The 144179-nt window shown below is 40.3% G+C and overlaps 1 protein-coding gene across 1 annotated transcript; it reads left to right on the top strand.

The window, feature by feature from the left end:
- The first annotated feature begins 64049 nt into the window (after nucleotides 1-64049).
- RNF144B (ring finger protein 144B) lies at nucleotides 64050-128890 on the top strand. Its single transcript, XM_065886169.1, has 7 exons — nucleotides 64050-64247; nucleotides 95401-95505; nucleotides 106013-106073; nucleotides 121395-121599; nucleotides 123529-123673; nucleotides 127252-127341; nucleotides 128750-128890. Exons 1-7 carry the CDS (start codon nucleotides 64080-64082, stop codon nucleotides 128888-128890), a joined length of 915 nt encoding a protein of 304 aa, XP_065742241.1. The 5' UTR covers nucleotides 64050-64079.
- Nucleotides 128891-144179: the final 15289 nt, after the last annotated feature.

The following is a 144179-nucleotide window of genomic DNA, read 5'->3' as shown; positions in this document are numbered from 1 at the left end:
ATCACCGCTACCTATTTCTAAAACTTTTTCATTTTCCCAAATAGAAACTCCCCATTCCCCTCTCCCCGCTGCCAGCCCCTGGTCACCTCTATTCTACTTTCAGTCTCTGTGGATTTGCCTATTTCAGGTTCCTCATATCAGTGGAATTATATGATATCTGTGCCTTTGTGTCTGGCTTCTTTCATTTAGCATAATGTGCTGAAGGCTCATCCGTGTAGCCTGTGTCAGACTTTTATTTCTTTGTTAAAATTGGAAGACGGGAGAGGAGATGGCATGAGGGGGTCTGGGCTTGTCCTCTTCTGGTGGCCAGGGGAGAAAGCAGAACAGGGGTGCCGTCCTCCTGCCCTTGAAGAAATTCCAAGTTGTCGCTTGGCTGTTCCTTGCCATGTCCCACGGCCATTGAGTGGTGTGATTCATCACCCCTCACCCCAACCTATCCCCCAATTCCTTCTCTTTAAAATACAGGAACTAGGAGATTGGCTTGATTTCATAGTGACAGAGTCGGGGAGGCAGTGGCGTGGAGGTAGGGAAAAGACCTGTTACTTATTCACTCTTGAATGTGAATTTGTGTCACCAGATCGTTCTCCAGTACCCTCAGCAGAAGTAAGCAAATAAGAATGATGGAGTTGGAGTAGAGGGTAGGGTATGGCTGTCGTTCTGGAGCACAGGTACGGCAGCCCTATTCAGACACCACCTAAGCCCCAGGCCTGTGGGGAGATGGAAGGAGAGAAGGGGAAGCTGGGATTGTGAGGAGGGGGCCGGAGGAGCCAGCCCTGCCCTGGCGTGTCTTCACCGGCACCAGACGAGACACTACCTTTGCCCACCCAGCAGCTGTCACTTAAAGCATCTAAGATGGCTAGCCCACCTGGAGTCTTGCAAGGGTGTGGGGACAGCTGGATTTTGCAGCCTCCCTCCTCCCTCCTTTGCAGATTCTCTGGTGATAGAGACATGGAAGAAGTTTCCAAGGGTGACTCTGGGTCAAGCAGTGCAAAAGAGAAGCTCTTTGTGGAGACAGTTTCTGTTCTGTTCATCTGTCCTCACGTTCACTTCCAGCTCTGAGCTCCCCTGGCCGTGACTCTGAAGAGCCTTCCACATAGGTTTCCATACTCGCTGCCACTCTCGAAGCAGGAGGGACCTCCTTCCACCTCACTGCTGTTCTCTCTTGGCTTTTTCACATTGGATGGGTTTGTGGAAAGGCAGCCAGCCTTGGCTGCAGTATGCATGGGGTGGGGAGACAGGAAGGAGGTTTCTGGGTCTGTGTTGCTGACCTAATTCTACATTCTGTTTTCATTGAATGAGTTGATTATTTTTATATCACTTACTGGTAAGTGAATGACCTGCACTCCTTTCAATTTTTCCATGTCCAAACTTCCAGTTCCTGACCACATTTTACATGCACTTGAAAATTGCATGTAATCCCTTTTTATACTCTTTCTTTTCCTTTTAAGCCCATGGGAACAATATCGCCTGCTTATTATTGGAACAGCAGTTTTGCTGCTGGTGTTATAAAACCCTGGTCTTACACGTAATTTGTATGAGGAATAAATTAATATTTACTGTCAAGACTTTAAAGGAGCTGTGTTCATCATGTCGCATTTTAATATTTAAGGTACCAATGGAATCTTTTCAGTTTAATCACCTTCCTTGAAGTGATTAAATCTGCATCACTTGATCTGACTTTCTTTCACCAACTCAGAAAACTGGTTCCTTGTTAAACAAGTTAGTTATTTGTTTCCTAAAGTTATACTCACTGTACTTTTTGTGTTTGACTTTGCTTTTTATGTTTCAATTTCAATGAAAAACATTTAAAAAAAAACACTTGAAGAATATATGTTCTCTTTGTATTTTGAAACTGTGATACTCCTGTCATTTTGATGTTAGGTTGAGCATTCGAGAGACTTTCTAAGTTTAAGTTCAAACTCATCAGCATCATGGCTTTCTTGTTTCTAAAACTTGCTCAATTACGCCTCATTTCTGCTGGTATGACATAATAAAAAGACTCGTGCCTTGTGTAACTTTGATTTTTCTATCTCCTCCCTGCTTTTCAGTAAACTTTGAGATTCTTTTCAGTCCTAAAAATTAAGTGGGAATAGTAATTCCATTAAGTATGGTTTTTAAAAATGTTTAATAAACAATATGTCATTGCTTAAAAATTAATTTTAAAAATTGGGACATTAAAAAACTAATGGCAGCATTAATTCCCTCCAGTTACATATATTGGGAGTGTGATCGGTTTATTTATGTGTGTGAGACCTATGTTAAAAGTAAATAAATGCATTTAGTACCCCTTTAAAGAACAAGTCCCCCTCCCGTATAAAAAGGATACATTTATTTTACAAGAAGTGATAAAACGTATATTTTGTAAGAAATAGACTTTCAAAATTATTTAATATCAGGTATTTTTTGCATATTAAATGTGCAATGTAGTATTTGTGTTTCCTTTTCCTGTTACAAAGGAAGATAATGACTTTAGTGGGGAAAGCAGAAAAAAAGCTTTTGGGTCTCTGTCCTTCACTCTGACTGTATTCCTTTATTGTAGACATATTAACTGAGTAGACTGTGCTAATTACAGAGTTCATTTTTGTAGCAGGCTCAACTAATTCAGTTTAAAATCAGATTAAAACAAAACTCTCTTCTTGTGTGTCCAAGCCCATAGTTTAGACTGTTCTGAACTTTTTTTATTTTTTTAATTTTTATTTATTTTTGGCTGCAGTGGGTCTTCGTTGCTGTGTGCTGGCTCTCTCTGGTTGTGTCGAGTGGGGGCTACCCTTCATTGCAGTGCGCGGGCCTCTCACTGCAGCGGCTTCTCCCGTTGTGGAGCACGGACTCTAAGAGCGCGAGCCTCAGTAGTTGTGGCACGCGTGCTCAGTAGTTGTGGCACATGAGCTCGGCCGCTCCGTGGCATGTGGGATCCTCCCAGGCCAGGGCTCGAACCCGTGTCCCCTGCATTGGCAGGCGGACTCCCAACTACTGCACCACCAGGGAAGCCCCTGTTCTGAACTTTTAAAAGAATGTTCGGCCAGTTTTTTCCTCCAACCACAATTTGATATAATTTCCTTAAAAAGCAAGAAAATTGTGCCACATTCAAAGATCCCATCAGTTGTTTAGGGGCTATTTCTGTTGATGGGGAGAAAGTAAGTGGACCACCATGTACTGTAAATAATAGCGAGAATGAGGGCTGGGAAACCAGGGGTGAGTCTGGTTCAACTCAGAGGAAGAGCTGGCAAAGTTGAATTCTCCATCTTTGACCTTAGCATTTCAGTGGTCTTTGGTTTTATATGGACTTTCTCAAGTTCCTTCTTGAGTCATTTCAGCTGTAGAGTTTCTCTTCCTTTTGCTACTTTGAGAATTGGGGCTTTGGAAGCAGGGACTCCCCTAGCCACAAAAACTCCACGGTAGCTCAATGTCCTGCAAAGCAAACATCTTCCCACTTCCCCGTGTAACTTCTACATTTGCTTTGTGATTTGTTCAATTCTGAAAGGAGGGGCTCTGGCTTAAGCAACTGTGAGAAGGAAACTGTTAGCTCTAGTTCATAGCATAGCAGGAGGAGAATATAAGTATGTCAACTTGGAGATCTTTACTAAATAGAGAAACAAGGGATTGGTTTAAATATGTAGAGAAGTTATAAAGAGGAAATTTGGAATGGTGATTAAGACCAGAACCATTGGCCTTAGGTAAACCTGGTTCAAAATTTGCCTTAGCCATTGACTAGCCAGGTGACCTTGGTGTGTCTAAAGGATTTTCATCGGTAAAGACAAGAATATATAACGTTTAGAGGATATTGTAGGGCTAACATATCTATTGTGATACCTAGCACAAAGAAAGTTCTGTAAATGTGTCATTCGTTCATAAACATTGTCATGTGTGTACAGAGAAAAACAGACATTACTAATTTTTTTGCGGCTGTCTAGTTGAAATAAGGAGGATAGATATTGTTTTCAGTGTTAAAGGTACTCATGGATAAGATAATTTGACATGACATTCACTGGTACTGATACACCGGAGGGAATTTCCCTGTCTCCTGCCTGTAAACTACTGCTGTCTTTTAAGTTCAGCTCTATCACCTTCCGATCCTCCAGATGGCGATCCCTCTTTCCTCTGTTTCCTTTGTAGCAGGCCACTATTTATTGTTACCTTTATCTCAGGGTTTCTGTACTCTCCCCTTTTGGACTGTGAGCGTTTTGAAACAGGGATTCTTTTATTTATATTTAATCCCACCCCCCTCCCGAAACACTGTGTAGCACAGGACCTGGCGCAGAGGTAACTATTACTTGGGTTGAAATGGATTGAATTTAATTAAATCAAATGCCTGTATAGAAAATAGGGCCATTCAAAATATTTGGGGCTCACAAGACTGCTGGCTAAGTCTGCTAAGTGTCTCATTTTTACAGCCTTGTTTTGGGTTCCAGGCCCCCGGTCTTGGTTTAGCACCAAGACTGCACACCAAATTTGATGCCACTTAGGACTGCAATTGTCACTGCAGACAGAAAACTTGACGTGATGCAGCTGTCAGCAGATGTCAGGTTTCTAGAGGCTTTACAAGGGGATCGGCTCTTCTTTGGGATAGGAACAGCCATGTAGTTCCGTCTATTGGAATTAAGAAAAGATTGCCCATGTGACAACTGGGAATAAGGGCTCAGGTACAAGCTGAGGAATTGTGCTCAGAGGTCATGGTTTTCCTGGTGAGACTGCTGGAATGGGTTTAATACTTGTTTTTAACCTGCACATAGGGGTGTCTCTTTATTTGTAGCCTCTGTGGAGGCCCAGGTTTACTCTTGTCCTTCAGTATCCTTGTTAAGGAAATGGGAATAAGTTATTCCACTTATGATGGCAGTCAAAAATAACACTGACAGTTATATCTTTAAATTTGAAAAATACCTATGTTTGAGCCATTTTGATGTATAATATTTTTTATTTAATTGCCACATCTGTTATCTAGATTGTAGTTTAAGTATGGATTCCTTTGTGATGTTGTACTTTGGTATTCTTGAGAGGCATCAATACAATTTAAATAGATGTTCTTCTACCTGCTATAATTCTTCACTCTCTATTCAGTGAGTCTACATTTCTAATCTTATTCAGGAATTGACTTAAAATGCCTTTTATTTTCCCTGACCATGGCCCAGCAAGTATGGGAAAGTAGGAGTGGCCTGCCATGAGGGGACACAATGAGGGTTGTGTTTTCTGTGTATAATTGTAAAACAGTAATGAAACTAATAGTTGGTCTCCTTTTTAATATCACCGTGTGAGAACAATCCTAAATAAATGTCAGTGATAAAATACTTTTCCCTGAAAAAACTCTTTCATTGGCCTAAGTTCTAAACAATTTCTATGTTTATTGTTGTTTTAATAACACATTCGTAAGCTACGAACTTAGCACATTTGTGTTACTTACTCTTTAATGCACATTGTTTCTATGTGGAAGTTAATTTTGAGAAGACCTACTTGAACCCTGAACTACATACTTAAAAAAAAAAATATTATCTTGAATGGTTTCTGAAGGTCAGTATCCAGGAGTGTCTCAGGTTCATGGTTCTGGCTCAGCACCTGTCATGAGGTTGCAATGAAGATTTTTGCTGTGGCTGCATCATTTGAATGCTTACTTGGGAGTAAGATCTGCTTCCAGCTTGGTCTTCAGTTCCTCACTGGCTGTTGGTCGGAGGTCTCAGTTCCTCACCTGTTGGGCCTCTCCAACAGGGCTGTTCATTGTGGCATCTGGCTTCTCCCTGTGTGAGCCATACGTACACATTCACTTTGACAGTAAGTTTCTAAAAGTTCAGAACTGTTTGAGCTCACCTCAGGTGTAGTTCAAGTCTCTGGTCCCTCTGGTGCCACACGTCTGTGCTTAAATCATAGATTTGAAGTCAACAGTGATATAACCACAATGATGGCACAGAGGAAGAAATCTACTTCAACATGTCACTCTTTGTGACCATTTGGAGATTCTGTTTGTATTTAAAATTTGAAACAGTGCAAATCACAAGGGGTACAATTTGTATTTGTAAGTGTGAATTTTAACTTATACATGACATATTTTATTGAATTTGAATAGCAACTTTAAAATTAAAATTTATTTTAAAAAATTCTTGTTTTAAAACTAAAGAAGGAACAAAAAGATACAATATCACATCAATATGATTTAGTAGTTTACCAAAATTGTACCTTTTTCAGACATTTCATTTATTGAAATTTGCTTATTCAGTTATTGTAATAATATTCATTATATATAAGGTAAATTCATGTTCATTAATCATGTATAAAGATGGACTAATATGTAGATAAGTTTTTCCCTCTTTATTCTAAAAAAATACATTAAAGTCATTAAAGCGTATTTGATTCATCTTTTCCCCCTTTTTTGAATGGCAATTTCTTTTCTTTTTTATTCTTTACTTTTATTTATTTATTTTTTTGCGGTACGCAGGCCTCTCACTGTTTTGGCCTCTCCCGTTACGGAGCACAGTCTCCGGACGCGCAGGCTCAGTGGCCATGGCTCACAGGTCCAGCCGCTCCGCGGCATGTGGGATCTTCCCGGACCAGGGCACGAACCCGTGTCCCCTGCATCAGCAGGCGGACTCTCAACCACTGCGCCACCGGGGAAGCCCTATTCTTTATTTTTTATTGGCATGATTACATATACATATTGAGTTAAATAAAATAAAAGTGTCTCTGCCTATTCCCCTCTTCTGGCCACTGTTTCCTTTTATAATTCTAACCAATAAGATAATTTTGTCATATAGAGAAGGGTGGTATTAGATTTACTCCAGGTCGAATTTGCTAGGTATGATGTTGCTTCTGGGATAATTTTCCACATAGTTTTTCACCATCTCTGATAACTTTCCTTGTACTCCATTCTTAGTCAAAAATAGCATATCCTGCTTTTCTATCATGATATAGCCCTGAAAAACCTGTATGTACTCGGAATCTTTGGAAAACATATTATTTGGAACATGCAAGTCATCCATTTTCTTTTCAGCAGGCTTACACCCCACTTGCCTTTTTACTCTTAAAAGAGAAGTTAGGAAGCACCCGTAAAGGAATATTCTGTGTTCTGAGCAGAGAAGATTAGATGCTTTTCCCACCCACCCTTCTCCTTGCCCTACTTAAGGGAGGCATAACTTCTTTTAGCCCCGAAGCAACTTTGTTCCATCCTCGCAGGTCTTCCCTGGTCCTAAAAACTCTATTTCTACAACTCTGAAGTCACAGGCCAACTTCTTACCCACCTAGAACCAGAACAGCAAAAAGCTCCGTGCCAAAGACAGTCCATGAACTATTCTGGCCAAAGATGACATTTCTGGTTTCCCTGATATAGTCTGGGGACGTGGTAGATGGAAACCATATCTGGGAACAGGCGTGTAATATGTGCTTGATTATATTGGCTCAATGAATGAGCTCTACAGACTCAATGTTAATCAACCAGGACTTCCTGAATATTCCTTAACTCTTCCTAAGGGATAGTATCATCAAGTCCTTTGAGTCTCTTCCTATCCACAGGCTTCTGTATATTCACTTGTGAGTTTTCCCAAATGTGTTTTTAGAAGAGCTCTTTTAATAGAATGGTTTGGGTAGAACTTCTTTGTAACTTATTCTATTAGTTCAAAATATGAAAAATACATCTGATGGGGTGGGGGTGTCTTGCTATCTGGATATCACCGTCATACTGTCAGAGCCCAGCCGGCCCCCCAATCCTTTCATTTTCCCTGCTTTGTTGGGCACAGGTGAACCCTCCCTATTCTTTGACTTCTTCCCACAGAGTCTGCTTTCTATTAGATGACAGTCATTGTTAATCAGAGATGCTCATCTGAGTTAATATATTAGCTACAGAGTACATCATTGTCTCAGATCAAACAGCCATCTCCTGAAGATGTTTAAGGAGAACGAACAACTGTCCCAGTTTCAGGCTAGAAGGGGAAAAGTCACACGGTGTCTCTGGAGAAGGAATTCTGGCTTCAGCGTTAGAGAGATCAGGGTGTAAATCTTGGCTCCATAACATCTTAGCTTGGTGATCTTGGGCAAATGACTGACCTCTCTGATTCTCATCTCAAAAATGAGGGTGATACTTCCAATTGGCAGGGTTGCTGTTTGAATTAGGTGGGCTAACAGATGGTAGAATGCTTAGCACGTAGTAAGCTGTTAATTAGCAGGTGTAATTGTGATATTTAGGGCCATCTTAGGCTTCTCTGAAGCCTCATGCTATGTGTGAGCGTCTGCCTGGGTAGCTGATATAAAGCTCTGGTTTTCCTTAGCATTATTAGGAAAACTCTTTTAATAGTAAATGGTATCCAAACACTTGGGAATTATGAGTCTGGGTGTTAGTTTTATTATTTGCTTCGTGTAGGTTGTTTTATTATTCTTAAATCATCTCCCTTTGAATTTTTTGGCGTCTCTTCCAGCATATGTGATGCTGATCACCGAATAATTTGAAATTTAAAAGGATGGTGAATTCAGGTGGAGGCAAGAGCTTCTCTCTAAAAGAAGGTCAAAGTTTGCCACTTAGGGCTTCCCTGTTGGCGCAGTGGTTGAGAGTCCGCCTGCGGATGCAGGGGACACGGGTTTGTGCCCCGGTCCGGGAAGATCCCGCATGCCACGGAGTGGCTGGGCCCGTGAGCCATGGCCGCTGAGCCTGCGCGCCCGGAGCCTGTGCTCCGCAACAGGAGAGGCCACAACAGTGAGAGGTCCGCGTACCATTAAAAAAAAAAAAAAAAAAAGTTTGTCACTTAAAGATGAGGGTTGTTTTACATATAGTCACAATAAAGGTAAGAAAATACTTTTCGGGGTGGGTCTTTTACATATATTTACATATACAGGGTCTTTGGACTGCCCGAAGAGAGGCACGTAATTATAACTTGTATCTATGCTAAAATGGTGAGCCTCAGGATTTTCAACTTGAAAGGGAGGAAAAGGGTGTTACTCTCCCTTATACGAAAACCCCTACTGAAATATGAAGGAGCTTTAGAAGCCTCTCATAAAAGATCCTGAGAAAGCCATCTGGGCGTTTATTTAACTCATTAATCCAGTGTATTTAATTCCTTTGGGCTAGGGAGGAAAATTATTTTTTCCTTAAAAAGGTAATTCCCATATTACATGAAACACTCTGGTGTCTATTTTTAATGAATGAATATGAGAGCTGGGAAAGCCATTTAATTTGCCGGTGTGTCAGTTTCTTCCTCTGTAAAATAAGGGAGTTCGACTGGGCGCTCAGACCTCTTCCGTTCTCAGGGGCTCTGATTTGTAATGCAAATTATAAGGATTGGATGACTGTTGAACATCTGTCTGTCATTCCCTACCCTTTAAATGAAGGTTGACTGCCCTCTAGAAGATTGTATACTTCTAATAGTCCAAGGAAAGAAGTCATTTAAACTTACATAAATGAGAAAAAAAGGCAGCAAGAGAATTTTGACTTTGCAGTTTTTTTTGTTTTTTGTTTTCCTTATCAACCAGCTAGTCATTGCTGCTTCTTTGACGTTAAATAAATGCTTGTTTCCACTGAATTTTCTGGGCGGCTTGTCAGGATTGTTGGGCTTTGCTCTTTTAGAATATGTGATGTTGAAAACTTTTTCCCTCCTCTGGAAATTCTTAATATGTGCCCACTGGCAGTCATACCACATTATTTTCTGTAGATTTTGTTACAAATTTGCTTCATAAAGCTTAAAAATGAAAAGCTCAAGGAAACTGGTATTAATTTGACATTTTAAGTCCATACTTTCTATTAAATTTGATTTTCTCTTCTATTCTTTAAATTTCACTTAACTTTTGCTCTTTTGGTGATAACTTTAAAAGAAACATCTGTTATGTTACTCCTTGTGAGACTTTACATTTAGTTAGAATATGTATTACGTTTTACCAAGTGCTTCACTCATAAACTCAATTGATCCTCACTTAAACCAGTGTAAGTCACATAACAAGTTTATAAAGTTAAGCAACTAATTATCAACCTTTTATAGATTAGGAAACTTAGGGAGGTTAAAGATCTTGCTGGCCGCATTGACATGGAAATCTATAGTCTGATTTCAACGTCCATGCTTTTTCCACTTCACCAGCTCAGTTCAAATCGGCAAGACTGCTGTAACACACATTCGAAACGTTTTCAGAAGAACCCCAGACAATGAACTTGTAAAGGTAGACTTTACTTACTGTGACATTTTGGACTAATGGATTTTCTTTCTTTCTTAAAATATACTATGTTGGTCACTCCTAATTCTTTCCTAAAGCTGGCCCTGTAAAATAGATACAGTTTTCAATTTAAGAGTTTCAAAATGTTCACCTTAGGAAGATTCCATAGGCCACACTCAATTCATTTCATTCAACAATTAAATGAGGTTCCATGCTTCTAGGGGCTGAGGAAGCAGCAGTGACTTGAAGAAGTAAAAATTCCAGCCCTCATGGAGCTGACATTCTAAGGGCCAGGGGTAGGGAGAAAGGTAATACAACAAATAAGTAAAAACATAGGTGTCATTGGATGGGGATATGTGATACGGTGAAAAATAAAGGGATTGCAGTTTTTAAAAGACTTTGATTGAGACCTCGTAGAATGATTTTGGGAGTGTTCCTCTCTCTGCTATATTTTGGAAGAGTTTGAGAAGGATAGGTGTTAGCTCTTCTCTAAATGTTTGATAGAATTTGCCTGTGAAGCCATCTGGTCCAGGGCTTTTGTCTGTTGGAAGGTTCTTAATCACAGTTTCAATTTCAGTGCTTGTGATTGGTCTGTTCATATTTTGTATTTCTTCCTGGTTCAGACTTGGAAGGTTGTGCTTTTCTAAGAATTTGTCCATTTCTTCCAGGTTGTCCATTTTATTGACATATAGTTGCTTGTAGTAATCTCTCATGATCCTTTGTATTTCTGCAGTGTCAGTTGTTACTTCTCCTTTTTCATTTCTAATTGTATTGATTAGGGTCTTCTCCATTTTTTTCTTGTTGAGTCTGGCTCGTGGTTTATCAATTTTGTTTATCTTCTCAAAGAACCAACTTTTATTTTTATTGATCTTCGCTATTGTTTCCTTCATTTGTTTTTCATTTATTTCTGATCTGATCTTTATCATTTCTTTCCTTCTGCTAACTTTGGGGTTTTTTTGTTCTTCTTTCTCTAATTGCTTTAGGTATAAGGTTAGGTTGTTTATTTCAGATGTTTCTTGTTTCTTGAGGTATGATTGTATTGCTATAAACTTCCCTCTTAGAAGTGCTTTTGCTGCATCCCATAGGTTTTGGGTCGTCGTGTTTTCATTGTCATTTGTTTCTAGGTATTTTTTGATTTCCTCTTTGATTTCTTCAGTGATCTCTTGGTTAGTAAGTACTGTATTGTTTAGCCTCCATGTGTTTGTATTTTTTACAAATTTTTTTCCTGTAATTGATATCTAGTCTCATAGCATTGTGGTCGGAAAAGATAACTTGATAGATTTCAATTTTCTTAAATTTACCAAGGCTTGATTTGTGACCCGAGATATGATCTATCCTGGAGAATGTTCCTTGAGCACTTGAGAAGAATGTGTATTCTGTGGTTTTTGGATGGAATGTCCTAGAAATATCAATTAAGTCCATCTTGTTTAATGTATCATTTAAAGCTTGTGTTTCCTTATTGATTTTCATTTTGGATGATCTGTCCATTGGTGAAAGTGGGTATTAAAGTCCCCTACTATGACTGTTACTATCGATTTCCCCTTTTATGGCTGTTAGCATTTGCCTTATGTATTGAGGTGCTCTTATGTTGGGTGCATAAATATTTACAATTGTTATACATTCTTCTTGGATTGATCCCTTGATCATTATGTAGTGTCCTTCTTTGACTCTTGTAATAGTCTTTATTTTAAAGCCTATTTTGTCTGATATGAGAATTGCTACCCCAGCTTTCTTTTGATTTCCATTTGCATGGAACATCTTTTTCCATCCCCTCACCATCACCCTAATACCAAAACCAGACAAAGAAGTCACAAAGAAAGAAAACTACAGGCGAATATCACTGATGGACATAGATGCAAAAATCATCAACAGAATACTAGCAAACAGAATCCAATAGCACATTAAAAGGATCATACACCATGATCAAGTGGGGTTTATCCCAGGAATGCAAGGATTCTTCAGTATATTCAAATCAGTCAATGTGAGACACCATATTAACAAATTGAAGTAGAAAAACCATATGATCATCTCAATAGATGCAGAAAAAGCTTCCGACAAAATCCAACAGCCATTTATGATAAAAACCCTCCAGAAAGTAGGCATAGAGGGAACTTACCTCAACATAAAAAGGCGATATATGATAAATCCACAGCCAATATCGTTCTCAATGGTTAAAAACTGAAACCATTTCCACTAATATCAGGAATAAGACAGGGTTGCCCACTCTCACCACTATTATTCAACATAGTTTTGGAAGTTTTAGCCACAGCAATCAGACAAGTAAAAGAGATAAAAGGAATCCAAATTGGAAAAGAAGTAAAACTTTCACTGTTTGCAGATGACATGATACTATACTATACATAGAGAATCCTAAAGACGCTCCCAGAAAACTACTAGAGCTAATCAATGAATTTGGTAAAGTAGCAGGATACAAAATTAATGCACAGAAATCTCTTGCATTCCTATACACTAATGATGAGAAATCTGGAAGAGAAATTAAGGAGACACTCCCATTTACCACTGCAACAAAAAGAATGAAATACCTAGGATACCTACCTAAGGAGACAAAAGACCTGTATGCAGAAAACTGTAAGACACTAATGAAAGAAATTAAAGATGATACAAACAGTTGGAGAGATATACCATGTTCTTGGAATGGAAGAATCAACATTGTGAAAATGACTGTACTACCTAAAGCAATCTACATTTCAGTGCAATCCCTATCAAACTACCAGTAGCATTTTTTACAGAACTAGAACAAAAAATTTCACAATTTGTGTGGAAATAAAAGACCCTGATTAGCCAAAGCAATCTTGAGAAAGAAAAACGGAGATGGAGGAATCAGGCTCCCTGACATCAGACTATTCTACAAAGCTACAGTAATCAAGACAGTCTGGTACTGGCACAAAAACAGAAATATAGATCAATGGAACAGGATAGAAAGCCCAGACATAAACCCACACACATATGGTCACCTTATTTTTTTTTTTTTTTTTTTTTTTTTTTTTTGCGGTACACAGGCCTCTCACCGCTGTGGCCTCGCCCGTTGCGGAGCACAGGCTCCGGACGCGCAGGCTCAGCGGCCATGGCTCACGGGCCCAGCCACTCCGCGGCACGTGGGATCTTCCCGTACCGGGGCACGAACCCGTGTCCCCTGCATCGGCAGGCGGACTCTCAACCACTGCGCCACCAGGGAAGCCCTAGTCACCTTATTTTTGATAAAGGGGGCAAGAATATACAGTGGAGCAAAGAGAGCCTCTTCAATAAGTGGTGCTGGGAAAACTGGACAGCTACATGTAAAAGAATGAAATTAGAACACTCCTAACACCATACAAAAAAATCAACTCAAAATGGACTAAAGAACTAAATGTAAGGCCAGACAGTATCAAAATCTTAGAGGAAAACCTAAGCAGAACACTCTATGACATATATCACAGCAAGATCCTTTTTGACCCACCTCCTAGAGAAATGGAAATAAAAGCAAAAATCAACAAATGGGGGCTTTCCTGGTGGCGCAGTAGTTGAGAATCTGCCTGCCAATGCAGGGGACACAGGTTCGAGCCCTGGTCTGGGAAGATCCCACATCCCACGGAGCAACTAGGCCTGTGTGCCACAACTACTGAGCCTGCGCATCTGGAGCTTGTGCTCTGCAACAAGAGAGGCCGCGACAGTGAGAGGCCCACGCACTGTGATGAAGAGTGGCCCCCGCTCGCCGCAACTAGAGAAAGCCCTCGCACAGAAATGAAGACCCAACACAGCCATAAATAAATAAATAAATTAATTAATTAATAAAAAAAAAACAACAAATGGGACGTAATGAAACTTAAAAGCTTTTGCACAGCAAAGGAAATCATAAACAAGACCAAAAGACAACCCTCAGAATGGGGGAAAATATTTGCAAATGAAGCAACTGACAAAGGATTAATCTCCAAAATTAACAAGCAGCTCAGGCAGCTCAATATCAGAAAAACAAACAACCCAATCCAAAAATGGGCAGAAGACCTAAATAGACATTTCTCCAAAGAAGATATACAGATGGCCAACAAACACATGAAAGGATGCTCAGTATCACTGATGATTAGAGAAATGCAAATCTAAACTACAATGAGGTATCACCTCACACTGGTCAGAATGGCCACCATCAAAAAATCTACAAACAGGGCTTCCCTGGTGGCACAGTGGTTGAGAGTCCGCCTGCCGATGCAGGGGACACGGGTTCGTGCCCCGGTCCGGGAAGATCCCACATGCCGCTGAGCAGCTGGGCCCGTGAGCCATGGCCGCTGAGCCTGCGCGTCTGGAGACTGTGCTCTGCAACGGGAGAGGCCACAACGGTGAGAGGCCCATGTACCGAAAAAAAAAAAATCTACAAACAATAAATGCTCGTGAGGGTGTGGAGAAGAAGGAACCCTCTTGCACTGTTGGTGGGAATGTAACTTGATACAACCACTATGGAAAACAGTATGGAGGTTCCTTATAAAACTAAAAAATAGAGCTACCATACGACCCAGCAATCCCACTATTGGGCCTATACCCTAAGAAAACCATAATTCAAAAAGAGTCATGTACCAAAATGTTTACTGCAACTCTATTTACAATAGCCAGTACATGGAAACAACCTAAATGCCCATCATCAGATGAATGGATAAAGAAGATATGGCACATATATACAATGGAACATTACTCAGCTATAAAAAGAAATGAAATTGAGTTATTTGTAGTGAGGTGGATGGACCTAGAGACTGTCATACAGAGTGAAGTAAGTCAGAAAGAGAAAAAAAAATACCGTGTGCTAACACATATATATGGAATCTAAAAAACAACAAATGGTTATGAAGAACTTAGGGGCAGGACAGGAATAAAGATGCAGACGTACTAGAGAATGGACTTGAGGACACAGGGAGGGGGAAGGGTAAGCTGGGATGAAGTGAGAGAGTGGCATGGACTTATATATACTACCAAATGTAAAACAGAGAGCTAATGGGAAGCAGCCACATAGCACAGGGAGATAAGTTCGGTGCTTTGTGAACACCTAGAGGGGTAGGATAGGGTGGGAGGGAGGGAGATGCAAGAGGGAAGAGATATGGGGATATATGTATATGTATAGCTGATTCACTTTGTTATAAAGCTGAAACTAACACACCATTGTAAAGCAATTATGCTCCAATAAAGATGTTAAAAAAAAAAAAGTGTGGTTGAGAAGATGACATTTAAGCGTGGACCTGAAGGAGGCAGGTGAGGGGGGAGCCTGTACATAAATGGGAGAGGAAGGCTCCTGGTGAGGGAAAGAGCAAGTGCAAAAGCCTTGAGATGGACACGCTTTTTCACAGTCAACGAAACCCTTACAATTGGGGCAAAAGAGCTAATACAGTGATTATGTTAGGAACCTCAGCATGTAGTAAACAGGCACCTGGATGGGCCTTTGTGTGAGTATAAGGTTTTATGATGCTTTTAGTGTTAAATAGTGAAAATGATACCTGCCCCCCAACTCTTTACATAAAGGGAAGCATCATTGCTGAGTTTGTCAACTCATATAGCAGTTTCAGCCTTCTTTAGAGTATAATATTTTTCTGAATAGGGAATACATTCCTAAAGCATAAAATTCCAAGGATACGTAAGGGTATATAAGTTAAAACTATCCCTTCTGTATCCCAGACACCCAGCTCTTCTCCTGGGAGGCAGGATTATTACCACTTTTTTCTGTGCCTAGAGACGATCTAAGCCCATAGATACAACCACAGTAGAGGTTGCGGGTACCAGCTTTGGAGCCAGACTACATGCATTTTGGTCCTGGTTTTGGTACTTGCTACCTGTTTTGACGTGGGCCCACAGCTAAAAGTCCAGATGCCTCCATTCCCTCATCTGTAGAACGGAGGGAATAGTCATAGGGTTGTTGTGAGAATTAAATGAGATTATATGTTTACATAACATAAAAATATAGGAAATATTATATACCTATAAAGAATTTAGCACAGTTTCTAGCAAAGAGTAAATAATAAATGTTAGTTATCATCAGATATTCTTATAGGAAGCTTTTAAAATAATCCCATTATACAGATGTGGAAAATGAGTCTTAGGTCAAGAAATTTCCTAGGAAACTGGGCTAGTAGGTGAAGGCACAGTGATGCTCAATCAGAATTCTAATACCACACTTCAGGGTTTCCCAGATGAGGGTCAATGAGATGGCTGTCTTATGGGTCTTCCTTTCAACCACATAAAGTGTTAAATGCCAGACGAACGTCGATGTAGAAAGACATGTAGGTGTTTGCCTGAGAGCCTAATCAAATCCATTTCTTTAATTTTTTTGTGGTTTTAGCCAAGGCTATTTCACAAACGCATAATGTTTTGGTTTTTTACTTTGAGCAACTTCCATTCTTCCAACCAGTGTTTATTCAGCATGTGTTATGTTCCATGCAGTGTATTAGGTACAGTGGGTGAAAAAATTAGACAAAGTCCCTGCCCTCTGATGGTTACAGCTAAGTGGGTGACATAGACAAGGGGATATGTAAAATACAAGGTCATTTGCTCTCATAGGGATTTGTCCAGTTTGGGCAAAGTTGATTTCCTTAAGCCAGTAGGTGTTTCCCAAAAAACTTTTTTTTTTTTTTTTTTGGAGAATTCATCCAGTTTGCTGTTCATGGATGTACATCAAATAATTCTTAGAAGCAGTAGGCTTGTTTTTTATTTGTTATGCCTAGAACGCACTAAATATTCGGTGAGGTTGCTTGCTTTGAAGGTTCAGTGAGTTGCAAGCAGGTATTGCATTGTTTGCCAATGGGGAAGGCACTACCAGTGTAGGGAGATGATGACTTTATAATGTATAAAGGGAAAACAGTAAGTATGGATTTGAAACAGAATGTATTAAACATGGGACATGGAAGTGCTGTCTGCCTTGAAACAATGTTCAATTCTAAACACTGTCAGCTATTTTTTCTTGAATGAAGGAAGTAAAAAAGGCTTGAACCATGAATTCTGGTTTGCCTGATTTATATGGTCTACTCAGCCCTCCATGCCCAGGAGGAATAAAACACATAGTGGAAGGTTTGAAAAACAATAAACTCTTCAACCAACCTTTTTTTCTTTTTTCTTTCTCCCTCCTCCCTCTTCTCCCCCTTCCCCCCTTTTGGGGTAATGCTTGTTTTGCAAATTTGCTAATAAGTCATGGTAGGAGCTCAATAAAAAAGGAGTGAAGTATAGAATGATTTTAAATATTTACTTATTATTATTTATTGCCTTCAGTGAAAAATGATTGCATATGTTTCCTTTTGATCGCTAGCCCTTCTTTTAGGCTTGTTACACTTTGCTTCCTTTTCTATTCTCCTCACTCCTGTGATTCTGCTGGTTTCACATACCTAACTCACCTGCTCTTCGTCTTGGATGGGGACACAACTCTCATGGAAATTTAACGTTTACATCCCTGCTTCAGTTAAGAGCGAGGTTGACCTGTGGAACTTTGCCTACCTTTCAGTTCCAGTTAATGCCTTTGGGCCCAGAGTGGTCCACAGCCCACATGAAAAGACCAAACAGTTCATATTCTAGGATCAGAGCTATTACTCTTGAATGATCATCCTGAAATCAAGTTTTTTTTTCTTTAGCCAGCCAGCCTAGACCTCCCCTTTCCAACTGCTCTGGAACTCATCCGTGTATCTAATCCTTGCTTTCTTTTAGACCCTTTCTGGTCAGCTGTTCAGTGGAGAGTTCCAGTTCTGCTAGGGCTTCCACATGTTCTCTGTGACCTAGCAAATAGCATTGACCTCCATAACCCTGGAGGCCCTGTGGATTTCCTTGTGGCTCTTCCTTTTTTTTTTTTAGATTTTTTTTTTTGATGTGGACCATTTTTAAAATCTTTATTGAATTTGTTACAATATTGCTTCTGTTTTATGTTTTGGTTTTTTGGCCAGGAGGCATGTGGGATCTTATCTCCCCCACCAGGGATTGAACCTGCACCCCCTGCATTGAAGGTGAAGTCCCAACCACTGGACCACCAGGGAAGCCCCCTGTGGCTCTTCTTAGACAGCTGTGTTACTTGGGATTGGCAGGGTGTGGTGTCCCTAAACAGAGGTAGGAGAAAGGTGGCCACTCATCGCTGTTTTCCATAAAGACACAGTCTCTCTTGGCCTCTTGCCAAAGGCTTTTGAAATGCCTTGGAGTTCAGGGCATTGGGTTTGCGGCCCCTTTCTCCCTCCTGTACCACTGCTCAGGAAGAAACCGGAAGCAGGACAAAAGGTATTGCTCTTGTGTTGCCCTGCAGGAATTGGAAACATCACTTTATCTTTCAAGGCAGCTTGTGTCATGTCATCCGCCAAAGTGGGTGGACCTCCACCATTTGTCCTGACTTGTTAAGATTCACTGTGAGAAGCAGTACATCTGAGTGAAGGTCCGTCTCTTCCCGAGACCTCAGGAAGCCCTATCCTATCTTGGAATCAGAGATCTCCACAGCTCTACCTTGTTGAAGAATCCTTCCAGAGCCAGTCCTAGTGCCTCCCTACTCAGCCTCCTCTTGCCTCAACTCGCTAAACCCACAACTGGCTAATTCTCCAGTATCTTGCCTGCCAAGTCTACTTGGAAGGTCTCTTTGGCTGCTTTCTTTGTTTTTTTTGCCTAATGCCCTACAACTGTTAACTCTTCCCATCGCTGAGTAAGGCAGGAGAGTGTGTCCATGACGATAGGCGTTATATCTGACTCTTGGATTAGATGAAATAATAAAGCTTCTAGCCCAGTACTTAGAACACGGGGTAGGGATTCCGGAATCCTTTCTGTGTTCTTTTTCCGGCAGCAAGCCACGCATAGGCAGGCTCTTCGGCTTTTGTTTGGTGAGCCCTGTTACGGTGTGGATGTTGGTCCCCCACGTTTGGATTCCAATTTATCCTCTACCTGTGACTTTGGCTAACAGGCAGTTTGTTTAACCTCTCTGCCTCAGTTTCCTTATCTCTAGAGTTAGCACTAAGAAGAGTTCCTCTTCCTAATGGTGCTGTGAAAATTAAATTAGTTAATATATTAGGTGCTGATAAGACCATGTACATAGTGCTAAGTGAGTGGGAGAAATAATTTGTTATATTAGTAATAGAAGGGAGGTTGCTGCAGTCACTGCCACGTAAAGCAGTGGCTTTCATCACCATGTAGCATAAAGTGAGATGAGTTCCCTTTCCCTACGTAGGAAAACCCAGGTTAGATTGGAGTTGAGTGCATGGAATAGGGGTTCCAAAACGGAGGTCAAAAGGTCCGTTGGAGCAGTCTTGCTGGGGATGGGAGTTTCTGACTCAGCTGAGCAAGATAGGCACATTTCTCAAACCCCTTTGTAAGAATCACCTGGGGCACTTGTGTGACATGTAGAATCTAGAGCTGTACCCCAGGCAGACCTAGTGGATCAGAATGTTCAGGGAGCGTCTTGGAATCTGATGTGTAACAACCCAGACAAATAGTACCACCTGGAAACACCAAACACTCAATCACCTGGGAGGCTTGAAAGAACACTGATGCCTGAGTCTCATGCAATGGACATTCTGATTTGATTGTTTTGGGGTCTTGGTGGACAGTGTACAGGCAATGAGGACTTTTTTTTAAGCTTATCACAGAAATCTAATGTGAGCCAGAGTTGAAAACCACTATAATAGAGAGTGAAAATCAGACTTAAGTCAGTATTTCCCAGAATCAGTTGGGGTGTGTGTTAAAAATGGAGATTTAAAAGCTCCAGCCTGCTGAATCTGACTCTCTGGTTGTAGGGAATGAGCTGGGCTGAGGGTGGGGTAGGGAGAGTGAGACCCTGGAAACAGTCTTTCCCGATGATTCTTCTGCATGCTAGACTTTGAGAACTACGCACCACATGGCATTTTCCTGTAGTAGGCATGAGCGGAAACAGCTGAATGAATGAAATGGGATCACTATTTCCTTTTCTGCTAAACCAATCTGTTAGAAATATGCTTCTTCATGTACTCTTTGTAAATTCAATACTTACTCTCCATTGATTGGTATAGGGTTTCTAAAGAGTTGTCCCTTTTTTTTTTTTTTTTTTTTTTTTGCGGTACGCGGGCCTCTCACTGCTGTGGCCTCTCCCGTTGCAGGAAGCGCAGGCTCAGCGGCCATGGCTCACGGGCGCAGCCGCTCCGCGGCATGTGGGATCTTCCTGGACCGGGGCACGAACCCGTGTCCCCTGCATCGGCAGGCGGACTCAACCACTGCGCCACCAGGGAAACCCGAGTTGTCTCATTTTTAATATGCCTTGACTTGACCTGACAGAACTTGATGGGAGTTATTTTTGGGTTATTGCACAGTCTCTTGAACATAACAGGTCAGATGATGAAACCAGGGAAAAGTGCTGTAGAACAGTCACCTGGGCTGAGCAGGTTGTAGTTCAGCGTGGGTGCCTGTATTCCCAAGGCTATCAAACCAAAGGTCTGAAAAAGCTGGAGCTGACAAAAAGGAGGAAGTGGAAGTTTGAAAGATTAGACGTTTTATGTAGCTGTTCTAAAGACAGAAACCCTGTCACTTCCCTCAGATGGCAACTTTGCATGTGGGCTGGAGTCCTGTGTACTTTTGCTCAGCACTGCATCCCCAGGGCTTAACATGTGTGGTACTCAACCGGGGCTCCATAAATAGTTTAGAAACGAGAATCCTTCCTACTGTGGCAACAGTGTAAGTGCAGTGTTTCCCCTTTTCCATTAAGACTGAGGGAAACAACAGTTTCTTCAGAGAGCTAATCTAGGAAATGTATATGCACTAGGTCAGTACAGAGATTGATCAGGTCCCCTTGGAGGGAATGACTCCTCAGTCTGCAAAACCAGCTCATAAACTAATTGAAGGTGTCTTATTTGCACATATAATCTGTTCCTCCCACTGGAGGTGGGAGGAGATTAAGTGTGGAAGCGTAGGTAAGAATCTCTGGAACTGCATATTGGCTGTACCTATGTGAGCCCCGTCAAGAGGAAAGAGTGAACTGCCAAGGCTAATGCAACCACTGAGTGATAGTAGTGGGTTTCTCTCTATTCTGGAGATGGATGCGTCAGGCGTCCAAAGCCTGATGGCATTAACAGTTAAGTGGTTGACCTCTCTCGTGATCTAACTGATACTCAGCTCATCGATAAACTTGACACTTGGGTTTCTCATGTAGCTTGTTCAGACCCTTGCTATTCAAAGTGTGGTTCATGGCCCAGCAGCACTGGCATCACCTGGGAGCTTGTTAGAAATGCAGACTCTCAGGCTTCCCTGGTGGCGCAGTGGTTGGGAGTCCGCCTGCCGATGCAGGGGACGTGGGTTCGTGCCCTGGTCCGGGAGGATCCCACATGCCGCGGAGCGGCTGGGCTCGTGAGCCATGGCCACTGAGCCTGCGCATCGGGAGCCTGTGCTCCTCGACGGGAGAGGCTACGACAGTGACAGGCCCGCGTACCACAAAAAAAAAAAAAGGAAATGCAGGCTCTCATGCCCCACCCCACCAAGCCCAGTGTGTTGGGTTTGCCTGACAGTGTGGCATTCTCTTTTTCTGTATCATACCCACGGATGTTTAGTTAGTATGAGTCAGCATCCATGGGATTGATTAACTTCAAGATACCAGCAAGTAGTTGCTGAGCCTGTCAGGCTGAGGGCTGACCCTGGCAGAGATGAATTCACCAAGGCAATGTCACTGAGTGGGTGACCAGTTGGCCCTCTTCAGGTGTCCTCCCTTTGTGTTGTGTGCTGCCTTTTAATTTCAGCACTGACGCCTGCTACGTGTTGCCTTCGATAACTGTATGGGGCTCATTTCCTTTCTGGCACGTACACTACAGTGAACTTGCCTCCTTTTCAGCTGCGGGAACATACTTCCTGCAGCTGCTCTGAAGCCACCTATGACTTCAGCAGTTTCTGAGGGTCTTTGCAGAGGTAAAGAAGGGAGCCTTACTTGTTGAAATTCTATAGGGCACGTTTGTCTATAGATTATTATTATCATGTTTTAAATTAACCAACAATCATACTTTATCCAGACTTCCTTAATGTCTACCTGATGCCCTTTTTCTGTCCCAGGATCTCATCGAAGTTACCATATTACATTGAATCATTATCTCTTCTTAGGCTCCTCTTGGCTGAATTTCTCAGACTTTCCTTGTTTTTGGTGACCATGACGGTTTTGAGGAGTACTGTGAGGTATTTTTAGACTCTCCCTCAATTGCGATTTAGGATTTGTCTGATGCTTTTCTTAGTGATTAGACTGGGATTATGGGTTTTCAGGAGGAACGACCACAGGAATAAAGTGTCATCCTTATCATATCAAAGGTACCTACTATCAACATGACTTGTCGCTGTTGATGTTGGCCTTGATCACCTGACTGAGGTGGTGTTGGCAGGTTTATCCACTTTAAAGTTATTCTTTCTCCCTCTTTCCCTACAGTACACTTCAGAAGGAAGTCTCTGTGTCATTCACACTTAAGAATCGGGGAGTTATGTGCCACTTCCTTGAGGGTGGAGTATCTACATCAATTATTTGGAGTTCTGTATGAGAGATTGGTCAATTCTCCATTATTTATTTATATCAGTATGGACTCATGAATGCCTATTTTATGCTTTGTATTTATAATCCAATAGTACTTTGTTGCTCAAATTATAGATTTTCTAATGTCCATTATAAACGCAGGACTGTTGCCGTTGACTGGGTCTAGGCCTACCTGCAGGCAAAGGAGATAACTGCTTACCTGGAATGATTTCAGTGGGACTTACCACCAGTCCTAAAGTTGGTGCCGTTTGAAATATTTTGTTACTCCTTGTATTAGTTTGCTAGAGCTGCCGTGACAAAGTACCACAGTCTGGGTGGCTTAAACAATAAAAATTATTATCTCACAGTCCTGGAGGCTAGGAGTCCAGCATCAAGGTGTTGGCAAGGTTGATTTCTTTTGAGGCCTCTCTCCTTGGCTTGTCAATGGCCATGTTCTCCCTGTGCTGTTAGCTGGTTTTCCCTCTGTCTGTGTCCTAATCACCTCTTCTTATAAGGGCACCGGTATCATTGGAGTAGGACCTACCCTAATGACCTCATTTTAACTTAATTACCTCTTTAAAGACTCTATCTACAAATCACATTCTGAGGTACCAGGGGTTAGGACTTCAACATATGAATTTTGGGAGGACACACTTCAGCTCATAACACTTCCTGAGGGAGTCTTGGATACACATTTTCACCAGGCATTAACTAGAAGGGACACTCATTGGTTATGTTTTTAGTTTATTTTATTAACACTACCATTGTTGCCATGAGGCAATAGTGTATACCTCCTCTGAGATGGTCTGAGACATCAACAGTTGGGGGCAAGGGAATTGGAATTGGCTGCTTTGCAGAGGGAATGCTATGATTAGAACCCTAAACTGTGGGTACCTAAATGGGTATGAAAGGAGAGAGAGGATTTGCATGGCAAGCTGCATAAGGGGGGTGGTGGGACACTAAAATAGGAAGTTGGTAGTAATGAACTTTCTGTGCAAGATGGCCCTGACCATTATCGGTTTAGCTGTTTGATCGTGCACAGAGTCTGTAAGAATGGCCTCGGGGTCAAATATATGCAAGAAAGTTGGGTGACTTATATTGCAGTGGTGACTGCCTCTTAGTATGCATGCTACTCAATGTGATGTCGAAGAATCTCTGTCTCTATTCTTAGCTTAGGGTTATGCTGAAAAAGACCTGGCTTTGTGCACACTTTGCCCAGAAGGAGTATGAATATTGTGTATTGAATGCATATCCCTAAATTCTAAGTCTAGTCTTTGAAGCTGAGTCCACTGTGACATTATAGACAACTGATCCTGCTACTGCATGTGGTTTGGTGTCTTTGGCTTGCTCAACTTTAGCAGAAGATAATGGTGTCAAGCTTTAGAACTTCATGTTTCTAAGGCCAGTGACAATTCAGCACACCATACAACGAGGGTTTTTTATTTTAATAAATTTATTTATTTATTTATTTTTGGCTGCGTTGGGTCTTTGCTGCTGCGCATGGGCTTTCTCTAGTTGTGGCGAGCGGGGACTCCTCTTCGTCGTGGTGCGTGGGCTTCTCATTGCAGTGGCTTCTCTTGTTGTGGAGCACGGGCTCTAGGTGCACGGGCTTCAGTAGTTGTGGCACGTGGGCTCAGTAGTTGTGGCACATGGGCTCTAGAGCCCAGGCTCAGTAGTTGTGGTGCACGGGCTCTAGAGTGCAGGCTCAGTAGTTGTGGCGCATGGGCTTAGTTGCTCCACGGCATGTGGGATCTTCCTGGACCAGGGTTTGAACCCATGTCCCCTGCATTGGCAGGTGAATTCTTAACCACTGCGCTACCAGGGAAGTCCCAACAATGAGGTTGATTCAAGCAAAAAAGAGCAAGATGGAATTGAGAGAGCCTGAGTTATGTTGCTGATTTCTTTATCTGTGGCAGAGACTACTATAATAGTTGCCTTCCCGAATTCCATTTTCAGCTTCTCCTTTAGGCATAGAACTTTATCTCAGTTAAAGAGTGAACTTCCCAGCCTCCACTGCAGCCAGGTGTGTCCACATAATTGTGGTTCAGCCAATCATATGTAAGTGTTTGGGAAATTCCAGAAAGGCTATTGAAAAGGAGGGGCACACATTCTTTTCCTTTCTCCTTCTTATAGCCCTGAATATGATGGCTGGAGTTCCAGCAGCCATCTTGGACCATGAAGAGATGTTAAAATCAGAAACCCAACACAGGACTGTAGAACAGGAAGTCAGAATAAACTCAGGCCCTGGATGACTCAAAGAGCTGCAATACATGCACTATTATGTGCAGACTCTCAAAAAATAGTTTTTAATATGAAAGAGAAAAAGAAAACTTCTATCTTAAGATACTTCTTTTTTTTTTTTTCTGTTATATGCAGCCAAACCTAATTCTTACTTAATGAACCTTGGGTACACATTGAGCTCATCTGGGGAAATCTATTTAAAAATACTGTGCCTGGGCCCCACCCCAGATTCTGATTTCATTGGTTTGGCCAAGGAAACCAGGCAAGTGTTCGTAAAAAGCACGCTTAGGTGATTCGAGTGTGTGACCTGAGTTGAGAACTACAGTCTAATCTTATGCGCTGTCTCCTCCAAATAACTATTCTGTTTAAGAACTGTGTTTTCTGATGTCACTGGGGTACTTATTCTATTTCTGTAGCTGTATTTGGGAAGGGAATAGTACTAGGGATATCCTAAATGAGAACTAATTTGAAATAGTTTGTGATTTAGCTATTGAAAACAATTTTGGAGATTTGAATGATAATGCAGATATCAACATATTCTAAGAACTCAGAAAGCATCAAAATAATGACAATATTCATGAAGGCTGCACAAGATGGCTTCATTTCTGAGGAAACAGTAAAACTCTAGCCTTCCATGCTTCTTTTCCCTCTACCAAATTCAACCATACTTCTGAGGATTACAAAGAGTTTGGCAACAGGGTACTGGGAGGTAAATATGTCTTTAAAGCTAAGCTGTAACTGAGCTATGCTGAGGGAGAACACGGAGAGCGTTACGTTTTTATTTTCCATTAATATAGTAATGTTGGGTATCTGAGGAGGATTGATGGGGTATAAAAACCCAGTGTAATTTCTGAGGCTATCAATCATACCTATTTAACAATACTTTCCCCCTTCTGTATGGTATTCTTTTAGTTCTGGTCCTTTTTTTTCCCCAAAGAGTTAGACTGCTAACCCCTAATTTTATTTTAGAATGCATACTATAAAGATTGTGTTTTATTGATCAGTGTCTAATATTTATGACTTTGTGTTTGTCAATAGCTGGATCAGTTTTTGTCATATGTGGGTAAGAGAAATTTCAGATATGATGTCAAAACTCCCCTTTCTTCAGTTTCTTCTGAGTTATTTGCTATAAACTTTTCAGTGGGAATTCAAGAGTGAGAAGTAAATAACCAAGTAGTATATAGTCAATTCGCGAATGATCAAGAAAGTTAACGTAGTGGGTTTCATTCTTTTAAAAGCAGTTTCCGTCTAAGCATCCTAGCATTTTAGAAATAATGAGTATTAATGGACACAGATATATTATTACATTAGAAATAATCAGTATGTTAGAAATATACTAAGGGACAGAAGTGCCTTTGTGGGAGCAGTGGGACTCAGGATGAGTCTTGGCCATCTGTGTGTCAGGTAACAGACATACAGACCTTGGTTGCAGCTGTAGACCCTGCAGTGGTCCAAGAACCAGGTCCAGTCCTCCTCAGCCATGGTCTAGGAGCCATGGAAAACACTGGAAGACACCGTCTTAGACAATCACGCAAGGATGAGAGAGCCTTTGTGGAAGTCCAGGTTCCTAGAGGAGAGCTTCTAGCACACTGTTGAAGCAAAAACATGCATTTGGACACAGTGGAGAGGGTAAGAGGAAAAGCTTGACTTTACCTGCGCAAACCCTCCCGCAAGGTGGCACAACTTAGGGCCAGGAGAGAACTTTTCAGCCCACAATTTTTTTTTCTCTCTCTCTCTCTTTTTTTTTGGGTGGGGGCTGTGCCATGCGGCTTTGGGATCTTAGTTCCCCTGAGCAGGGATAGATCCCAGGCCCTGGCAGTGGGAGCACCGAGTCCTAACCACTGGACTTCCAGGGAAGTCCTCCACAATTTCTCTTGTAAGGGGAAAAATGAGAGCAGGTGAGTGAGCATCTGGTTCCCTCCACTGTGTGGGATGCTGCCAAAGAGGCTCAGTCCTCTATCTCCCCATCTGGAGTACTGCACCATGAGCTGCATGACTTGGACATGGAAAGAGGCTGGCCATTTTTTTTATCCTTTGCTATTGCTTTCTCTATTACTTCTTTCTCCTCTCTTCATTAGTGTTCCTAAGGGGTTAGTTTCTAAGCTCTCTTTACCTCCAACTTGAGTTACTCAGTGGTTATATCATTCACATTCATGGCTTCAATAACTGTAAATAGGCAGGCTGCTCCTGAATCAGTATTTTACTTTTCTCCAACCCCCTGCTACCACCAGCATCATTTCTCACCTGGACTACTGAAACATATTCTTACCTAGAAGCACCTGCATTAAATTTTGCTTCCGTTCAGTCTATTTCTACACTGCAGCCAGGGTGATATTTAAAAAATAAAGATGTGCTAATGTCAAGTTGCTTAAAGTCTTCCCATGGTCTTCTAGTTTAGCTCTTAAGCTTGCAAATTGCTTCCCCGTCATCTGGTCTACCTCTTCATCCTAAATTCAAAGTACTCTTCTTCAACCTCTGTGTAATCCAGCCCTATTGAATTCTGTAAATCCATCAAATGCACCATGCTTTTCTGCCGCCTGCTCTTTAGACATGCAGTTTTCTCTACCTTGAAATTCCTCTTTTCCTATTTACTTCCTGACTCCTGTTCTTCCAGGTCTCAGCTTAAATGTCACCTCCATAGGGAGGTGACGGCACTGGATGGCTATGGATCAGAATCACCTGGAGGGCTTTTGTTAAAATCACCAGGTGACACTGCTGCTGCTGCTACAGGGACCATACTTGGAAACCATTGTTCTAGATTAAGTAAGTTTGGGCTCCAGCTGAGTGCTTCCATAGCACCTGTGCATCTCCTAGCATAACACTCCTCGCACTTTATTATTAGCACTGAAAAATAACTAAAAAATGATTATCCTTTCTTTGTGAGGTCAGACACTCTGGCTTTCTTGTTTACCTTTGTATCCCTAGGGTCTAGCACTGTGCCTAGCACATAATAAGGATTTATTTAAAACTCACTGAATGAATGAATGAATGAATAAAAGGCTATGTTTGAGTAAGAAGGCTGTATCTAGATTATTTATGTCAGTTAAGGCAGTAATAATACGGAGATAAGACTAGGGTTTGCCCTATGTATCGATCTTTACCTTGTTTCAAGTTTGTTTGGTTTTGGCTAACTACACATTCAAAATGTAATTGAGGGCAGTATATGTGCCTTGAAATGTCACTATAATTCTTCTCATCTCTACCACTACCTTCAACATCTGTAAGAAGCAACAAGTGAATATATTTTGGCTGATTGTGGTACATGACAATTCCATGAAAATCTGACACTTACTTGTGGGATGTACATGTGTGAGCTCACGTGTTTCTGTGTATGGGGGTGTATATTTTAGAAATGTCTTTGAGTAGAAGAGAATCGAAGAAGACCAGAAGTTGTGCAATGTATAGAGCTCCATTGCCAAAAAATGTAATTCTTCAGAATTGACAAAGCAGAGACTTCCTTCAGCCCTGATAAGGTTGTTGTAGATTGAATTTTGGGGGATGTTCTGAAGTGGATCAAAATTCTTTTATTGCCTGCACACTATCTTGAGTGAAAAATGAGCACAAATCGTAATTTATATTTACAGAATAGTGTAAGTTTATCATTTATTGAATACTTACTGTATGAATCATAATCCTAGAAATGAAAGACACGCTTTCTGTGCTCATTCACAGTTTAGTAGGACAGACATGCAAGTAAATGCTTAACATATAGTAGGGTAAGTGCTGTAGAAGAGTATGTACAGACTACCCGGGGAATATCCAAGCACCCCTCCCGGACAAGTGAGGATCTGTTGCATTGCATAGTAAGGATATTAACCTGGGTGTGTGGGGTGCTTAATGCAGGTTACCTCTTATATGTGAGACGGCAGAATATGGCTACTGTACAGCTTCAGCCAAACGCAGAGATTATTTGTCCCTAAATCCAAATTCCAAATTCCTGACAGAGAAAATCTGATTGGCTCTACTTCAGACAGACATCCATTCTGGGTCCAATCAGCTTTAGCTGAAAGAGACGGAATTACATCGTCCAAACATGGCTGCCATGGGATCTGGAGGCACCATCCTTTACTGGTAGGAGTGTCTGACTCTTGTCTTTTCTCACTCATCTAGTTTGACTACTGATTCTGGCTACTCTAATTGTTACATGGAGATGTCTAAGAGTTCCCCTCCAGGTTCGACCCGTGATTATAGCTCTTTGAAGAGAAAACAGGACTAGGATAGGCTTGGCTAGTATGTTGTTATGTCAGTGATCATCCCGTCTTGAGGTACATCATTGTTGTCCCCTCAATCTTATTCTTCATAGCTCAGTTGGTTCTACACGGACACACACGGACACACACACAGACACACACTTAGACATAGGGAGTATGCTTACAGTTTCTGCTCAGAAGAAACCACTTGCCTCCTTGGAACTCAGCTTTTGATTTAGGCTGCAATGGTAACAATTCTACTGACTCTTTGCCAATATAAAGCGAATAAAACCCTCCCCCAACCTGTTTTCATTGCTGTCTTTTTTTTTCTTAACATTTTTATTGGAGTATAATTGCTTTACAATGGTGTGTTAGCTTCTTCTTATAACAAAGTGAATCAGCTATACATATACATATATCCCCATATCTCCTCCCTCTTGCTTTATTGTCTCTTTATGATAATGTTGAGAGTCCTTTCCCCAGCGGTCACTGCTTATCAAGAAGTGAGTCCAATTTCTCTCATTGAGCGCAGTGAGAAGAACAAATTCACCTGGGGCTCTTAGGAACCAGTGGTGGTCACCAACTACTTTCTCATTTGAAGCAGCTTCTAAGGAAGGAGGTCAAATCTTAGCACCCAGTTATACATGTGTATGCTTTCTATATATTCTTCTGCAGCTGTAAAGAGAAACTCAAGGGGAAATATTTTTTGTTACATTTTTTGTAGGTGGCCCAAACTTACGAATATTAAGTGTTCCAAAAGTTTATTTGTGGGTCAGTGGTTTAAAACTTGGAACTCATTTCACTATGGAAACAACATTACATTTGATAGTTTAGGTTTCTAGCCAAACTGTAAATGATCATTTGGTCTACAACACAACTGAAATGGTTTCCTTGCCCTTAAAATGAGCGTCTCGACTCTTCTATGTCAAAAGCCCTGAATTCACTAGCTTCCTTAATACTAATTCCCCTGTATTTCTCTACAGTTTGATAATCTCTGGACTTCCCATTTTTCTTCTCACTCTAAAGAAGGTAGGAAGAAACCATGGAGGTGTGCAGATGGACGATAGGTGTGGGCTCCAAGTGCTGAAGGATGCAGGGATACGAGATGGCACAAAAGGAAGGGTAGGGTGGAGAGTAGTGAGTTTGATGTTCTTAGTGACTCTCATAGGAAAGATAGGGAAGTCTTCTGGGGGGAAGAGTAGAAGGGGGAGAATACATGGCTGCAACATTTGATAAATAGGTGTTGTCATTGGTTAGTCAATGTCTGCGTGTAAATATTTTTTCTTGTATGCGGTTGAGTCGTTCTTTGCCTTCGATCAGCCTGTAGTAAATTAATAATGAATTTTACAGTATTCCCCATTGGTTTAGCTGAATTCCTGAACTCCCCTCCCTGGGCTGAGGCAACATGACTGCATAGAAGTCCAGCCAGATAACGGAAGGTGTGCCCTGGCCTCTAATTGCGCGGCCGTGTTAGGTAATCAGTGTGTGCCTTCGTGGGGCTCCTGCGTATGTGGCTTTAGCAGATTGATTTCATCCCCTTTTTTGACTTGGACCCAGACAACTTTACATTCTCGGCAAAACAGATGGACAAGGGTGAAACAGGATCTTGTACTAAAATAGTCTTTGAGTCATACTCTGTTCACTCTTCCAGGAAACTTGCCCCTTCCTTCTTGCAGAAGGCTACTGCTGAGATGTAATGCCCTGAGTTGCAGCACTCTCAATGTACGTTTTCTTTTTTCTTCTTGGTCGAGATTGGGCTTTTGCTAAGATAGGAGTATTGTCTAATTTGTTTTGGTACAACACCTGGCTTTTTGCCCAAAGTAGAGGTCTAAAAATAGGAATAAACGTTTTACATCAACCTTCTAATTTTGTCCTCCTTCCAAAAAAGATCCTGACATGAGAACAAGGGGAGCTTGATTTCACCTATAAGTTTATTTTGGGAAGCAAGTGATCCTCTAGCAGAAGATCAGGTGACTTGGTTATTAGGTTCTAGTCCACGTTGTGCCAGTAACTGCCTCTTTGACCCCAGGAGGGTCAGTTCATTTTTCAGTGCTCAGTTTTCTCATCTGTAAAAGGGCAAGGCTACAACTTCAACTGAGAGGCGGCTGCGTGTATTCAGTAAGAGGATGTTTGTGAAAGCACTCAGATGAGGTCACATTGCTACAGTAACCGAGGTTTTCATTCGTTTTTAGAGATTAGAACTATCCTTCCTCAATATAATATAAACTATAACAAAATAGTTTATATTATATTGTAACAAGGATTAATTTGCTTAAAGGTTTATTTGTTTTAAACCTAGGGTATTGTGCTCAACCCCTTTTATTCCGTCCTTGCAGAAAAGAGGTAATAATGTTCATTCCTTTGTCATTTCATCTTCCATTTGATTTTCTTTTTATTGATTGATTGATTTCTACATACTGTAGTATAATTGACATATAGCATTATAGTGGTTTCAGGTGTGCAACATAACGATTTTGAAAAAAGTATTTATTGGAGTATAGTTGACCATTTGATTTTCTTGAATGCAGTATAAAATAAACATAGCATAATTCAGGGCATGGTGCGGATCAGTGCCTCTGTTTATTTGGGGCATTGATTGTTACCATGCTTTCTGATAAGAGACATAAGCTGACGTGATGGCAAAGGAACATCTGGAGCAATCTGTACTGTTCAACTGAAACAATCAGCATGAACGGGGTAGGCAGCCACCCAAGCTTACCACATTCTTTTGGGGATGATGTTATCTGATTTCTGCGTCCTCATTTCTAATTTTGGTAGCTGTAGGTAAGTACTGCAACATCTATGTTGTCCAAGGTAGGTCCTTGACAACCACCCCCCGCCGCCCAACCCCAATCCCAACAGAATGGTCTAGGAGCCTTGCACCCAAGTTTCTACCATTTGTCTTGATTTGTTCTCATCCTTACATGGAAAGGTGAGTGACTCTCTCCTGTTTAGCCCGTTTCTCAGTTTGCTATGTTAATATCTCACATGACTGAACGATTTATCTTTATTCACTAATGCCTATCACAGCAGTCATAACATACCCTTTTTACGACATATATACACTACTCTGTATAAAATAGATAACTAGGGACTTCCCTGGTGGCACAGTGGTTAAGAATCCACCTGCCAATGCAGGGGACATGGGTTCGATTGCTGTTATGGGAAGATCACACGTGCCGTGGAGCTTAACCTAAGCCCGTGAGCCACAGCTACTGAGCCTGCATACCACAACTAGTGAAGCCCGTGCGCCTAGAACCTGTGCTCCACAACAAGAGAAGCCACTGCAGTGAGAAGCCCGTGCATTGCAACAAAGAGTAGCCCCCGCTCACTGCAACTGGAGAAAGCCCGTGCACAGCAACGAAGACCTAACGCAGCCAAAAATAAAATTAATTACTTAATTAAAAAAAATAGGTAACAAATGACAACCTACTGTATAGCACAGGGAACTCAGTGCTCTGTAGTGACCTAAATGGGAAGGAAATCTAAAAAAGAGGGGATATATGTATACACATAGCTGACTCACTTTGCTGTACAGCAGAAACTAACACAACATTGTAAATCAACTATACTCCAATAAAAAAACCAGCCTTGGGAGGAGCTTCAAGATGGCGGAAGACTACGACGTGGAGATCACCTTCCTCCCCACAAATACATCAGAAATACATCTACATGTGGAACAGCTCCTACAGAACACCTACTGAACGCTAGCAGAAGACCTCGGACCTCCCAAAAGTCAAGAAAACCCCCACGTACCCGGGTAGGGCAAAAGAAAAAAGAAAAAACAGAGACAAAGAATAGGGACGGGACCTGCACCAGTGGCAGGGAGCTGTGAAGGAGGAAAGGTCTCCACACACTAGGAAGCCCCTTCGCGGGTGGAGACTGCGGGTGCCGGAGGGGGGAAGCTTCAGGGCCGCGGAGGAGAGCACAGCCACAGGGGTGCAGAGGGCAAAGCGGAGAGATTCCCGCACAGAGGATCGGTGCCGACCGGCACTCACCAGCCCGAGAGGCTTGTCTGCTCACCCGCCGGGGCAGGCGGGTCTGGGAGCTGAGGCTCGGGCTTCGGTCAGATCGCAGGGAGAGGACTGGGGTTGGCGGCGTGAACACAGCCTGCAGGGGCTAGTGCACCACGGCTAGCCGGGAAGGAGTCCGGGGAAAAGTCTGGAGCTGCCGAAGAGGCAAGAGACTTTTTCTTCCCTCCTTGTTTCCTGGTGCGTGAGGAGAGGGGATTAAGAGCGCCACTTAAAGGAGCTCCAGAGACGGGCGCGAGCCACGGCTAACAGCACGGACCCCAGAGACGCAAATGAGATGCTAAGGCTGCTGGTGCCGCCACCAGGAAGCCTGTGTGCAAGCACAGGTCACTATACACACCCCCCTCCCGGGAGCCTGTGCAGCCCGCCACTGCCAGAGTCCCGGGATCCAGGGACAACTTCCCCGGGAGAACGCACGGCGCGCCTCAGGCTGGTGCAACGTCATGCTGGCCTCCGCTGCCTCAGGCTCGCCCCGCATCCTTACGCCTCCCTCACCCCGGCCTGAGTGAGCCAGAGACCCCGAATCAGCTGCTCCTTTAACCCCGTCCTGTCTGAGCGAAAAACAGACGCCCTCAGGCGACCTACACGCAGAGGTGGGGCAGATCCAAAGCTGAACCCCAGGAGCTGTGCGAACAAAGAAGAGAAAGGGAAATCTCTCCCAGCAGCCCCAGAAGCAGCGGATTAAATCTCCACAATAAACGTGATGTTCGCTGCATCTGTGGAATACCTGAATAGACAACGAATCATCCCAAATTGACGAGGTGGACATTGGGACCAATGATAAATATTTTTTTTTCCCCGCTTTCTCTTTTTGTGAGTGTGTATGTGTATGCTCCTGTGTGTGATTTTGTCTGTATAGCTTTGCTTTTACCATTTGGCCTAGGGTTCTGTCTGTCCGTTTTTTGTTTTGTTTTTTTAATATAGTTTTTAGCACTTTATCATTGGTGTATTTGTTTTTTGGTTTGGTTGCTCTCTTCTTTCTTTGTTTTTATTACTTAAAAATTTTTTTTAATAATTATTTTTTATTTTAATAACTTTTACTTTATTTTCTTTTATCTTCTTTCTTTTTTTTCCTCCCTTTTGTTCTGAGCCGTGTGGATGACAGGTGCTTGGTGCTCCAGCCAGGCATCAGGGCTATGCCTCTGAGGTGGGAGAGCCAAGTTCAGGCCACTGGTCTACAAGAGACCTCCCAGCTCCATGTAATTATCAAACGGTGAAAATCTCCCCGATATCTCCATCTCAATGCCAAAACCCAACTCCGCTCAATGACCAGCAAGATACACAGCTGGACACTCTATGCCAAACAGCTAGCAAGACAGAAACACAACCCCATCCATTAGCAGAGAAGCTGCCTAAAATCATAATAAGGCCACAGACACCCCAGAACACACCACCAGATGTGGACCTGCCCACCAGAAAGACAAGATCCAAGCTCATCCACCAGAATACAGGCACAAGTCCCCTCCACCAGGAAGCCAACACAACCCACTGAACCAACCTTAGCCACTGGGACAGACACCAAAAACCACGGGAACTATGAACCTGCAGCCTGCGAAAAGGAGATCCCAAACACAGTAAGTTAAGCAAAACGAGAAGACAGAGAAACACACAGCAGATGAAGGAGAAGGGCAAAAACCCACCAGACCTAACAAATGAAGAGGAAATAGGCAGTCTACCTGAAAAAGAATTCAGAATAATGACAGGAAAGATGATCTAAAATCTTGGAAATAGAATGGAGAAAATACAAGAAACATTTCACAAGGGCCTAGAAGAACTAAAGAGCAAACAAACAGTGATGAACAACACAACAAATGAAATTAAAAATTCTCTAGAAGGGATCAGTAGCAGAATAACTGAGTCAGAAGAACAGATAAGTGACCTGGAAGATAAAATAGTGGAAGTAACTACTGCAGAGCAGAATAAAGAAAAAGGAATGAAAAGAACTGAGGAGACTCTCAGAGACCTCTGGGACAACATTAACCACACCAACATTCGAATTATAGGGGGTCCCAGAAGAAGAAGAGAAAAAGAAAGAGACTGAGAAAATATTTGAAGAGATTATAGCTGAAAACTTCCCTAATATGGGAAAGGAAATAGTTAATCAAGTCCAGGAAGCACAGAGAGTCGCATACAGGATAAATCCAAGGAGAAACACGCCAAGACACATATTAATCAAACTATCAAAAATTAAATACAAAGAAAACATATTAAAAGCAGCAAGGGAAAAACAACACACAAGGGAATCCCCATAAGGTTAACAGCTGACCTTTCAACAGAAACTCTGCAATCCAGAAGGGAGTGGCAGGACATATTTAAAGTGATGAAGGAGAAAAACTACAAACAAGATTATTCTACCCAGCAAGAATCTCTTTCAGATTTGACGGAGAAATTAAAAACTTTATAGACAAGCAAAAGGTAAGAGAATTCAGCAGCACCAAACCAGCTTTATGACAAATGCTAAAGGAACTTCTCTAGGCAGGAAACACGAGAGAAGGAAAAGACCTACAATAATAAACCCAAAACAATTAAGAAAATGGTAATAGGAACATACATATCAATAATTACCTTAAATGTAAATGGATTAAATGCTCCCACCAAAAGACATAGACTGGCTGAATGGATACAAAAACAAGACCCATATATATGCTCTACAAGAGACCCACTTGAGACCTAGGGACACATACAGACTGAAAGTGAGGGGATGGAAAAAGATATTCCATGAAAATGGAAATCAAAAGAAAGCTGGAGTAACAATTCTCATATAAGACAAAATAGACTTTAAAATAAAGACTATTACAGGAGACAAAGAAGGACACTACATAATGATCAAGCGATCAATCCAAGAAGAAGATATAACAATTGTAAATATTTATACCCAACGTAGGAGCACTTCAATACATAAGGCAAATACAGCCATAAAAGGGGAAATCAACAGTAACACAATCATAGTAGGGGACTTTAACACCCCACTTTCACCAGTGGATAGATCATCCAAAATGAAAATAAATAAGGAAACACAAGCTTTAAATTATACATTAAACAGGATGAACTTAATTGATATTTATAGGACATTCCATCCAAAACAGCAGAATACAAATTCTTCTCAAGTGCTCATGGAACATTCTCCAGGATAGATCATATATCAGGTCACAAATCAAGCCTTGGTAAATTTAAGAAAATTGAAATTGTATCAAGTATCTTTTCCGAGCACAACACTATGAGACTAGATATCAATTACAGGAAAAAAAATCTGTAAAAAATACAAACACGTGGAGGCTAAACAATACACTACTTACTAACAAAGAGATCACTGAAGAAATCAAAGAGGAAATAAAAAAATACCTAGAAACAAATGACAATGAAAGCATGACGACCCAAAACCTATGGGATGCAGCAAAAGCACTTCTAAGAGGGAAGTTTGTAACAATACAATCCTACCTTAAGAAACAAGAAATATCTGAAATAAACAACCTAACCTTACACCTAAAGCAATTAGAGAAAGAAGAACAAAAAACCCCCAAAGTTAGCAGAGGGAAAGAAATCATAAAAGATTAGATCAGAAATAAATGAAAGAGAAATGAAGGAAATTATAGCAAAGATCAATAAAATTAAAAGCTGGTTCTTTGAGAAGATGAACAAAATTGATAAACCATTAGCCACACTCATCAAGAAAAAAAGGAGAAGACTCAAATCAATAGAATTAGAAATGTAGAAGGAGAGGTAACAACTGACACTGAAGAAATACAAAGGATCATGAGAGATTACTACAAGCAACTATATGTCAATAAAATGGACATCCAGGAAGAAATGGACAAATTCTCAGAAATGCACAACCTTCCGAGACTGAACCAGGAAGAAATACAGAATATGAACAGACCAATCAAAAGCATTGAAATTGAAACTGTGATTAAAAATCTTCCAACAAACAAAAGCCCAGGACCAGATGGCTTCACAGGTGAAATTTATCAAACATTTAGAGAAGAGGTAATACCTATCCTTCTCAAACTCTTCCCAAAATAGCAGAGGGAGAAACACTCTGAAATTCATTCTACGAGGCCACCATCACCCTGATATCAAAACCAAACAAAGATGTCACAAGGAAAGAAAACTACAGGCCAATATCACTGATGAACCTAGATGCAAAAATCCTCAACAAAATACTAGCAAACAGAATCCAGCAGTACATTGAAAGGATCATACACCCTGATCAAGTGGGGTTTATCCCAGGAATTCAAGGATTCTTCACTATATGCAAATCAATCAATGTGATACACCATATTAACAAATTGAAGGAGAAAAACCATATGATCATCTTAATAAATGCAGAGAAAGCTTTTGAAAAAATTCAACACCCATTTATGATAAAAACCCTCCAGAAAGTAGGTATAGAGAGAGCTTACATCAACATAATAAAGGCCATATATGACAAACAGACAGCCAACATCATCCTCAGTGGTGAAAAACTGAAACCATTTCCACTAATATCAGGAACAAGACAAGGTTGCCCACTCTCACCACTATTATTCAACATAATTTTGGAAGTTTTAGTCACAGCAATCAGAGAAGAAAAAGAAATAAAAGGAATCCAAATCAGAAAAGAAGTAAACCTGTCACTGTTTGCTGATGACACGATACTATACATAGAGAATCCTAAAGATGCTACCAGCAAACTACTAGAGCTAATCAATGAATTTGGTAAAGTAGCAGGATACAAAATTAATACACAGAAATCTCTTCCATTCCTCTACATTAATGATGAAAACTCTGAAAGTGAAATTAAGAAAACACTCTCATTTACCATTGCAACAAAAAGAATAAAATATCTAGGAATAAACCAACCTAAGAAGACAAAAGACCTGTATGCAGAAAATTATAAGACACTGATGAAAGAAATTAAAGATGATACAAATAGATGGAGGGATATACCATGTTCTTGGATTGGAGGAATCAACACTGTGAAAATGACTGTACTACCAAAAGCAATCTGCAGATTCAATGCAATCCCTATCAAACTACCACTGCTATTTTTCACAGAACTAGAGCAAAAAATTTCACAATGTGTAGGGGAACACAGAAGACCCCAATTAGCCAAAGCAATCTTGATAAAGAAAAACGGAGCTTGAGGAATTAGGCTTCCTGACTTCAGACTATACTACAAAGCTATAGTAATCAAGACAGTCTGGTCGTGGCACAAAAACAGAAATATAGATCAATGGAACAGGATCGAAAGCCAAGAGATAAACCCACACACATATGGTCACCTTACCTTTGATAAAGGAGGCAGGAATATACAGTGGAGAAAAGACAACCTCTTCAATAAGTGGTGCTGGGTGAACTGGACAGCTACACATAAAAGACTGAAATTAGAACACTCCCTAACACCATACACAGAAATAAACTCAAAATGGATTAAAGACCTAAATGTAAGGCCAGACACTATAAAACTCTTAGAGGAAAACATAGGCAGAACACTCTCTGACATGAATCACAGCAAGATCCTTTTTGACCCACCTCCTTGAGAAATGGAAATAAAAACAAAAATCAACAAATGGGACCTAATGAAACTTCAAAGCTTTTGCACAGCAAAGGAAACCATAAATAAGACACAAACACAACCCTCAGAATGGGAGAAAATATTTGCAAATGAAGCAACTGACAAAGGATTAATCTCCAAAATTTATAAGCAGCTCAGGCAGCTCAATATCAAAAAACAAAAAACCCAATCCAATAATGGGCAGAAGACCTAAGTAGGCATTTCTCCAAAGAAGATATACAGATTGCCAACAAACACATGAAAGAATACTCAACGTCATTAATCATTAGAGAAATGCAAATCAAAACTACAATGCAATATCATCTCACACCGGTCGGAATGGCCATCATCAGAATGTCTACAAATAATAAATGCTGGTGAGGGTGTGGGGAAAAGGGAACCCTCTTGCACTGTTGGTGGGAATGTAAATTGATACAGCCACTATGGGGAATAGTATGGAGGTTCCTTAAAAAACTAAAAATAGACCTATCATATGACACAGCAATCCCAGTACTGGGCATATACCCTGAGAAAACCATAATTCAAAAAGAGTCATGTACCAAAATGTTCATTGCAGGTCTATTTACAATAGCCAGGACATGGAAGCAACCTAAGTGTCCATCAACAGATGAATGGATAAAGAAGATTTGGCACATATATACAATGGAATATTACTCAGCCATAAAAAGAAACGAAAATCAGTTATTTGTAGTGAGGTGGATTGACCTAGAGTCTGTCATACAGAGTGAAGTAAGTCAGAAAGAGAAAAACAAATACTGTATACTAACACACATATATGGAATCTAAAAGAAAAAATAATAACCTTTTTGTCTTTAGATAAAAGTTGAAAGTCTTAACATATCACTGATAAGCCTCTTTGGGTTTAAGAAAGCCCTGGATATTAACAACGATTAGGAATAAAGTTAGGATTGACTTTCTCTGATTATCTTTTGCTTTTATAATAGTTTGAACAAAGTTTTATTAGTGAGTCATTTTAGTTTTTTTTTTTTTAATCAAATGCCTTGGCTAGCAATTTTTTTCTGCCATCAACAAAGCTTATCTGTTATCCATCTCTATACCATTACTCATGCAATTTCTTTTACCCAGTGTCTCACACTTCTACCCATTCAACTCTTCCTGTCCTACAGGGTGGGGCTCACAAAACTCCCTTCCTGGATCCTGTGGCACTGCTCTGACTTTTCCTACACCAATTGAAGTCTGATGTTTTATTTATTTTTATAGTCCCAGTACTTAGTAAAGAACCTGGTCGATAATAGGAGCTTAATGAATGTTTACTGAAGAAAGGAATGGGTGCTCTAATAATGTGAGAGCATTGTCCTAAGGGAGGAAGACCAGAGGAGGCCATCTAACTGGATGGGGGAGGAGTTAGGTAGAGGGAGGTGGCCCCAGAAAAGATACACCGTGAGTGACATTTTGCGAAATGAGGAGCTCTTCATTCGGTGAAAAAGGTGGGGAAGAATGGCCTCGGCTAATGAAGGACCAGAGGAACTTGTGAGTGGGAAATTCAGAGTGCCTGAAAATAGCTTAGTATGGCTGGAATTTAGATGCAAAATGATAAGGGCAGAAGATGAATCTAAAAGGGTAGGCAGGTTATATGTTACTTTGAATTTTGTGCCAATTAAAATTATTTAGGGTATTAGCCAGAGTTACCTCTGTAATGTGCTGGGTCAATTGGATAATACTAGATGGGATTAGATCTCCTGAGGTCATTTGATTAGATGACTTATTATTTAATTAATTTTTTTGTAACAGTTATTTCAAAGGAAATGGATGGGCATATCGGTCCGTGTTTGAAACAAAAGTTTGCTGAAATCACAAACTGAAATCTTAGAAGTTTTAAGGGGTTCTTCTCAACTTAGAGGTAAAAATATTGGAGTCTTAATTTAATTCTAAATGGACTATATCATGAGAGAAATTTATAGCCGAATTTATGTTTTAATGAGCCTTTCCTATATATCCATTACTAACCATTTAAAAATGCACGCACATAAATGTTGGTTATTTTCTGTAATCATGACTTTTGTGCAGATTAAAAGAGATAATGTATGCAAAATGCTTAGTATCAAGTACCTTGCCTGGCACACAGTAGATGCTCAAGAATATAATCTGTTTATTCCTCAAACACACCAGGCCTGAGGGAGTTTCCACTTTACCTTTATGAACTTTCAGGAAAAACTTTAAAAAAACAACTCCTTGCCTCCAAGTGTATCTATGCTGAAATATCTGCTAATTCTTTTGTAAGAGTTTGGAATTTCCTTGGTGTTTTTAAACAAGATTTCCTCTCTTAAATGTGCTCATTGTCTGCATCTTAGATCACCAAGGCTGATCTGATTTGAGTACAGAGTCTTCAAAGCTTTGGTGGGACTAAATATTTTAGCAGTTACTTGCATTTAAAATAGTACTCGCCCCCTTCACCTCCAGGTTTCAGTGAGTCATGCTGAGGGCACTCTTGACATGCAAGACAAATGTGTTTCTCTTGGATTTGTAGATGGACAGCAGGTTTGCCTGATGCTTATTCAATGTCTACTAATGCTGTGGAAGAATTGAGATGCCAGGTTGGAAAATGAAAACTTGAACCAGGTGCTTGCTGGGCACCATTCAGGAGTATTGCATATCTTTGGTTTGTTTTGATTAAATTCCCAGGTGAAACAATCATCTGGCTGTTAAAAATAATTAATTGCCTTGTTTTCTACTTAGAGATGTAATGGTTCCAGATTTGCAAGTGAGAATTCTTGTTGCAACATGAGCCGTTGTTACTTCTGGGAGTTAGCCTTTAGGTGAGCAGGGCAGGTTACCTGGTCACATCACCTTTCAGGGAGTATTTCTTTGGCAATGTGCAATTTTCCAAACACCAATGACTAGGAATAGAATTATTAACCTACTTGGCAAAAACAAAGCAAAACTATAACAAATATAAAAGGTAGAGTATTTTTTTGGATCACATTCCCTCAACATAATCCAATTAAATTAGAAATTAATAGTAAAAATATGACCCCCCCCAAACCACTTGGAAACTAAGAAACTCTCCCAGATAAACCTTTGATAAAAGAATGAAAAAGAAAGCAATAAAAAATTGGAAATACCCAAATCTTTAGGGTATAGCATATACCCTAAACTTTACTCAGAGGAGAACTTATAAAGGAAAACTTATAAAGGAACAGATAAAGTTTTAAAAGTTGGAATTAATGGAATGGAGAAAAAAATAGATAAAACGGCTAAAGACCAAAAACTGGAAAAAGCAAAAACATACAACATTAGGAATGAGGAAACAGACACGACTACGGAAGCAGGAGAGTTGGAAAAATTATAAGAATTATACATGAAGACTATGTGCAAAACTCTGTAGAAACAAGTTTGAAAATATTGAAGAAATGGACAATTTTATAAGTAAAACATAAATGACCAATGTTGACTCATGTAGAAAATTCAAACAGATCAATTACTATAGAAGTCCCAGTTTGTGCCAGTTGTTGTGTCCCATTTGGCATTGGTTCTGGACTTTATTTTTAAGGAAGTATTATTATCTTAAAATGAACTAAAATAAGATAAGATAGTAAGCCTCCACCTTATAACATCAGGTTTTACTATATGGTCTCCTCTAATAGCATGTGAGATGTATCTGTTGAAAAGAGTGCTTTTACTTTAACACATGCTTAAATGTGAAAGATGGTAGTATAACCCTGTTTTTACCCCTAATTCTCTCCAAGTGCAAGTTAACTTACACCTCCCTTTAAAGAACAGCATGCAAAGCACTTACTGAGAAAATGAAATGCATTCCTACAGTGGTGGCTGAGAACAACTAACTCATTCCAGTCTTCATGGTGGTGGGAGAAGTTCTTGATGTTGCTAACCCTGTCAGCTACTTGGTAGACCAGTTATGCCACGCTCCCCTCTGTGACCTGTGAAAAGCAGGAAGCTGCCACGCTGACCACTGGTGAGGTCAGTGGGAAGTGTAGAAAGTCTGACTCCTCCTGGTACAGCAGTTTTGTCATTTTTGTAGGGTACAAATCGATAGCTATTTATTTTATTGTTTAAAACTTTAACATTTATTTTGGGATAATCCCCTTTGGCACAAAATGAACTAAAGAAGTACAAAGATTAATGAAAAATTAAGTACTGAATTTCTGTTTCTTAAGAACGATGGTGATGAATGTATAATTCACCCATCTACTGGAGCAGCATCCATGTCTACTTCAAAAATTTGTAATTATTTTAAGAATGCTTTGCCCAACGATTGTAAAGCAATTATACTCTAATAAAAATGTTAAAAAAAAAAAGAATACTTTGCCCAGAGACCATGATTTAACACATGCAGTCACAGAAGGTGTCATTATATTTCATTCTGTGAAGCATGGCTTTTCATTTAGATCAAATGACTCTTCTAAAACTATTCCACCCATTTTCAATGTTAAGTTTTCTTATGCATGTAGAAAAGTGAAGTAATAACTGTTAATCTGTTGGTCCCATTAGCAAAAGAGGAATTTTCACAGATTATGCTAGATTTATATAAATATTATCAGATTCTTCAAATAGAAATTCAGTTAAAATTTTTACCTGAATGGCTTAATTATTTTCATATAATTCATGGAATCAAAGTAAAGCTTTAGAATAGTTATTCTACTGAAATTTAAATATTTAATATTATTGTGAATTCTGTTGTAAATTTGTTTTAAAATTATCATCAAAAATAAAATTACTTTTAAAACAGCTTTATTGAGGTAGACTTTATATACCAAAATTTCACCCATTTTAAGTTTTGCTTTTTCCAGACTTTTAGCAAATTTATACAGTTGTACAACCATCACTGCCATCCAGCTTTAGAACACTTCTATCACCCCCAAACTGCAAAGGGTGCTCTCTTTGCAGCCAATCCACACTTTCACATTCAGCCCCAGGAAGCCACTGAAAATGATTTATTTTTTAAAATACAAATAAGGCTTTTGGTGGCACACAATGTCAGAATACATACAGTGGAATTACTAAAATAAGGAATCCACGGAGAGAAATTTGCACAAATAACTGCACATATAACTCAATATTTCTTTCAAGCAAACTGCAATAGAAATAGAAATCATTACCAAATTTTACAAATATTTTTCTACATTCACTAAGTAGTTGAACTACAACATTTTTGTGATGAAGCTGATGTTGAAGATAAAAAAAATCCTTCAGTGTACAGTATGTGTTTTCTCTTTTTTGCCGTCCACTGTCAATCAGATTTTAGAAATGTTTTGTGTCTTTGAAGAACTACTTCAAAATACCTTTGGCCTCGGAATCAACAAATCGATTATTGGAAGAGAATAGATTCAGGAACAGATCATTCAAAATATGGAAAACTGAATATTTGATACATGTTGCAGCCCAATTCAGTGGGAAAATCCTGGTTACCTAATAAATTGTTCTGCTTATAGGTAATTCTCTACCTGGTTAAAATATAACAGTAATTATCATATACTATTTAAAGATAATTCCCTGATGGATTAAAGACATTAAAAAACCCCAAAATCTCACAAGAATCTGGGGAAGCCCACATGTACAATCTAAACCTTGGGAGACCTCTTTAATCAAGACTGGAAACCCCAGAAGCTCTATGAGAAAAGGAAGGTATATCAGAATATACACCATCCGAAACCGTTTCCTGGAAATAGTAACATAAAATAGATCAATAGAAATCAGCTATGTCTGGAAAAAAGTATTTTTAAACTCTATTGCAGGCAAAGTGTTAATGTGTATAATTTACAAAGAGCTCTTGTAAATAGACAGGAAAAACATGAACTACCCTAAAGCAAAACGAAGACTATGAATAGACAACAGAGCTAAGATAAATGGTCTGTGTGTGTGTGTGTGTGTGTGTGTGTGTGTGTGTGTGTGTGTGTTTAGCAAACATCAGTGTGATGAAATGAGCACAGAGGAAACGTTTAGAAGACACCATAGGCTGTTAACTTTGGTACCTGATGTGAGTAGAAAGTGGGAAAAATATTACGACACTGTTCTCACAGACTACTCAGGGAGATAGACACATCAGTAATTTGAGTGCTGTGTTAAGTTCCATGGTTGGGGAATAAAGGGACCTGAATTAGAGGAGGAAGGAAAGACCCATGATCTGAATAGAGACACTCTGGGCAGAAGATTATTTTCTTTATTACTGGTCTTATGAGATCATTAACTATGTGCAACTAGCAACAGTGACTTTCATGAGGTAAGTATAGTTTTGTGGGTCAGGAATATATTAAAATGATTGTGGCACTTGTGGAAAAAGGCGCTTTGTAACACCGTGGAGCATGACTGCAATTATTGCTTATTTAAACTGATCTTTGTATATTTAATCTGAGTATGATTCCTCTCCAGAGGCCAAGGGGAATGAGAAGGATCCACTAAAGGAACACTGATTTGTAAGAAAGCTCTCTGAGATTTCATTTTGTTCGGGATGCAGGCATTGTTGCACAGAGTCTGGTTTTTGCTGCAATTGTTAATATCTACATGGAGGACTTTAGGTGGAGGGTGGTAGATATGGAAGGGAAATCGACTTTCCCAGGAGGGGATTTTTTTTTTTTTTCTCGTGTAGGATTCAGAATAGGATGCCTGCTTTTCAAGGTATGTGCATTTCTTCAACCAGCATTCACGGAGCCCTCGCTTCCATGCCCTTAACTTTGGTTTCTTTGATCTGTTGCAGATGATAGAATTTGTTAGCTCTCTCTGGCTCCTGGTTTCACTGGGGACTTTATGATTCACTGTTTTTCAGGAAGAGGGAGGAGATGAAGGAAAGGGAGAAGGCAGGAAAAGAAGGGAATCAGCCAACTACATCACAGGGAAGACTTAACTTTTTAAGGTGCCTTTCAAAATAAAGTCCCACTGGAAAACTCAACATTTATAATATTCCCATGTATGGGTAATTTGATCCTTGTAGATTGGAATCTTAATTCCAAGAATGAAGTTCCTCATGATTTAAGGCAAGAAATAGTTGGACTTTTATTTCAGCTGAGTCCTTTTATCTATAGGATATGGGTACACAGCACTGAGTCCTTCATTTACTACAAACCAATTGGTACATTGGCTGGGCTGATGATTTATGGGAACATTGGGGAATTTTTTCATTGATTGTCTGATATGCAAGAATTTGGAGGAGATGGTAATTTTAATAGAAGGATTAATGTAAACTTTGCAAACATAAGGATTCTCAAGATGATTTCATCTGACTTTCTAGTGGCGAATTTAAATTCAGGGCTAACATGGTCATTTTTTTCTAGAGTTAGGTGATGAACAAGAGTGCTGAATCCCATTTTCTCATCAGTCCATAACCCCAGCTTGCTAGTGGTGTTATATGTAGGATGTTAGGAGTCTTGTTGTTCAGCCCTTCACCTCGGGTCATGATGGGCTCTTGTGTGGAATGATGGCAACGGCAGTATGAGATTATTCTGGTCAGGTTTTTCTTTTAAAAAAATTTTTTTAATTTAATTTTTATTTTGTATTGGGTATAGTTGATTTACAATGTTGTGTTAGTTGCAGGTGTACAGCAAAGTGTTTCAGTTATACATATATCCATTCTTTTTCAGATTCTTTTCCCATATAAGTTATTACAGAATATTGAGTAGAGTTCCCTGTGCTATTACAGTAGGTCCTTGTTGATTATCTATCTTATATACAGTAGTGTGTATATGTTAATCCCAACCTCCTAATTTAACCCCTCTCCCCCACCTTTCCCTTTTGTTAACCGTAAGTTTGTTTTTGAAGTCTGTGAGTTTGTTTCTGTTTTGTAAATAACTTCACGTGCATCATCTTTTTTAGATTCCACCACATATAAATGATATCATATGATATTTGTATTTCTCTGTCTGACTTACTTAGTGTGATAATCTCTAGGTGCATCCATGTTGCTGCAAATGGCATTATTTCATTCTTTTTTTTATTCCATTCTATATATGTACCACATCTTCTTTATCCATTCATCTATCGATGGACATTTAGGTTGCTTCCATGTCCTGGCTATTGTAAATAGTGCTGCAGTGAACACTGGGGTGCATGTATCTTTTTGAATTATGGTTTTCTCTGGATATATGCCCAGGAGTGAGATTGCTGGATCATACGGTAGTTCTATTTTTAGTTTTTTAAGGAACCTCCATACTGTTCTGCATAGTGGTTGTACCAATTTACATTCCCACCAACAGTGTAGAAAGATTCCTTTTTCTCCACACCCTCTCCAGCATTTATTGTTTGTAGACTTTTTGATGATGACCATTCTGGTCAGGTTTTTCTTATTGGGTCCCAGCTGGTTTTGACTTGCTCTGTGAGATATTGAGATGCTCTTGTATGCATGAAATAAACCAAAATGATATGTTTCCAGCTTTTTGAAAACTCTTATTATCAAGTCAGATGTAGCTGGGTGATCATTTCTGGGTCATATTTTGACTTTCCATGTAGTTTGATTGTCATGCCACCCTGCACGAATCTCTGGCATAGTTTCTCTTATATTACGTTGTGATGTTTTTAGTCTTATTTTTGTATTGTGTCTTAATCTTAGTTCTATACTCAATACCCTCAATAAATGTTGAATGTATGTATAAGATGAGCCCCATTAGATCCAAGAGAAAAATGTGAATGAAATGGTAGCTCTAAATGAGAAATGACCAAATTGTCACTGGCAGAATACCATGACCTTTGCCTTAAATCTTTTCCCATGGAGAGAGAATTGCACCTGTTGCAGAAGCTGGTTTCCCAGTACTTGTGTTCTTTCATCTGATTTCTTCAAACTCAACAAATCATTAAAAAAATTTTTTTAAACGTTTTATCACAAGATGTAATTAAGATGTCAAGTCTAAGGTGTGTGTTACTAACATATACTAAGGTAGACGAGAAGAGTAATTTCAGTGGCATCAGAATGAATCTTGATATTTCTTTATATTAATTAATGAGAGTAATTCTCCAAAAAGAAATTCCATTGTTGATTTCCTTCTTACGTAGGACTACAATGTATGTTATATATATATATAATCTGTTACATGTTACATTTTATATAATATGGCATATATTACATAAGTATCTTACACATGCATATCTAGTAATCTAGTAATTATATTTCTATATTTGCATTTTGGCTATATAAGTATGTGTTAGATTCATCTTGGTCTTGCTTTTACATGACTTTAGGTATGTTACAAGTTAATACAATTCCTGTGGTTTGGATTACTTCCATTAATGCCAAGATTTTATTTGCCTTTTCTTTAGGAAGGTCTGTGATTCAGATTAGGAAATTCTCTATTGTGATGAAAGTCAATATGACTGCAACCTCTGGTGAACAATTTATTATATTATGTCTAGCATTGCTCAGAAAGATAAAAAAATATTTTTGTAGATTGAGGTGACTGGATTTTACTTCTCAGTCTGAGATATCAAATGTTACATCTACTTTTGTAGTCTGAGAGAAGCAGTTCCTTCTTAGGCTTATATGAGGGCTCCTCTTCTACCTACATTTTAAATAAATACTGGCATTCCTTTGGGCTCTCTTTTCTGATCCCTTTCTTTTCTTTTTTTCTTTTCTCTCCTTTTCCCTTCCTTCTAAGGTGAACAATACTGATTGAGTTTCTTTTGTGTATCAGGCCAGGGCCATGCTGTACAGCTGAGCAGGTTGTGTACCACACAATTCTAGGAGGTGACATTCACTGCCCTACCTTCACAACTCATATAGTGCCATCAGACACTGTGCTAGCTACTTTACAAACCTCTCATTGAGCCTCACAACAACCTATGAGATGAATATCATCATTCCTATTTTATGCATGAGCAAACTGAGTTTTGGGTATGTTAAATAACTTGTTTAAGGTTACGTAATAATTGGTGGGTGATAGAGTGTGTATGGGTCGAAAGCCCCTTTGTCCCGCTACAGCTTGCAACCTTTTGTGGGTGACCTCAGCTCTTGGTAATCTCATCCGTGGTCACCACCTAAATGGTGGTAATTCCTAAAAGACCCTCTACTCCAGATCTCTCTCTGTTGATAGCCTACTAGCCAAGTCTTCTATATGTCCCAGAGACACCTCAGATTCTGCAGGATTTAATGGAATCATTTTCCTTATGCTGCTCCTCCTTTATTCTCACTCTCAATTAGTGGTACCAGCAGCCTGGGCTCTTCTTTCTCCCTCATTCCCTACATCCAATCAGGTATCATGTCCCATTAATTCTGTTTCTGAGCTCTCTCTCCATTTGTTCATTTCCTTTTCATGCCAGTTGCCACTATGTTAGTTCAAGCCCTCATTCTTTACTTCTGAATGCATCTGCTCTGTCTGAATTATGAAAAGTGTCACCTAAAGTCTGACATCTCTAGGCATTTGCAGTGGCTCTTGCCTCTGACTGGTTCACCTTTTTCCACCTTCCCCACTTGGCTCCTTGAAGTATCAGTTTTAAGTCACTTTCTCAGGGAAGGCCTTCCTTAATTCTTTTTACCAGCCCCTTTCCTTTAGTTAAATTCTTCTCTGTGCTCCCAAAGCACATCATGTTTCAGTCTGTTGTATCACATACATACACACCATAGTATCCTGATAATTGATTTGCTTGTCTGACTCCTTCCCTGGACTGAGAGCTCTTTGAGGACAGGGGCTGTGTCCAACTTATGTCTGTCTTCCTAACATCAAGCAGCTTGTCTGGGAGGAGATCAATACATGCTTGAGAGGATGATGCACACTGTGGATTTGTTAGGCAGATCTGAAAGAGTTTTGATTACCATAGCTTTGTAATATAGTTTGAAATCAGGAAGTGTGATTCCTCCAGCTTTGTTCTCACAAGATTGCTTTGGCTATCTGGGGTCTTTTGTGGTTCCACACAAATTTTGGGATTGTTTGTTCTATTTCTGTGAAAAATGCCATTGAAATTTTGATAGGATTGCATTGAATTTGTAGATTGCTTTGGGTAGGGTGGACATCTTTACAATATTAATTCTTCCAGTCCATGAGCACGGAATGTCTTTCTACTTATTTCTGTCCTGAATTTCTTTCATCGGTGTCTTATGGTTTCAGTATACAGATCTTTCACCTCCTTGGTTAAATTTTTTCTTATGTATTTTATTCCAGATCTGAAAGACTTGTTCACGTAATACTATAGTGTTCCATATGTTTATTTAGTTCTATGAAAATTTGCATGCAGGGCTTCCCTGGTGGCGCAGTGGTTGAGAGTCCGCCTGCCGATGCAGGGGACACGGGTTCGTGCCCCGGTCTGGGAAGATCCCACATGCTGCAGAGCGGCTGGGCCCGTGAGCCATGGCTGCTGAGCCTGCGCGTCTGGAGCCTGTGCTCTGCAACGGGAGAGGCCACAACAGTGAGAGGCCCATTTACCGCAAAAAAAAAAAAAAAAAAAAAAATTTGCATGCAGATTTTATAAACTTGAAAATAATCAGTGCTGATATTATTTAATTATACAATATATTTTTCTTCCCATCTGCCATTTGCAGCAACAGGCAGCATGATTATTGCTTAACCCATGTTTTCATTCATATTAGCAATAGCTTCTTCCCTTATCCTTTTGACAAGAGATTATAACTTCATTGCATGGTAATTGAAAACGTGGACTCTGTTGAACTTTGGTTTAAGGCACCAAAGTTTTGTATTGACACTGATGAATAAAGTAACCTTTTAGAACGTGTTTTGTTTATCTTTCCTGATTCCTGTCCATCCACAATGGTCGCTACACCAAGAAAATATCTTGAGATTGTTTATCCCAGAACCTAAGCTACTGTTAAATTTGAAGTTACACATCTGTGGGGTGGTTTTCATTAAGAAATACCTTTTTCATCTAACACAGCTTTAGGTGTCGTTCCAGCTCTGCCCCTGTCTGGTTCAAGCCGACCACTTAAATCTCCCTGGACATAAGTTTCCTCATCTTTAAAGTTAGGTGTCTGGACTAAACTAGCTATAAGGACTTGTCAAGCTCAAATATCCTTCAGTTCTATTATTTTGGGTCCCCACTGTATGTTTTCTTACCATCTTATCTCCCTCGGCCTCCTTCCCTTCCTCCCCCACTAGTGGACTGGTCCTCCTGCCTGTCCTACCACCATACACAGAGATACACTGTGTGCTTCGGCACTTGGCTTTGACCTCGAGGTTTTCTTCAACGTGGAGAGCCAAGAAGCAGTTTGCTTGTGTCCTGTGGCACTGTGCCTACTGCTGATACTTCACTGGCATGCTCAGATTCCTTCCACAAAGGGCTGCGAGTCCCTTCCTTTTAGGCAGCACATTCCTGACTGTGGTTGCAAAAGCAGAGTGAGGGTGCAGAGTGAGCACAGAAAGATTCCCGATCGGAAGAGCCACGTTTCTAAATGGGAATGTTCAACGCAGTTGGGACTGTGATTGTGACCTTTGGCGGATGTAGGGAGTGAGTAGGTATGTAATGTGTTATAAACATCACACAGACCAAGTGTCTGAGGTTTTGGAGTGAGGAAGGCACATCCTGGTACCCCACAGCTTCTGAATTACTTTGTTACATTTTCTTTAGCTGGAGTACAACCTGTTAGGTTACTGAGCAGTTCCCCACATAATTTGTTGACAGAGCACTTCCAGCAAAATCATTGTTTCATAAAAGTGTGCCTGTATTATATGAGGTAAACTGAGACTGTCCTGATTTGATTCGCCTGCGATCTAATTTTATCATTAGATGCAAAAGGACAAATCAAGTCCATGTGTTTTGGATGAAACATGCATGGGAAGTGTTTCTACAGAAACAGTTTTCCGGCAAGGTGGGAAGGCAGGTCTGGGTTGTTATAAGTAGAAACAAGAGACTTAAAGAGCTGGGAAGGAGGGAGACAGGCGTCCTGGGAGGACGCGTGCAGAGAAGCGTCAAGTTCTGAGAGCCAGTAGGTGAAGTGCCCCTGTCTGGGCAGACGGAAGGACACTAGGGGCTGCTGCTGGCTACCCTGCTCGGCATTTCTGCAGCAGCCGTCCAAGAAGGACAAGAGAGAGGTCCTGCTAAGTGGAGCGAGTGCAGGAAGGCGGGACTGCTCGGGCGCACTGGCAGCCGGGTTCAGACAGGGTTAAGACCATCACCTGCAGTTGAAGAGCGACCCAGATGGGAAGTAGGAAGTGCCGCGCCTGAGCTTCCTGTATAAATAAACGCGCGGCTCTTGGGGCTGCTGCTGGCGTGCGGCGCCCCACGCTCTGCAAGGTTCCCGGGCATCAGAGCTGTGCCCCGAGGCAGGAGGCGGTTACAGGTACTCCTCCTCCGGCCCAGTAGGTCTGGGAGCCCGAGCCCTGGTGCAGTCCTGCAGAGCGCGACGCTGTCAGCGGCAGAGGGAGAGAATGGAACAACTCCTCCTCCCCGGGGTGCGAGCAGCCCCGGCTGGCGGTGAGCGCGAGGGAGTCTGCTGAGAAGCCCGGCGGCCGGGAGGAACGTAGCTCTCCTGCCAGGTAGGTTTAGCGAGCTTTTTAAACGCTGTAGGCATTGCAAGACAGCAGTGGGGTTGGACTAAGAAAAGAAAAAAGGACGGGAGACTGTCTCTGATACCATGGTTTTTAGCTTTATTTTCTGCCTCCAGTGCTTTAAACGTACAGAACTGAATTCGTTCTGAATGCCTGAAACACCTGTTAACTTTAAAAAATAGATACCTTTGTAAAGGTAAAAAGAAACGAGTTTAATTTCTAATAAAACAGCCTCTTCAGAATGTATTGCAAAATTCCAGATTAGATAAAACCTCGCAGTGTCTTCAGCGGAGACCAAACTTGGCATAATCTCAGATGTTTGCCTTCTGCTATTTGGAAATGCACAGCAATACGTTGACATACCTAGATATGGATAAGATATTTTATTATCTGTGGGATCTTGGTCATATATTATGCTGTTTATTTTGTCGTGTAACTGCTGATAAAACAGGGTGAAACTCTGATCTTATATTGCTGTTCTCAAGTTTAAGTTAAAATGAAACCAATTCCTGTATCAGCAGACTAAAGGTATCTTTAGCTTACCCCTTCCAGGGTACCTTTTGTTTTTCTTACTAGTTTCAGGGATTCTGCTGTAAGTCTGCTCCTGAAGCATATACTTCTCACATTTGGATTTCTCAGAAATGATTTCCCCTTTCTGGAAAAATGTTCTCTGTCTTCACGCTTGCACTGCAGTCTCACTTTCTTATTTCTGTCTGCAGCACATATCTTTTCAAAACATTAGCTGGGGCTCACAATAGGACTAGCAGTGTTCTTCTGAATTGGCATTTCTGGAGGTTTATTTGAACGTTGCCAGGTATGAATTAGAGAACAATGTAACGTTTCTGAAGCAGCCGATTGCGGGAGTCTAGTCCCAGAAGCAAAATAAATGAAGTTTGAGATGACTCAGTTTTTAGGGTGTGGGTAAGAGGCAAAAGGAACCCAACCAGTCTTCACTGAGTTGCTGGCTAATTAAAGTATCTGGCTGCTGTAGCTTTCACTGAGATGAGCCTCTTGGTCCCCAGTCCCTTTCACATCTAATTCCTCTGCTGGTCCCTCCTCCTTACTCTGTCCTCCCTTTTTGACCCTAGTCCTTTTCATGGGTAACAGTCCCTTCAGTATTTCTGAAGCTATCTTGAAGAGGAGAGAGAGCGAGAAAAAGAAAGACATCTATAGCAGATCCACAAGGCCACTTGGAGAGAATTGTATTAGGAAGTCCAAGGCCACATTTTCATAAAACTCCTGTCTTCCCTTTTGCACACCTGTGACTGGGATTTTCTTCTTTGTACTGCGCATAAAGTTAGGAAAGTGGGAAAGAAAATAAATTCGAACTGTCTTGATGAGTAAACAAACTCAAGGTATAGAAAATGTAAAAAGATGTCAAGTAGCAGAATTGAATTGCTTGGCTTTTTATTTAAAACAAACAGAAAAAAACCCCTCAACCAACAGCCACCCCTTCCCCGCCCCGCCCCCAAACCAATCACCCTAGATAACTTGCTTCTACAGTACTGTGCTGGACGTGAGTTTGGAGTGTGGTCAAACACTGTCCATTTACCCAGAGTTTTACAAATATTTACAGTCATCTATGCCAAATATCTTTGTGCTGAGCCCCAAAGAACATTCTCAGCATTCAAAAGCCCCATTCTCATGAATGGTTTCAGTTCATTGGCAATTTAAAGGCATCCAGGCTTCCAAACTAGGTCAGTTTAAGACATGTCTTTTCTTAAACATAATAATTAGTTTTTGGGTCTCCCAGATTATGATCCAGGTTTTCAGAGCCAAACCCTACAGCAGAGGGGAAAGTATGCTCTATCAGAAAGAGAAAAGCTCATTTTATTTAAATGGTAAGACCATTTAGCTTTCTGGAAACTGTCTTTCTCTTGAATGATACAAATATTTTAATCTGAGAAATTTATATTTAAGTTTTCCTTTTTGAAAAGTTGTTTCAATATTTTAGGTGTTTAGGAACATTTTTAAGGACATCAGAATCATTTCTCTGTACTGTTTCTGCTGGTCCTGGCTTCTGTGTTTCCCCTGGCCTTGACTTATGGTATTTCTTTCCTGTTGAGTGAGGTTCTTAGTGTTTGAAATCTCTAGTTTGAGGTAGAGGTCAGGAATCATGTTGAACCCAGATGTTGGTGGAGGAACAAAGTCCAGACAGTTTGGGGACTAAACCTACTTTGTGCAACTGATTATTTCGGAGATGGGAATTGGGCCAAGCTGAGCTTTGGGGAGCTGGTATCTGCAGCCACTGCTCTTGAGTACTTAGACTTTTTTTCAGGGATGCCTGCCTTAATTTATTGAAGTGCCTTAGCTATAACAAATTATCAATATTTTCAGCTTTTGAATTGCTGGAAACGAATCCAGATGAGAATCAGGCCCTGAGTATTTCTTCTCCTCCATGTACATTAGAGAAGTTATCTACTGTGGTATTGAGTGATTAGAGGCTGAGTATATAAAGATGTATAAGATGTAGCCTCTGCCTTGAAAGAATTTGAATAAGCTTGGAAGTGAAAGTGACTTTGGACTAGAATAGTAATTTTAATTCATGTTGTTTTACCTGAGAATGAAAAATACTTTGATGTTTGTCCTTTTAATTATGTTTTTGTTTTTTGGGCTTTTTTTTTTTTTTGATAATGTTTCCCTGATGTCACCTGAGTGTTAAGTAATTTAAAGAGGCATAAGAGCATCTAAGTTAATTTATTTCATTATTTTAATTTTAAATTTGTTTTTTCACCTTTAGGCATATGTGGGAGGTCTTGCACTAACATTTTATTTTTATTAACATTGGCGTTTGCTATTTACTTGGTGGATGAATACTCCTAAACCCAATGCATTATACCTTAGTAGTTATTAAAAAATGGAAAACTGTACATTAAAGAGAGTGAAAGTGATCAATGCTTTGCAACACGAAATGAGAAACTTCTCATCTGTGATTGGCTCCCTTGCTTGAATTGAAAACACAACAATATAAGTGAAATACACTTCTCTTATTCATAGCTGGGGATACTTCTGATCACATGGCTTGTGGTATCTATTAAAGAACATGCTTTGGGGGGCTTCCCTGGTGGCGCAGTGGTTGGGAGTCTGCCTGCCGATGCAGGGGACATAGGTTCGTGCCCCGGTCCGGGAGGATCCCGCGTGCCGCGGAGCGGCTAGACCCGTGGTCCATGGTCAGCCATGGTCGTTGAGCCTGCGCGTCCGGAGCCTGTGCTCCGCAGTGGGAGGGGCCACAACGGTGAGAGGCCCGCGTACCGCAAAAAAAAAAAAAAAAAAAGAACATGCTTTGAAAGCTATGTCTCAGTGGTTTCTAATTCCTCTGAAGTCATGAGTTTGAGACTCAGACCTTAAGTCAGCTGGTTCTTTGTCTTTCTTGGGAAGATAGAACAAGACTATCTCATTTCTCTTTTTTGTTGGACTTGTGGCTGACGCTATAAACCCACAAATTGTCCTGTGTATGATTATATGAACCTGTCTGTTGACACCCTCCTCAACCAGTTTATGCTTTATAAGTGGGGACTATGTTTAATCACCTTTACATCCATAGCACCTAACGTATGGAATTCAGTTCTTTGTGGGTTGCCCTTATTTTCTGCGTTTTGCATTTTTCTGTATTTGATTCCTTGAGAAACTCATTTGGCAAAGATGTACAAAAATACACGCCCTGCACCTTGCTTGGTGTGGGATGGAGGAGTTCTTTTCCCACACTGGTTTTAAATTTGTGTCTATAAAATGTCTGTATACAACTTTTAACTTTCACAGGAGAGGGTAATATTTACACATGCTTTTATTCATTTGGAGAAAACATTTTGGTTTAGATATTCGTTCTTTAGGCACTGTAGTTTCTTGGTAGTGTCATAACCCAGGAGCTCAGCCTGTCTCTTGCTCAATGGGGCTTTCTGAAATAACACTTCTCCTTGATCTGTTAATTACATCATTGTCTGACCTGCCTGTAAGTGGCGTTCCTTCCTGCCTCTGAGCTTTGTTGTTATGCCAGGCAGGGGGGAAGGCAGTTATTCCCCAGGGCTGTATGAATAATTGCGGGAGGCAAGGGACCCACTGATTAAATAAGAGGCGGGCAGGGCACAGCGTCGGTGTTGAGAAGGGACCTACAATGATGAATGTAAAATTACAATGCCCAAAATATCATTGAGCTGTTATTCTCATATTCACTCCTACCTTCTTTGATAAGTTTTTATTGTTAGGAAAGCTGGGAATGGTTTTCCCGCCTCCTGGGCCTTACCTCGCAGTGGTAATGAGAATACAGAAAGAAGGCAAGAAAAAAGAAATGCGCTTTTTAGGATAGGCGTTTTGTAAATGTTAAAACTTGACATCCCAGATGCCCTGTACTCTGTAAGGTTTAGACTTAGCTTATCACAATATCATGTACTTTGTTGGTCATGATCTCATGTGTCTTTCCATATATTTCTCCTATGTACTTTGTAGGAAAAAATATAAAAATTAGATCTGATGATTCTCATCTTAAAAAAATGGTAACTGAGGTGATGGAAGTGTTAACTAACCTTATTATGGTAATCATTTCACAAAATATATCTATATCAAATCATTACATTGTATACATTAAACTTATACAATTTTTTTGTATTAATTATATCTCAATAAAGCTAGAAAAAATAGATCTTATTAAAATAATAGGCTTTATTCATTACATAATTTCAAATAGCAAAGAGACTGCCTAGAAAACAGTTTTTGGTAATATTTAAGATTCCCCTCCTAAGGGAGTGTCTGTCCTTTTGACCCACAAAAAAATTATTAGCGATATGTTTGCATATCAGTTCCATTTTTAGAAGAAACCGGGTCTCCAGGTTACAGAGTTATAATCTTATTGACATCCTGGAACCTGTTGAGATGAAGATGTTAAAACTAAAAGAATTTTAGACTGAATATTTTTTCATCTCTTGATTTCCCCTGCATGAAGCTGTGAAACAGTGGGGAAGAAAACCGAAGTTCCCTTTCCTATCACAGTGATAAACAGTGTTTTGCAGCAATGCTACCACCTCACAAAGCCTGAGTAGGTGAATATTTACCTCCATTATTGCTAAGAATTAAGCATTTCTTGGGTTTGTTTTTACAGTCAGCCCTTCATATTGGTGGGTCCTACATTGTGGTTGGTGAAACCTGTGGATGCAGAAGCCGCGGGTGCGGAGCGCCAACTGTATTAGGCCATTTTATAAAAGGAATTTGAGCATCTGAGGATTTCGGTATCTGCCAGGGGTCCTGAAACCAATCCCCCATGGATATCTAGGGACGACTGTACTAGAAAATAGTTTCTAATGTGTTTCACTGTTTTCACATAATGATGAAGTATCTTATGTGTGATGCCATGCATCTACTCATTCTTTTACAAAGCAATTAAATAGACATAAAATATACTTGAGTAATTCCATTTCTGTGATTACTAGTGAGGCTGCCTGTGTTCCCATTTGTTCTTGCCCTCTCAAGGCATGTATTAGAACTGTTTTTCTGATATTACTGGTTGTGCACTGGTTCATCTAGTCCCTGAGTGGCCAGATGAATGGCCAGAGAGTGGGTCAAAGATGTAGTAAGGGAGTAGAACCACAACACTGGCCAGTATGGAGGTCTGCATAAGCCCTTGCCTCACTTACCACCAATGTCCATAGCCCTTGGTACTCTACCAGCCAGCTGGTCTACCTTCCATTCCAAACTGTATTAGGGTAGAATTTCAGCAAGTGGCTAATGGCTGATGATGGTCAGCACTTTATTAGGTTCAGTCAGTACCATTTGAGTCACTAATAGCTTTGGTCAAGAACGTGAACCAGCAGTGAAATAAATCATTGCATTGGGTAGAAATGCCAAGGTCAACAAAATATTAATTTTTGGATTGTGTTGAGCTGGTTGCCTAACATGTCAGTCTTAGTTGATATTGGGAGGGCTTTCCTAACAAGGCAGAGGTGGGACCTTTGGATTACTGTTTCTTTCTGCTCTGCTAGAGTATCTCTGCTCTGCTTCCTGAGAATCTCTCTCCATTATACAGGTAGCACTTCAGCCCTACCTTCCCCACTACCTACCCTTCCTGAAAACGCTTCCCTTTGTTAGCTCCCTGTCACTGTGAAGCATTCATACCTTTTATGAATACTTTGCAGGGATGACTCAGTGTCTTGCAGGGGCATGTAAACATTTTGAGAACATTCATGTGTCTCTTCTGTTTTGTCCCTTGTTCTTGAGTAACTCTTAGACTTTCATATCATGGCCCGGAATTAAGACCCCTCACCACAGATCAACTGGATTTTTACATAAATTAATATTTCTATTACATAAGTAACATCCAGCTGTTTCATTGTATTAACTTTCTTTTTCTCTTAGTCCCTTTAATTGTGCTTTACCAATTTATCTAAATCTTAAAGTTTTTACAGATGGTGTAAAAATTCCTAAATAACTAGACAAGTATCCTAGTAAAACATTATCCTCTCCAATCATGTTATCTTTGTGCAGTGGAATAACAGCTATGATTTTGGGTAGTGAAACGGATATAAACTACATTAGTTAAAAATACTTTGAAGGTTGGCTCTCTCACCCACTGCGTTTTTGGAGCAGATTGCTTTTTCAGGCCGCCAGCAGAATATGAAAATTCCTTATACATCCTGAGCTTTCCAGCACCGTTTCTGAAGTATTCCTTTCTTTGGCAATTCTAATGAAAACACAAGAGGGAAAAAGTGTCCTGTTCTTTCCTATCAGAAGGTGGTTGCTTCTCATATAATGAATACTTTGTAGGGTAAGAGACACTCAGAGTAGGCAGAACTGCTGATTCCCCTTTCCTGGTAATTTAGTGCAAAATCAGATGTTTTAGAGTGGCTTTCCTTCCTTGCATGCCCCAGCCAATCTGTCCTCTTACGTGGTTACTTACAGTAAAGCAAGTGAGACTTCTACAATCTGGGTGAAGCCTGCCCTCACCACTCCACCCTCAACCCTGCCACCAACTTTAGAACATTTGAACTTGAAGTTAGCTTGTCACGTTTTTCTTCTTTCCAACATGGCTCTTATATTCGCTACCAAAATTCTTTTCTCATTGGGTTCTTGACATCCAAAAAGAGGCTCAGTCGCACTTGTAATAACTGTAAAAGTAATTATAATTGTTACCATTTTAAATCAAGCAGGAGGATGGAATATTCAAGTCACTTTCTTATTTTAGGTAAAATGTGAAGTGTGAGGCAAAACAAGTTGAGCAAGCCAAGTAAGAGTGAGTTACTGGCTCTCTGGAAGGAAGACTTTTCTGGAAACCTGGAGGGGAGTGTGTGTATCGTCAGTGTAGCTACGAGGATGTTGGTTCCGTGAGCAGGTCAGGAGGGACTGCGAGTGTGTGGTTGGTCATCTTCTGGCCACCCCTCTGTGCTTCCTGCCATTTAGTTTAGTAGTTTGGGCGGGGGGGTAGTTCTGCCAGTGGTGGTTTCATGTTGTAGAGAGGAATGAATTTTTTTTTAAGAATTTATTTATTATTTATTAATTTATTTATGGCTGTGTTGGGTCTCCGTTGCTGCACGCGAGCTTTCTCTAGTTGCGGCGAGCAGGGGCTACTCTTCGTTGCGGTGCGCGGGCTTCTCATTTTGGTGGCTTCTCTTGTTGCAGAGCATGGGCTCTAGGCGCGCGGGCTTCAGTAGTTGTGGCTTGTGGGCTCTCGAGTGTGGGATCAGTAGTTGTAGCTCATGGGCTTAGTTGCCCCGTGGCATGTGGGATCTTCCTGGAGCAGGGCTTGAAGCCATGTCCCCTACATTGGCAGGTGGATTCTTAACCACTGCGCCACCAGGGAAGCCCGAGACCAGTGAATCTTAATAAGACATAAACGAAGAAACACTACGACACCTTGGAGCCATTCACAAACATCTCAAGTGCGGGGGAGATTCGTTTAGAGGACTTCGGGATTCCCCAGACTATTGCTTGAAGGGCTCAATTTCTATCATTAGAAATTGATGAACAGTGATGGTTCATCAATGTTCAGTGATGGTTCATCAATTTCTAATGATTGTTCATCAATCATTAGAAATTGATGAACAATGGTGAACAGATTTCTCGTTTGTTACTCTTTTTCTATGAAGTGCTACTGTGTGTCATTTATTTCTAAAACATTCATTACTGATTTTGCCCAGAGTGAAAACCAAAGGGCTGGTTTTCGAACTGTGCGTGGTGAAGCCTTCAGCTTCCATGACGGTGCCTGGGAGGCTGCTGAAGGGAAGGGCAAGGGTACCTGGATGGGCTCTCCCAGAGTTGTTTCAGCTGGTGCTAGTCTACCTTATCTCTTTTATCCAAAGGCGGGGTGCTTAAGATTTTGTTTTTATAAAATTCCACTGCTTTAAAACATATTCATAAGCCATCATTTTGGGGAACTGGGGTTCTGGTAGACAGAAAGATAAATCACTTCTTTTTGAAGAATTATTTTGGATTGTTCAGCTCTCAAAGAGATGAAATATGTGACTTCTTTCCTCTGTCTCAGTCACAAGTTCTGCCTTGATTGGAATGCTTGGAATTTTTTTTAAAACAAAATTGGTCTCTGCTTTGTAAAAAGTTTTTATGTTATAAGAATATATATATATAGTTTAAATTTATATGTATAAATTTTAAGCCACTTTATTGAGGTATGATTGACAGACCAAGAAGTGTACATATTTAATGTATAGAATTTGATGAGTTGAGAAGTAAGTATACACCTATGGAACAGCATGGTGCCTGTGGTTAACAATACTGTATTGTATACTTAAAAATTTGCCAAGGGTAGATCTTATGTTAAGTGCTCTTAATCAGGTGCACACAAAACAATGATAAATAAAGGGGGCAGGAGGAAACTTTTGGAGGTGATAGATATTTTTATATTTTTACAACTCTGATTTCATAGCCTATAGGCATGTAACTCACAAACTGAGTAAAAACTTATGTATATTTCAAGGGACAAGATTACCTTTCAGATGGCCTTGATTCACACAACTTCTAGCCCTGGCTTCAAAAGAAGACTATTTCAAAGAGATAACCTTTTTTTTTTTGTGGTACGCGGGCCTCTCACTGTTGTGGCCTCTCCCGTTGCGGAGCACAGGCTCCGGTCATGGCTCACGGGCCCAGCCACTCCGCGGCATGTGGGATCTTCCCGGACCGGGGCACGAACCCGTGTCCCCTGCATCGGCAGGCAAACTGTCAACCACTGTGCCACCAGGGAAGTCCCAGAGATAACCTTTTAAGAAGTATCCCATTATGTCTTTGTTTTTCAAGTACATTGGCCTGTTAAATGTCCCCTTCTGAAAAATAGATTGTGAGGAAAAAAAATGACTTTCTTGAAGAACACCTCGCTGTCTTGCCTAGGCTGGGACAACAGGATTTATCTATTCTCAACAGCTTCCTCCAAATGGGCTGTTAGTGTAATTGACATTTGTGGTGTGGGATGTTTCTGGCCTGTGTCATTTCCCATCTTCCCTACACAGGAAGCATTTACTGGCTACATTTCTTCTTCGTGTGTGACTTGGGATTTCTTTTTTTGAGGGGGAAAATAACTCAGAATATGTTGTATGAGCAGTGTTGGGAAAATAGAGATGAAAAGACGTTTTCGATAAGATGATGTATGTTATCAACAGGGGAGTCTTGGAGAAGAAAACAGTGATAGTTGTGTTAAGTATAAACTGGGAACAGGGGAGAAGTAAAATCATTCACTTTTACCCCTAATTGACCCTAAAGGGATTTTTTTTTTTTTAACTTTAAAATCCTGGATTTGATGTGCAGGTTGATTTGAATTTAATTTGCTATTGGATGATAGATCGTCAATAGTTAATTGAATAAGAATACTGTGTCTTGAACCATATTGGTCTTTTCCCGAGAAATATCTATCATATTGGAAGCCAGTCATTGGTTAGCTTCCTATTTAATTTATTTTTGATCAAGTCTTTTACTACTACTTAAGGAGTAGGTGATAAACCATAAACACTTCAGGGCACTAGAGTTAGAAACTGTTGACTCTTTCTGATGTGCCACTAAGAAAGTTAGTGCAGTTAGATCTCATAGATTTTTTTCTTTCTAATCTAATCTGGTTTTTTCTCCCATATTTTAGTACTTTTGTACTAATATATGGAGACTTAAGTCGCTGTGGGGCTGTATAACAAATGCTGAATATGTAAAATAATTTCTTTTGCCCAAAAATTGGGAGGAAGAGAGTCTGGTTCTTCTGGGGGGAGAGGATACAATTATTTCTATGGCCAAATTTATTAGAATTGGCCATACTCTGTTAAAATAGTAAGAACTTAAGGATTTTGCTTTTATTTAATCAGAACATGAAATTTCTTGATGTGATATAAACTATGTATATGTAGGGAAATTATTTTCACAATTATCTTACCTCTTTTAAAGATATTCTGAATAAAAACAATCTAGTGGAAGGCCTTTGGTTATAATTTTTATTTTTCGGTGTAGAAATATCCTTTCCTATAGTCATGCTATGTGTAGAGACAAATTTTATTCTTCAGTGATCTTCTGATAGCTGTAGTCATGGAATTCACCTCTCTTTCTCTCTTTCCCTCCCTCTTCCTATATCTCTCTCTCTCCCTGCTACATCCCTCCACATAGTATCCACTTGTGAGGCAGTTCTTGTGTAATGGACCAGGCACTGGACTTGGCCTCAGAAGATGGAGGTTTGAGTTTAGCTGTGCCGTGTATAAGCTCTGAGAACTTTGGCAGATTGCTTAACTTCTCAGGACCTCAATTCATCTATAAAATGAAGGAATTGATCATTGTGGTTGCAAAACATTAAATGAAATAATGCATGTGAAGGAACACAATTAACACTGACACCTTATTGAATTTTTTTTTAATTAATTAATTTATTTTTGACTGTGTTGGGCCTTCGTTGCTGTGTGCAGGCTTTTTCTAGTTGCGGCGAGCAGGGGCTACTCTTCGTTGCGGTGTGCGGGCTTCTCATTGCCATGGCTTCTCTTGTTGTGGAGCAGACTCTAGGTGTGCGGTCTTCAGTAGCTGTGGCGTGAGGGCTCAGTAGCTGTGGCACACGGGTCAGTAGTTGTGGCTTGCGGGCTCTAGAGCGTAGACTCAGTAGTTGTGGCGCACGGGCTTAGTTGCTCCACGGCACGTGGGATCTTCCCAGACCAGGGCTCCAACCCGCGTCCCCTGCATTGGCAGGTGGATTCTTAATCACTGAGCCACCAGGGAAGCCCTGAAATTTTTTTTATTGGAGTAAAATATACATAACAAAAGTTATCATTTCAACCATTTTAACTGTAGTTCAGAGGTATTAAGTACATTCACAATGTTGTCCAACCATCGCACTATCCATTTCTAGAACTTTTTCGTCGTACCAGCAACTCTGTATTCATTAAGTGATAACTCTCCATTTGCCCTTCCTCCAGCTCTTGGTAGTCACCTTTCTACTTTCTGTCTTTGTGAATTTGACTGTTCTAGGTTCCTCATATAAATGGAATCATACAATATTTGCCCTTTTGTGTCTGGCTTATTTCACTTAGCATAATGTCTTCCAGGTTCATCTGTGTTGTAGCATGTGTCAGAATTTCATTCCTTCTTAAGGCTGAATAGTATTCCGTTGTACGTTTATATCACATTTTGTTTATCCATTCATCCGTTGATGGACATTTGGATTGTTCCCACCTTTTGACTGTTGTGAATTATGCTACTATGCACATCGGTGTGCAAGTATCTGTTTGAGTCCCTGCTTTGAATTCTTTTGGGTGTACACCCAGAAGTGAAATTTCTGGATCATATGGTAATTCTATATTTAACTTTTTGAGTGACATTCTCTTTTTAAGTGTTCTTTGAATCTGTTGAATTGATCATAGCAATGCGATTCCTAAATGGTGTGTTTGTTCATAGTTGTCTTTTAATTTCCATAGTTGACTTGATATGAGTCAGGACAGTGAGGTCACCTTACATTTCAGGACTCTAGGAATAGGTTGCCAAGGTGATAAGCTCTCTAATCCATGGTTCTTAGAAGTGCATTTACTATACACTTAGATCATTGAGGGTGAGGATTTGCCCTGCTGGTGCCCAGATGTGTTGGTTAAACAATAGCTGTGTCAATGGATATAATATTTTCTGCTTTGGGCCTTCCTGTAGGGATTGAGGAGACTGAAGAACGCTGAAGACAGGCTGATGGGCTCAGCTGGTAGGCTCCACTGTCTCACCATGACCGCTGCCGAAAATCCCACACCTGGAGACCTAGCTCTGGCCCCCCTCATCACTTGCAAACTCTGCCTGTGTGAACAGTCTCTGGACAAGATGACCACTCTCCAGGAATGCCGGTGCATCTTTTGCACAGCTGTAAGTTTACCCTGATGCTTTCATCATGAGAAAATACAAAGGGAAGAATTGTAAAAATACAGGATATACTTCTGTGACTTACTGAGAAGCCAAAGTTTGCTACAATATGATTCTGCTTGGGAGAGCAATTCCACATTTGGATATGATTCCAAATACTATCTTGAATAGTAAACCCGATATTTACTGGGATTTAGGCAAAGTGTAACATGTATGTGAAGTTTAATTATTGGTTGAATAAGCAGCATCTTTCTGTTCTTAAAGCTCTAGCTAAGGAACAAAATAGACATTTTAAACATGCCTTAGTTAACTATCATCTGTAAGAAGCTCATCAAGTGTTTTGAATGATGGAGAAATCAGGTAGCAATTTGCTGAATTTTCCTTCATGTACTTGCTCGTCTCCTACAAAGCACATGGTATACAGCTGTTTTACTTTGTCGAATTTCCTTTTAAAATTTTTTTTCCTATTTTCACAATATGCCGAATGCTGCTTATTTCTCATAACAAATATAACCCTAAGATCTTCAGGGGTGGGCTTGTCTCTTAGTTTGGCACTTGGTATCAAGGCCCGTGACCTTGATTACATGTATCCCTGAAGGCTGGTTGGTTAAAGAATAAAGATAGGAAATGGACTGATGGGTTCATGGGGACTACTAGAAGTGTGAACCAGGTGGTCTTGTTCAAATTTTCATTTATTAAAGCGTTTTTTGAGCTCCTACTCTGTGCTAGGCACTTGATGCTGGGAATATAAAGGTAAGTAAGATACTCCCCACAGAAAAGATGGACACATTGCAGGAACTATACAAGAGTTTGGTGAAATCAGGGATGGCTAGACGTAACATACCGCAGGAGTGCCTCACCCACTTTAGGAGTGGGAGGGGGATTCCTGGTGGCAGTGCTCTCTGACCTGAGGCCTTAACAAGAGATTGTAAACTGATGCCTGTGGGCCTCTTCGGGCCTCAGCACATTCTTGTTTGCATCCCCAATTGGGAAATTTCAAATAACAAATTGGTAAATTTTTCATGAAAAAAAGAAAAGTAGCAAGATATAGCTACTCTGGGCCTGTATTCATAGGCCCAGAAATAAATGATCTCTCCTCTATTTATGGTACCTACCTCTCTCCTGTGTGTCCTGTGTGTTTGAATTAGTTACACTTTTAAACTAAGGATGGATTAAGAGTCAGCTAGGAAGAGTGCTGGGCATTTCAGCATGGTAGAGGGGAGGGCCTTATGCCTAAATTACAGTAGTCACTGTTTATCTTTGCTTTGGTAGGCCTTGTATGGACAGGCTGTTAATATTTATTATACAATAAGTATAATAATCACCGGCCAAATGTGGGTTTAATACCCCTGACTTGTGAAGGAAATTGACCAGTTTAGATACAGTGATCAGTGCTTAAATCAACGGGAGTAAGGAGAAAGAAATCATTTGAGGAAATACTGGAATAATTTATTAAAAGACATTCTACTAAGCATACTTTAAAAAAAAAAACAGTTAAGGTGAAATAAATTTTGCTCCGTCTCTTTTTTCTAAGTTAATTTAACTAACATGACACATTTTCTAGCTAGTTTATATCAATTTTCTTAAATTCTTTTGGATTGAGGATTAGCACAGAGAGAAGGCTTGCAATAATTTTTAGGTAAAAAGGAAAGTGACTAAAATCCTTTCCTTATGTTTTCAACTGTAGGATCCAAAGATGGCAAAGAAATAGTATCATGTATCCCTTTATTCAACATATATCTAGTGGGCAGCATTTGTGTGTTTCGGGAACTGTTCTAGGCACCGCGATTTATCAGTTAAAGAAACAAAACCCAGCATAGATCCTTGCTCTTAGGAACTTACATGCTATCAAAGGAATTACATAATAAATAATTAGCATACTAAGTAGGTAAGTTACATACTAGTGGGTAATAGGGGCTTAGAAAAAAAGCAGAGCAGGAGGTTAGGAGTGTAGGGACCAGGATGTTACCCCGATAGTTGGGTGGACAAAACGAGGCTTCAGTAAGTGATGTTTATGCTGGTTCTTCCTCATCTTGTCAGCGTGTGTTGCTTCGCAGGAAGTAAGGAAATGGCCTTGTCATCACGGGGCAGCTTCAGTTTCCTTTGGTCTTACTTTGTTTCTGAGTGCTGTGCTTCAAAACTGTTTTCTTTGACTTTCTCACATCGCTTCAGGACCTTTGCTAATCCTTGAAACAAATGAGTCAGAAGCAACATTCGGTTAAAGCCAGAGTGGAAATTTTTGTCTGAGGGTTAATGATGTTTCAAAGCAGGATATGGAATTCACTTTTTGCAATGAGATCTCGAAGAGCAGAATTCAAATTTGTGCGTCAACGTTGGATAAGGAATACACAGACAAGCAAAGGCTGTGTTTCATACTCACAGATTGCTGCCATTGCCATATTATTGTTTCCATAGATCTTAGTTCCCAGTTAAAGACAGCACAACTGCTTCTTATTTCTCCTTCAGCAGTTTGGGGGTAGGAGTTAATACAATTAGATTATTCTGCCATTTAGAGTCATATTTCCTCATTGTTGGGGAGTACTCAAAAGCAGAAAGACAAATGGCTTGGTATTGTTGGTATCCCTCCAACTTGGGAACTTTTCATCGCTGTAAACATTAACCTTCCCTGGCTTCCCAATACCCCATTTTCTATGATCTGCCAAAATAGTGAGCTGTATGTGTTTGATTACATTAGTGTCTATAAATTTGCAGTTGATACCAGACTCACCTGAAATACTATTCTAACGTTTCTGTTAGAGCTCTTATTTCTTCTTTTTAAAAACCAGTTAAAAAATGTATCTGAGGGTTACTGATGTTAAAAACCAGTTAAAAATACCAGTTAAAAATGTGTCTGTGATCCCCCTAGATTTTGATTTGCATTCAAATTAAAGATATTAAATGTGTTTTGTGTTTTCAAGGCTGAAAAGAAACCTGTGACATTTTTTAATAGGCTGTATACTGCTAATTCCCAATTTTAAGTACGATTGGATGACATCTTCCAATTATTGGCTGGGAAAGCCTTCTTGTGCATGCCATATATTTAAAATGGTTTTGCTAAGATGGCTCCCTCTTCCCTCTCCCATGAGGAGAATGTCCAAATGTAATGGTTCTCTTGCTAGAGATGGTGCTATACTTATATATTTTCATCAGTTCAATAAAGCTCTTTATACATTCTGTCCTTGTCCTGTTTTCCCTAAGAAACAGTGTGATCAGTGTGCTTGGAGAGTACAGGATGGACAGTGTCTAACTGGACCGTTGGCTGTAGGCCCGCTCAGACCTGGCACTTAAGCAGGTGTTCCCTAACCCAAGGGTGTTCCATGACCCTCCAGCTCTGTTTCCAAGTCAAATTAGCTTGGAAACGTGTATGTTTTCTAGTCCTCTCTTGGAGGCATGTAAAGCATAATTGCATTTTAGAGACTCCGTGAAATCTTGTGGTTAGAAAGAAAGCAGAGGGACCCTGTTGACCTTCTCCTGATGAAGCATTTCCGTTTGACCAATGCCACCGTTTTTTTGAGTGGAATACCTATTAATTTCCCCACAACCAGTGCATGGAAGAATGCCGCTTTGACTTACCCTATGGATGTAATTCTTGATTTAAATGACATCCAGAGGAAGGAAGGGGACAGATGTTGCTTCAAATAATCCATCGATGTATCTAGTTTCTTGTTAAAAGAAGCTTTACCATGTTCTATTTGAGAAGATGGTTTCTGTTAGACTGTTTGCTCAGATTTAACATAGAGAAGAAAGTGTAGTATGAAGCGAGGGAAGCTAAATATACGGACAAAAATGGGTGGAGCTCTCACTAGCATGACTTAAGTCATGAATCATTAGGTGCATCACAGAGCCAAAGAAGTTGATATTGTGGGATTACAGAGAGAGGTGTTATAAAATTACTTGTTGTACTTGAAAGTTAAATATCTCAGGGGTGTTAATTAATAATAATATGGAAAAAGTCTCTTTCTCTCTCTCCCCACCCTCCCCCATGGATTTAAATAATGCAAATATGAAAATTCAAATTCCCCTTTTCTAGCTTTTGCAACACACTCTTTCAGATAATACCACACAATTATAATTCAAGGGAAAGAAAAACAAATTCACAAAAATCCATTATCAAAGGAGGGAAAATTTGTGGGTTTCTCCCTTGTGAGCAGTATTTGCCTCTCTGATTTATTTTGGAAGCTATTTCTGTCAGCCACGAATTAAAGAATAATGAAAACACAGTTGTTGCTTGTTTTCATAACCTAGATAATTTCACCTAAAAAGAGTTAGTATGTTGGCATGGCCTATTTACCATTCAGATTAAAGACAGGATGTGCTGAGCAAAAAGAAAATAAAGTCCAGCCATATTCTTGCCTTTTTTCCATTATGTTTTGTTGGCTCTGAGTAGTTAGAACTCCTTTTACTGTTCATTTCTCTGAGCCAAATGGATTTTCCAGTGTTTGAAAAAGTGAGAGGAAATATAAAGCTTTTTAAACCAAGCCCTTCTTTTCCTTGGGGCCTGTTGGGTGACCTTTAAGCAAGGCCCACATATAGCCTGGGAGACATTTACAGTGTGGGAAGATTTGCAGTGTGTGTGCGTGCATACGTTGTGTATGTTTCTGAGTACATCCAAACATACATGCGCACCCACACGGACTGGTAACTTTCAAATGAAGCAAAGAACCTGCAGTGGTTCTTTCCTGGATTCTAACTGATACCTACATAAGGAGGAAGGAATGTCATTTTTCTATTCCCACCTCCATTCTTCCCTTCCAGTGTTGCACTCATAGTGGTTAAAAGTGCAGATGCAGAGCTAGGAAGACCCAGGCTCGTGTTCAGGCTTTGCTGTTTACTGGTGTATAACTTTAGGCAAGTTCTTTGGCTTCTGTGAAACTTAGTTTCTCACCTGTAGGATGAAGGGAGAGTAGTGGATAGTAGTATCTATCTTAGAGTGTTGTAGGAAGCATCGAATGAGAATCCCCGTACAGCAACTAGCACAGTCCCAAACCCCTAGTAAGTTAACATTATTATTCCTCTCTTTCCTAAGTTCTGTCAGTATGCTGAGCTGTTCTGTTTTTCAAAAATGTTTTAGAGGAAGGAAATCGTGTAAAGGCTTGACTTGCTTCCTCATTAGCCTTTTATAAAAAGGTGGTTATACAATCCAAAAATGGGCAGAAGACCTAAATAGACATTTCTCCAAAGAATATATACAGAGTGCCATCAAACACATGAAAGGATGCTCAACATCACTGATCATTAGAGAAATGCACATCACAACTACAGTGAGGTATCATCTCACACCAGTTAGAATGGGCATCATCAGAAAATCTACAAACAACAGATACTGGAGAGGGTGTGGAGAAAAGGGAACCCTCTTGCACTGTTGGTGGGAATGTAAATTGATACAGCCACTATGGAGAACAGTATGGAGGTTCCTTAAAAAACTAAAAGTAGAATTACCATATGACCCAGCGATCCCACTACTGGGCATATACCCTGAGAAAACCATAATTCAAAAAGAGCCATGTACCACAATGTCCACTGCAGCTCTATTTACAATAGCCAGGACATGGAAGCCACCTAAGTGTCCATCAACAGATGAACGGATAAAGAAGATGTGGCACATATATACAATGGAATATTACTCAGCCATAAAAAGAAACGAAATTGAACTATTTGTAGTGAGATGGATGGACCTAGAGACTGTCATATAGAGTGAAGTAAGTCAGAAAGAGAAAAACAAATACCGTTTGCTAATACATATATATGGAATCTAAAAATAAACAAAAAAATGGTTCTGAAGAGCCTAGGGGCAGGACAGGAATAAATACACAGATGTAGAGAATGGACTTGAGGACACAGGGAGGGGGAACAGTAAGCTGGGACAAAGTGAGAGAGTGACATGGACATATATACGCTACCAAATGCTAGTGGGAAGCAGCCACATAGCACAGGGAGATCAGCTTGGTGCTTTGTGACCACCTAGAGGGGTGGGATAGGGAGGGTGGGAGGGAGACACAAGAGGGAGGGAATATGAGGATATATGTATACATATTGCTGATTCACTTTGTAATACAGCAGAAACTAACACAACATTGTAAAGCAATTATACTTCAATAAAGATGGTAAAAAAAAAAAGTGGTTATATAGGTGATTTCAACTCACTACTATTCTGAGACCCCCACAGATTAGCAGTTAGGGTTGAGAAAGAGAAATTTCTCTGTTGGATCTGTCCAAAGAGTGGCTAATGGCTGCATGTTTCAACTGAAGACCTAGCAGTAGGACTTATAGGAAAAACCAACACAACTTGGAAAGTCAATAGGTGAGCACATTTCTGGTGGATGTAAAAGATTCAGATGGAAGTGTCTCAAGCTAACGTTTAAGAGCTGCTGACCCCCAATAAGAATATAGTAATATAATTACTTACTGGCTTGATATGTTTAATCTAGTATCATTTTTAGTGTCTTTTATTGAGAACTCTGTGGACTGTAGGAAATAATGAGGCATCTTACTCCAGCAATGTTATGGAACAGTTTTCTGTCCCCTCTTCTGGTCATGTGACCTGCCAACCTATCCTGAAGTTTTAAAATCTCCAGCTCCCTGGATTCCCATGCCTTCTAGTAGTACTAAATAGACAGAAGTAAATTCTGCCAGTTCAGAGCCCTCTCTTGCTCTGTTGGTTTCTGGTACTAAAATATAGCCTGGCTTGCAAGGTTGGTTTTATGCTTTCCCTTAACTTTATCTTGGACGATCGATGGTGAGTTGGTAAATTTATCTTTGTCTTTGTTTATTTGTAAATGACCTCAATGTTCTTGCTGCTTATGCTTGACTGGAGTTTTAATGATAAAACTATGATGACTTGTATATTTGGCAGTCAAGCCACTGGTGTAAAAACACAAATTTTGATACTTTCTTTTTCCACTGACAACTGAGTGGCTGCAGGTCAGATAGCATCTGAGAAATAAGGGCAAACTGTAGTAGCATGAGAAATGGACTAGAGATGACTTAAGGGGGAGCTGGTTTCCTGGACCTATGATCTCATCCATTGCCTAATGCTTACCACTTACTTATTCAAGGAAAGTGGTAAAATGTGGCCAAAGGAAAGAGCAGCAGAGAGAACCATGCTCTTAAGGCCCTAATGATGGTGTCATGGCATCATAGTCCTAGAATTGGAAGGGACCTTAGATCTAATGCCCCTGCCTTCCTAGTGAAAGAAGTTCCTTTCCTGGATGCCAGAATGGCTTGACATTTAAGAGAATAGATTTCAGATCTGGTTGTCTGGGCTTCATTTATTCAACAGATTTATTGTGCCATGCGCAGCTCTGATGGTGAAGATACAGTCATAAATAATCAGATCAAGGTCTGGTTTTCAAATAGGTCACAGGTTAGTGCAAGACACAGACACTAATAAGTAAATGCAGAAGTCAGAGATGATACGTGCTCTGAAGAACAAAGCAGGCGGAAGGGGATAGGGAAAGCTGAAGGAGAGGGGGTTTCTATTTTATGTTAGATGGTCAGGGAAGTCTCACTGCCAAGGTGTTATAGTTAGCCCTCTGTATCTGCGGATGCAGAACTGAGGAATGTGAAAGGCCGACTGTACTAGGCCATATTGTCTAAGGGACTCGAGCATCAGTGGATTTTGTTATCTGGCGCGGGTGCTGGAACCAACCAACCTGCCCACCGCACGGATACAGAGGGTTGACTTATTTAAGCGTTTATTTATTTAAGCAGAAAATACATTATTCTGTATTATTTGTTTATTTCTTATTTAAGCAGAAAATACATTATTCTGTATTTAAGCAGAGACCTGAAGAACATGGGGAACAAATGTACAGATGTATAGATGCCTGGGAGAAGAGAGTTTTAGGTAGAGGGAAGCAAAGGTCCTAAGCTGGAAGTGTGCTTGATATGTTCAGATACAGCAAGGAGGCCAGTGTGCGTGTGCATGCATGTGTATGCGTGTGCGTGTGCGTGTGCGTGTGTGTGTGTGTGTGTGTAGGGAGATCAGACATGAGGTCAGAGAGATAATGGTGTTTGTGGGTGGGACCTTGCAGGCTATGATAAGAATTTCGACATTAGGTTGATGTGAGAACAGAAACCTTTGGAGGAAAAAAAGAAAGAAAGAAACCTTTGGAGGGTTTTAACCCACAGTGTAACATGATGTAATTTTCCCCCCCTTTTTATTTTATTTTTTGTGGGTTATTTTGGATCTAATGTTGTTTTAAATGGATCACTGTATTAATAAGTGTTCTCCAGAGAAACAGAACCAATAAAAGATGTGTGTGTGTATACACATGCTCTTACATATATGTATATGTGTGTACGTGTATATATGTAAGAGCATATATATATACGTACATATATATATACACATACATATCTTTTATTGGTTCTATTATTAGGATTCTGTTTTCTCTTAGATTTATTATAAGGAATTGGCTCATTCAGTTATGGAGGTGAAGTCTTATGACCCACTGTAAGCTAGAGACTTATCAGAACCAGTGGTGTGGTTCCACTCTGAGTCTGAAGGCCTGAGAATGAGGAGAGCCAGTGATGTAAGTTCCAGTCTGAGGGCAGGAGAAGACCAATGTTCCAGCTCATACAGTCAACCAGAGAGAGTGAATTCTCCCTTCCTCCACCTTTTTGTTCTATTCAGGCCCTCAACTGATTAGATGAGGCCCATCTACATGGTGGGTTGGGGGGCAGGTGGATCTGCTGTACTCAGTCTTCCAACTTGGATGCTAATCTCATCTGGAAACACCCTCACAGACACACCTAGAAATAATGTTTAACCAAATACCCAGGTATCCCATGGCCTAGTCAAGTTAACGCATAAAATTAACCATCACAATCACCCTGCCAGCTGTGTAGCGGATGTACTACAGGGGCAGGGGTGAAAGCATGGAGACTAGTTAGAAGGTAAATATGATAATCCAGGCCAGAAATGATAGTGGCTTGGACCAGCAGGTGATAGCCATTTATGTCTATGGATAGTCTGAGTCTTCATTTTCTTTTATATAATTTAGGGATAATAATAAATCATCCTTTAAGGTTAGAGAGAAGATCTAGATAAAGCATGTAGTACAGTGCCTGGAATACAGCTAGCATGTATAGCTCTACTGGTTTTGGTGTGATCATCTAGATTTTGCTTGAAAACATCCAGGATTGGGACACACCATAACACTAGCTATTCAGTTATTGGAAATTCTAATCCTGAATTATCTTTTTCTTCTGCATTGATTTGAAACCTGTTTCTATATAAATTCTACTTATTAGTTTGAGTTCTGTTCTCTAGAATAAAATTGGTTGAAATCAAATTTTTATTCTATTCACTAGCCTTGTATTATTTGAATGAAGGTTATCTTTCTGTTAGAGGGCAAGGACAAGGTTACTCATTAAAAATTCACCCACAGGGCTCTGTCCAATGTGGGAATGTTAATAAATTTGTTCCCCCTTCCCCTGGTTCAGTTGACACAATTCTTTTGGAACAAGCTTCATTTGCACAACATTCTTGACTTTGATCATTGGTTGAACAAGTACTTAAGGCTTTTCTACTTTCTTTTAGAAAAGCGTATGGTATCAGGGTAGCAGGGTGGTTCTAGAAAATGGACCAAGATTTAATTTCTTTTTCACAAAGAAGGTTATAAACAGATGGTATGTTGGTAATCTACACTTATATGTCTTTTTATTTTTAAAGCATACCTTGCCGGTGTTTAATTCTTTGAACCACATAGCAGAATGTGATAGGCTGGCCAAACATGCAAATCATGACCAGAGAGTGGGCAACAGTGGGTATCCAGGGCTTCCCTGGTGGCGCAGTGGTTGAGAATCTGCCTGCCAATGCAGGGCACATGGGTTCGAGCCCTGGTCTGGGAGGATCCCACATGCCACGGAGCAACTGGGCCCGTGAGCCACTGTTACTGAGCCTGCGCGTCTGGAGTCTGTGCTCCGCAACAAGAGAGGCCGCAATAGTGAGAGGCCTGCGCACTGCGATGAAGAGTGGCCCCCGCTTGCCACAACTAGAGAAAGCTCTTGCATAGAAACAAAGACCGAACACAGCTGTAAAGAAAGGAAGGAAGGAAGGAAGGAAGGAAAGGAAAGAAGGAAGGAAGGAAGGAAGGAAGGAAGGAAGGAAGGAAGGAAGGAAGGAAAGAAAGAAGAAAGAAAGTGGGTGTCCAATGAGAGAACTTTCCCTTCCATCCACTGAGTCACCAAAGTTTATTCTTTTGAAGTATCACCTGTATTCCAATTTCCTCTAAGTCTATTCCCATCTAAGTCCTGATTCTACTCTTCCATTTGCTACTGCTGTGTACCAGCCACTGGGCTAATTGTCTGCATAAGGTATAATCAGTCCAGCCTTCACGTGGGAAGCAGATCCACTGATAGAGGAAGTACAGTGTGCTGAGGGTTCATGTGGGAACCCTCTTAAACTAGACTTGAGGAGGTCAGGGAAGGTCTCCTGAGGGGATAAGGCCAAAAGATGAATAGGAGATTGATTGATAGACGTGCTACAGGGAGGAGGGGCAACCACGTGTGAGGCACAGAACCAAGGAGGAGAGGTCTACTGAGGAACCCCACTGAAAGACATCCCTGGAACATGTTGTTGGAAGTATGGGTGTTCTTGGGCAGGAGGCTTGAAAGGCAAGCAGGGTCTTGTATGCCATGTTGAAGAGCATTATGGAGGCACTGGAAGGCTTTGTTTGGGTGTGGGGTGGGGAGGATGGCTTTGGCATAGGGTTGAGAATGGTCTGAAAGTGCACAGAACTGGAGTAGGGTGAAGGAGGGTGGGTGGGTAGAGCTCAGAGAACACCCTGGTCAACATATGCTGTATTTATCATGGTGGACTGTACTTTTGAGGTATGGAGTATTTAAATTATTTTCATGTCCCCAATTTCTCCTCCTTCCTATCCATTTGGATACTACTCTCAGATTTCTTAAAATGTTGCTGTCATAATGCCACTGCCATTATTAGGGATTCTCGTGATCCTATTTGAATCATACTCCTTAGTGTTAACATTCAAGTTCCTCTAGGCCGTTGTTGCAGTGTTTACCCAAATCATCTGCTACTTCTTGTGTGTGAGGTACCTCATACCTCCAGGTCCTTACTTCTTCCTACCTAGAATTGTCCTCTTTTCTTTCTTTTTTATTCCCCCTGCTCAATTTCTAATGATGTCTCATTGCTTGGTCAGGGCATACCTCTGCTCATTACTCAACAAATACTTATTTTGACGAGAACACTAGATTGGGGAGGATTTGTTGATGAAAAGCTCAAACATGGTTCTTACCCTGGTAACATCTGAGTTATGTTACCTGAGTGTAAAATGATCATCTTCTCTCTGAAAGCATTTAAAATCTGATTTAAAAGATTTCATACAAATATCTGTATTGTCTTGTACTCTAGCTGTTTGGCATAGATCCATTTTATTTTTCCACCTAGACTTGAAGTTCACTGAGGGCAGAAACCCAGGAAGGTAATTAGGTATCATTATTGTTGTCATAATAATAGCAGCAAGCACTTATCCAACTTAGTGCAAGGCATCATTCTAAGTACTTTAACTTATTTCATCCATATCATGACCCAAATCGGTCATTAAAAAATATCTCTATTTCTGGGGCCTCCCTGGTGGTGCAGTGGTTGAGAATCTGCCTGCCGCTGCAGGGGACATGGGTTTGAGCCCTGGTCTGGGAAGATCCCACATGCCACGGAGCAACTGGGCCCGTGAGCCACAACTACTGAGCCTGCGCGTCTGGAGCTTGTGCTCCACAACAAGAGAGGCTGCGATAGTGAGAGGCCCGCGCACCGCGATGAAGAGGGGCCCCTGCTCGCCACAACTAGAGAAAGCCCGCGAAAAGAAACGAAGACCCAACACAGCCAAAAATAAATAAATTTTTTAAAAAAATCTCTATTTTTGAAGATCATGAAGTAGATATACAGTAACTGCCTGTTTGCTAGTATAACAGTTTTTGGGATTTGTGTACTCATGTTCTGAGGCCCAATCAGCCATCCCAGGCAAATCATTCACCTAACTGCCAGTTTCCAAAAGTACCGGGACAGGCATGGGCAACTGTGCCGGGACCAGATGACTACTCCAGTTAACTTCAAGTCCTTCTTCAAAGTTGGCGGTAATTTCAGTGTGACATGTGGAAGATTTTTGTTCCTCTTTTATCTCTTTGTAGAAATAGGAAGCCAACAGGCAAATGAAGGCCCCCAACAGAAGAGTGAGAAGAAAAAGCTACTTGGCTGAATTCAACTCAGAATGGCTTTCAGTCTTAGACCTCAGCTGTCAACTCAGAATGGCTTTCAGTCTTAGACCTCAGCTAAATGCAAAGGTTTTGGTGACCAGTGTCATATATGCTGATGGGGGTAGAGAATTTAATTAGAAATAGAGTGAAATCTCAGTTACTTACTGTCTTCTATTCCATTTTTCCTTGTTCTCTTCTTTTTAAATTAAAAATTAAATTTTAATCTTAGATGTGACATGTGCTGGTTTTAAAACAAAGTTAAAAACCTTTCAAAGTATTGATTATATGAACAGTTCACCTGTATCCCCTTCTAGACTCTTTCTCTGTTAATGTATAGAAACACATGGATGGATACATGTTCATGCACATCACGTAATAGAGAAGTGGGATCTGTAACTTGAGTTTTACAAATTGAACCTAGTGTTTTGTGGACATGTTTCTATATAATAATGTACAGACCTACCTTCCTTTTTAAGTACTGCATAATGCTCTCTGGTATGGCCGTATCAAAATGTATTGAACTAGGTCCCTCCTAATGATGGGCCAGTTTTTGCTGTTATAAATAAACATTTTTGTACTTACATAAATATGAAAATATATCTGAGATAAATTTCTAGAAGTGGAATTGCCTAATTAAAAGGTGTGTGCATTTTAAATCATCACGTGTTGCCATGTTGCCTTTCCATACTGTTGTGTCAGTTTACATTCCCACCAATGGTGTAGAAAAAAACCCCCTTCTTTGACACTCTGGGTATTCTCAAACTTTTCACCTTCTCTAATCTGATATGTGAAAAGAACATACTATCTCATTGTTTAATCCATGCTTCCTTTTTTAAAGGAGGAAGTTAATTGCAGCAAAACAAACTCATTTCATGAATCTATCTTTAAAAAATATGTGGCTCGTCCAGTGCCAGTACAGTTTCAGCTGATTTTATACCTTGGTATTCACACTGCTGTCAAATTAGAAAAATGGGCCCTTTCTGGAAAAGTATACACATAGGAGACATGAATGAATGAAAAAATAACGCTCATAGCGGTGGGCTTAAGGTGGTGGGAGATGTGTTATCACACACACACACACACACACACACACACACAAACTCTATGTTCAGCGACAAGATGTTACTAAGTAGGAAAAGAAACTTAAAAATTTAGACAAGTGGCAGCCGAAAAGGTTGTGGGTTAACTAGAAAATTCAATTAACTCTAAAACACCATTTTCTGAACATTTAAGTTAATCAAAGTTTGGTTAGGATATGGATTTCAGATATGCATGGAACCTCTCGGAATCAGGCTGGACACAGTCAGTGCCCCGTTTCTATGGAAGTAAATAGCTCTGTGTTAACTGAAAGCCTCAGTGGTTTTGAATCATTTCCCACCCCCAGTAAGGAGGTCCTTTTGGTTTGCCTCTTCTGGAAAGTGTTTGTGAGTTATTAGCCACGTGAATGTAGGGTTTTAATTCAATCTTTTTGACCCTCTCTTTATTTACCTTAAAAAAAAAATCAAGGAAGGGCAAGCAAGAGCATTTGAGTACCTACTATGTAATATTTATATTGTAAGATAATTATTTTTTCCCCCATTTACTCTTACCCTGCAGTTTACAGATCGAGAAACCAGTGCAGAATTAAGTTGCTTGACCAAGATCCATACTCTTAATTCCTGAATCATAGGGTAGTTTGGACGAAATAAGAACAATCTCTGTGAAAATACATAAGGTACTGCCTAGCACATAGTATGTGCTCCCTAAATTTCATTTGCTAGCATGAACAATGGATGAGGCCCATATTAGGTTTTTGTAATCCTAAAAGTTTCTAAAGCTGGACAATGGCCTTTCTGATGTAAAACTGACAACTGGTTTTTATGTGCATAAAAGGTGAGTCAGTACAAAGAAGATGTAAGTAGCAAATGATTTTAAAAAATGCAAGGAATTCCAGAGACCAGAGAGTATATGTATAATCTGAATACACTGGTGGCCATAGCCCCAGGTTGAAGGGATTGAGGAGTGTGCTATGAACTTTCAACTGTGTGACCTCAGGCAAGTTATTTGAGGAAAACAAGTGCTGAGAGATTAAGAGGTCTGTTTTACACACCTGGAAGCTTCCAGTACACTTAGTGTACATTTAGATGTTGAAACTGAAGTCAGGGTTCAAGCCCAGACTTCCTAATTCAAAGATGAGTGTTCTTTCACCCCCTCATGCATCATGCTTGTAGAGTTACTGGCATTCCCTAGAGGTTGTCAGTCTTCCAATTGTTTCCAAGTGCTTCCTGTGTGCTGAGGGTAGTTAATGAATGAGGGACTCTAAAGCAACTGGAAAAAACTATTTTATAGCTGTAAAAGTGTCCTGGGTATGGTATGAAATGCAGATGATTTTAATATGGAATGGTGTCTAGTTTTTGAATAATTCTGTGGTTTATGGGGTCAGTAACCTTCAGATGGAACAAAAGTAGTGTTTTCAAGTTATAAAGATTCCAGTATTTTCTCCTGCTTTTGTTCTAATGGCAGAAATCATGGTGAGGTAGGGGGGAAGTAAGCAAAGGCTGTGTCTCCACTAGACCTTGGTTTAAATCTCAATTCCTATATTTACCAGTCATGGGAACTTAGGGTAAGTTACCAAACTGCTTTGTGTGAGGTGGGACTAATGCCGTCTCAGAGTTACTATGAAGATTAAACGAGATAATTTTAAGACGCATACCGAAGCTATCATAGGAGCTCGACAAATATTCTTATTGCCATCATCTCCTCCTTTCTTCTGCCTCTCACGTAATGAGTATTTTAGTTCTAGGCCAGTGGTCCTCAAACCAGCAGCATCAGGAACAGCTGTGAACCTGATAGAATTATACATTCTTAGCCCCACCCTAGACTTACTGAATTAGAAACTCTGGGGATGGGGTCCTGTGATCTGTGTTTCAGTTCCTCCTCCAGGGGTTTCCGATGCACTGGTCCAGAGTATTTGCAGAGCACTCTATGAGTGAAGTACATATGAGTTGCTCACTATCATGTGTTTTGAAGAACCTAGGGGCAGGACAGGAATAAAGACGCAGACGTAGAGAATGGACTTGAGGACACGGGGAGGGGGAAGGGGAAGCTGGGACAAAGTGAGAGAGTGGCATGGACATATATACACTACCAAATGTAAAATAGATAGCCAGTGGGAAGCAGCCGCATAGCACAGGGAGATCAGCTCGGTGCTTTGTGACCACCTAGAGGGGTGGGATAGGGAGTGTGGGAGGGAGATGCAAGAGGGAGGAGATATGGGGATATATGTATACGTATAGCTGATTCACTTTGTTATAAAGCTGAAACGAACACACCATTGTAAAGCAATTATACTCCAGTAAAGATGTTAAAAAAAATCCTTTAAAAAAAAAGCAAAAAGGGCTTCCCTGGTGGCGCAGTGGTTGAGAATCTGTCTGCTAATGCAGGGGACCTGGGTTCGAGCCCTGGTCTGGGAAGATCCCACATGCCGTGGAGCAACTAGGCCCGTGAGCCACAGCTACTGAGCCTGTGCATCTGGAGCCTGTGCTCCGCACCAAGAGAGGCCACCACAGTGAGAGGCCCACGCACCGCGGTGAAGAGTGGCCCCCGCTTGCCACAACTAGAGAAAACCGTTGCCCAGAACGAAGACCCAACACAGCCAAAAATAAATTAATTAATTAAAGTACCCTTAATTTAAAAAACAAAACAAAAATAATTTTTTTAAAAACAAATTTATTTATTTATTTATTTTGGGCTGCATTGTGTCTTTAGTTGTGGCACACAGGCTTAGTTGCTCTGTGGCATGTGGGATCTTCCTGGCCCAGGGCTTGGACTCTTGTCCCCTGCTTTGGCAGGTGGATTCTTAAACACTGCACCACCAGGGAAGCCCAAGACAAAAGAATTTTAACAATGAATATCTATATTCCCACCACCTCATAGATTCTAACATTAACTTTTTACTGTTCTTGCTTCATCACACATCTGTTGTCCATCCCTTTAATTTATCCTTCTGTCTTTTGTATTGTGTAGTTTTGTTTTGTTTTGTTTTGTTTTTTGGCCACACTGTGCAGTATGAGGGATCTTAGTTCCCTGACCAGGGATCGAACCTGTGCCCCGCACAGTGGAGGCGCAGAGTCCTAACCACTGGGCCACCAGGGAATTTCCTGTATGATATAGTTTTAATACTCACTGTGAATTCTCTTGTAGAATGTAAGTACTGCATTCTCCAGTTGTTTGCTTAGATTGGTTGAATGGTTGTATTTTACACAGATAACTTGCTTAGTCTTACGTCATGGCTAAAGGAGTTTCTTGACCCTTTATTATTTTGGGATTTGTTCCTTTCTGTGTTGCTGAGACCTTGTGTGCATTCCGAGAGAGTCAGAAGGGCTGCTTGAGAGTTCAAATAGGGACTCTTTAGGGACACAGGAGGAAGAGGGAGAAAGTGATAAATGAGTTCAGTGGAATCTACCGATGTTTAATCTGGGATGTCCTTATTCTCACTGCCTGTCCTGGGCCTGTTGGCTGGGGCGCTGGGGCCAGCTGAGGGCTGGCAGTTCTGAGGTCTAATGTTTCTTTGGAGGAAATGGATGGATGTAAGCTTGGCAGGCAAGCGTTGTTGTTGTTTTTTTCTCTTGGAACCATTGGTTGCTTTTCTGGGTGTACTGTGTCGTAAGATAGCATCTGGCACAGAGGGATCCCTTTGGAACTAGTATTAGAATTGGGGCCTGCCTCTGTTAAGAAGGGCAGCACAGGTGAGACAAAAGGGAAAACCTCAGAATGGTCAACTGAAGAGTTATTGAATTACTCATGTTGGAAGCAGGTCTTAGCGCTCCTAGTGCCTGCTCCCTGCTCTGATTGAAATGTTCTTCTAGGTTAGCAGATTTAATTGGCTTCGTTGTGAGGATTGACAGGACTGCAACATTTCCAGTGGATTTATCTTCAGAGCTATTACTTTCCCCAAGTTTCTTAATTTAAATGTTTCATGATCACTTGAGATCAAGATAGAAGCTTTTGATCATTCTTGCTTGGTGGGAACTGGAGGTACTTTTAACTGGGGCCTAGATTTAATCTACCATATTGAATGACTGTTCTCAAACTTACAGGGTGGATCTGAGTACCCTTTTCCAGAAAAAGTAATAGCACTATTTTAAGGTAAAGTGTTTCAAGATACTTTAAATTTTTATATATATTTAAAATTTACATATATAACTTCCCCTTCAGACTTCCTTTACTATTTCTTCTGGAACTAGTTGATGCATGTATTCTCTATGAAGATGAATTTTCTAAAATGATATAAAGGCAGTGATGATGGACATATTTTCCTTCATTAGACCTGAGGGCATGGATGGTATTGAACCTAGTGGTTCTGACTTGGTTGCACGTTGGAATCACTTGGAGAGCTTAAAAATACTGATGCCAGTTCAGCAAGGTTTCAGAATACAAAATACAAAAACCAATTGTATTTCTGTGCACTAGCAAAGTAATATGATAATGGCATTAAGACAACAATTCTATTTACAATAATATCAAAAGGAATAAAATACTTGGGAATAAATTTTAAAAAAGAAGTACAAAGCTTATACTCTGAAAACTACAAAACATTGTTGAAAGAAATTCAAGAAGACTAAATACCCCATTTCATGGATTAGAAGACTTAATATTATTAAAAATGACAGTATTCCCCAAAATGGATCTACAGATTCAACACAATTCCTATCAAAATCCCAACCATCTTCTTTGCAGACATTGACGAGCTGATCTTAAATTCATATGGAAATTTGATGGACCTAGAATAGCCAAAACAATTTTGAAAAAGAAGCACAAAGTTGGAGAACTCACTTCCTACTTTCAAACTTACTACAGTACTATAGTAATCAAAACTGTGTGATACCATCAAAAGGACAGACAGATAGACGAATAGAATAGAATTGAGAGTTCAGAAGTAAATTCTCATGTTGTCAATTGATTTTCATCAAGGGTGCCAAGGTAATTCAAAGGGGACAGAATAGCTTTTCAACAAATGGTGCTTAGACAACTGGATATCCATTTGCAAAAGAATGAATTTGGACTGCTTCCTCACACCATTGACAAACGTTAACTCAAAAATGGATTATAGACCTAACTATAAGAGCTAAAGCTAAAAAAATCTTAGAAGAAAATATAGGAAATAGAAAAAACTTAATGACCTTGGTTTAGGCAAATCATGAACAAAGGAAAAAAATTATACTCTATCAAAACTAAATACCTTTATACTTCAGCGGATGCCATCAAGAAAGTAAAAAGATAACCTACAGAATGGGAGAAAGTATTTGCAAATCATGTCTGATAAGGGGCATATGTAGAATAAATAAAGAATTCTTAAAACTCAATAGTAAACACACAATTAAAAATGGGCAAAGGATCTGAGTAGACATTTCGCCCAAGAAGGTGTGCAGATTATCAATAAGCACATGAAAAAGTGCTCAAAATCATTAGCCATCAGAGAAATGCAAATCAAAACCACAGTGAGATACCACTTTACACACGTTAGGATAGCTAGAGTAAAAAAGACAGTAACAAGTTCTGGTGAGGATCTGAAGAAGATTGGAACCCTCATTCTGCTGGTGGGAATGTAAAATGACGCAGTTGGAAGATAGCCTAGCAGTTCTTCAAAAGACAAACATAGAGTTATCGTATACCACATCCACTCCTAAGTATAGACCTAAAAGAAATGAAAACATGTATATACTATTGAAAGAAACCAGTCACAAAGGACCACATCTTGTATGATTCCGTTTATGTGAAATATCCAGACTAGGCAAATCCATAGGGACAGAAAGTGGACTGGTCGTTGCCTAAAGCTGGGGTGGGAGGATTTGGGGGGAAATGGGGAGTGACTACTAGTTGGCATGGGGTTTCTTTTGGGATTATGAAATGTTCTAAAGTCGATGTGTGATAGTTGTACAACTCTGCGATTATGTTAAAAACCATTGAATAAAAGCAATAAAACATATACATATATAAAATACACATATGTATATATATGTATAATATACACATGTACATATATCAGTACATATACATGCATGTATAACATACTGATGCCTGGTCCTTCCCTCTGAAATTTCTGAGTTGATCGGTCTGTGGTGTGGCCTGGGCATTGGATTTTTGGAAAGCTCCCCAGGTGATTCTATAAAGCACCCAATGTAGAGAGTCTTTGTTACTAGACCTTGTTCCTCAAGAGTGTATCCTGTGTGCCAGCAGCATCAGTAAGACCTGGGAGCTTATGAGGAGGGCAGAATCTCAGACCCCACCCCAGATCTACTGAATCAGAATCTGCATTTTTAATAGGATCCTTGAGTGATTCGAATGGACATTAACGTTTAAGAAGCATTTTCAGTAATGTATTTGAATAGTAAGGCTGGTGAGTGTTATCTTTGAAATTCACTACCTTCCTGTTGAAGCACCCTTCTTCCTTTTACCCAGGGCTTCTCCTTAAGGCTACTCTTTGGGGTTAATGTACCCTGTTCCAGTGTGTGTGTATGTGGGGGCCTTCCAAACCAATTTTCGGATACCAACAGAGTCTGGAGATGGTGTTACATTCCAAAGGTTAAAGGTTCAGTTGTGCAAGACTCTCCCCCCCCGCTCCCGCCCCCGCCAACAACACACACACCTGCCCAATTCAGACACCAGTCATAAGCCCAGGTTGTTACTTGGGCTTCTTACCACTGGCTCAGATGTAGATTCCTACGACTCCCTCCACAGACTTTGGACGCCAGTCTCAAGCCCAGGTTGTTAACTGTTCTGCTGACTGATTGGCTGTAAAGCAGAGGTTCCCACGATCTCCTCCTTGGATTTGATTAATTTGCTAGAGAAGCTCATAGAACTCAGAGAAACATTTTACTTCCTAGATTACTGGTTTATTATAAAAGAATATAACTCAGGAACAGCCAGACGGAAGAGATACATAGGGCAAAGTATGGGAAAGGGCACGGAGCTTCCAAGCCCTACCCAGCTCACCACTCTCCCCAAATCTCCACGTATTTACCAACCAGGAAGCTTTCTGAACCCCATCATTTTGGGTTTTTATGGAGGCTTCATTACATAGGCACAACTGATTAAATCGTTGACCACTGGTGATCAATTAAACTTCCAGCCCTTTTTCCCTTCCTGGAAGTTGAGGGTTGAGACTTGAAAGTTCTAATCCTTTAATCATAGCGTTGGTTCCCCTGGCAACCAGCCCCCCATCCTTAGGTGACCTGGGGGCATTCCAAAAGTCATTTCATTAATCTCCAAAATATACAAACAGCTCATGAAGCTCAATATCAAACAAACAAACAACCCAATCAAAAAATGGGCGGAAGACCTAAATAGACATTTCTCCCAAGAAGACATACAGATGGCCAAGAAACACATGAAAAGATGCTCAGCATCACTAATTATTAGAGAAATACAAATGAAAACTACAATGAGATATCATCTCACACTGGTCAGAATGGCCATCATCAAAAAAAATCTACAAACGGGCTTCCCTGGTGGCACAGTGGTTGAGAGTCTGCCTGCCAATGCAGAGGATACAGGTTCGTGCCCCGGTCCGGGAAGATCCCACATGCTGCGGAGCGGCTGGGCCCGTGAGCCATGGCCACTGAGCCTGCGCGTCCGGAGCCTATGCTCCGCAACGGGAGAGGCCACAACAGTGAGAGGCCCGCACCACAAAATAAATAAATAAATAAATAATAATAAAAAAAATCTACAAACAATAAATGCTGGAGAGGGTGTGGAGAAAAGGGAAACTTCATGCATTATTGGTGGGAATGTGAATGGATACAGCCACTATGGAGAACAGTATGGAGCTTCCTTAAAAAACTAAAAATAGGGCTTCCCTGTTGGCGCAGTGGTTGGGAGTCTGCCTGCCGATGCAGGGGACACGGGTTCGTGCCCCAGTCCAGGAAGATCCCACGTGCCGCGAAGCGGCTGGGCCTATGAGCCATGGCCACTGAGCCTGCGTGTCTGGAGCCTGTGCTTGCGGGAGAGGCCACAGCAGTGAGAGGCCCGCGTACCGCAAAAAAAAACCCTAAAAACAAAAAAAACACTAAAAATAGAACTACCATATGACCCAGCAATCCCACTACTGGGCATATATCCAGAGAAAACCATAATTCAAGAAGACATACGCACCCCAATGTTCATTGTAGCACTATTTACAATAGCCAGGACATGGAAGTGAGCTAAATGTCCGTCAACAGAGGAGCGGATAAAGAAGATGTGGTACATATATACAATGGAATATTACTCAGCCATAAAAGGGAATGAAATTGGGTCATTTGTAGAGACATGGATGGACCTAGAGACTGTCATACAGAGTGAAGTAAGTCAGAAAGAGAAAAATATCATATATTAATGTATATCAGTTAATATCTGAAAAAATTTGTATAGTTGATCTTATTTACAAAGGAGAAAAAGAGACACAGACTTAGAGAACAAACCTATGGATACTGGACTTCCCTGGTGGCGCAGTGGTTAAGAATCCGCCTGCCAATGGAGGGGACATGGGTTTGAGCCCTGGTCTGGGAAGATCCCACATGCCACGGAGCAACTAAGCCCTTGTGCCATAACTACTGAGCTTGTGCTCTAGAGCCCGTGTGCCGCAACTACTGAAGCCCGTGCGCCTAGAGCCCTTGCTCCACAACAAGAGAAGCCACCGCAATGAGAAGCCTGTGCACCACAACAAAGAGTAGCCCCCGCTCGCCCCAACTAGAGAAAGCCCGCACGCAGCAACAAGACCCAACACAGCCAAAAATAAATGAATAAAATAAATAATAAAATAAATTTCTATTAAAATAAACAAAAAAAAATGGATACCAAGGGGGAAGGTGGGGGGAATGAATTGAGAGATTGGGATTGACATACATACACTGTTGATACTACGTATAAAATAGGTAACTAAGAACCTACACTATAGCACAGGGAACTCTACTCAGTGCTCTGTGGTGACCTAAATGAGAAGGAAATCCAAAAAAGAGGGGATATATGTATACGTATAGCTGATTCACTTTGCTGTACAGTATAAACTAACACAAGATTGTAAAGCAACTATACTCCAATTTTAAAAAATGTAAAAAAAGTCATTTCATTAACATAACAAAAGACAATTTCCTCTCTTACCACTTAAGAAATTCCAAGGGTTTTAGAAGCTCTGTGTTAGAAAAAGGATGGAGACCAAGTATGTTTTTCTTAATATATATTACAGCTGCCCTTCCCAATGGGGCTCTCGTAGTTTCTAGTGTTTCTTGTCTATAGAAACATATTTGTCTTACATCCTTTTCTTCGGGGCTCTGTGCTCTGCAGAGCCCAGAATGAAGTGAGAGTGAGCCATCTGGGGGAAGAGCATCCCCGGGAGAGGGAATGCAAATACCAAGAAAGGCCTTAGGATAGGAACAAGTTGGGCATGTTGGAGAAATAGAAGGCACGTGTTCCCATAATAAGGGAGGAATGCTGTAGGAATGAGGTCGGGGCAGTAGCTTGGAATTGGAACCTGTAGGACCTTGTGAAGCATGGTAGAGAGTTTGAGAGGCAATCTAAGTGAGGTGCACATTCATTGGAGGGTTTGGGGCAGGAAAATAATATATGATTTTTATTTTAAAAATGTATAAAGAGCACTCTGGCTGCCCTATAGAGTAGAAGCCAAGAGACCCCTGAGAAAGCTCTTGCAGGGGTCTTTGAAAGAGTGATGGTGACTTGAATTGCAGTGGGTGTGGTAGGAAGTGGTTAGATTTGGGGCCTGTTTTGGTTGTGGAGTTTGAGGAAGAGAGGAATCAGGGATGGATGGTTTTTGCTTTGGCTCCGCAAGTAGGTAATTGGTTCCAGTTACTGAGATGGGAAGCCTGGGGATGTGGGGAAGCATGTGTGTTGATATGATGGGGCAAGCGGATTCCAAAGCTCTGCTAAGTCAAGTCTGAGGCTGTGTTTAGACAACCAGGTGAAGATGTGTAGTAGGCATTTATTGGATATAGGGGTAAGAGAGAAAGAGGTGTCAACCCAGAAACTTCTAGGTTTCTGGGTTGTACAACAGCGTGCATGGAAATGCCATTCCTAGAGATAGAAGACACAGGGCAAGGATGGGATTTGGGGGAGGGGATCATGAATTCAGCTTTGCATTTGAGTGTGAGGTCCCTATGAGCCATTCAGGGCCCAGTATGCTAAGTACCCAGTTTGATGAGCAGCTTTGGAGCACATGTGGAGAGACCTGGCCTGGAAGGGTAAATTTGGGACTCATTGATTTATTGGTTGAGATTTGGCCAGGAGAATGGAAATCACTCCTGGTCTTTCAGACCAGGAAGTTTCGTTCAGGTGATTGGTTATAAAGGTGATGGAGGACCGAGAAGCCAAATAGGGCAGTGAAGCACCTAGATATTAGCAACAACAGGAAGCATCACTCCCCTGGAAGCTAAGGGGACAAGAGGAAGAAAAGGTATTACTAGAATAGGAGTTAGGATATCTGGTGAGAGCTAGAGCCATTGTGGGAGCTAGAGCCATGGGGAAGGGTCCTGTCCAGGAGGAGCAGGAGATGCAGCCACTGTCGGAGGTCAGTACAGAAAGCAAAGGGGTGGAGGTAGAAATGCCCAGGCTTCTTCCCTCCTCCCACCCTCTAGTTTTTCTAGTAATGCCTCCCATTGGCCAAGTCTCCCTGGAACCCGGGAAGTACATTCTCTGCGTTACGGAGCAGAGCAGGACGTGGGGAATGGACCGGAGAACAAATAGGCAGTGGACCAAATAAATAACTACTTATATCTAGTTCGTGAGGTGACCAAAAAGAAAGCGTGGAAAGAAAAGAGTTTTGATCCCATCCTGAAATTGCAGCTTTTAAAAATTGAATAAAGGAAGTAAAAGAGATTGAGGAGGAATGACCGGAGAGGAAGAATGAAACTCAGGGAAGTGTGGAATTCTGAAGGCAAGGGAGGAGAAAATTCCAAGAAAGTAGGGGTGGGTTCATTGGGTCTTAGACCGCCAAGAGGTCAGGAAGAAAGAACATGTGTATGGATGTAGTGACATGGAGGTGGCTGCTGACTTTAGCACCCACTTCAATGAAACTGTAGGGGAGGAATGGGGATGGGGCTGGTGAAGGAGGTGAGGGCAGACAGCTCTTTCACACACTTGACTGAAGAGAGGAATGAAGAAGACAGTGTACAGCCAGCAATAGGAGTAAGGGAGGGCTATTTTTCTTTGCTGCTTTATTACTGTTTTTCTTTAAGTAGGATATTTTTAGGCATGTTTAACTGCTGGGGAAGAACCCAATACATGGGGAAATATTCAAGACATAGGAAAGAAACTAGATGATCAATAGGGTAAATTTCCTGAAAGTCAGCAGGGAATGGGAACTAGAAAACAGTGGAGTTGGCCCTGGAAGGTGGTATCGGCTCACATGTGTCCAAGGAGAAGAGAAGAGAGGAATGCCGCAGGTGGGGTGGGTTTCTGTTTCAGTGATTGGAACAGAAGGAGTTTTTGCCGCAAAGCTGGTAGGTGGTAGATTCATGCTTCCAGCTCCCACAGATGTCTGAGTGTCTACCATGTACCAGCTCCTGTGATGGGTGGTTCCAGAGGATATGAAGAGGAGTAAGACAGGATCCAGACCTTGAAGGTGTCTGGGCTACTGGAGAGATAGGCAAGTTCACAGTCTCCTGCCATGTAGGATGATAATCGCTGCATGATTTCCATGTACAACATGCTTCAATTGTTAACATCTAGTGTTACCTAAGGTGTTTAGGGAGGAAAATCCAAGTCTTCTGGAGAATTGGAGGAGAGGAGGCGGTTGTATAGTTTACAAAATTCTCTTTGGAGGGCTTGATATTCGAATACATCCTCAAGGGAAAATGCCAAACTACTAGCCCCACTGCCGTTGAGAATGACACTGTTCTCCCCCTTTTGATGGATTCGTAGGGATTCCTTTTGAAGGGGAAAATAACTTGAACCCCAATATTGAGATAGGCTAAAATAAAAATAATTTTAAACTCACTTAAACTGATAAAACATAATACAAGGGATAAGCACCTTAAACTTCTATCCCAAACAACAAGAACATCAGAATAAATGCATAAGCTAAATATTAACTAAAATTATAGACCAATAAAATTTAAGTTAACAGTAATGTGATGGGCGATGTTTAGTTTCCACTAAACGACTTTTAACAGTTAGGCTCTGAGTTTGGTGTGTTCCAGTGAACAAGTGGTAATTCAGTGATCTTGCCACTTTTCTGTGTTGGAATCACTAAAAATCTTGATTTGTACAGCTTTCACTTGGCCCAGATACTTCCATTGTTTTCTCATCAGCCTGTGACAATGAAAGCATTCCTGCTTGGCAAAACAGGACTGCCCCACCAGCACAAGTGTGAGCGTTGACATTGAGTGGAAATGGGTCTTCTCTGCTTTTATTAATACCATTAAATAAACATAAAATGGGGGAAAAAAACCTAGCCATGGAGAACTTGGGAGCTCCCAAGAATGCACCTTTGCACCCAGTTTGAAAAGTACTACTGTGCTAGCTGGTCATCAAGGTGCTGTGAGAGCAGACAGTCTGGGCGTTGCATCAGACTGGGGTCCAAGGCAAGGAAGGCTTTCTCGAATAAGAGAAGCTTAAGGATGAGAAATGTAAAACTAAGGTCTCTTTTTAATATTCGTTACGGTTTGTTGTTTGATTTGGGGCTTCTTTGTAGTCATCTGGTACCAGGTTTTCCTATCAGTCCTCTGATGTCCAGTGTAGTTGACAAAGGGGTATGAAGGTGATCCCCGTCACTAGGAATATCGTATTTGTGAAAAGTCAAGGTTTCTGAAAGGGGTTTTGTAAGAAAAAAGTTTTAGGATCATGCTGTACCAGGAAACAACTTACTGCTTAGCTATGGCTTGTTGATTTATTTGAATTTTTTTGAACCCATTATATGTTTCCAAGCCAGGATACTTTGGGTGTGTTAAAAGGCTTTTTGAATTGGAAGAGATACCATCTTGGGTTGTACTAATAATTTAGCTCAACGGCATCCAACAAAGAAGGCATTATTCTTGGATCGTGTACACACATCATAGTCTGAACTGGAGTAAACAGAATATTGGCTTCAATAAGAGATGTTATTTAGAGCACACTTGAGACATTGTGATGTAATTGTGTACCGAGGCCGAGGAGTGTTAGTCTGCATTTTATTAAATATCCATTTTAGTGTACAGCATTGTACTAGGAATGATAAAAAGCAAAACAGACACTTACTCAAGGCCTGTCTAGATTTTGACCTCAAGTACTTCCCCCTCATCACCTTCTTTCCCACCCACGGCTGAGCTAGGGGTGAGAAACCCTAAGTCAATAGGTCACCAACTCAGCTTCAAGCCATGTGGGCTGCCAGTTTTTATTTGACCTCAGAACCCCAGTACCGGCACCTAGAAGTGTCCAAGATCCTGGGGCTCAATTTAAACTTTCAGTTAATGGCACTCATTACCTCTCTTCTCCCAACAATGCCTGTTGTCCTCTTACCTCCCTCCCCACCCTCCTGGGGTCACATCTCTTTTGGGGCTTTCATGTCTGCGTGCCTGCCTGAAGTTCAGAGACTTCTATTCCATCGTCTTCTTCTGTACATTTGCATTCCTCTTTCACTATTGAGAGTATTTTCATGTATTTATCCTCATGGAGGACTCTCCATTTCCCTGAGAGTAGGCTAGGCAGGTGGTATTGTCCCATCTTATAACTGTGAGTGCTGCAGCGAGAGAGGTTAATGACTTGCCCAAGATGCAGAGGAGACTTAGAGCTTGTACTTCAATCTTGATCATTAGAATCCAGTTCCATCAACTATTCATTGTAATGCTTTTTCTTAAAGGAAAAAGGAAAAAACCTTTAAGAAAGCTATAATGTAGTAACAGAATGAGCAGTTGTATAGTAAATATATTGATATGTGTGTGTGTGTGTGTGTGTGTGTGTGTGTGTGTGTGTATAATTCTTGTGGTGGATACATAGGAGCTTTGTCTGAATGTTGTAGCCCTTTTTGCCTTGTCCACCTAATAGATGAGAATATCTAATGAAGAATGCCCTTTGGTCAACTGGAAAATAACATCCCTGAAAAGGGCCTAGAAGAAACCCCTTTCTGGGAAGACTCCACTGTACATAATTCATAGGCTCTCAGGGTTGGAAGAGACACGTCATCTGGTTCACCAGATGTTTGATGGTTAAATCCTTGGTTAGATCCCATCTGAATTCTTGAGGGCTGTGGAATGATTTTGAGGAACAATCATTATTATACATGACCCTTAATGACCTAAAGATGTTTCTATGTTCTATCAAACTAAATGGAATATTGGCGATTTAAAAGAAAAAATTGTTTCATTATTTTTTGGGTCATCAGAGCAGGAATAAAGACGCAGAAAGGGGAAGCTGGGATGAAGTGAGAGACTAGCATTGACATATATACACTACCAAATGGATGGCTAGTGGGAAGCTGCTGCATAGCACAGGGAGATCAGCTCGCTGCTTTGTGATGACCTAGAGGGATGGGATAAGGAGGTTGGGAGGGAGGGGTTATGGGGATATATGTATACATATAGCTGATTCCCTTTGTTGTACAGCAGAAATTAACACAACATTGTAAAGCATTTATACTCCAATAAAGATGTGAAAAAAAAAGATTTTTGAAAAGTTCAATTTTTGAAACATTTCCCTTAGAATTTGTTAGCTGTTATGAAAATTGCATAGTTAGACATTTGTTTAATCCTGTTGTTTAATGGAATGTGATTCTTTTTTTTAATGTGACTAAATGACCGTAGTTTCCTTTTTTCTCTTTCTGTGTTTCTCTGTATTTACAAGCTAGGTGCCATTTCTCCCAGAATTGTTAACCATTGTACGTAGGTTTAATTTGTGTAACGTGCACAGGGGTTCATGTGAATGCTTATGGTTCTTTTGTGCTTTAGCCAGAGGTACTAAAGAAGAGAGGGAGGGTTTGAGATTAAATTTTTGTGAAAGCTAATAGAAGACATATAATGAACCTAAGTTACTTGAAAATTCAGTAAGAGGCAGTAACTTGGGCTGGTTGTTTTCCCTCTTTGCCTTTGAATAGAAATGCATGCCTGTAGTGAGGGAGTGTCAAGTGCCTGTGCTGTAGCATCACTTAGCAACATGCACTTACGAATCTCTATTTTGAAGCAGTGTTTCTCAGAATTTAAAAAAAAAAAAAAAAAAAAAGGTTATATACTTAGACGCTGTAGTCAGTGTATACACCTCTAACTTCTGTCCTAAAAGCACAGGTCAGATAATATTGCGGTCAGGAGAGTCTTTGTGGGAAGCTTCAAAATTCACTGGGTTTTTGTATCCTGGTTGCAGTGTATCTAAGAGCATTACATTAGCAAATAGAACATACATTATAAACTCTTGGGAAAACTTAGATTTCAGCTTTACAAGTTTGCAGTATAAGTTGAGATGAATTTTTTGCCTATAAAGACTCACATAGTCTCTTTAGTTCCTATTTAACTCTAAGCCTTTTCTATAGATGCAAATAAATAGTTCTACAGAGAGGATTGGATAGAGGTGTGTGTGATGTTCTCTTATAAATATCTGCTCTGTTTATGGAGCTTCTCTACCACAAGTGGTTTAACGGGTTTCCTGAAGGGAGTGGAGAAAGAATAATCTTAGAAGGCTAAAGGATTAACATTTCTCCGCAAAGTTTTTAGAAGTCTGAGACCAGGTGAAATGCAGTAGGAATATGACTAAATATTCTGCATTTTGCACACTTCTGAAGGGCCTCCATGTACAAAATTTTAGCTTTGTGTTTGTGCGTATGAGTGTTTTAAACCCTGTGAAGTAGCCATAACAGGTATTATTGTCCCCATTTTAAAAATTAAGGGAGGCAAGTCGGGGTCATGGTTTAGGTAATGTTCCCATTGTCACCTGATAGAGTGGCACTGAGGCTAGAGCCCAGATATTGGGCTTTGACGCTTATTATACTGTTCACTTTGTTTTTCTCAGATATCTTCCCTTTGAGCCTAGAGACCATACATTTTCACTCTTTCTACACCAGTTTCAAGTGGCAGCGGGAGAGATCAAGGCAGGAACGCTGGAATCTGTGTGGCAGTTGGAAGGCCGAGAGGTCCTCAGGAGCAGAGCTGGGTGGGCAGGGCTTCACATCATTTACTCATTTATTTGTCCCTTAGTGTGACACTATTTTTCTTAGCCACTTTTGCAGTTCCTCTCGAGTTTTGCCTGTACGTTGAAATTCTTCCCCACATTTCCTTGCTACTGCTTTCTTATCATTCTTCCTCGTACTGGAGACCTTGTCTGGCGTAGTAACTCCTAGAGCAAGTGATTGTTCACTCTTCTCTTGAGCAAAAAAGTGAAAGTTAAAATATATCTATACGTGGTCGGTTGTAGGGGAAGAGCGACTTAAGAGGACTCTGTTCTCAGATATTGATTATTCTCCAGTTCATACTAAATCATCTTTTATTCTGCAATTCATACTAAATCTTAAGCATTTTCCCATGTCTTTAAACATCATTTGAAAATACTTTTCTCGATTCTTCAGCATTCTGTTGCATGACTTTAGTATAATTTATTGATGCCTTTTTCTTTTTTGGATATTTAGGTTATTTTCTAGTTTTTTCTGTGATAAAAAACTGACTCCTTGGAAAAGGGAATTTTTAAGTATTTACCGAGTTAAAAGTATGGTTTAAATGGTTTGCCTTAGTCATTAATTCATTACTACATTGTAACAGTAACTTCAATCAGATAAATGCATGATTGTTTTTCTGAAATAATACAATTGTGGTAGTTTTATTTTCAGACAGGGAAAATGCATAAAGATGGTCAATGGAAGGAAAAGATTTCACAATTATGTCATTAGGATTTATTTACTAGTTAAGCTTTTATAAAAGGTGCGACAGCAGTATTTTTAATGTAGCAGGTGGATACATAAATGTATAGTGTTGTAAAAATCAGAGCCAAATTATGACTAATCATTACTTTGTAAGAGTCATTAATTTATTGACGCTTATGTATTTTGGGGGGTGTCTTCCTCAAACATTTGAGCTTGATTGTTTTTCATCATGCATATAGAAAAGAGCTCACCAATTATAAGCAAATTAGTAGAAATTGAGGAGCCAGCTTTTGAATTTCTTAAGAGTTTGATCTCCCAGAACTATGCCTTTTAATTCCCTGTGGGCCTGTGGGGATGGGTTGGAAGGGAGAAGGGAGGGGTTGGAGGTCTTCATAATGCTCTCAGTTCCTTTTCAGTTTGACTCACCTCTCCACCCAGTGCCCAAGATCCACACGCAACAGGCAATGAGTAGACCAAGTTTGTCTACGGTGTTCTACTTCTTCTCTCTGGATTTCTTATTTCCTATCCAATATTTTCTCTCCCCGGGTTCTCCTCAAACTTCCTCATCATAGCATCTACCAAGGTCTATAGTTCTGAGAAGGTCTCATTCTCCCAAATTGTCTTTGACACTTCTTCTTCCAGGTGTATTTGCTATTGAGAGTATTCATAGGGGAGTCAGTGCCTTAATCTTATTTTGATTCTGTTTGACAAGCTCAGCATGAGGGTCACAGAGTTCTACTTCCTGGCAAATTTTGAGGGAGAGGACCACTGCGTAAAAATGGAACCGGGAAGTCATGTAAGTTTAAAAAAAAAAGTACAAAGAAGGCTTTTGCCATTAGTGCTAAAGAACATTTCTCCTTTTCCCAATCTATGGTAGATAAAATGTGTGAGCATACAGGCATTGACTTGTTGCCTTGGATAAACTTAGTATTCTTAGGACGAAGTCATACATAATTAATTACCTGTCTCTGCATTCTTTCTAGAGTGATGGCTCTTAGTATTATTCATACTCATGATAACTTATGTTTCCTGAGTACAAGAGCCCCAGGTCTGCCAATTAAGGAAGAAGAGGCAGTGGCGGTTATATAACCTTGGTGCTTCTGTAATGCGGTGGGTAATTATCTGTCTTTTTTTCTTCTTAACTCCTAGTGTCTGAAACAGTACATGCAGCTGGCGATCCGAGAAGGATGTGGGTCTCCCATCACTTGCCCCGACATGGTGTGCCTAAACCACGGGACCCTACAGGAAGCTGAGGTATGGATGACTGCACTGATTTTTCCCTCTTTCCTGTTGACATGATTTCCTAGGATCTTGACTCTTGATGTACTTCTTTGCCAGGGAATCTAGAAACAAAATACAGAGGTTAACTTTTTTTTTTTTTAAGATCATGTTTTATTTACTTATTTATTTTAATTAATTTATTTATTCATTTATTTTTGGCTGCATTGGGTCTTCATTGCTGGGCGCACGTGGGCTTTCTCTAGTTGTGGGGGCTACTCTTCGTTGGGGTGCGCGGGCTTCTCATTGCAGTGGCTTCTCGCGTTGCGGAGCATGGGCTCTAGGCACGCGGGCTTCAGTAGTTGGGCACACGGGCTCATTAGTTGTGGCTCGCGGGCTCTAGAGCGCAGGCTCAGTAGTTGTGGCGTACGGGCTCAGCTGCTCCACAGCATGTGGGAGCTTCCCGGACCAGGGCTCAAACCCGTGTCCCCTGCATTGGCTGGCAGATTCTTAATCACTGTGCTACCAGGGAAGTCCCCAGAGGTTAACTTTTTAAAGGAGTACTTTATTGCTACATACCTTGGATTCTTTATAGAAACTGTTAAAGCTGTTACTTACTTTGGTTCTATTTCTAAATGCCCTCTGATTGTTGAAGAAGCTCTAGAATAGGCTAAGGTGCTAGAAATTTACCAAATGTGAGGTTTGGAGGCTGAATAGTCAGTGGCCTTATCTGAATAGTCAGATAAACAGGTGACAGATTAGCCACGGTTATAGATAATATAAATTATTGTGATTCTGCAAAGGTAGCCTGAGTTGAACCATTTCCAAAGAGCAGAGAAAGACCTTTCATTCAATATTTATCAGGCATAGAAACGTCTTTTTTGAGTGAGTTCTTCTCCTACTGTATTAAGACTGTGATGTATCTCTTTCCTTTGTTTTTTCAATCCCTGATTAGTAGCTTGCCCTTAAATCTGCTTTTAACCTTCCGGCCCTGCTCACTTTAAATCTTGTCTGTGTTCATGTAGTTGCTTTCTTAACCAGTATACCATCTAATCCTTTCAACAAACTTATAAAACTGAAGCCCAGAGTGTCTAAGTAATTTGCCCAAGAGTGCATATCTAAAAAGCAGAAGAGCTAGAATTCCAATCCAATACTTTCTGACAAATTACATGGCTTTAAGAGTAGAACTAGGTAGATAAATAGAATGCATGATAAAGGACTTGATAATTGAAAGCCCAATAGAGTGCATATATGTGTATAGATATATAGGTGTGTGGATATGTATGTATGTGGATACGTGCCTGTGTGTGTATGAATATGTGTATGTAAACACGATACATACACACACATATGCTTTGTATACAAATATATATGCTTTACATACATATCCTTTGCTTTGTACGCAAAGCAGTCAGAAAGGTGTTATAGACCATATTTAAACCAATCTGCATCTGAGCGCCCTGTGTTTAGCTTATGAAATATCGGGTAAGTGGTACAATTGAGCTTGAAGTGTTTTGGGGGGAAGAATAAAAGGAATACATAATGGTTTAGAAGTTGTTCATTTTAGGAAAATCATGAAATAAATTGAATTTTTAAAATAAAAAGGCAGTATTGAATATGTACATCCTGTGGTGAGAAATGTTTACTTTTGTGTGAGTAATGGGCAGAGGAAATTAAAATGGGGAAAAATTAGGTTATCTACCAAGAATACTATTGATCTGTGCAACTTGGAAGTGGTTTTTAAAATGAGACCCAGATTTGTAGGAGCATCTTTCTATACATAAGCCTTCCAGGGAGTATGCTTCCTTTTTTTTACTGAGTGTACAATGTGCCAGGCCCTGTTCTGGGCCAGGACAGAAAGGTGAATAAGACAGTCCCAGTGCTGTCCTCCTGGAGCTTCTGATCTAGCAGGGAGACGTTATACTGATAAAGAGCCAGATAATTATAAGAGGAAAAAGTGTGAGACGGAACAGGCAGCAAGAGCCCTGTCTGCCATAGAATCTTATTTAATTCATGTATGCAAAATCTATTAAACATAAATGAAGTGACGTTTCTAAACAAGCCTTTGAAATGAATCCCAGTCTCTCTTCTAGATAAGCCTGCAGGTGTCTATTTACATCTAACTAAAATTAAAGTTAGAGATTCATTCCTTTGTTTGCACTGATCACATTTTTTTTTTTTTTTTTTTTTTTTTTGATCACATTTTAAGTACTCAGTAGCTACATGTGGCTTGTGGCTACCAGGTTAGACAGCACAGAACAGAACATTTCCATCTTTGCAGAAAGCTCATTACATAGTGGCGTTCTAGACTTTGAATGAATGGTAACCATTCGCCATTGACACTTTGGATATCAAATGTTAGGGCTAATGTTGTACAGATGAATGAAGACAGGCCATGGTTTGTCTGAGAGATCTCTAGAACAGTCTAACTTCTCTGGTTTTCTTAGTATAGACATTCCCTGGTCATCTTCCCCTGTAGTTCTCTTCTCCTTCTTAATCCTTACTTTTCCCTCTGTTCACGTGTTCATTCACACTTCCCTAGTGCTGATTCCATTTACCCAGCTTTACTCGAAAAACAATTTTACTTTTAGGCTGCATTAAAAGCAAATAAACCCATAATGGCTCTTAAAAATGACAAAAGGATATTTGAAAAACAGAACGAAAACATACTCCAAACTAAACTATGGTACTTCTTACATTCTCCAAAGTCTGTTTCCCATTAGGTAAGTAAGAGACACTCCAGGACATTAAAGGACCATTTCTGTACTCGTAGGTCTGGCTAAGAGCCTGACTGAAGATGGGCATGAATTATAGTAATCAAATGTTCTTAATTAACTTGCCACTATTTTTTTTTTTCAGAGTAAAAAAATGTGGTGGTGGTGGTGATTGTCTCTCATTTTTGAACTGAGAAATGAGTAGGTTATAATGGAGCTATTGGTGGCTTCGACAGTTTATATGGGACTATTCCTTTCAAAGCAAATACCTTACACACATGAGCTTGGGCTGTACCATCTCCCTTTCTGACTTGACCTCAAGCTTTTCTCATATACAGTTATTATTATTCTATCACATAGCTCTTAATCTAGATATTATTGAGTATATCACAATGGGGCTTTTCGACGTTGTGCTCGACTGGATTCTGTCTCTATGACTGCTTCTTCCGTCATTTAAAAAAGTATTTATTTGTATAGGTAACGCATAAATATACTTTGCTTGTTAAGAATAATTCTGGTTAAGGCTGAGGTTCCCTTTGTGCTGCAGCTATTTATAGTACGATATATGGTTCTTCACCGTTCATTGTCTTACAAAATGTATGTAAGTATAAAATTTTTCATCTTCAAAGGACACCTCTGAATGCTTTCCTATGTAGGTGTAGCTCACAGAGTTGACTGTGCTTCATATGTGTGTCTCCTGCAAGCTGTAATGCTCCCAAATTGGCTCATTTGTGGCTCTGCCCCTTCACTTCTATTTATCAGGAGTAGCTTCATCAGCAAAGCATTCAATGCCCAACCCAAATACTATTTACGTAAGAAACAGCAGAAAGGGCAGCTTCCCTTCAATGTCATGGAAGCTGGCGGGAGTCAGTGACTGGAGGACTTGTGCCCTAGAGGCACAATTACTGGGACCCCGGGGGAAAAGGAAAACCTTACTTGCGTCATCTGGTACTTCAGCTGTTGCTCAGCGGCGTTTCGAATGCACTTGATCCAGGAATCTTGTCCAACATGGAATTATGAAAGGCAGGACACAGATGGTTGGTCCTGATAGCATTTCTTCAGGCAAGGCCTTTGCTTGAAGTTAGTAGCCCTGTTTAAAAGGTGATGACTCATTTAAGCAGTTTCCTTACTGTGTTAGGGAAGTAACGTACCACCACAGGGAGAACCTGACCCATTTGTCTGGGCCATGTCAAATTTGAGTGGCGAGGGACTTCCCTGGTGGTGCAGTGGTTAAGAATCCGCCTGCCAGTGCAGGCGACACAGGTTCAATCCCTGGTCCGGCAAGATCCCACATGCCGCAGAGCAACTGAGCCTGCGCTCTAGAGCCCAAGAGCTACAACTGCTGAGCCCATGCACCACAACTACTGAAGCCCGCGCACCCTAGAGCCCATGCGCTGCAACGAAGAGTAACTCCCACTCGCTACAACTAGAGAAAACCCGCATGCAGCAACAAAGACCCAACGCAGCCAAAAATAAATTTAAAAGAATACATATTAAAAAAAAAATTTAAGTGGAGCACATACCTACCATTACACGGCCTGAGAAGTTGAACTTCTACCCCTTGCCAGCTGGCAGTGGATGGCAGGGAACAGCTTCTCACTCACCAATACTCCTTCCAGGTCCTGGGGCACTGACATGACCTGCCTTTACTGCTGGTGCCACAGCACATACCCAGAGGATGAATGGGTGCAGCTGTTCTTGTCAAGAACGGGAGCTCCAGAATTGCTATAGGAAGGGATTTAGGGTGGGGCACTGTGGAAGGACTGGGATGGGGGGATGGAGGAGTGGAGTGCCAAGAAATTTGAAGTTATATTTGCAAAATAAATACAGTTTTTACTCATATCACGTGTTTGTTTACAGTGGCTTATGTAAAGGCTGCTGGAATTATAAGAGATCCAGTTGTTCCCCCTAAATCACCCTTTAGCACTGTCTCCACTTGCCATCTTTTCATTTAACTCTTTTATCCCCCCATTATCTGAGTATGAAGCTGGGGCAGAGGAAAAATGAGGATGCCCAGGCAAGTGTCCATATCGATGTGTCTGTAGTTTAAGGACCTGAATGAGAAGAGACTGAGCATGTCTATAAACAACCTTCGACTGTGTTCCCTGTTGGCTGGAGAAGAATAAAACTTTGGGGTGGCACAGGATAAAGGAATCTGCCATGCTGGAGTTAATAGATGTTTTTGAGATTCCAAGCTGAATTTTGTCTTAGAACATATTTAAAACGTTGTTTGAGGGCCCGCACGCAGCAGCGAGGACCCAATGCAGCCAAAAATAAATAAATAAATGATTTTTTTTTTTTTAAAAGGTATAGCTATATAATTTTTTTAAAAACTGCATATAAGTGGAGAGTAATGTTTCTAAGCTTCTTTAAGTAAAGGCAAATATAAGAAGACTCAGCAGCGGTGGGGTGAATGTGTCACGTGGATGTGCACGTGGGCATATCCCTTTTACTCATTGATGGGCTGAGGGAGAGAGGCGGGGGATGATGTGGGAAGATGTACTGAGGCCTCTGCAGAACAGGTGGAAAAAGAAGAGCGAAAGCAGCCCTTTCTGAAAGATTCCTGGCCCTGGAATTCCAGGTCTCCTCCATCTTTTGCTTCCCCAATGGGCCATACCTTCTGGCTCTCAGACAATGATGCCCTCTTGTTTTTTCAGCTAGGATTTGATAGCTAGTGTGCGCTTGGTTTATTACAGTCATATGAATGGGTGGATGGGCCAGTTTTTATTTTCTGGGTTGTGATAGGAAACATTCTTAGTTTCTGTGTTAGTGTGATAGGGCACTTATCCATAAGGCCAGTACTATTTCTCTTACCAGTATTTTTGCAAGTCACAGCCCTTCAAAAATTGCCAAAACCTTGACATGCTGTAATGATCAATTTCTGTGGTCAATTTCATCTCCAGATCTACGGATCTTTTGTATTCTATGTTCAGCCTGTTCCTTTAATTTTTAAGAGCAACCATAGCAGAAGTATGACTTAAAGGGTCAAACCTAAGTAAAGTCCAGCCTATTTTTTCCCTCTTCTGTCCTGGCTTTCCAGAACTTGATGGGTAGTACATACATGAAAGCCAATCCCTAGCTTTTGTGTTTTAACCATTTTATTTTTCTAACTAAAAGACAGCATATATTGTATTTATCAATATAATGAGAACACAGTGTACTCTTAGCATTAATGCTTCTCTGGCAAGCAGGCTTCCCTGTCTGTTCTTTCTTTTCCTTTGGTTTTTGTAGGGTTAGTGTCACTGTAGGTGGTGATGTCTGCTCAAATATTATGGTCATAGTTAGTAATGGTCCACAAGGGTGTGCCTTTTTGTTTCTTCTCATTTGTGGATTTTAGCTATATCCAATTAACTGTTATATATAATAGTTCCAGCACCCCGCATATACGTATATTCTGAATTCCCTGCCTATGTTCTGCTGTAGGTGGAGGGGGGTGAAAAAGTGAAGACTTTCATCAGAGTAGGAACTGGGTATTGAATAAATACCCCCAGGTTCATTTTTAACAACAACAACAAAAAAGACAGTGATTGCAGGTAATTAGTAGCCTTTTGTTGTTATTATTCTATTATTGTTTTTGTTCTATTAAAATGAAACTGAATTTGCCTTCTCTTTGAATGAAAATTTTTTTTCTTTTCGGAAAGTTTCAGTAGTGATGAGGAGAAAACGTGGTCTTTGGATAGGAGGAGAGGAAAATTTTTGTTTAACAGGTAGGTTAGTACAAGTTTCAAAGGACAAATAACGAAAAATCACTTTAAATCAAGTTCAGGATATTTTAGTAGTTGATTTGAGGGGGGGAGTTCTCTCAATAGATGAGAAAATACTTCGAAATTTCTGTTTCTAAGAAATATGAGTCTGGTTAGTAATGGATTAGAACTCACTGCATAACATAAGCCATGTTAGTCTATATCGACCTAAATAAATAAATGAATAAACAAATACATGAGGGATAAGGGACAACTCTTCCTTATAATAGAATTCTAATTAATAAATGCAGAAATGAATGATGGAAATAGAAAATCATTATTAAGCGAGTAACACAGTGATAATTATTATAGGCAAGAATTATTGATAGATACAAAAATTAGTGGGAAAACGTATGATGAAAAACAGTGTATTTGCAGAATCTCAAAATATCTCACTACAGGATACTTGCTGGTTACAAAGGGTAGAGAAATCTGGCAGATATCACCTTAATCAAGTTAAAAAGTTAACATCGACAGTAATGAGACAGATTGTCCTCATGTATCTCCTGATGACGCAACATCACTTCTGTGATATTCTTGCTAAAAATGCAGAGCCTCAGCCTAATCATGAGAAGGCATCAGACAAACCCACATTGGAGAACATTGTACAAAATAAGTGGCCTGGACTCTTCAAACATGTCAAGGTCATAAGAGCCAAAAACAGGCTGAGGAACTTCCATAGACTGGAGAAGGCTAAGGAGACGTGGCAACTAAATGCAAGGTGGTATCCTGAATTGGATCTTGGACTGAAAAAAAAAAAAGACATTAGTGGGACAATTTGTGAAGTTTGAATATGGACTACAGATTAATTATTTTGTATCAATGTAAATTTTATTATTTTAATAATTAACTATGGTTATGTAAGGTGTTCCCATTAGAAGTTGGGGGAATGGCATTTAGGAACTTTATACAATTTTTTGCAACTTTTTGTAAGTCTAAAATTATTTCAAAATAAAAAGGTGTCTTGGTGTGGTTTTGAATGATTTGGAATTTGTTTGTTGGCAGGAAGAGGATAATTGAATACATAAGACACCTCATTATATATAATCTCTTTTATTATTCTCTAGGATTTTCAGTTTTGCAATCAATCTTAGTGTCCTTTTGATTTGTTTCTTTTTTCTAAGCAGTAGCCCCTTAACCTGTGGCCTGATTGAACCTTCGGTAATCATCCTAACACATTTATTTCAATTTTATAATTGTAAAGACCTCGAGCAATAATGACTTAGCTCCACATAGTAACAGAACCAGGAATTTAATACTCTGGATCAGCTTTTTTTTTTTTTTTTTTTAACTGGGTTCAGCTTTCTCTCATCTAAAGTCAAAGTATATAAAAATATTTCAGAAAATTACCTCTAATCTATGAAATCTGAAAAATGATAAGATCAAGGAATAGATCTTTTTCTAAACTTATATGTACATATTGCCTCCTGAGTAACTTAAGTTTCTTGAAGTCAGCTTTGGTATCTCTGTCCTCTTTTGTATCCCAAGCTTCCAGCCAATGCTTTGCCTGTAACAGACTCTCAATGAGTATATGGAAAAGAAGTCCAGGAGGTAGGGGCTGGAGAATAGACTGGTGTGTTTTGTGTTAACTTTATTCCAAAAGGATCAAACAGTGAGTGTGATGGAACTAACTTTTTGTGTGAGTGAGAAGTGATGGAACTAACTTTTTTGATCACACGTTTCAATAGAAAAATTGATATACCATATTAAGACCTAATTCCATACAAACCTTTGAGCTATAAAATAATAAATAGGAGATACAAGGTAGAGTAAGAGACAAAAAGTTAGAGACCTCTGACTTCCCTGATGGCAGTAATGTGTCCTCGGATGAAATTTATCTTTCTAATTTAAAATTAACTTCCATCACTATCATTGTTGACTTTTTACTGCATTAATTTCTATCCTTTTTCTCATTAGAATTTCATCTGTGTCTAAAATATCTCCTGTTTGCTTTGTCTTCCATCAACTCCGTTGGACTTAGCTGTTACATAAATTGCTTGTCATTGAAAAAAATCATAATTTTTAGGGGTTGCCTTTCAGGGGTTTGAAGAAGGTCTTCATCAGTCCAGAAACTATATTAGGTGGTGGCAGTTAGAGTACAAACAAGACTGTCCTACAGAATCAAAGACCTCAAGTAGCTTCTTTTGAGGGGGGGGGGGGCGTGTTGTTAAAAATAGATTTCTAGAATATCACTGAGGTCTCTCAGGCCCAGATGACATCATTCCCCAAGTACCATTGGCCCAAAAGTTAATGTCGTATTAGAGTATTTGTCCTCCACCTGCAGTGAATCAGTGACGAAGTCAAGAATTATACTCTGATTCTTAATGCCTCCGATCTCTTCACGAGCTGTACCTTCTGTCTCCAACTCTGCATTTTATTTGAGACACCTTTGTCTTTCAGGAAAGATGCCCACATAGTATTATAACAGATGAAACAAAACTGGCTTTCAGTATGAGAAAAGCCTAGCCATACTTTTAAAAAAATTATGGTAAAATACACATCATGTAAAATTAACCATGATTTTTTTTTCCAGTGATTGCTAAGGAGCTTTTATTTAAGGTGCCAGATGAAAAGGCAACATTTTCCCCCCAACTGGAAAGAATGTTATAACTAAATTTACATTTTAGGAGATTTTACTTGGCACATAGAAGGCTGAACTTGCCCATTTTGTGGTTCTTCATACATTTTAGCTAACTTAGTTTAATTCATTTGCAAAATAAACAAGTTGAATTTTTTTGTGAGGGGGAGAACTGTTTTCATTCCCTTTTAAAATATATTTGTTAAATAACATTTTAGATGCCTCATTTTTAAGGGTTTTCTCAAAGCAGACTTCCTTCCATTAGTTGCAAGAACTTTCATCTAGATATATTTTATACCAAAAATATGTCATGTTTTACAGCTGGAATTGCCAAGGCTAAGACTGTGTCCTTTATCAACTTGCCGAATGTCTGAAAACCTAATCTAAAGTCCTTTGATTTTCTCAGTTACAAGTCTTTTAAGCAATGTCAATATATTTATATGTTGACGTCAGTGGAATTATTATTTTTAGAATGCCAGTTTAAGAGCAGTTAGCTTTTCCTGCATCTGCCTTTGAAATGCAATTTAAAAATGATTAATCTGAAATGTCATTTAGTTAGATGTGAATCACTGTTTTTTCCTAGTGGCATCTGAAATGGAAGTGGGAGTCTAGCCACAAGAAATATCTCAGGCATTTCTTTTCTACCAGGGCATGGATGGCAATGAATGACCACCAAAGACCCCATGAGGTGATTTTCGTCAGAAGAAATGATTTTTCTGTTGCTTAGAAAGTACTCTTTCCTAGGTGATTAATGAAGTTCTCATTTTTCCTGAGACAGTATCTACCTGATCTTAGTCTTAGCTTATCTTAGCCTAGTCTTAGTTCTTAGAACTATAATCTTTTTTTGTTGTTAGTCACCCCAGCTACTCCCTACACTTGAATCTTCAGGCTTTGTTTAAAGAATGATGTCCAGTAGAACTATAATCTTTTAAAAATGTCTTAAGGGCTTCCCTGGTGGTGCAGTGGTCGAGAGTCCACCTGCCGATGCAGGGGACACGGCTTCGTGCCCCGATCCGGGAAGATCCCACATGCCGCGGAGCGGCTGGGCCCGTGAGCCATGGCCACTGAGCCTGCGTGTCCGGAGCCTGTGCTCCGCAACGGGAGAGGCCACAACAGTGAGAGGCCGCGTACCGCAAAAAAATAAATAAAAATAAAAATGCCTTAAAAGAGAAGAGGAGTATCATTTGTATACGTGCCCAGATAATTTGGGAAGTCCAAAAATTTGGTTGTCTGGTCCTGTTAGATGCTGATAAAAGAACAGGAGGTGATCACTGAGTTCTGTAACTGATGCCTTGAGCAGCGAATCCTAGCCATGGCAGAGGACTGGGGATGATTTGGGAATGGCTGCTTCTGTTACTGCATGAACAGTATAAGGAAAAAGAAGTTTGTGGACAGCTGGTATAGAGAGGATCCAGTAAGCCAAACAAGAAAAAGGGATCATAAAAAGACTGGTAACTCGGGGCTCTGTGATGACTGAAATCTCACCTTTTAAATGTCTCTGCTTTCAGATTGCCTGTTTGGTATCTGTGGATCAGTTTCAGCTTTATCAGCGGTTAAAATCTGAACGAGGTATGTAAACACTCTTCTTTTTATCCTGATGGTGAATGTGGTTTTACATGTGACCTCTTAACCCTAACCTGTGTGGAAGATTAAGGCAGCTGTGAGCTGTCAGAAAAGCCACCAGGGTACTCAGAAAAAGACAAACGGTAATTGCAACATAAAATTTCAACTTTCTCAGCCACAGCCAGGAAAAAAAAATGCAGACTGGCAGGAAACAGAACTTTCCTTATGTTGGTTGTTTTGTATTTTTAATTGGGCTCACGTGAAAGAAGTTCTGCAAAAGTTGGGTAGTTTCACGACAAAGAAAGTGACCCTCAAAATGGGTTTTACCACCAACTTCCCTGCTCTTGAAGATCACTTCAAAACATTCATCCATCCAAACATTTTCACTGCTCATTGTAATAGTCACCGTTTGTTCTTGTTCAGTCAGAGTGATGGCTGAGTAATCTTTCTAATGCTATTTCCAATGTATCGGACTAATTTTCTTTCTGACTTTAGACTTGGGGTAATTTATATAGCTTTTCTATTTGTACTGCCTTTTTATCTGTAGGAATTATTTTTTGGTGTACTTTTCCATATCTGAGAAGTAGAAGAAAATTGTTTCCTCTGGAACTCATAGGCCTCGTTGAGTGTATAAAAATCAACTCTAATCTAGCATGAATGTACATTTTTCTGATTGCTACCTTTTTAATCTGGATTAATAAAGTCTAGCGGTAAGAGGGTAGGGGAAGAAATGAACATTTTTTTTTAATGTGCCAGTAAATTTGGTAAAAAATTTATCTCATTTAATTTTTGCAATTACCCTGACAGATAATTCTTACATGAAAAAATAAAAAAGAGCATGTGGAGCATAAAGGGGGTAAGAATAGGAATATTCGCAGGAGAATCGCAGGATGACATTCACTACCTTTGACCAAAGTTTGGTTCAGTCTCACAGGCTTATTTTTTTTCAGCAAGCCAAAAGCAGATTCATCTCTCATGGGTATATCATTTAACTAAATTTATAAGACTGATATATGGAGTTTATTTAAAAATTATTGGACTACATTACTTGAATTACATTTTTGCCCTATAGGAAGATGCAAAAAGGATGTTGTGGAACATAGAATCAGAACCAGAAGAGTCAAATGAATTTTAGGTTTAATGGATGAAGACATAGCCTGATACGCCATCTACACTGTCCTGTGTAGATTCTGAGCTAACTAGAGGAATTAATGATGGGGTAGTTTATATTGGCCCTCCCTAATCCATCCACGTGGGCTGATTAGGTTGAGCATTATAACATCAGATGCTGGTGAATGGTATCAGACATCTGCCCTGCCATTTTCCCATTTTATCCCAATATCCTCCATTATAAAAATAAATTACTGCTGGAACATAGGCATTAACCCCGTGGATGGATGTGGCTGGTAGCAGTGCCATGATTTGAGGGCTCTTACCTGGAGAAAGTCAAAGGAGTTAGGCTGGATTTTCAGACTTCTTAAATGGTGAGACCTGTCAATCTCACCAGTCCCACTCAGTAACCAGGGCTCAGCCCGTTTATAGGGTTCCCTTGCCCCAGATGCATCTCTCCTCCAGACCATCGACCTCCTCCCCACCCACACATTGCCCCATCTTGTCAGTAGCAGGCCTTATTCCTCATTGTTTACAAACATTTTATTAAATAAAATGTCTTTTGCAATTAATTAGACAGATTCTAATAGTATCAGGAATTAAAACTTTCTGTGAGTTGGTTCTCACTGATGAATATAAATTTTTAGTGTATTCTAAAAATAGTGGCTAAGAGCCTGTGTGGGGATGGAGGCTCCACCCCTTACTAGCTGTGTGACCTTAATTTCTGCACCTCAATTTTTCACCTGTAAAATGTGGATATTAATAGTCCCTATACCATGGGGTTCAGATGAGGATTAAATGAATTAATACATATAAAACACTTCCTTGAGTACTTCCTGTATCTCAGTGTTCAAAATATTAGGTTGTTGGTAATAAAAATGCTAATAAAGTATATTCACTGTTCTGCTTCTATTCCCTTTTTCTAAGATGAGACAATCATAACATTCTCTAGGAGATATCCTCAGATTGAAATAGATGTTATGATTGTCTTGTTGTCAGTGGGATGAGAACACTTGAAATTAATTGGCCACATCCATTTTTTTTGGCATTGTACATTCTGTGAGTTTGGAAACATTTATGATGATATGTATCTACCAATACAGTATCATACAGAGTAGTTTCACTGCCCTGAAAATCCTCTGTGCTCTGCCTGTTTGTCCCTTCCTCCCCCTTAACCCCTGGCAACCACTGATCTTTTTACTGTCTTCATAATTTTGCCCTTTCCAGAATGTTATATAATTGCACTCAAACAGTATGTAGCCTTCTCAGATTGGCTTCTTTCGCTTAGTAATATGCAGGTAAGTGCCCTATCCATCTTTACAATAGGAATAGCCTTGTCATATGCAAGGTGCACGTGGAAGATTATTGGCCAGGACTCTTACTCTGCCCCGGATAGTGCTTGGATAGATGCTACCACACTTTGCCTTGTGACTTGGACTTTTCGAGGTTCTTGTTTTCAACCCTACTTCCGACTGTCTTATTTCTTCATTAGATGTGATAATATATTCAGTCTGGTTACAAGTTAAGCAGGTTTTGGAGTCAGTCTTTTTTTATAGGTGGTCTTCCATATCTCTGATGCATTATAGATCAAATAGTTTTACTCATACATGGAATTTATTTTTTCTCTCAAGTTCTAAGCATATGCCCCATACAGATGCCATGAATTGACAACTGATTTTATTATTCTCATTTTATAGATGAAGAAACTGAAAACTGGAGAGATTGAGACTTGCTTAGGACCATATAGGTGTGTCCAAGCTTCCTCATCTATAAAATGTTTTGAATTCTATAATTTTTTATTGTAAAATAAATACAACATAAAATTTACCACTTCACCATCTTAGGTGTACAATTCAATGGCATTAAGAACATCCACGATGCTGTGCGGCCATCACCACCATCCACTTGCTAAACTTTTATCACCCTAAGCAGAAACCCTATAACAATTAAACAATAATTTTCCATTCCCCTCTTCTCCCAGCCCCTGATAACCTCTAATCTACTTTCTAGCCTGTGAATTTGCAGTCTAGACATTTCATATAAGTGGAATCATACAGTATTTTCCTTTTGTGTCTGGCTTATTTCACTTAGTATAATGTTTTGAAGGTTCATCCACGTTGTAGCATGTATCAGAACTTCTTTTTATGGCTAAATAATATTCCATTGTGTACATATACCACATTTTGTTTATCCATTCATCTGTTGATGGACATTTGGCTTGTTTCCACCTTTTGGTTGTTGCAAATAATGCTACAGTGAACATCGGGGTACAATCCCTACTTTCGATTCTTTTGGGTACGTAGCTAGCAGTGGAATTGCTGGGTCATATGGCAATTCTATGTTTAGTTTTTGAGGAACTGCCAAACTGTAAAACTCTGTAATTTAATTAGACATTTATACTATTGTAAAGGATGGAAGTATTTTTTAATTAAAAATATTTTTTTGTCTGCATTGGTTCTTTGTTGCTGCATGTGTGCTTTCTCTAGTTGCAGCGAGTGGAGGCTACTCTTTGTTGTGGTGCACAGGCTTCTCATTGCGGTGGCTTCTCTTGTTGCAGAGCACGGGCTCTAGGCGTGCAGGCTTCAGTAGTTGCAGCACGTGTGCTCTAGGCACGGCACGTGGGCCCTAGAGCGCACGGGCATCAGTAGTTGCGGTGTGTGGGCTCAGTCGCTGTGGCTCGCGGGCTCTAGAGCACATGGGCTTAGTTGCCCCGTGCCATGTGGGATCTTCCTGGACCAGGGCTCGAACCCGTGTCCCCTGCATTGGCAGGCAGATTCTTAACCATTGCACCACCAAGGTAGTCCCATATGGAAGTATTTTAAATTTGGAAATTTGTTAAATCTGATGATGATTTGGTTCAACTTCCTCATTTTATAAAAAAGGAAACTGAGACCCAGAGACGTTTTGATCTTAGGTGATTTTGGAAGGCAATTTGTACTCATGTAATTCTTCCTCAGCATCCATTATAAATAATTATTATTAGAAAATAGACATTCCAAGTAAGAATAAGTTTAATAACATTCCAAGTAAGAATAATTCTTAATTCCAAGTAAGAATTAAGTAAATGCAGTTTACTTGATAGGAATAATCTTTATCTAAATTGTATACCTCCGTTTTACATAATAGACTTCGTATTCACCTCTAACTCAACACTTACCAGCTAGGTGACTTTGAGGTCTATGTCATGAAAATATTTTATGTGGAACTCCTTAAGAGGGGATCTTGAGATGTATTAAATACTAATATTATGAAGGGGTTAAATGACTAACTGGTGGAAACTAAAACTCATTGGCTGGACTCAGATAGAATTGGAGAGATTGTTTTTACTCTGAAAAAAATGTAGAATCAGATTAGTGGCAGCTCTGTATCTTAGTAAGAAAAATTATCATTAGTCTTGTCCAATTCTTATTGCCTACCAAGTTCTTTTTTAGTTTTTAGTTTGTCATCCAGTGTTTTAGTTTTCTTCTACATTATGTTACATATATGATTAGCTTGTCTTCTGTGTCTTTGTTTTCATCTGCATCTTTGTGGGGAAAATCTTTTGAACAGAAATGGGCCCAAATCACCACTCTGTTTACACAAAGCAGAGAAGTGTCAACTTGGCATTGATTCTGTGGATTCTGTGAATCCACTTTTCATCCATCTGTGATTTTTCCATTGGCTACTGCTGTGTTTGTGTGTTTTCTGTGTCTGTCTTCCAGTATTAACAAAGAAAAGGGAATACTGAGTTTGGCATGTGTTAGTGATTATTGCTTTACTCTCTTCTGGTTCTCAAAGCACATGTCTGATTATTAAGGCTAGAATTTTGTTTGTCTCTTGTTTCCAGAACCTACTTTTTCAAATTAGTTTTTTGGAAAGTTGAGTTAAGATTATGCATTTCTAGTCCTTAAGAGTTTTTTTCTAATTTTCGTGATCCTTTTTACTTACTGTAACTGCAAGTTGCTTCAGTTCCTTGGTGGGTGAATGTGTCTGTTCTTGGATATTTGTATAGTTACCAAGTGGCTAGAGACTCTTACAAATGGTTTAAATGCCATTATTGTTCTCCTTCATAAAAAAAGTGAATACAATAGGGCTTTATTTTCCTGTTATCATCCGTTAATCCTACTGTATTCATTCATGTATTCAATATGTACTTATTTATGTACTGAGTATCTGTGTGTGCCACGTGCAATTCCAGATGTGGCTTCAAGCTATGGTTCCATTTTTCTTTGAAAGCGCTTTTGTTCTCAGCATTTTTCACAAAACGCCTCCTTTCTTTTTTTTAAAAAAATAATTAATTTTTGGATGCGTTGGGTCTTCGCTGCTGTGTGTGGGCAAGGGGGGCTACTCTTCGTTCTGGTGTGTGGGCTTCTCACTGTAGTGGCTTCTCTTGTTGTGGAGCATGAGCTCTAGGTGCGTGGGCTCAGTAGTTGTGGCACGTGGGCTCAGTGGTTGTGGTTCATGGGCGCTAGAGCGCAGGCTCAGTAGTTGTGGCGCACGGGCTTAGTTGCTCCGTGGCATGTGGAATCTTCCTGGACCAGGGATCGAACCCATGTCCCCTGCATTGGCAGGCAGATTCTTAACCACTGCGCCACCAGGGAAGTCCCTACAAAAGCCTCCTTTCATTTTGAGCCTTAACATTTATGAGACGGCTCTTCAAATTTCATCTTGCTCTTGCATTTGCCCTTGGTGAGATGCTCCCACTCCATCATTTCTATCTAATTATTAAGGTCTTATCTCACCAGAGCTCCTGTGTAGCTATTTGGTTTCTTTTAGTGTTTTTACTTTTTAAGACTGGGTGATACTAAATGACTTTATCATGAGTTCAGTTTTATATTTTAACACCTCCCATCTCTCATTAGTCACCTTCCTTTTCATAGTTTCTGATCACAAGCTCATTCTTATCATCTGTGTGTGTGTGTGTGTTTTCTTTTTAAGCCTGATTTTCTGGTGTTTTGTGGTAAATGTATGACTAAGTCTAGGGTTTCCTTCCCAAGCTATTCTGTGCTTTCAGATGGTAACGCTTTCTCCTTGGTTTCACACTTCTTCAACTTGACCATCCCATTCATTTTGTTGATCAGTTTTAAACCTAACACAGCACCCTCTAGATGTTACAGCTCTCCTCTGAAAAACTGAAGTGTCTGCAAGAAAAGACATTTATTAGAAGTTGGGTGAGATTTCTAAAGGGACCTGAATAAGAGGCACAGTGTTCATAAGTGTTTTCCTCTTCCTCTCTGCAAGTCCATTTCCTCATCTATAAAATGGGGATAGTAATGGAATGATGGTCCCAGAGCTGCTGTAGAGAATAAATGAGTTAATATTGTGTATGTCACAGAGTGCATTCAATGAATTATTCGGCCATTATTGTTATTCTTCTTGTTATTCATCACTACCACCCCCGAATCTTGTCCCCAGTTTTCTAAACTAAACTAAGAATCTTCCAGAACCCAGATCACGTCTTGGAGTGAGTGCACAATGATATCACTCTGTTTTCTTTTCATCTTAATTCAGATCTTTTTCCGTGTGTTTCCTTCCTTATTGTCCTAGATTCTAGAGAGTTGTAGAGAAATTTGATAATCAAGGCAAATTCCTTACCCCACCTATCACATCAGTTTCCTTCATACAGTATATTCTTACTCAAAGCATCAATCCGCCTTCTCTGAACACCTCCAAGGAGATTGTGACTTGCTGAGATGGAGCATTCAGAGTTGCTGCTTCAAAGAGAAAAGATTCCCATGGTGATGGGGGGATTGAAATCTATTTAATAACATGATTATGTTTTTACATAAATAATGGTATTCTAGGAGTAAAAAGGCCTGATCCCATCACATACTCACTAACCATGTGTTATGCAGACTCCCAACTTCTGTTGGTCTCAATATAACAGTGTTAGGCTAGATAAGCTCAGAAGTTGTTTCCAAGTTTGAAATGCTGTGGTTCTCATCAACTATCTTGAGAGCAACCCCTCTGCTGACGGCCACCTCTGTTTGGGTGTATTTACTGTAGCAGATGTTAATTCCAATCAGTTTCGTTTAATTGCATTTTAACTAGCTGCAGAAGACCTTTGTTCTTTGAGATAGTGGAAAGCAAATTAATTTTGGCATAATTAAAAATGCAGTGGGTTGTAAAAGTTAAAACAGTTTGATTTAGCTCAGCTGATAATTAAATTAGCTTGAGTGCATGGCATTTCCCACAATAATAAACGTGCCTCCGATGTCTTTTTTGGTACAGCCTCACAATGGTAGAAGATGGCAGAAAAACAACTTGTGTTAGCTGAGAAAATATCTAGCCGAATAAAAAGTAAGCTTCACATATCTAGTTCCAGGTGGGAAAACCAAGGGTCTGGAGTTTAGTTTTTGAAAGCTGAAAACAGTTATTGGGGTCAGACGTGGTCTGTAGGTTTCACGACAGTTTTATTTTCTTGGAATGTGTCTATGTCCTAATAATTGTCAGAGTATAGAAGTAGAAAATAGTTTTAAATAGCATTTCCTGCCTTATGTAATTTACATGAAGAAGCAGAATCTGAAGATCAAATAGTCGTGGGACTTTACTTCAGTAATCAATTCTAATTTTCATAAGTAAATTCCAGTTCAAGTCTGTGACTTCCTCTGTCTCTGATGTAAGTATGTTACAATTAATCACTTTTCAGTCATGTCCTTATTAAAGTGTTGAGGGTACTGTTCTCTTTTTCTAGGTTTCTGAGCTTTGCCCCATCTCAAAGCTGCAGAAAGTTTTCATCACTGCTGATACAGAAGAGATTATTTGAATATGCATCAGTTCTTTTTTTTTTTTTTCATCTTTGGAATAGAAATTGGGAGGAGGAAGAAACTGAACCTTAAATGTTTTGAATAACGTGCATTTTGTTTATCTACATAATAACTGTGTTTCCTGAGCCCAAAGCCAGGAGGTAGAATTGAATTCACAGTAATAGTAATAAAGAGTGTTTTAGAAAGTCCTCTGTTCAACCCCGGGGGCTCTCCTTCCCTTCAAACTCCTCTCAGATGATTGGTGTGGAGGAGAAGACAGCTCTTGTTCATGTGATAGCGATTTGGCTACCACCTGGTATCCATTAATACGTTCCTTTTTGGCTTGGCTTCTGGGAAGTCCTGTTAGCTGCCGGGGCTGCCAATTTCTAATGGCTCTTCAGCTTTTTTCACCTTTTCTACCACTCTGGCTTCTAGGCCCTGCTTGTGGTATACTCTGTTACCTAAGGTATATGAAGCAAAATGGTGCTCTTAATGGCACATTGGAATGTTAATAATTTTAAAAAAGCAAGACAACTCTTTTAGCTTCTTTTGACTTTTACTTGTAGCTGCTTTTCTGGGAGCCAGGCTGAAGGATAATGTGAAGGACAGGTGCTATATTGTATTCAGATCCCTTTTCAGTGTAAGCTGGCCAGAATTGTATGTCTAGATCCCTGTTCTGTTGTGGGAAGCTCTTCTCCAAGAGACTCCAAGATGCCCTATACAAATATCTCTCTGAAGAGTTGTGTCTGTTCTCTGAAAATATCTAGACGCAGGGATGAACAATATAGAACCTTGCCATAGATGCTTTCATTATCTTTTATTACCATAGGGAATTGATCTACAGATACTTTTGTTTTGTTTTGTTTTGCGGTAGGCGGGCCTCTCACTGTTGTGGCCTCTCCCGTTGCTGAGCACAGGCTCCGGACGCGCAGGCTCAGCGGCCATGGCTCATGGGCCCAGTCGCTCCGCGGCATGTGGGATCTTCCCGGACCGGGGCACGAACCCGCGTCCGCTGCATCGGCAGGCGGACTCTCAACCGCTGCACCACCAGGGAAGCCCTACAGATACTATTTCTTACGTTGCTTCACTCATTTACTCAATGAATGCTATGTTCCAGGTACATGTCTAGGTCAGTAGTTGTCAGCTGGGTGACTACATCCAACTGCATCTCTACCAGGAAATCTTGACAGTTTCACCTTCAGACTATGCTCCACATTTTTAGTACTTCCACTTCTAACGTATATCATCTTGGATTAGACGTATCATCTTGGGTTAGGTAACTGCAATAGCCTCTTACTAGATCTCTGTGCTGCCACTTCGTTCTGTTACCAACTATTTTTCCTACAGTAGCCAGAATAATCTTCTAAAAGTGGAAGTCATATCACAGCACTCCCCTGATCAAAATGGCCTTCTCCTCCAACGGCTTCTCACCACGTTTAGGCCTTATCATCATCTGCGACCAGACCCTTGACGACTATCCCCAGATTGTTTCCTGTGATGCTCCCCTCTGCTTACTTAGCTCCGTGTAAGACTGGACTGCCTTATTACATGTGTAAATCCCTTCTTTTGCATTATTTGGATAAAAGTTGGAAATCTTTCAGACCCAAAGCCATGTGTAGGTTGGCTACGTATTCACGGTTCTCACTTATAGACTTAAATGTGATTTTTAAAATTGCACAGCTATAAAAAACCCTCAAAAACAGAAGTGATGTTTGCTCAGTATCATCTGGTTCTTACAAATGTTAATTGTCCCAAAGGCTTATCTTTCCCAATTCTAACCAAATTAATACTGTAGTCACCCAGTTGAAAGAGTAGAAAGTATGCATTTGAGCTGAGCCGTCTCTGTCATGAATCAAAAATAGAGAAGGCAGAGAGAAAAACACATTAAGTATTCTTCGTGTCTTCAGGCCCAGAAACACCAATGTACCTTTCCTTCTCATTCAGAAATGTCCATCATGAATTTCTGCAGCGTGTGGCTGTTTGACTATAAGGGAGAAATCTCTGCGGTCCCGTCTGTACATCCAGTAAGAGAAATTGAGTCACTACTCCGTTGAATACTCATTCCCTAACTCCTTGCTAACTTAGTTTGCTCCTTACTTTAACATAGAAATATAAACTGAGAGGACTTTAATGAATTTGGCTAGATTGCCCCCACCCCATCCCCTACCCTCCTACCCACCAGGATAGTCATTTACTCTGCCTTTAATGGTTTATCAAGAAGGCAATAATGACACACCTTTTTTGGCAAATATCTTTTACATAAGCAGAGCAGTATTTAAAAGTTGTAGGACACACTCAAGTACCTGTGTAAAAAAAAAAAAAAAATCTGTGCCCCAAAACAAACATTCCATAAACAAAAGATATTGTATTGCTACTGTGGGTACCTCCTGTATGGATAGACATTTCTCCAGGCTTTAATCATGTGATTCTAACTAGCAGGACTTTCTTTTTATTGAAATTATTTAAAAGGGAGGCTGATGGGAGAAGGGGGCCCCGTTTGAGAGAAGTCATTGGTTTAAATTAGTAGATATCTGGTGTTCCTTTTCTCCCGGAGCCCCCTGCATTTATAAAAGGAAATTTTTTGATCCCCTGGGATGGAGGGGAATATAGTTAATGCATCCCATCTGATGGTACTGATTGGCCTAGTGAGGGGGGCTTGGCAGCCTGCTAGGGAGACCCAGAAACACTTCCTTGTGATGTGCTGTGTTTCTAAGTGGAACCTAAGCCTGTCCTCTAGGGTAGCTCTCCCTGGAGTTGAAGAACCCAGACAGATATGCAAGAAGCAGTTAATGAATAGTAAAACTAGAATATATAACCAAATACTAAGTACTCTTTAGAAGAAGATGTAGACATTTGTGAATGTGACTTCCGGGATAAATACCTGTCTGTATATAGGATGTTCAGGAAGTGGGAAGAGTTGATCAGCAAATCTGTTTGAAAGAACCATCCCTTCTATTATAGTATTGACTTCTTTTTGTGCTGTGTGAGTTCTGTCCTTCACGTTCCCACCCGGTGCTCCATACTTGTCTGTGCTGGAGTTGGTTTTATATATTTATGTGTTCACTCTCAGTTTGGCTTGCTTTCAATGATGTATTGTAAACAGATTTTAGGGGGGTGGGGAAGGCTTTGATTTATAGTGCTTACCAATTTCTGTGGTGTAAATACTTCCACTGTGGCTGATTTCCAGCAGCCAATGTGATGTCGCTGAACATGGAGTTGGAAAGAGATGCAGTGGGTTCTTGTGAACTGGCAAGAACCCACTTCTGGAGGTGACTGCCAGTATCCTTGCTCAGTGTTTCCTCTAAGTGCAGAAGCTTTATTCTAATATCTGGAAGGAGACTCTTCTTTCACTTTTACACCTTGTAAACTCTGGCTGCCTACAGAATTGCTATTCCAGGGATTTCTTTTTTTTTTTTTAATCTGTGTTTATGTGATGCTTTAGCTCTTTCTAACTTAATCTCGTTGTGTTTCATCTCAGCATGTGTCACCTGCTTTGTACTGTGATTAGGAGGGACTAGTTTTACCTTCTGATTTTAGAGCTGATTAAAAGGGGAAACTTTAATTGTGGATACTTGGACAAAAAAGCATAAAAAACGTTCTGTATATAAGAATGTTTCTGTATTTTAAAAACTTTCTTACTTCCATCCCCTAAGATCTGTTCACAGATATTTGTTAATAGTTTTATTTTTGTTATCTTGTGAGATGTTTTGTCAGTTATTACATAGCTTATTATTAATACTTTTTACGTTGTATTTAAACATCTCTTTCCCTTCTCATACTGTGAGATTTCTCAGGAGCAAAGCCTCTATACACAGGGTGTCCAGTAAGTAGCTGAAATTGATCATTTGTTGAATGAACAATGAATAATAGACATTTGTCTAATTTTCAGTCTTATCATCACAAGAGGTCAGACCTGAGGAAGAAATTTGGAATAGTCCAAATTAAAATGAGAGTTGAGGCTTAGTCATGGCGTGAGCTCTATAAATAAGTAAAATCTAGGACTAAGTCTTAGATACCATCCATCGTTGGAGCAAAGGAAGCGGTATTAATGATAAAGGGGAAAGGAAGATTGTGGGAAGAAAACAGAGAGGCCAGTGCCTTAGATAGAGTTACAAGAAGAGTGTCAGATAAAAGATGGATTGAGAAACATTTGTTGGATGTGACTAGAGGGATGTCAGTTGTACCTTTCAGAGAACAGTTTATTTAATGTGTTGGGAGTAAAAACTTTGTTTTAAAGACTTAAGGAGGGTATGAGGGGATAGGAATGGGAATCAGAGAATGTGGATCGCTCACCCAATGATTAAGATGAGATAGGAAGTGAATGAATGTTAGGTATAGAGAGAAAGTAGGATTCTAGAAGGGGTACTTATTCATTTTAATGTTAGAAACATTTTTCATCATTGCCCTTGTAAGTGACACTTCCTAAAAGAGGTTTAGTTTTGAAAGTGCTATATGTAAAAGTCCATGTTTTGCCAAGTTGACATCTTTTCAGATGTAGAGAGCCCTGATTGAGGTGGGTGGAGATCTGTGGTCTAATATAGATCATGACGTACTTTCAACACCAGGACTGATATTGGATGACTTTAATGTGCACATCTATTGATGAGAGTCCCAGAAGGGAATTTTGGTGCAAGGCAGTTCAAGATGGTATTATTACTGTATGTATTATAAATCAGTTATTTGCAGAGCAGTCTGTCTATGCTTTTGAAAAACCCAGGAATTACTACTTTATATCAATAGGTAACATCCCATCACTGTGTCAGGTATATTGGAGCACACAAATAGAGTAAGAAATAGCTCTTGCCTACAGTCTGAAGAGAGAAAGACCATCTTTACGAAATGAATAGAGAACAGCAGTGAACAAGATGCATGTTCTGTGACTCCAAAAATTAAGACAAGCACGTGAAAGTAGGTCCTTTAGGAATGGATAGGCTACGACTTGGTAGAGAAGAGAGGGGGTTTTTAGGGGGAAGGAAAAGCACAGAATGAGAACTGTATATTTGGAAAAGAAGGTGAAACAAAGGGGAAATTTGAATATATTTCAATGTTATAAAAAGTAAATGATTTTCCAGGGGACAGCTTAGTTCCAAAATTAGTTTTAGTCTGTTGTTCATATGCCAGACTGAAAGTAGCCTTTCAGTCAGCTTTGAACGGCTGTGTTCAAAGGCAGAAAGACCAAAGGACGATTCTTCCCCCTGTATCAGGGAAGAGATCTTGTCCCAGCAGCCCCTTGGTGGACCTCCTGTTGGCAGGACTCGTGTCACATACCCAAGCCTTAGCTGCAGGGAAGGCGGAGAAAGCAAGTCTCTGGCATATTCCACCTCTATAGAGATAGATAAGAGTTCTCAGCAAGGAGGGTTGACAGGGGTAAGGATAGATATTGAGTAGATAACACTAGAATTGGCTGGAGTAGCCAATTTCATTTCTGAATTGACTCACATCCACCTCCTAGAAACTCCACTTTTGGTGTTTGTTAAGCTCTATAGGTTATTCCTACAGAACAAGACTTCTAATGAAAGAAATGAGTAGAAGCCTGTAATGTCTCGCTTCTGCCTCTCCTTCCACACTCCTTTTCATTGTCACTTATGTACTGTCATAGTGGAGAAAACTACAGACGATCTCTGTTTTCTGTGTCTCCGACTCTTCCCTAGCGTTTGCATTGGACTGTGTGTCATAGCTGCACTGCATACTAAGGCCCTTTTGTTAATGGGAGTTCATCAGAATCTTTCATTGCTCCCCTATTTATTGTTTCTGTTTCTATTGTGCCACCCAGATACCTGAAACAATAAGGGGGTAGAAACAAGTCAGAACATCCACCAAATAATTTTAATTGATTAGAGCTATGAAGACAGGTTGCATACTTGAATCTTTTTAAGGTGATCGGTAGGGATGCTATAAATTTTATAATATCTCTTAATTTTCCTTTCCTTTCCCTCCATTATCATCAAACTTTTAGAAGACCTGTGATTTAGAATGGCAAGTAGATATTTAAGGTGGGAATCCTTAGTGCTAAGTTACATGCCAGACTTCATTTCTTTGGGCTTAGTATTTGCAAAGCAGTTTAAAGAGTTCGGGAGAAAACATAAATGGTGTGGAAGTCAAAGGTCAAGGTCTTGAAGCATATGTGTGTCAGTGTCTCCTTAACATTTTAATCATCCTGTCCCAAAATTTTGGGTATCTTAGAGGGGTTCATCTCTCGGAGTCTGAGGACCTGTGAATCATAAGCTTCCCTTTTCTGATTATATTTGGCCCATCATTCTCTAATTCCTGCCCTCCAGAATTATTAGATAAGAAAATAGGTTTAAGGATGCTCTTTTTGAATGAAAACCTATAATAAGCATAGGTCCAATTGTTGCATTTTCTAGATGAAACATTATTGGAGACAGTGTTTCCTGGAAGATTTCAGACTTTTTTTCCCCCCCGGTACTGAATTTGTAAAATTATTACCTTTAAAATTAAGCTCATACTTAATACCTTCATTTTGTTTTTGCACCATTCTTTGGGGTTTTTATTTTTTGCTTTTTGCATGGAAATTTCCAAGAATCGCAAGCCTTAAGAGATTTGAAAGTAGAATCTCATCAGTTCAAAATTGGCAAAATACGTTGGTTCAGGGAAAAAAGGGCTACTCTACCTCTTAAATAACATCATTTTCCACATGATACTTTCCACTAAAAGTTATGTTATATGACGAGAATATGGAGTCTGTTATTGACTAGAAAATGGAAAACTGAACAAGATTTGTAAACACTCGCATAGAAAGACAGTTGCACATCTCCCAAACCGTATCTTCTTTTCTGCATGCCACATGGATCTAGCCAGTGTGGTGTATGATCATTTTATGGCCTGTGAAGGTCCCTACCTTTTGTTTTTAGAGCATGTGGGTCTTTTACAAATCGTCCCTCACTAGCACATTGGCAGGGCAACAGAATATCCAAATTGACAGCTAATCCGACTTCTTGGCTGAACCACACCAGACACTGTTTGGTCCTAAAACTATTTGATTCTTCTTCTTTAATTTCTCTCTAAACAACAGAAGAAACCTCACTACCTGTTTATCAGTGCCTGAAAGGACAAAATCTTTTGTGGACTTTTTTTCTTTTGTTTTCGTTGGTTCTTCATGTCTAATTTTTCTCCAAGATGGTATCCAGAATAATTGTAGAAGGGACTTGGGCTTTTTGCCTATTTCGAATGCTGAAAGGTGAGAAATATTCCAAGAGTTGTGCATTTTGGTTAGTAAGAAGCCTCCTTATCTGTTCATAAGGGCAATGGTGGCCTATTCCATGAGTACGTACTTTGGGGAAGTGTGGCAGGGCTGGGTGACCTTGTAGGTCTGGATCCACTGTGAAGACCAGTAGTAGAAATCATTGCCATTGGCTGTACTAAGCTTCCATAAGTGTCGACCTATAAAAGAATAAATGTAGGAGAGAAAGCAAAGCCTCAAGCTTGAATGAAAGATAGATAGACCACCACATTTTCTTTCTTTACGCTTTAGAAGTTCACCTGGACCCCTACAGAACGTGGTGTCCTGTCGCAGACTGTCAGACGGTATGCCCCGTCACATCAAGTGAGCCAGGACAGCCCGTGCTCGTGGAGTGCCCTTCTTGCCACCTGAAGTTCTGCTCCTGCTGCAAGGATGCTTGGCATGCAGAGGTCTCCTGCAGAGACAGTCAGCCTAGCGTCCTGCCAACAGAGCACGGGTAAGAAAGGAAACTTCGTCTTGGGATTATTCGCTAGTGTTCTTAGAAATATGTTGCTTGGAGAAGGAGTTATATTGTGATGAGATTTCAAGGTAAGTTATTTCCCTGCAGAGGTTTCCTGAGAAGTGTCTCAGAATTGGTAAGTTATTAACAAAGAGTAACCAAATAAGCATGTCTAAAGGGATTTTAGTTATTTACCCCCAGAGAATCTTCCAGATACGGCTGACGTTAGAGTCTATATGAGTTTTGATTTCTTTTTAGGTAGGAGGCATGTGGTCCCTTGGTTCTCCGTAGGAAGCCATGACTTTTGTCCACAGCCGTTTGCTTAGGTACCGTGACCGCCTACAATTGATACACCTCATTCTTCCTGCTTGTGAAGAGGTGCAGAAATGATTTTCTTCCCTGACTCACTTGCCAGCTTGTGAGGTGTGCCAGTCATATCAAAAGGAACACAGCAGTAGAAACAACAGCCGTTCAGTGTAGTACGCTGCTAAAATTCGTGCGTACTAGAGAAAGAGAGCTTATCTTTCAGTACGTTGTGCTCTGAAAAAAAACAGTGCTGAAGTTGAGATTTTGTTATGATGAGAAGCAACGCACTCTGTACCTTCTAGGACAGAGGGTTTTTATGGCAGCAGCAGGGCCTAGAGTGAGAGACCTTTGTGTTTGATCCCTTGCTTTGCTTGAGGCTATGGCTGTTTTGCATCAGCAAGGTCAATAGCAGTGTTACCGTCCAGCTGGCTTAATCACCCAGCACCCTCGGAGTGTGGAGAGCCATTCTCCAGGAACAGAAATGCTACCTGGCTGTGAGGCTGTGCTTGAAGTGCAGACCAAACACATCAAGAGGAGAAAAAGAGCTAACACACGTGGCAGGCATGTGCCTGCTTAGCCGGTACCTGCTACATTGTCACTGCCACGCAGCAAGGTCCCCGGGGAATCACAGGACAATGTAAAGATCCTAGAGGAGAGATGGATTGAGTTCTGACATTGTCACTTGGTATCTGTGACTTCATGCAAGTCATTCAGCCTCTATGAGTCATTTCTCTATTTGAAAAAAAAAAAGGAGAGGAATGAAAACAGTGGCTGTCCCCCTGCTGTGTAGGGTTACTAGGAGCGCCAAATCCAGTCATAGGTTTGAGCACACTTTGTGAAACTGATGTTTCCACGTGCTGGGTGGTGGTTTTGATGAACAGTAGCTAAAATGCAACTCAGCGCTCTGGCTCACCCAGGCCTCCCTCCACCTCAGCTTGTTCTACTTATTTTCTATGCCCCTTGAGCCTGTGAGCCTTGCTGGCCTATTCGTTTGTTTGGAGCAGGTCTTTTCAATGATATTGGGCATTTATTTGAAAGAACTGATGATTGACTCCCTCCAATCCCCTCTGTTTGTTTATTTGCACAGATCATTAGATAGATGATCTCTACCCCCCCCCACCCACCCCCACCCCCCGGGTTCGATCCTGAGCTGTTTTTTCCACTGTATGGCAGGCTTCTTGTACTTTTTATTCAGACAGGGTGTGCTCAGAGAATGAAAGACTAATTTGGCAAAACAATGAATTCAATCAGCTGTGGAAAATACAATTATGTAATTCACTCAAAGCCAAAGATAAATAAATTAAGGTTCTTCTTTGTTTTGAGTTAACTGAACAACAAATAATCCGCATCTCTCCTACTGTTACCCGCACCCTTCTCCTGGGATGGGGAATCAAGCACAGATAGAAGAGAGTTCACTCCCTACCCAATAGGAGCCCTGGGAATTCAGTTGATGACCATAAAGTTGAGTCTAGAAGAGCATATTTAGCTGATTAATTAATTATATTCAGCCCACTTTTCCCATAGCTCTGGTTAGTGCACACCTTGCGGTCCTTGCTTTTTAAAAAACCAGGCAGCATTCTCCATCCCTCCCCTATAATTTCTCATTCATTTTGTTTCTAGGGCCCTCTTCGTGACGGAGGCAGAAGCCCCCATTAAGCAATGCCCAGTGTGCCGGGTTTATATTGAACGCAACGAAGGCTGTGCTCAGATGATGTGTAAGAACTGCAAGCACACGTTTTGCTGGTACTGCCTCCAGAACTTGGACGTGAGTTCCACCTGGAAGAGTCTCCCCGTGTGGTCCTTCTCTATCCTGTATCTGTGCGACAGCCAGTATCTGATGGGCTGTTCTTGTTCGCCAAAGAAATTTATTTTTCTTAATGAGACACCCTGAGCCTGCTACTTTAGATACCTTTCTTTGATTACCTTAGGTGTGTCGCCTTAACTTTAAAGGCAAGCTTTTGTTTTAGGGACATTTCCTGCTTTGGGGGCATGGTCTCATTTTATTATGTAAAGGACTATTAGTGTAGTGGTTTTATATTGCTTTGGTAACCAACTACCACAGACTTGTGGCTTAAAGCAACACAAATTTACTATCATTAGTTCTGTCCATTGGAAGTCTGATATGGATCTCACTGGATTAAAATCAAGGTGTCCTCAGGACTGCGTTCTTTCTGGTGGCTCTAGGAGAGGATCCATTTCTTTGCCTATTTTAGCTTCTAGAGGCTGCCTGCATTCCTTGGCTTATGGCTCCTTTTTCCATCTTCAAAGGCAGCATCATCACATCTCTCTGACCCTTCTTCCATGGTCTTAACTTCTAGAGTGATTCCCTCCGACAAGCTGGGAAAACTTGTCTGCCTTTAAGGATCCGTGTGATTAGGTTGGGTCTGTCTGGATAATGCAGGATAATCTCCCCCATCTCAGGGTCTTTAACCACACTTGCAAAATCCCTTCTGCCATGTAAGGTAACATATTCACAAGTTATGGGGAATAGGCCATTGGCATCTCTAAAGGAGCAGTTATTCTGCCTACCACGATTAGATTGTTTTCTTTCTTTTTGAATTTAAGGAAAAAAGCCATTCAAATAAATGGTATCTCTTAATTACTATCTCATTCATTGGCATGAAAGCAGGATCATTAGTTACTGCTTTCTCAGAGTTCCCTTCCCACATAAAGGGGTCTCGTCTAATTCTTTGCCCCCGCCATTCATGAAGTGTGTCTTCTCAAGTTCAGGTGCAGCTCCGTTCAGTCCAGTGCTGAGGCTAATGGTAACCTCACAGTTAAAAGGTGACGTGGGGCTTCCCTGGTGGCGCAGTGGTTGAGAGTCCGCCTGCCGATGCAGGGGACACGGGTTCGTGCCCCGGTCTGGGAAGATCCCACATGCCGCGGAGCGGCTGGGCCCGTGAGCCATGGCCGCTGAGCCTGCGCGTCCGGAGCCTGTCCTCCGCAACGGGAGAGGCCACAACAGTGAGAGGCCCGCGTAACGCATAAAAAAAAAAAAAAAAAAAAAAAAAAAAAAAAAAAAAAAGGTGACGTGAAGGATTGGAGAGAGTTTTTTCAGTTCTAGCGTTTTACAGTTTGGGGCGGCATAAGTTGCTTACAGATATTCCCTATTTTGGCAATTTGGACCCATAAGATGTGTTCATATCGGTGTAAGCCCTCAGCCATGGTTGGATGGGTGGCCGTTCTTTTCTCAACTTTTCATTTTAATTGCTTAGTTTGCTTTAATTTCATAGGCCATTTGTGTAGTGCTTTAGTATTATACACACTCACTGAGTGAGTGCAGTTAACATGGCATGCATGCTGGCCACCACATGTCTGATTTTTAACTGAAAATTAGATAAGTTGTTTAGGCTGACATCTATGAGTAAGAATCTTAATCAGCTTGATGTCAGGATTTCAGGAAGAGGTATGCACTGGGGAGGAGAAAGTTGACATTTTAGACTCTAGAAGCCCAGCAGGTCAGATTGAAAGACATGTTTTCATTCTTTAGAAAAAATCCTATTTATTATAACCCTTTGAATTACAATTATGTTTGATATTTGAGACCTCTCCTAATTCCAGATGAACGATACCCTGGATGAGGGTGTGACTCACGATTGTACACCCCTCATGCTTTATAAATGAAAGAAATCTTTTCTGATTTCCTTCAGGTTTAACCAAAACAGTAATTGGATTCATATCCACTAGGAGGCTGAGCGCATGAGGTTCTCTTTAGGAGGCAAGAGAGTAAGGGAATAAATATGTGTGCCAGATCACTCCTTCCTTTGGCTGAAATATGTTTTGGGTATGGTGTTGCAAAGAACACAGTGTTCCGTCACTTGTGCTGTTCTGGTACGCGAGTAAAACGCTACAGATGTGAAATTGCTAGATACACAGCATCTTCTTCTGGTCATTGTGTTTTGAGGTTTCATTTTTCTCAGTTTTAGCCAGGGGGCATTGGCTTGTGGATAATGATGTTTTCCTGTAGACAAGTGTTCCACGTCAGATGGTGGGGTTGATCTTTGTTTATAGGAAAGTTTTAGAGCATGGGTCTAGGAGAAGGGTGGTTATCCAAAAGCCAAGCCTGAGACAGACACCAAAAAGAGTGATTTTGAGTTTTGCTGTGGGGAGTTGGGTTTGTTTCTGCCTTGATTCTCATCTCTGCTGTTTCAGAGGATGAGAGAGTCCTCGTCCTCTGCTTTGGGAACCTCAGAGGCTTGTCCCCTTCATTTATATCTTCTCTCTCCTGTGACTTCAGCTTCCATTCTCTACTCTCGAACCTACATTTAACTGTATCCCATTTCAAAACGAGTAACACTTTTCTCAAGCCTACATCTTTTCCTTACTGCCATTCTATTTCTCTCCTTCCTTTAGAAGCCAAGACTCAAATAAGCATAATCGCCTCTAGCCATTGACACTCCAGTCACTGCAGTGGCTCAGATTGCCACCTAGACACACCCTGACTGCATTCTTCCAAGACCGTGAGAGATTCCTTTTGGGTAAAATCCAGTGGATACTTTATTCCTCATCTTACCTGGATTCTCCGCTGCCTTTCACATCTCAACCACCTCTGCTCCAGTGATACCATCTCTTCTGATTTCCTGTCTTTGTTTCTGGCCACTGCTCAGTTTCCTTTCCAGGTTTTTCCTTGGCCCTCTCTTAAATGTTTGTGTTCAATAACCTCTTCACTTCTCAGTCTGCACCCTCTGTCTGGGTAATCTCATCTACTTCTGTGGTTTCTTCAGCCCAAGGACGTTGCTTCCCAAGTCTTTTTCCCAAAATCCAGATCGATGTAATCAGCTGTCTTTTGAACAGTAGTGCTTAAATGTCTCAAGTATCTCTCAAGTTCAACACGTCCAAACTGCCAATAAAATGCATCTCTATGTTGTCACTTCCCTCAACAAAGCCTTCTATGCAGTGCTTCTCCCTCATCTGTGATTTCTTCTCCCTGTTTCCCCATCTAGTTAGTTACCTTCTTAATTCTTCATGGCTGTATTTACCTCTTCTCCATCTCAGCCACTGGCATTTTATCTCAGCTGATTGACTACGAAGCCTTTTAGCTGCCTCATTCGTGGTCCTCTCATTCCATACTGCACCTCTGCTAGAGCTACCTTTCAAAGGTAATTGGTCTGGTCATTAATCTTGTTTAGAATCAATGGAGTCTCAAGAACTGTCATCTGTTTTCACTCTATGATTTGTAAAATTACTAAGATACTGTCTAAGGATTGTCAGCTTGGAGTTTCCACAGGCTGTCGTTAATATCACCAGAAAGAGCCTTTGCTTCCAGTGAGGTGATCTGATGGGGTTCTATCCATTTCTCAACTCAAAAGTGCGTGTTTACCGAAACCTCTCTTTGCTTTTCAGAATGACATTTTCCTCAGACATTATGACAAAGGGCCGTGTAGGAATAAGCTCGGCCACTCGAGAGCCTCAGTGATGTGGAACCGAACACAGGTACCTTGACCTTGAAAGGAACGTGAGAGGAACCAGACTTAGGATGGGTTAAAAAGCCCCGCCTACTTATCCTCCCCACTCCATTCCCTACTTACCCAGCCCAGCCTGAGAGGTTCTGGGGAACTTTTGGGGCCTGAAGTTAATTCATGAGCACAGTCTCCTAGAGGAGAGGTGGAGGGGCAGGGCGACAGAGCAGCCAAGTAATTAACAGTGACCAGCAGAATGAAGACGAATGCTTGTTCTTCCTGAAAAAATGGAGAGAGTGACCTTCCCAAAGCCCTTTGAGGCATATTTGCTATGAAAGGCAGGGCTCTAAAATCCCATGAGCCGGACTTCCCTGGTGGCACACATTGTCCGCCTGCCAATGCAGGGGACACGGGTTCGAGCCCTGGTCCAGGAGGATCCCACATGCCGTGGAGCAACAAAGCCCGCGTGCCACGGCTACTGAGCCTGTGCTCTAGAGCCTGTGAGCCACAACTACTGAAGCCCGTGCGCCTAGAGCCTATGCTCTGCAACAAGAGAAGCCACCGCAGTGAGAAGCTCGTGCACCGCAAAGCAGAGTAGCCCCCGCTTGATACAACTAGAGAGAGCCCATGTGCAACAACGAAGACCAAACGCAGCCAAAAATAAATAAATTTATTAAATAAAATAAAATCCCATGAGCCCCTGTTGGGGCTTAGATTCCTCTGTACATATCATTGTGTGTTTACGTGGCAGGTTCAAAGGGAGTCCTGGTTTCTTTTTAATAGTATTTATTTGTTTGTTTGTTTATTTCCATGTTCCTTTTGAGGGAGTCAGTGTTCATAGCCTAGTAACCATTATTAACATCCCTCTAAGACTGTTGAAGAAACAGGTAGAGAGCCAACACCAACAATTCATGATCCCACTGGACTTGCGCCAGAATCTGAGTTAGTATTTGGTTTGTCCTTCCGGGCACTGGCTAGAAGGTCCCATAATTGTAACTGCTTTATGTGCCTGAGATGGTGTCTTAGTTCAAGCTGCTATAACAAAATACCCTAGACTGGGCAGCTCAAACCACAAATTTATTTCTCACGGTTCTGAAGATTGGAAGTCTGAGATCAGGGTGCCAGTGTGGTTGGGTTCTGGTGAGGACCCTTCATGGTTTACAGATGGCCATCTTCTCACTGTGTCCTCACATGGCAGAGAATGGAGAGAGAAGCAAGCTCTCTGCTGTCTCTTTTTATAAGGGCACTAATCCCATCATGAGGACACTACCCTCACGTCCTAATTACCTACCAAAGGCCCCCATTTCCAAACATCATCATACTGGGAATTAGGGTTTCAACCTGTGAATTTTGGGGGGGACACAAATAGTCCACAGCTGATGGTAGAGTGTACACATAGGAAGATTGAACTGCTGAAACAGGCTTTTCTTCTACATTTCCAGGTGGTCGGGATTCTTGTGGGGTTGGGCATCATTGCCTTGGTGACTTCACCCTTGCTGCTCCTGGCTTCCCCATGTATAATCTGTTGCATCTGCAAGTCCTGTCGGGGCAAGAAGAAAAAGCATGACCCATCCACAACCTAAAGATCTCCATTCGTATCCATGTGCCACAGATGTCTGGGTTATACGAGACAGCACAGTGATAAAGCCCCCTTAGTGAACTCGCCTCCCCCTCCTTGCCAAACTTTGGAAGTGCCTCTGTGTCCAGACTTTCAACTTGCCTGCCCACTTTCGGCATCCAAAAAGGCCAAGCGCTGGTGCGTATGTTCCTGAGTAAAGAGAACCGAGTTCAACAGTCCAGGCCATGTCTATGGAGCGTGTTGGAAAGCTTTGGGGTTGATGCGGAGGAACTAACACACCATCATGCTATCGTCTGAAGGATCCCACTGGACTGTTCAACTTCCAGCCACATTCAAGGAGCCTGAATGAACACTTGGTGTAATAAATGTGCTGCCAGTTATGACAACACACATGCTAACTGAGAAGCCAGAGTCTGTTGTGTTGATTTGACCATCATGAGAAGCATGAGGAAAACCTCCTGTAGGAGGGGAAGAATCAGACTGTTTAAGGGGAAATTCTTATAAGAATTGTAATTCTTGTAAGAATTATAAGAGAGCTGCTTATCTTAGGAGCTGATATGGCGGTTCTGCCTCTGCCGGTTAGCGGGTGTGCTGATTCCCCAGGAATTTGGCGGAAACACAATAGGTTTCTCCTGTGTGGTCTCAGTGTCAAGCGGGAGAAACTGCTATGCAGAGGGAGTTGTCCCTTCCCAGGAAAAGGGCTGCAGCAGGTAAAACAATCTGGTCTAATGTCGTATCTCTCCCCTGGGTGATAAACTTTTCTTACAGCTAGTAGCTGTGGTCTACAGGATTGTTTTATGTGAAGTATGGGTCAAGTGGCAGAGATTCAAAATCATCATCACAGGCATCAGGGACCTTTCTTGAGCCCTCTGTTCATGCACTCAACAGATTTAGAATTGGACCTGCAAGTACACACCGAGAGTGAATATTAAAGTCCATAGTTATAGCTAGAATATGTATAACTTGCTGCCTACCTAGAGTTTCTATTCATTGGGCATGAATGGATTTACCCAATAGTACACACAAAATAAATGTTTACTTAAAAGCCATTCTTCTGGGACTAATATGGTTTATTATAAATCAACCTAAATATTTTTTGCATATTATATATGTAAATTTTGTTTACAAGTTTATAAGTTCCCCAAAGGTTTTGACTCATAAACATAACTGTTTTAAAATAGTACAATGTGCCATCCCAGTTTGTAAAGACGCTAATTGATAATCAAGTTGTTTATGTATTTTCAGACACAATTCAGAGGAGCTGTCTTCCCAGCAGCAAAGTTTTGCTCTTTCAGCATCTGTTAGGGCAATCAGAGTACTTTTTGTATGTACAGGGCACTGATAAAACAACAAAAAATATCTGAGAAACAAAATGTAAATGCTTTATGTATCTTAAATAGTTTGGGTTCGTATCACCCCTTTGTGGCTTATTTTTCCCATTATTCTATTAGTCAGATTTTGAATAAATGAGTTTTGAAAAGACAGTAACTTTTACTATAGTTGCCATTAGCAAAGTAACCTGATGCTTCGTGAGAACCATGTTAAATGTTAGTGGACGGCTCTCCTTGAAGCTAGGGGTACCACATCAAGACCTATGAGGACCTATTTTCTGAGGTAACTGGGTAACTAGACCATTAAATTGCTGCTATCCTGGACCTGTTACTAAAGAACGATGCTTTGCCTATGTAATGGATTGTATTCTAAGTGGGGATGTGTATATTTAAGAAACTTTAATTCACATGTACATATTGATATCTGATATATGTATAGTACATCTATTGGTTGTGTACATTTTTATTTACTGTTTGTATAGAACATAGATAACTCTGGGAAAACTTTTGAATGGCCACCAACCCCTAAATATTTTAAATTATTCATTAGGAATTTCTCAATATTAAGTGTCTTTATTTTCCTTTGAAACTCTAAACACTTCAGGAAAAAAAAATCAATCTCTTCTTCTAGCACTGTATTTCATATTAGTACAAATATAAGTGGATATATATTTGAGTAATTTGCTTTTTCTTACACTGCCTTATTATAGTACAGGGCATTTATAACTGCTCAGGGGATCACAGGAGCTCAACAGAAATTGAATTTTTGTACCAAGAATGTCAGTCATGGCAATGTACTCCCCCATATTAATACAGTCTTCAAGCTGGGTTCCACAAGGAATCTTTAAACAGGGGCTGATTTCAAGTAACCTAAAATTCTATGTTATCTGAGGCAGAGCTCCTGAATTTGGAGTAAAAGTGGAAGAAAGCATCTATGCTATTATTTTCTTGACAAACTGAAGGACTATGTCTTCTCACAGAGATGCTATAAAAGAATTAGCTTACTCTTTTTGTGGGGAGTGGGAAGTGTTTGTCAAATAGATTTAAAATAACTGGATTTAGAGGGACTTCCCTGGTGGTCCAGTGGTTAAGACTCCGTGTTTCCACTGCAGGGAACACGGGTTCGATCCCTAGTCAGGGAACTACGATCCCGCAAGCCATGCAGTATAGCCAAAAAATATATATAACATAAAATAATTTAAAAAAAGAACTGAAGTAGAGAATAGCTTAAAATAACTGGATTTAAGTTTTTAAATGTTGAAAAGTGCCTGAAAACTGGTGATTTCTTCCTTAAAGCGCTCAACTATTTGGCCTGTGTGAGATTGTTGGAATCAACAGGAACAGGTTGGTTGGTTAAAACCCACTTATATCTCCAGTGCATCAAAGGGTGAGATGCAAGCCAGTCTAGAGATTGTGTTTATAATGGGGAAAGCTGGCAACTTTGATAACAGAGACTGATGTTTTCATTTTGTATAACTGGCCAGAGAAAGGGTTTACCCTTGTTGCCTTCCTCTGTTTGTCAGCTCTGTCCTTCCCTAGTGATTCTCTGTCCGTCCTAGGAAGAAATATGGGTCTATCTAATTATCTTTGGATGTTGTGGCAGAAGATCGTTTTGTTTGAAGTAGTGTAGTCCATTTGAAATAGAAATTAAACAAATCCTTCGCCACATTGTAATCTGGATGGGATAACTCACCATCCAGAAAAGCTATTGGATGTAATTCCATAACGTTTAGCTGTTGCCCCTTCTAGGGATTTTTTCCACTGTTATTAGGCAGGAAGGTGAAGAGGAAAACCACAAGGAACCAAGTTTTAGAATCTTAGGCATCCTATTTGTTCATACCATGGATGTTTGCTCCCCACTTGAAATCCCTAGTTTGAAAGAGGCCTTTGAAAAACCAACAATTCACAGTGTGAATTTTCTTGTCGCTGGCATCACAAAAATCTCACCTATTCAGGTTTGAAAATCTACATGTTTATTTGAATGTAAATCACCGTTTCTTAGAACCCCAATTGTCTCTTTAAAATTATAGAGAATCTAGGGCTTCCCTGGTGGCGCAGTGGTTGAGAGTCCGCCTGCCGATGCAGGGGACACGGGTTCGTGCCCCGGTCTGGGAAGATCCCACATGCCGCGGAGCGGCTGGGACCGTGAGCCATGGCCACTGAGCCTGCGCGTCCGGAGCCTGTGCTCTGCAATGGGAGAGGCCACAACAGTGAGAGGCCCGCGTACCGCAAAAAATAAAAAAAATTATACAGAATCTAGATATGTATTACTTTAGCCTTCCCTATGCAGTACTTCTAAAAGACTTTCTGTTCATGAACAGATGCCTTTATGTATATAGAATATGTGTATATGTGTAGCCTTCAAGATAGTTTCAGAATGCCTTTGATGAATGACATTTTATAAAGCTGTTACGGTTGATATCTATAGGCTGTTACATCTCATGTTGATTCATCATCCAGAAGGTTTTGTTATGTATTTAAGAAATTGCTGTAGTATTATATTTTTCCAAGTATTTGAGAGGAAAACAGCTGTTTTAGTCTCTCTGGCCCCAATAAATGTGGAGCAGGAAATCAAGTGTGTTATGTTTTGTTATGCTGCATGTTTTTAGACACGTTCAGTTTTATCATCCAGGAGCCAACCGAGTCATTATTAAATCTTAGGTTTGGAACTGACAAAAAAGTAACCTAATGTGCAATACCATATATGGAAGTAACTCTTGCTACCTTGTTTCTTAAAAGACATAGGAGGGGGCTTCCCTGGTGGCGCAGTGGTTGAGAATTTGCCTGCTAATGCAGGGAACACGTGTTCGACGAGCACTGGTCTGGGAGGATCCCACCTGCCGCGGAGCAACTAGGCCCGTGAGCCACAACTACTGAGCCTGCCCGCATCTGGAGCCTGTGCTCCGCCACAAGAGAGGCCGCGATAGTGAGAGGCCTGCACACCGCGATGAAGAGTGATCCCCGCTTGCCACAACTAGAGAAAGCCCTTGCGCAGAAACAAAGACCCAACACAGCTAAAATAAATTAATTAATTAATAAACTCCTACCCCCAACATCTTCTTTAAAAAAAAAAAAAAAAAGATAGGATCAAGTGTGATGCCTTCACTTGTTGCAGACTTTGTTGTGTGTGTGATACTTCACTCTGCCAATGCATAGGTATTGATCATTATCCAGAAAAATAACCAATAATTTAGGTCTTTGATCATCCTAATAAAAAATGCCAGACATCAGAGCTATCAGTTCTGTAAAATACGTGTTGGGCTCCGTGTGCTCTAAGGTCAGTTCTAACCTCCCAAAAGTATGGTAGAGGAATGTGTTTCCTTGTTATGATTTTTAAAGAAAGGATTTACAGGTAGAGGGTTAACTTCAGGTCATTTCCATTTGATTAGTATTCAAGGCAGGACTCCTGAAGTTGAGTGCCAGAAGTTGCTTAACAACTAGGACTTGTGTCTCTGCAAAACTGGAAACTCACATTCCTATACTGGTGTTGATGCCTTTTTGCTGAATGTTATTTGCTTCTAATATGATACCTGAGCACAAAGGTTTACAACTGACTTATAATTCAATTTTCATTTTCTAAGCATTCAGTTTGGAGGAAATAAGATCATTTAAAAACATTTTTGGGTTATCGTTTCTTAATTTGCTTAATCGTCTCCTAGAATGTCAACATTATTTCATTTTTAAAGTGTGCTTATTATTTGCAGAACTTGAATTTGCATTTCCAAAGAATTATTGAATGAACCATTTTATACAGCAGTGATTTTAATTAATCCCCTAACCAGCAAACTCATTGCAATGTAAATTATGAATCTAGTGAGTTTGGTGGAGAATTATAATTAGGTTTTCCTGTAATTCAATTGTTTTCATTTGTTAGATAATAAATCTAGGTATTTTTTGGACCCTAAAGATAGTATCCAGCTCTACATTATGAGAAAGAAATGAATTTCTTTGAACAATTTAATAATAACTGTAGTATGTTTTATTTATATATTTTTATGTATGCTTTTTAAAGAACTTTTGAGAACAATATTATGAAATAAGTGGGGCAGATATTGGATCTACTTCATAGAGAAAGCAATAGTTTTGTGTACATGTCCTGCCAGGGGTCATACTATAAGTGACAGATAGAAAAAGAATGCCACAGGAGTTCCCTGGTTGTCTAGTGGTTAGGATTCTGGGCTCTTTACTGCTGTGGCCCAGGTTTAATCTTAACCTGGTCGGGGAACAGAGATCATACAAGCAGCGTGGCCAAAAATAAAAAAAAAAAAACCAGCTAGTAATTCTGAGTTTGCCTTTACTCTCAGGTCTGTGAGTTCCAAGAAAATGTCCTCCTCTTCCAATTGCCTGCATCAATGGAGGTATGTATAAAAGAATGTGTTATTTCAAATAATCATTTAGAGTCTGTATTTTGGTGTGTCTGACAACATGCCTAGGGCAAAGGGCCACCCCCTGAGATCGACCCCAATCACTCCCTGGGGTTCATCTAGAGAAGGGCAGGAGACAGATGGTGATTCCTTAGAGAAGTAATGCAGGGGTGTGTATCTGATTTGCTATTGGAACTAGAATTACAGCTGCGTCCATGTACTTACTCCAAAAGCCAAAGTGTTTACCTCTTCCCCACAAATACGAGGTACATTGTCATCAGTTCCTTTTAATGTTTACAATCAAGACTCAACGTGATTAACTCAGATCCAGATTCTTCCCTATTAACATTACTAACTTGTACTCTAAAGTGTATTTGTGGCCTAGAATTAAATAAATCAGTCAATTGGCAGTTTCAAAAGCAAGAAAAGAGGCTCTAAATAATGAAATTAATGAATTTCTGATCTGTATAAAGACGTGCTTTGAATTCCATTTTCTGCATAAACTTTGTCTTTCAGTTTTATCAGCTTTCCTCTTTCTGTGTGTTATAACTAGGATTCAGGCTTTTGATGAGAAGCAGATTAAGTCTAATGTTAGCCATTTTATCTTGTGGTTCCTTACTGACCTGGCGTGATTTGAGGGGGTATATTTTCTTTTGGAGGGAGTGGATGGTTGGTTGCCATTAATGCTATTGAACACATTTAGATAAAATAAACATGAAGATTTTATTGAGGTGAGTTGTGAGACATCTGATTATTCATCAGCCTGGGCTGATTTTTTTTTTTAACTTTTTTTTTGTATGTGTGCGGTACGCGGGCCTCTCACTGTTGTGGCCTCTCCCGTTGCAGAGCACAGGCTCAGGACGCACAGGCTCAGCGGCCATGGCTCATGGGCCCAGCCGCTCCGCGGCATGTGGGATCTTCCCGGACCGGGGCACGAACCCGTGTCCCCTGCATCGGCAGGCGGACTCTCAACCACTGTGCCACCAGGGAAGCCCTGGACTGATTTTTTTGAAGTCAAGCCAGTTTGTTTCACTAAAAGCAACCAAGTCCAGAAATCCACACACTGCCCTGCATGGTGTGTCCCAAATTCCAGCCTGGCCCTTGGACTTTGGCACCACAAGGGCACGTGAACAAAGTTGGGAGAGTGTTGGTAAATCTGTGACACCCCAGGCACAGAACCAGCAGGCGATGTCCTCTGTTCTCCCTGCCTTCTTCTAGTCCAGGTGGTGTGGGGTTGGGGGACAGACACCCAGCTTGTAATAAGTAGCTTCAGTTCCAGGCCTGCCTTTGCTCTTGACTGGTGCTGTGGTTTGGCGCCAGCCATTTATCACATGGTGTCATTTTGTCTATTTTAACTCAGGCTCAGGAGGATAGGATGAGATCATGAATGTCAAAGTGCTTCGAAGTGTTCTTTGTTAGGAGGGGAGAGGAGAGGGAGCCATTGTACTGTGTGTTCTGTGGCTGTGAGTGTGGGTGATGAGTTTGTAGTCAGACATTCTTTCCAAAGGAGAAAAGAGAACTAAGGGGTAGGGTCCCCAAAATATATTTCAAGCTTGTGAATGTGTGTGAGGTAGGAATGACCTCCTTAGTAAATACGTTGTCTTTTTAGATTTAAAATATTCCTGGGCTTCCCTGGTGGCACAGTGGTTGAGAGTCCGCCTGCCGATGCAGGGGACACGGGTTCGTGCCCCGGTCTGGGAAGATCCCACATGCCGCAGAGCAGCTGGGCCTGTGAGCCATGGCCGCTGAGCCTGCGCGTCTGGAGCCTGTGCTCCGCAACGGGAGAGGCCACCACAGTGAGAGGCCCGCATACCACACACACAAAAAAAATATATATATATATATATTCCTTCATGTCACTTTTTCACAAATATTTCACAAGCATGTAGCTAATTTTATGCTCCATTAAAATGGAAGATATGTGGAGAAAGAAATGCGTTCATAAAAGCACAAGAAGTTTTTCTTGGGGGAAGTTTATGGTAAAAACTTGCATTTACAAGATTTCTTATGGTGTGCAAAGTACTTTGAATCACATTTCCATTGGCTCTTCATACTATTCTAGGAAGTAGCTATTAATATGCCCCTCCCCCAATTTACAGACGGGAGCTGAGACTCAGGGGCTAGGTGATGTGGCACAAGTTCATAAAGTGGGTTGGTGGCAAAGCTAGAATTTGAACCCACATCTTGCATGAGCCAGCCTAGGGCCTCTTAGCATTATTTTAATTTTTAAAATAGTGGCTTAAAGCAACGCATTCATTAATCTCAGTTTCTGTACATCGGAAGTTTGGCATGATGTAGTTGGGTTCTCAGCTCAGGCTCTCACTGGGCTGAAGATCAAGGTGTTGGCCCAAGTGTGTTTTAATTTGGGGCTCGGGGTTCTCTTCCAAGCTCACTGGTTGTTGGCAGAATTCAGTTCGTTCTCATGCCTTCTCTGTGGTGCCCTCCATCTTCAAGCCACGTCGAGTCCTTCTTATAATTCAGATCTCTTTGACATCCTCTTTGGCTGCATCTTTCTGACTTCCATAATTTTAAATTATAAAGTGGCCAATGGGAACATGTTTGTCATTTTCAATAGGAAATTTAACTTTTACCGTTCTGTTTCCCTGCCCCTTGAAGCCAAGCAGTTTGCAGACGTGATAGTATCAACCAGAAGAAATCACAAACTCAGGGAAGAGTTAAAAGCAATATCTAGCTTCCTACAAGGGAACTGTTGATCTGAATTTTCAGTTAAGCCTAGCATGGCCAAGGTTTTAACAGTAACTCTGCTTCTGGCTGGCGTCCTTGAGAGGTCTCCTTGGTCTTTACGTGAGACAGATTTTTCCACATGGGCTTAGAAGAAAACCTGATCTCATCTTTCTGAACAAACCTTCAGAAGATGCAGGATTGGACTGAATCTTGTGTTGGATTCAGGAAGGACAACTCCTTTCAAGAGTTGACTTAAAGTACAGGATGGTGTTTCCACCCAGGTCAGACCAATAAAACACTGGATTTCAGTTAGCCAGTTGCTGCCTGTTGTTGAAGGACCTGCACTGAGAGTCAAGGTCATCACCCCTTCCATTTTCCTGCCCCAATGCAGGAATACAGACCCTGACCAGACACTTTAGATGTTTTAAAGTAGAATGGCCATTTTCCTGCCTAGAAATGGAAGACTAGAGGGAGATGTGAGACCTCTACTAGTTCCTTTTGGCTTTGGACAATTTACAATTTATCTTGGCCTCAGTTTCCTCATCTTGAAAATTGGAAGTGATTATTTTCTAAGTCCACTTCAAATCTAAACTTTTGTGTAAGATGGAAAAGATTACTAGCACCCATTGTGAGCCTCATATACATGAGAATAGTACACAAAAGGGAAATTCTCCTTATTAGACAAGGAACTGGTAATTACTGGAAGAAGCTTCCAGGCATAAAATTATAGATAATTCCAGAAGCATGTGAAATATAGTACAAGTTTATTTAAAATAAGCAAATTCAAAGAACAATGGTTGAACTTGGTTTGTTTACAGCTCTTGATGGCTGAAAAGACTTACAACTAAAGTTGTTTGGGGAATTTTCAGGGATGTGTTTCCTCTAGTACTTATATTAAAAACATCAGAACCTCAGTATCCTTATTTTAAACACACAATGGACTATTTATTCTGAGGAGTCTTTTTAACATTCAATTGCTTGGTATTGATTAATTTATCTCTATGTTTCCTATACACATGGCATGTTCTGTGAATTGAATTAAATTTACGGCACATATGTACATGTGTTAATGGATGTGTTATAGGATAGTATATATGATAGTATATTTACCTATCTATATATCGTGTGTGTGTGTGTGTGTGTGTGTGTGTGTGTGTGTGTGTGTAGTAGATAGGTGGATGGATGGGCACATCTACTTAGGAACAAAGAAATTTTTATTCAGACTTAATAAATTTTATTTTCAAAAGTAGAACACAAAACTACTTCTGGATTTCAAAAACAGTAAACTAAAAAGCAAAAGCTAAATCAATATTCAAAAAATGCTTTAAAATTTTGACTTTTAAACATTTGAGATTTAATTTTAAGAATGGTCACACTAAAACTCATTTCTAATATTTAAATCTGATGTCACAAATATATCATAACCAAGCAAGTAAAATAAAGACTTAAACAAATCTTCAGGTTTAATTTCTATTACCCATTTTAATGAAAACAAAAATGTGTGTTGATTGCATCTTAAAATAAAAATGGGGAAATAAAGGGAAATGATTGTATTCTTTCCTTACTGCTCATTCATAATCTACAGGGTATTTCTCGAATGTTTCCACATAAACATCCCCAACTGATATAAGAACAGGAGCTCACCCTTGGAAGGAAGAGAATGACCTGAAAGCATTGCCCAAAGTGAACCACTGAGGACTAGAAACTTTTTGACATCATCTGTTTATTTTTTAATTTTGTCTTTAACATTCATCTAAAATTATAATCTGCTCCATATTATTTTTATTTCATTTTAAAGATAACTTTGTAAATTACCTAAGTAAAATTCACTTCTTAAAGATGATTCACCTTTGCCTTGTTTCCTCCAGGACATGGCCCATCTGTAGTTGAACACACTGAAGAAGGCAAGTCTATTAGGTTACCATTCTCATTATGAAGCACGTATTCAGTTCCGACTTTGTACAAACAAATGTGTGGCGATTAGTTGCCTAAAGTGACTTAGTCTGGTTGAGGAGAAAGAACACATCGGGCTATAGAAAGATGAATAACCATATCAGGTCATGCCTGATAGATGACAGGTGAGTGGCTGAGCTGTGTGTTGGGAGCATGTGGAGGCGGATAGATATTGCTGAAACTTTTTGGTTAGAGCTTTACAGGGACAGTGCTGGATCAGGGCTTTGAAAGGTTGTTAGGATTGTGATTGCAAAGAAGGAGACAAGGGCATTATGGAGAGGGGGCATGATGAGAGCAAGGTGGCTTGAGAATTGATAACTAGCCTAATTAAGCGGGAACAAAGCACTTGTAGAACAGAGCAAAGCCAGAAAATGACGAGGAAAAAGGGACTCTTGGGTGCCAGGCTCAGGAGTTGGTGGGTTCTTATTACATTGGGGAGCTGAGTAACAGTTCTGAGCTTGAAGGGTGACACGTGCAAAGGTACACTTTAGTAGGTTAATCTGACAGCACTGTGCTGGTTGAATTGCAAGGGGGAAAGCTGGAAGTAGCATGACTAGTTGGGGGACCCTGCACTAGTCTAGAGGTATCATTTAATGAAGACCTGGTCCAGAGAAAGGAAAAAAAGCAAATGAGAAAGATGTTTATACACACACATATGGCAGTTTCATATATATATATATATATATATATATATATATATATATATAATCAGTAGCATTTTGGTGGTTATATCACCTATAGAATAAGTGCTTTTAAAAGTATTACACTATCATTTTCTTAGTTGAACATCATCACTACATTGAATCTTAAAGCCTCCGTACAATTGCTATCAGTTTTTACCTAGATCCAGTTTAGAAAAGGTTTTATTAATGTGAGGCTTACTCATAGGATTTTTCCCTTAAATCGTTTTTGGAACAAAATGGAGAATAAATAATAATTACTCATAGGGCATGATGAAAGAGCCAGACCAAACATAGAAAAATTGTATGGGGGATATGTTTCTACTTGGTTTTAGGTAATAACTTTAGGTAATTCATAAGAAAGTAGAGAGCACAGGAGAGTTTCTTACATTAATGAATTCATTAGGGTTTAAGAAATGCTTTCAACCAAACTACCTTCTCCTTTTTTAGGGAAAGCTGGGAACACAAAGTACACAACCAGCTTGACAAAGACCGGAAATGGAGCTGAGTTCTGAAAGTCCTTTGAGGAAGTTAATTGACCATGTTGTTTTCATTTACTTGGAAAGGAATTCCCTTTGAAAGTGCAGTGAGGTGTGTCTTTCCCCTTTCTTAGCTGCCACTCTGATAATATGATAAGCTGATGTAATCTTATGTTATATACTTTAGTATTTATTGTGTGTGAAGGACTAAAGCTTTTAGCAATATCACTTAGCTCAGTAATTCCATTTTACAAAGGATGATTAACCCGTTCTCATTAGAATATTCTTTTGCCCTTTGCCCATGGAAATCTTTTGCACTCTGTACATCGGACACAGTAGCTGTTGGAGCTCTGCTTACTACAGCTGAACACAGATGCCAGGGAGGAGAGGGGAAGAACACTGAAATCTGGCCAGTTTGGCGGTTTGTTAATCAATACCCGTTATTTCAGGAGGAAAAAAAGGAACAGCTGCATATCATGATCAGAGACCAACATGGCCATCCCTATAACGAATAGCAGGAGAGCTCAGCCTCTGCCACCCACCCCCACTCCCCATAGTTCTTTTCTTTCTTTCTTTTTTTTTTTTTATAAATTTTAAAATTTGTTTTGGGCTGCATTGGGTCTTCGTTGCTGCGCACGGGCTTTCTCTAGTTGCAGCTAGTGGGGTCTGCTCTTCGCTGTGGTGCATGGGCTTCTCATTGCGGTGGCTTCTCTTGTTGTGGAGCACCGGCTCTAGGCGCGTGGGCTTCAGTAGTTACGGCACGTGAGCTCAGTAGTTATGGCTCGCGGGCTCTAGAGCGCAGGCTCAGCAGTCCCTGCATAGTTCTTGCGTGCTGATCAACTGATGCTCAGGAAGGAAAAGTAAAAGTTGGAGGAATGCTTGGACAGTTTTCCTAAGTTCTTCCATAGACATTGGTATATGTAAATCAATTGTTAATAGTTTTGTTGTATTGAGAGGGTGAAGAATTGAGTGATATGGAGAAATCTTTTATAATTAAAAACCATCTCTGATTCTCAGAATGATGTTTTTATCTGGCTTCCTCTCAGTTGTTTCTTTTTCTTAATAGCCAGATATTTGTCTGTTTTCTTAGTTTTTCAAACAAAGAGTTATTGGATTTATTAATTTTATTTTGCTTTCTAATTCATTAATTTATTTTAAATATATTTTCTCTACTTAATTTTTAAATTGTCTTTATTTACTTCTTGGGTTAAATGCTTTGCTTATTTTCGTTCTTTCTTGTTTAGCTATAAAAGCATTTAAAGCTATGATTTTTCCTTTCAATACAACTTTGATAGCATCCAAAATATTTTAATAAATGCCACTTAAGAACCATTTCTTTGGGGACTTCCCTGGTGGTCCAGTGGTTAAGACTCTGCGCATCCAATGCAGGGGGTGCAGGTCCAATCCGTGGTTGGGGAACTAAGATCCCACATGCCACATGGCGCGGCCAAAAACAAAAGCCAAAAAAACAATTTGTTTGCTATAGTCTTGTGGGTCTTGTGGACACAAACCTCACTGGCTCTCAGAGCTGGTTATTTTGGGGGTCATCCTTCAGGTGGAAGTCCTAGTCCTAAAAGTTGAGGTGTGCTAGATGTTTGGTCCAAACTGATTCCTCAGAGGGAAGCTGGGAGTTGTGCATTCCTCCTCAATTGTATGTCACTGTGCCAGGGGTGGGGTTTACGGTGAGAATATATCTCAGCCTTTCCTACCCACTTCCATGTGGGTGTTTTCTTGTTTGCCTGGTGTGTAGGAGTTGATCCGCTCATTTCTAGATTTCTTTCAGAGGAAATTGCTCTGTGTGTAGTTGTACATTTGCTATGTCTGTGAAAGGAAGTAGGTTCAGGAGCCTCCTGTGTCACCATCTTCTTCTTCTGAAGGGTACAAAGTTTGATATATAAATATCAAATCTTGCTTCTTAATACTATTATACTGAAGGGCTATGTTTTACTTTGGTAGAAATAGGACTGAATTGATGCCCTGCCGTTAGGCCGCAGCGCTGCTAGGATTGCATCGATCTTCCTGTTTGTACTGTTTGTAACTGTGGCCCCATCTTAAGTATTTCTAATTGAGAAACAAAACCTCAGGAAACTGAAACTTAACCAGCCGCTCTCGCTTCTGTAACTATGCTTGCTGAACCCTCTTTTGCAACCATCCAACCAATCAGACGGTGACTAGTGTCTTTGTTTAAAAGTTAACCAATCAGTGACTAGTGTCTTTGTTTAAAAGTTAGCCAATCAGTACTCCCCACCCCTGGAAAGCCCCGCAGAAGGTCCCGAGCTTGTTTGTACCTGTCTATAAAAGAGCTGTACTAAACTCCATCGGGACCTCTTGGCGTCACCGGCAATGAGTGCACGGAGGTCCAGGTTCGAACCTGCAATAAATGACCCTTGCCGCTTGGCTTTGACTCTTGTCTCTGGTGGTCTTGTGGAGGGGTCTTGCGACCGCGGGCATTTCAATACAATTCCATTTTATCTTTGTTTGCTATTAGTCTATTTTATCTACATGAGAGGAAGGTATTCGTTTCCCTCTCCCCTATGCTCTCATTTTTATCAATTCCCTTGTATTTCTGGTGGTTTTTACTTATGTGTTTTTAAAACTATTTTATTTAAGTCAAAATAAAATTCATATTTTAATACATGTTAACATATATTAACATCAAATTTAAAAATATGGTAGCATAATAACAACAGAGCCTCTGACCTCTTCTTTCCATCTTTAGTCCACTCCCCAGGCAACCTTTACTCAGTTTGGTTTTGTGTTCATCTAGTGGTGCCTCTGTAAGTCTAAATAGTATGTATACACCGCAAATTCTTGTTTGGGAAGCTCCTTTGAATATAACCGCAATATGAATTGATTTCTTGCTACTAGTTATGAGGATTTAGCTCACTTACACAAACTCCCTCCTATCCTTCCTACCTCCTCCCAATATTGTTACATCATTACTTTTAATTCCTTTCTTGGTTACCTTTCCAAGCTTAAGAATTAAAACCTCCATTTCCCTTTCCATCCACTAGACTGAAGATATCTTGATTCCCTACTTTGTAAAAAAAGGCTATTAACATCCTTAATCCTTCCTTCCTCCTTTTCTCCTCACCCTCTCCCAATTTTAATTTGTAAAATCTATCAGTTGTACTTTTAACGTTTTTAGTAAAAACAAAGGAGAAAGTATAGTATAGTGGCAAGACTGCCTCTAAAGCCAGGCTATCTGGAGGTTTGACCCACGCATTACTATCTGCATGACCTTGGGCAAGTTATACAACCTCACCATGCCTTACTTGTTCTACCTATAAAATAGGAATAGAGGCTGATTCTAAGTTCAGTATCTGACACACAGTAAATTCTCATTAAATATTTGTTGTTACTGTTATTTTTATTGTTATCAATAGATTTCAAGACATATTTTTTATTTTGTCTTTTATGTTACACTTTCAAGAGATTGATTCTAAAAATTGAAACCTAGTAAATATTGTCATTTTTATAAATACTTGTTTTCTTTTAGAGTCAAGTTGTGTGGTATGATTATATTTCCTTAATAAAAGAACCACTTAAAGGAGAATGCTCAAATGGATTGTTCTTTCTTATACTTCACTAATTGTTAAAAATGCTACATTTTCCATACCTTTTTTGTTTGGTTTTTGTTTATCCTGGAGTTTCTGATTGCCTTTTTTTTCTCTAATTGATAAAGAGAAACATGTATCTATCATTAGATCATTATCACTTTTAAGAGTCTTAATCATTCTGTATTTTACTTGAGACTTACTCTGTTCTTTGTTACAGAATCCATCAAGGTACTGTTCTAAC

This window comes from Phocoena phocoena, chromosome 10 (genome assembly GCF_963924675.1).
Source record: "Phocoena phocoena chromosome 10, mPhoPho1.1, whole genome shotgun sequence".
In the NCBI taxonomy this organism is placed as follows: domain Eukaryota; kingdom Metazoa; phylum Chordata; class Mammalia; order Artiodactyla; family Phocoenidae; genus Phocoena; species Phocoena phocoena.
The sequence above is the reverse complement of the archived record's forward strand: the minus strand, read 5'-3'. Positions and strand labels throughout refer to the sequence as shown.

Bases quoted from the DNA above. Each gene is read 5' to 3' on its own strand.
- RNF144B (XM_065886169.1), top strand. From the start codon at position 64,080: ATGGGCTCAGCTGGTAGGCTCCACTGTCTCACCATGACCGCTGCCGAA. The intron at 106,074-121,394 runs GTATGTAAACAC...TTTACGCTTTAG, and splicing joins GCGGTTAAAATCTGAACGAG to AAGTTCACCTGGACCCCTAC. The intron at 127,342-128,749 runs GTACCTTGACCT...CTACATTTCCAG, and splicing joins TGATGTGGAACCGAACACAG to GTGGTCGGGATTCTTGTGGG.